This window comes from Lithobates pipiens, unplaced genomic scaffold (genome assembly GCF_037356315.1).
Source record: "Lithobates pipiens isolate NorthernLeopardFrog02 unplaced genomic scaffold, aLitPip1_a1.2 Scaffold_13, whole genome shotgun sequence".
NCBI classification, from domain to species: domain Eukaryota; kingdom Metazoa; phylum Chordata; class Amphibia; order Anura; family Ranidae; genus Lithobates; species Lithobates pipiens.
The window spans coordinates 527,651,672-527,788,718 of record NW_027507718.1 but is presented as its reverse complement, the minus strand read 5'-3'; the positions used below and the strand labels follow the sequence as shown (position 1 = coordinate 527,788,718).

Sequence of the window (137,047 nt, the reverse complement as noted above, 5' to 3'; positions counted from 1 at the left end):
CTGTAGTGCAAAAAGCACAAATATTATTTATAATTATTTACTAAAACTAGGGAGTGCGAAATCCGGCGCAGCTCTGCATAGAAACCAATCAGCTTCTAGGTTTTATTTCCAAGGCGTCATTGAACAAGCTGAAGCTAGAAGCTGATTGGCTGCCATGGCACAGCTGCATCAGATTCCGAGTGCTTCACATTTTTGTAAATCTAACCCCCCCCCCCAATGTTTCTCAACTCCAGTCCTCAAGGTGCCCCAACAGGTCATGTTTTCAGGAATTCCTTGAGATGAAATGACCCTGGTAATTACTAAGGCAGTGAAACTGATTAAATCACCTGTGCTAAATAATGGAGAGCCTGAAAACATGACCTGTTGGGGAGTCTCTAGGACTGGAGTTGAGGAACACTGCTTTAACACCTCGCAGGATAGAAGAAATAAATACACCGTAAAAAATAAATAAATAAATAAAAACAAGCACTGATATAAATACTGACAATGCATCACACCTCCCAACTTTTTGAGATGGGAATGAGGGACACCTAACAGCAAAAGTATGCAGGCTTAGGACACACCCCCTGCCCACGCCTCCTTAAAAGGAGAATTGTACAAAAACAACAAGATTGGTTAACCACTTCCGGACCGCCGCACGCCGATATACGTCCTAACTTTGAAGAGGAATATCGTTATTGCAGCAGCTAGCTGCCATAACCCCGGTATCCTTCCTGGGTATGGAAATGAGGGAGGGTGAAGGTGGCCCCCAACCGTCTCCATAACATTGCAGGGTGGAAGCAACATCAAAACGTCACTTCCACCCATAGCTCTTAAGGGTCGGTTCACACTACAACGACTTGGGATCCGACATGTCAGCCCTCAAGTCGCCCCAAGTCGCTTGACATTGGGAATTACATTATAGTCAATGAGAGCCATCGGTCTGTCAGTCTACCTTTGTTGTACCCGTGTGAGGTTTATGCCCTTAACCCTTCTGTGATATACCATTTATTTTTTAATTCTTGCCAGCTCTTCCACTTCTCGACGGTATGTTTATTGCTCCTCACTTCCAGACTATCACTTAGACATTCAATCTTATAGGTCTCTTCTACCACGTCGACCCACTCCCACATTGAGGGAGCCTCCATCTCCTGCCATTTTTTTGGGATTCGTTTTTTCCCCGCATTTAATAAATGTAGGATCAAGGACTCTTTATACTGTTTTACCCCACCTTTTATCCCATGCAATAGCACTACCCAGGGGTCAGCAATCACTGCAGTATTAGTGATCTCTTTAATGTAAAGTAGAATTTTATTCCAATAATTTTTATCTTCGGGCAACCCCACCACAGATTCGCCATCGTACCCGTCTCCTTGCACCCACACCAGCATTCCCTAGAGCTATCAGGCTGGAATTTACTGTTCTTTTCTGGGGTGTAGTACCATCTCGTCAGACATTTATAGCTCATCTCTGCTGTTTTAGAGTCTACGGCGGAGCTATGGACAAATTTAAAAATTTTGCCAAGCGTTACGTTATCTTTTTGTGTCCCTAATTCCCTTTCCCATTTTTTGATGAACGGAGGCACTCCCAGCTCCCCCCCCCCCCAACCGCCAACAACAACCTATACCATCTCGAGACATTCCTCCTTGAGATGTTTGATGTACATAATTGTTCCAAGGGGGTCAGTTCTTCAGCAGATCGAATCGGCAGCGGCAGTTTTTTTTACGAAGTGGGAGAACTGCGAATATCTCCATCCATCAATCGACATATCTTTTTTTTGTTCCAACTCGTGAAATGGTGTAATAACTCCATTACTAATTACGTCTTTTAACTGTGCTTCCTCCTTCACCCAATTACCTCCTATCCCTTTGCAACCTGGTAAAAAAAAATACTCGTTTTCCTTTAGTGCTATAAGAGGTGAATTATATTTCCCATTAACTTGCCTATATACCTTATCCCAAATTCGAAAAGTGTTCCGTGTAATATTGTTCCCTACTATGGACAGTATCCTCATGTGTGGGGGGTTCCATATTTGCTTTCCTAATCGTGCTCTACAAATAACATGCTCAAGATTTACCCACCTTTTTTCCATGTTATCCCTCTTAGTCCATTCACTCACTCTAGACAAGACAACCGCATTGTAGTTAGTCTGTACGTCTGGGATCGCCAACCCACCCCTATTTTTAGGTTGTCGTAAACTGGCGAGGGTTACTCTTGATTTTTTGTTCTTCCATACAAATTTCATTAATACCGATTTTAATTTCAACAGATAAACATTGGGGAGTGGTATCGGTAGCATCTGAAACCTGTACAACATTTTTGGGAATATTGTCATCTTTACTGTGTTTATACGCCCTAACCACGATAATGGTCTATTGCTGCTAGACATGTGCAAAAGGAAAAAATTTGTTTAGTTTAGTTTCGTTTTAATTCGTTAATTCATTCATTTCGTTTAGTTATATTCGTTAAGTTCCTTAAATTTGTTTTAGGATTTCGTTTAGTTTTCTACCGAATTTGAAAAATCGGCCACATTCGAAAATATTTCAACCAAATTCGAAAATATTTCTACCGGATTCTAAATGATTTCAAACGCATTTGAAATGATTTCAACATGATTCGACATTATTTCAACCACATTCGAAAATATTTTGTGACCCGACTTTAGGGCCATGCATCTCGGGGTCACTTGGTGCTAGAAACTCCAAATTTGGATATGTTGTAGTGCTAGTATTATTGTGTTTGCAAACCAAATTTGGAGTTTTTAGCTATAAGTGACCCCGAGATATGTGGCCCCAAAATCGGTTTGCAAAATGTCATTCTCTGCTCTAATAACTAATAACATTTTGCGATCCGATTTTGGGGCCACATATCTCGGGGTCACTTATAGCTAGAAACCCCAAATTTGGTATGCAAACAAAATAATACTAGCACTACAACATATCCAAATTAGAAGTGTCTAGCACTACGTGACCCCGAGATACATGGCCCTAAATTCGGGTCACAAAATATTTTCGAATGCAGTTGAAATAATGTCGAATCATGTTGAAATCATTTTGAATGCTGTTGAAATAATGTCGAATCATGTTGAAATCATTTCGAATGCAGTTGAAATAATGTCGAATCATGTTGAAACAATTTCGAATGTGGTTGAAATAATTTCGAATCATGTTGAATTCATTCAAATTCATTCGTTATATTTCTTTCGTATTCGTTGTAATTTGTTATTTTGCATCCGAATGTCCGAAAGATGCAAAATTCGGCCGAATTTCGATTTGTTACGAAACTAATTGCACAAGCCTAATTGCTGCATCTTTTGCATTCCGCCTGAATTTCGTCTAGTAATGGAATAGAATTCATCCCATACAGTTTCTTCTCGGTTTTGGCCAGTTTTATTCCCAGATATTTAGGTTTGTTCCGCCACGGGAAACTCCATTCCCGCTGAAATATTTGCACCTCAGTTCTATTAATATTGATGCTCAATATCTCGGATTTGAGCCAGTTTATTTTAAAGTTGGATACGTCCCCATACTGTTCCAACATCTTTATTAAATTTGGCAGTGTCATCTTTGGGTTATTTATATAAAATAGTATATCATCTGCGAATGCAGAGAGTTTGTGTTCTTCTTTCCCGACTTTTACACCTACTATGTCTGGGCTTTCCCGAATTGCCGCAAGGAGAGGTTCCAGCGACAACACAAACAGTAGGGGCGACAATGGGCACCCGTGTCTTGTACCCCTTTCCATTTCGAAATACGCTGACTCCTGTCCATTAACTTTTATACGTGCCTTTGGTTGATTGTATAACACTCTCACCTTCTGTAACATTTTCGGACCTATCCCCATCCTTTCTATTGTGTGGAACATGAACCCCCAGTCTACCCTGTCGAAGGCCTTCTGCTCGTCCGTCGACAAGAGCAGACTGGGGGTCCCTCCCCATCGCATCTGTTGGAGTAGGAGAAGTGTTCCTAACCTGTTATCTCTTCCTTCCCGCCCCGGTACGAACCCCGCCTGATCTGGATGGACTAAGATCGTCATTAAATCCCTCATCCGCTCTGCCAAGACCTTTGCATATAGTTTTGTGTCTGTATTTAGCAACAATATCGGCCTATAACTAGTACATTGTGTTGGATCTTTCCCCTCCTTGTGAATTAAGGTGATAGTAGCCATTAGGCCTTCACTACTCATTTTATACTCCTCTCCCAGCCCATTCATATATCGACACATTTTTGGAATAAGGGTTTCTTTAAATGTTTTGTAGTAAAACGTTGTAAACCCATCTGGTCCAGGGGATTTTCCCGGGGCTGATTTTAACAGTGCCCTATTTATTTCCTCTTCCGATATTGGCCCCTCGAGCATCTCCCTATCTGAAGAGCTTATTTTGGGTAATCTAACTTTTGTTAAAAAAAAGCAGCGATCTTCTTATCTTTGGCCTTGTCCTGTAATCCCTGGTGTCTATCTGAGTAGATCCCCTCATAGTATTTCCTAAAGGTTTCCACTATTTCTTTAGTTGTAAATACCATGCTACTGTTTTTATTTAGCATTTTTTTTATTTTTTTGTAGCATTCTAGCTAAATACTTACTCGGCTTATCATCACATATGTACCGTTCGCGGGCAAGGCCATAGAACACCCTCTTAGTTTCTTGTTCCAACAGACCTTTCAATTCATCCCTTGTGTTTACTAATTTTTTATGTACTATTTCCTTTTGATTCTGTCCTTTTTTTTTATGCTCTTGTTCCAGGTTATATATCTCATCCATTAAAACTTTAATCCTTTCGGCTCTCATTTTTTATTTTTTTATTTTTGACCCTACTGAAATCAATATTCCCCTGATATAGGCTTTATGTGCATCCCATAATGTGTGACCTGCTATTTCCGTTGTTTCATTTAATGCTAAGTATTGTTCAATTTCTCTGCCAATTCTGGCCCTGTCCTCCTTGTCCCGTAGCAGGTCTTCATTAATCCGCCACGGCGGGGAGCATCTCCCGCCCCTTAAGATATTCAATCTTATTTTTACTGGGGCATGATCCGAAAGGGTGATCACTTCTATGCCGGCTTCTGTTACATAATCCAGCAAACCATGATCTATGAATATGTAATCAATGCGGGAGTATATCCTATGAACCGCAGAATAAAACGAGTAGTCACGGGTCTTCGGGTTCATGACTCTCCATGCATCCACCAATTGATTAGTATATCATTTTTGCAAAATATTTTTTTGCGGTTCATTTCTCATCCTCTGTACCTCGGACGAGCTGTCCACTTCCGGGTTTAAACAGAAGTTTATATCCCCCAGCATGATCACATATCTCTTTTTAAACTTCATGAGTTTGTTTATTATCCTATTTAGGAAACCGATCGGGTTACTATTGGGGGCATAGATATTGACTAGCATACATTCCGTCTCCTCCAGTATACCCCTCAGGAACAGATACCTCCCTTCTGCATCACTCATTCTATCATTTAATTGAAACCTCATTTTTTTCGGACTATAGCGACCCCTCTACTTCTTGTAGATATTGTGTCGCTGTAGTACCAAACGGGGAAGTTCTTATAATATAATCTGATATTTGATGCTAGGGAGATATGTGTCTCCTGGAGAGCAACTACATCAGCTTCATAACATTTTAATTCAGCCAGAATCTTGTGCCTCTTTATCGGGGTATTCAAGCCCTTCACATTATATGACATAAAATTTGTGCCTTTCATTTTACTATTTGCTTTCTATTGGCCTGTCACCTCCCTTGCCCCACACGGGTACTTTACTTCTTTACTCTGGTACTCTTCCCCACCCCCCATCACCACCTCCCCCTCCTCTCTGCGGCCCACTCTCGACCCTTGTTTGGTTGATGGTCGTATAAGCCCCTACCATCTCCCAATCGACTTATTTTGAGGGCCTGGGGCTCTTTAACCTGTGCCTCTTCCCGCCTCCTCTCATTGGAGGAGGTGAAACGATACCTAGCCAGCATCCCCTAGATCTTCCTGCTTCCCCCCGCCGCCTTCCTCCCCCCCCCCCACCTCCACCGGCTTCTAACCGGGGATTTCCACTGACTGTGACAATCCTACTGCTTCTACCATCCATCCTGGAAGATCGGGGGTACACAAATCTAATTTGTAACAAAAATCTGCCAGATCTTCTGGGAAACTCAGCTTCGCTGTTTTACCATCTTTACTCCCCATTAAACATGCCGGGAAACCCCAACTATATTTAACATTCCGGGCGCACATCTCCGCCAACAGCGGTTTCAAGAGCCGCCTCCTTGCTAACGTCTCAAAAGATATATCTGAAAATATTTGCAAGTCCCGACTGTCATACTGTAGGGGGGGTTCTCCCCCTTAACTTTCTCCAGAGTGCTGCTTTTTCTTCAAAAAAGATGAATTTCACAATTATATCCCGAGGTCTTTCAGTGTCTGCGTATCTTACTTTCCCTATTCTATGAATCCTATCAATTTTTGGGGGGCCTCCTATCTCGTCCACCCAACAGGGGGAAAAGATACTTTCAAATATTCTCCTCACATCTTCACCTTTTACCTCCCGGACCGAACAGATTTTTACGTTTTTTCTTCTACTCCGGTTCTCCTGGTCTTCCAACTTGTACAAGATATCCCTCTGTACTCGTTGTATTGCTTTTACTTGCTCTTTGACTTGGCCTATTTCCTGGGCCTGTTGGTCCATACGGTTCTCCGTAGCCTCTACTCTCTCTAACAAACTTCCCAGATCCTCACGAAGCCCCCTGATGTCTGCTTTGATTGCATTTTCGAGTTTCAACAGCATCTCCAGCATTTCTCTTTTTGTAGGGGGGTGATCTTCAGCCCTCGATTCATCGGCTTTACTGCTCTCCCAATCATTGTCTGTTATTATATTGTCTCTAGATTGGTGGATGACTCCCCCTTTATGTTTTCCTAGTCCCTTCTTATGTTCTTACATGGACAGCTGTTTCTTTCCTGTTCTGAAATCTTTAGGGCTTGCTCCTTGGGTCATGTATTGTTGAATCGTGGTGTCCTCTCTTTTGGGGTCCTCGAGGCCCCACTTTTAGAGGCTTTGTTCGCCGATTTGCTCATAGTAACTTTCTCGGGTCGTTTTTATAACTCCTCAGTTTATTTTTTTTCCTTTTTTTCCTCTGTTGTCTTACTTATACACCCCTAGGTCCTGTTGCTCTCTGGGGGGGATAGGTCTCCCACCTTTCCGGGTATCGTTTCCGGGTATCGTTGTTCCTCCTTATACCCACCATATATATTCCCCGCCTTTCTTACTTGCGCTGAAATTACCCTGTTACCCTCTACCACTTGAGTATTGGCCATATGATAACTACTTTCTCTGGGTATAGAGGGTGGGTCTAATCGTAGCGTAGCCTGTGAGCCCAACTGGGGTTATCTTCCCTCTGGACATTACCCCCCCTATTTTTCATTCACTGGCTGTTTAGGCACAATGCCTTAAAGTCTATATTTCTTTATCCACTTCCCGGGCGTGAGCCTTGTATTAAGAACTTGGTGCTGGAACCTCTTTTCCCCGGTTTTATGAGGCCTTAGGTCTAATATATTAGTATAAATCACAATGCAGTTCTGCCCATCTGATCACGGATCCTTGCAGACACTCTCGGTTCCTGTTCATACGGATGCCTTCCTGCCACTGATTGCACCCTTATCCGGAAACATAACCACCTGGGAAGAATTTATATAGGCTCGTTTGCCCTATAGACGGGTCCCTGTACTTATATATGAAATACTTCCGGTGTATTTTGGCCTTGAGTATATATACAATAGGTATTCACTGAAAATTGCGCCCACAACACTTATCACATTTTATGCGATTCCTGGACCTGTATGAGGGTGATTCCCCGTGTGACCCACCCTCAACAGTCTAGCGACACAGTTATAGAATGTTTATCATAATCTGGTTGATTTCCTTTGCAGCATAGCCTCCTGACCAACGTTTCCCCCTTTTACCTGAGCAAACCGCCGGGGGACAGCTTTCAAAGGCGCCTCGTATTTAAGCAGAGAGGTTGCTTATGTATTTAAATGTGAGATGTTCTCATTTCGCATATCCTTTCAGCATTTTCTAAAGATAACACAGCAAACACTTTGTAATGTTGCCCCGCTGTTTCAATTCCTCTACTTGTGTATACAGTCGAACATCAATGACCAGTCCTTATATAAATAAATATGTTTACAATAGTGCCAGCGAAAACATTAAAGCGGAGGTCCACCCTAAAGTGGACCTTCCGCTCATTGGATTCCTCCCCCCCTCCGGCGCCACAATTGGCACCTTTCAGGGGGGAGGGGGGTGCAGGTACCTGTACAGTACAGGTATCTGCACCCACTTCCGGGATGGCTCTCTACGGAAAGGGGCGTAGATTACGCCCCTTTCCGAAAGTCCCCCGCTGCCTGCTGGGAAACACAAAGATCCCAGAGGCAGCGGGTCCATCCTTATTGCACAGCGCGACTCGCGCATGCGCAGTATGGAACCGGGAAATGAAGCCGAAAGGCTCCACTTCCTGATTCCCATACCCAAGATGGCGGCTGCAGCACCCGAGAGACGATCGAGAGATCGGCTTCGGGTGCCGACATCGCGGGCGCGCTGGACAGGTAAGTGTCACTATTTTAAAAGTCAGCAGCTGCAGTATTTGTAGCTGCTGGCTTAAAAAAAAAAAAAAACGCGGAGTCCCGGCGGAAAAAGTTTGTCGACATTCCACGAGCGGGCGCCATTTTGAAGCATGACATGTTGGGTATCAATTTACTCAGAGTAACATTATCTTTCACTATAAAAAAAAAAATTGGGCTAACTTTAATGTTGTCTTATTGTTTAATTAAAAAAAAAAAGGGGTATTTTTTTTCCAAAAAAAGTCAGCTTGTAAGGCCGCTGCGCAAATACGGTGTGATAGAAAGTATTGCAAGGACCACCATTTAATTCTCTAGGGTGTTATAAAAAAAAATTTTTATAATGTTTGGGGGTTCTAAGTCATTTTCTAGCAAAAAACACTGTAAACAACAAATCTCAGAAAGAGGCTCGGTCCTTAAGTGGTTAAACTGACATCGGCGATAGGGCACTATTTCTCCCTATGGCCACAGCCTGGCCCCCGTAAAGACTGGAGGACAGTAAAATAGCCCTTTGTTTAGAAAGTTTGGAATCCCCTGATCTGTGTGAAAACTGTGAGAGTCAAAAAACTGGTCTGACCACGTTGGTTTAATATTCAGAAATATTTACATTCGACCTCAGGCAATCAAATCGTTTTGATCCTCTTTTGCAGAATTCTGGTAAAAAATGAGAAATATAGCCAGAGACCATCCTTGAGACGAATACCAACACGTCTCACGAGGAAGCAGTTGAATGCATGAGATTCTACCATTATAGAGACTGAAGACTGATGTAGACAAGAAATAGAGAACACGAGGATTGCTTTAGATGTGAGAACTCAGGCTAAAGCCCAATAGCGATGGACGAACTTCCGATGGGACATTTCGCGAACATGGCCAAAAGTTCGCGAACCGCAAAGTTTGCGGCAGACCCCATTGACTTTAATGGCAGGCGAACCTTAAAAACCTCCAGGTCATATTTTCAGCCAAAAAATACTTACTAGCTGTGCACACATAGTCCCACCACACTGACGTAACAAAATTATCAAGTCAATCTGGGATCGACAACGACAAGCTTTTTTTTTTTTAATCTGTGAAATTTTGACAATTCAGGAGCGCATGAAGGCCGTGGAGGAGAGGCAAGGTCAGGGCAGGCTATGAAGGGGGTGCATGAGATGATCAGTGCAACAGTCAGGGCAGCACAGTCCTGTGCCAGTGTCCCAGTGTGCCAACTGTGCTTGAGCCCCTCCCTCTGCCCAGCCCTTACCCCCACCTATGCAGGGCTCCACTGTGGTGGTCTGGAGGTGCCAGTCCAGTGCTGATCCTCAGCCATGGTGCTGGCACTGCCTGCTGATTGGCTTCTCCACTGCTATCTCCCTCACTGTCTGAAACCAGCAACACGATGGAGACTGAGCACTGACACCAGCACCGTGATGAAGACTGAGCACTGACACCAGCACAGAGATAGAGAGCACTGACACCAGCACCGAGATAGAGAGCACTGACACCAGCACCATCACCGAGATAGAGAGCACTGATACCAGCAACTCGCTGCGGGACCCAAAAATATAACATCGCGCAACCTCTTCAAACATGAAGGTATGGGCATATAGTACGCTGTGCTTTTTTTGTATAAGAAAGTGAGCCAAAGGTAGAAAACAGGTCCGTGTGCTCGATTAAATAAATCTATTATAGAGTTATGCATATACATGGTATACTGGTCACATGTGTTGAATTCCTCAGAGATCCATGCCTCATTCATTTTTATAAATGTCAGGTAGTCAACACTGTCGTGAGCTAGGCGAGTGTGCTTATCGGTCACGTTCCCCCCTGCTGCGCTGAATGTCCTTTCAGACAGGACACTGGACGAGGGGCAAGCCAACAGTTCCATTGCACATATACAGCGGCAAGGTGCTGTGCCGGTGTTCTATTGAAAAATGCCTCCCGTCGGATAATGCCTCGGATGGGTCTACGCATGCGCAGTACCGAACGTCACTCCAGCTAATATGTTGATCAGATGGCGTGACGTCAACACAGCGCATGCGCAGACCGTCGGAAGTCATTATCCTGCGATCTGCAAAAAGCCAAGGGAGAACGTACTTGTCAGGATCTGAATGCACATGCTGAAGGATGGGTTTTGTCTGTGTTGCAGGGCGGTTTTGTGTGTGCTGAAGGGCGGGTTCAGTGTTTTGAAGGGCAGGTTCAGTGAAGGGCAGGTTCAGTGTGCTGAAGGGCAGGTTTTGCGTGTGCTGAAGGGAGGGTTTTGCGTGTGCTGAAGGGAGGGTTTTGCGTGTGCTGAAGGGAGGGTTTTGCATTTGCTGAAGGGAGGTTTTTGCGTTTGCTGAAGGGAGGGCTTTGCGTGTGCTGAAGGGAGGGTTTTGCGTTTGCTGAAGGGAGGGTTTTGCATTTGCTGAAGGGAGGGTTTTGCATTTGCTGAAGGGAGGGTTTTGCGTTTGCTGAAGGGAGGGCTTTGCGTGTGCTGAAGGGTGGGTTTTGTGTGTGTTGAAGGTTGCTAGCAGAGGGCTGGCATGACAGAAGTGAGAAGGGGACATCAATGGGTTAAGGCTCACTCTCCCGTTGTTCCTCCTGAGGCGATTCTCGGCATCCTCAGATTTAGCTACCAGTGATTAGCTCTCCAGCACTTAAATGCGGCGGTCATGGCTGGCAGTCAGGTACTCTGTGGCCGATATGCGAGATTCAGATTCTGTGAGGCGGAGCCTGATCTTATCCAGGCCTGCTCTTATACAGCATTCCTCCGAGAGCTTGTCAATATGTGTCAGCAGGGAGGATCACCGTCATGTCTCCCGAAGTGGAGGTCTCCGGGGCTGCCGAAGCAATCTGGCTCGTGGCCATGTTTAGCTCAGCCAGCAGCGCCTGGAGCCTGTCAGCTAAGATGGCGTTGGAGCACCTGCGGGGGCTTTTTACTGGCGTTCGGGGGTGCGCTTTTACCTTTGGTCAGCATGGATGGAGGCACAATGACAAGCCCTGTCTGTTCCCGGTACCAGGGTCACCCGTACAGGATCCTTTGGTGCGGTAAAGGATGATTGTTTTTCAGGATGGCAGGAGCTCTTCTCGATGTGACCTTCCTCCTCTACATCCCATCACGCCCTATAAGGGGTTAAGGATAACAGGGTAAAAGTGGGGAGATGTGGATTGGAAGAAAAAGGAAAGAGGAGAGAGGTTTAGTTTATTTATTGCAGTCATGTCCAAAGTCTGGCCCGTGGGCCATTTGCGGGATAGGCAGCGGGGATTGGCTGCGGCGCCGCGCACTTTCAGCTTCCTGAGTGATAGTGAGAGGCACTCCGGGAGAGAAATAGAAAGAGAAAGAAAGAGAAGTCAGCAGTACACAATTATATATTATTTTTTATATACATTTGCAAAGTTTGGGGATACTAGCTCCGCGGGACCAAGTGCATAAACCGATATAAGGTGAAACCAAAAATACTTTTATTTATAATTAAATCAATAATAAAGCTTTTCTTCAGCAGACAAAAACATAAAATTAATGTCTGCTTATCTTCAGCACAAATAAGAAAAGAAAGCACCTCCAGTTCCGTAGTCAGGTCTTCACCCAAAAGTTTAGAGTCCTTAAAGAGATCTTTTTGCAGAAAAACAGCAACACACCAAGACAGCTCCTCAGACAGGTGTTCATCTCCTTCTCCTCCACACCACCACCTCTCTACTACTTCCTGTCTTATGGGCTGTCTTCTTGGAGGCCGTTAACCCCCTGTGTGCCGAATCCCTGTGGTCAGGGAGGGAGGCTCTTTCCCACCCAAATGTCACTTCAGAGCCTCCCAAATATCTCTCTTAATATAGAGAGGACCGCGAGTCAGTCTTCTTCTAAAACTATCCCCGGAATTTGTCACCCATTTTTGGGTGACCCCCTGAGGCCCACCAGGATTCTCTTAAAGGGACCACAACCCAAATATAGGTGCTACATAGCACCCATCCAGGACCCAACCTTGGCGTCCTGTACTATATATATATATGTGTGTGTGTGTGTGTGTGTGTGTGTGTGTGTGTGTGTGTGTATGTGTATGTGTATGTGTATATATATATATATTGTGAGGGGTTAGCTCGGCAGCGGGTGTGTGTGACCCCCCTGGATGGGTTCACAACACAAAATCAGGCACAGCAGACAGTGTTGTAGGTGCAAAAAACAAAAGATGCGGTTTATTTATGCTACATGCAGTGATACATATAACAGCCAAACAAAAATAAAACATGAAAATAAATCCTGGTCAGCTTGACCTCTAACTACACACTTAGATTCCCTGTCTAACAACTGAGTGCAGCCTTGTGCTGCACCAGTCCCTGCCTCTGTTGTAGAGGTTTGCCACACAGGCGTTAACTCACCGCACAGAACAGATATCACACTCCCCAGTCTAAACAACACAAAACTGGTTCCAGGATGGAGCATCTCCCTAAGCAGCTGGGGTTTTTTGTAGAGGTCTTAATGAGCCCACTTACTTCAGCTGGGCTCATTAACTCTTCCCCTCTAATTGTAAAAGTCTGCATAAAGCCTGAATCTAGGGCACACATATTTCCCATCCTGGATACAACCAGGTGACTTTACCTGCGTGCTGCCACATACCCCCCCTCTTGTTTCAACCTTGGGGTTGTAACACAAGCAGTCAGACACGCATGAATCCGAGACAAAGCATCCACATTCCCCATTTTAACACCAGGGCGATGCTTAACTGTAAAGTTAAATTCTTGTAGGGCCAGGAACCACCTATTTACCCTTCTATTGGTCTCCTTGTTCTGAGCCATCCACTTTAAAGGAGCGTGATCAGTCACCAGGTCAAAGTGCCTACCTAGCAGATAGTACCGAAGGGAATCTAGAGCCCACTTCACTGCTAAACATTCCTTCTCAATCGTGGCATAATTTACCTCATGGGACTTCATCTTCCTGCTGAGGTAAATGACTGGGTGCTCTTCCCCGTTCCAGACCTGGGATAACACTGCTCCTAACCCAACGTCTGATGCATCAGTTTGTACAACAAAGTCCTTAGAGAAGTCTGGTGAGTACAACACTGGCTGGCTACATAAGGCTGTTTTTAAGGACTGAAATGCTTCTTCAGCCTCTGGGGACCATTTAACCATGACAGACTCTTTCCCTTTTGTCAGGTTGGTGAGGGGCACAGCCTAAGAAGCAAAATGGGGATTCCCAGAAAGGCTCGTACCTGTTTCTTGCTGTTGGGACGTGGCCAACTCTGTATGGCCTCGACTTTATTGACTTGGGGTTTTATCACCCCCCTCCCAATAGTGTACCCAAGATATTTGGCCTCCTCCTGTCCAATGGTAGACTTCTTTGGATTGGCCGTAAACCCAGCTTCCCGGATAGAGTCTAGGACTGCTTATACTTTCGGCAAATGTGAGACCCAGTCTGTGCTATGGATAATCACATCATCCAGGTAAGCTGCAGCATATTTCTGATGGGGCCTCAGAATCTTATCCATTTTCCGCTGGAATGTTGCCGGTGCATTCTGTAACCCAAACGGCATTCTCTTATATTGGAATGCCCCATCTGGGGTTACAAACGCAGTTTTCTCCTTGGCCGACTCGGCCAGGGGAATTTGCCAATAGCCTTTGGTGAGATCAAGAGTTGTCATATATCGGGCTGTTCCCAGCCGGTCAATCAACTCATCTATACGCGGCATGGGGTAGGTGTCAAATTTTGTAACTTTATTTAATTGTCGAAAATCGTTACAAAACCGCCAGCTCCCATCAGGTTTGGGCACTAGTATGATAGGACTGGACCAGTCACTCTGGGACTCCTCTATCACACCCAATTCCAACATCCTTTGAACCTCCCCACGTATTGCCTCCCGTTGGGCCTCTGGTATTCTATAAGGTTTTAGTTTTACCCTTTCTCCTGGCGGGGTGATAATGTCATGCTCTACGCCAGATGTTTGTCCCGGAAGCTCAGAGAAAATCTCTTTGTTACGAAGTACAAACTCTTTAACCTCCTGTTGTTGGGGTTTCGATAAGGTGTCTGCTATTCCAACCTCAGGAACTAAGCAATCAGGCTGTACTTGTGACAAAGTCTCTGCGACTAGGGATTCCCTATCCCTCCAGGCTTTCAGCAGATTGACGTGATAGATCTGCTCCGGCTTTCGCCTTCCTGGCTGTCTAACCCTGTAGTTCACCTCACTAATTTTTTCAATTACTTCATATGGACCTTGCCATTTGGCCAGAAATTTGCTTTCAACCGTAGGGACTAGCACCAAGACCCTATCCCCCGGGGAAAAAGTACGGGTCTTGGCCCCACGGTTGTACACTCTCTGCTGTGCTACCTGCGCTTGGGTTAAATGTTCCTTTACAATTGGCATTACCTGTGCAATTCTATCTTGAATCAGGGCGGCATGCTCAATCACGCTCCTGTGAGGAGAACTCTCATTTTCCCAAGTTTCCTTGGCGATATCCAGCAGCCCTCTTGGGTGTCTCCCATAGAGCAACTCAAAGGGTGAGAAACCCGTAGAGGATTGGGGTACCTCCCTAATGGCAAACATTAGATAGGGTATTAGACAGTCCCAATTCTTTCCATCTCTATCCACCACCTTCTTTAACATTTGTTTAAGGGTTTTGTTGAATCTTTCAACCAACCCATCTGTTTGGGGGTGATACACAGATGTACGCAATTGCGTCACTTTGTACAACTTGCATAATTCTTTCATAACCCGGGACATAAAGGGTGTACCTTGGTCCGTAAGCAGTTCCTTACAAATACCCACGCGGCTAAAAACAAGAGATAGCTCTTTGGCTATGGTTTTGGCCGAGGTATTTCGGAGAGGAATTGCTTCCGGATAACGGGTGGCATAGTCCAATATAACCAAAATGTACTGATGCCCCCTGGCGGACTTCATTATCGGACCTACCAAATCCATTGCGATCCTTTCAAAGGGGACCTCAATGATAGGAAGAGGTACCAGCGGGTTACGGAAATGTGGCATAGGTGCCGACTTCTGACACACAGGGCAGGAGGAACAATAATTTTCTATTTCCTTCATGACCCCAGGCCAATAGAATCTCTGCAATACCCTCTCTCTGGTTTTCTCTGTCCCCAGATGACCTCCCAGAATGTGCCCATGAGCCAATTCTAACACCAACTTCCTGTAAGGTTTGGGCACTACAAGTTGCTCAATGGTTTCTTCTGCCCTTTGAGCCACTCGATACAGCAGGTCCCTTTCCATAGTGAAGTAAGGATAAGGGCAAGTCTTATCTGGGTTCACTAACTCGCCATCTATTTTCACCACATTTTCCCGTGCCTTTATTAGGGTGGGGTCTTTTAACTGTTCTGTGGCAAAATTTTCCCTGTGAACCTCAAGATCCGAAAACTCCACAGACGGCATGTTTTCATCTGAGGATGTTGGCTCCTCCCCAGTTTCTCGAGTTTCCCCCGCCAATACGGACAAGGGAAATTCAGGAGAGTCCTCACCACTCCCAGAGGAATTCTGGTCATCTTCCTGGTTTATAGGGGCACCAGTGGGGGGCTCAGGACAATCCCAGAGTTCCCAGAATTTTGGAAAATCCCTTCCCACAATAGCATCATGTGGTAAGTGAGACACTAACCCCACCTGATGAGAGAGGTTACCTTTGGGGGTCTCAAAAAACACTGAAGTTACAGGATACTCTCGGGTGTCCCCATGCACACAAATAACAGCCACCCTGTTCTTCCCAGAGACCTCTGTAGTAACTAATTCAGCTTTTATCAATGTTACCAGGCTACCTGAATCCAGCAACACATCAACATTTCTACCATTAATACACATTTTACATAAATGTTTCTCAGGTCCCCGAATGGCAGTGCATGCAACTGTCGCAAACAGCGACTGACGTCTCTCCCTTATAAAGTCACATTGCATAGGCATATCAACAACTGGGCAATTTGCTGCAATATGTCCCTCTTGCCGGCAGCGGTAGCAAATAATCTTTTTCGCTGCCTGGGCTTCCTGGGCTGCTCCCGCCAGACCTTAGGTAGAACTCCCACCCTCTCACTCTCTCCACCCTCACCCCTTGGAGTCATCTTACCTGCCACTGGGGATGATCTGGTCTTAGGGTGGAAAGTCCGTGAGTCCCTGGAAGAGGTGGTCAGGTTCTCTGTAGCCAAGTACCTCTCAACCAGATCCACAAGTTTATCTGCATTTTCTGGGTCTCCATGGCTTACCCATTTTTGGATGGCAGTAGGAAGAGCTCTCAGGAAACGATCCATAACAACACGTTCCACAATGTTTGGTGCGGTCAAAGTCTCTGGCTGCAGCCACTTCCTGCTCAGGTGAATGAGATCATACATTTGAGACCTGGGTGGTTTTCCAACCTGAAAAGTCCAATTATGCACACGCTGAGCCCGGACGGCCAGGGTAACACCCAGCCGTGCCAATATTTCTGTTTTTAGCACCACATAGTCTTTTGCTTGGTCAGGCTCTAGGTCATAATAAGCTTTCTGCGATTCCCCAGTTAACAGAGGGGCCACCAGTCCAGCCCATTGCTCCTTAGGCCACTTTTCCCTTTCAGCAGTCCTTTCAAATGTGGTCAAAAACACCTCCGGATCATCCTCTCCAGTCATTTTTGTCAATAAACGGCTCACACCAAAGGATGCGGTATTATTGTAACCACTTGCTTCATTGGTCTGCGGACGTTGCTGTATTAATGTCTCTATTTTCTGTTGAAAACTCTGCTCTTGCTTCTGCAACAGGTCTATAAAGCGGGCTTCAGATTGCTGCTGTGCTTGTTGCTGAGCTTCCAAACTCTGCAGGTGAGCTTTCTGCTGGGCTGCAAGGCTCTTTTGTAAAGCCGCATTTGTTTGCTGCTGATTTGCATTTGCTAGAGCCAGCTGTCTCAGTATCTCCTCCATGCTGGCCTTTAAAAAAATTGAAAAAAAACTGCCAAAATTCTCCACCAACTGTGAGGGGTTAGCTCGGCAGCGGGTGTGTGTGACCCCCTGGATGGGTTCACAACACAAAATCAGGCACAGCAGACAGCGTTGTAGGTGCAAAAAACAAAAGATGCGGTTTATTTATGCTACATGCAGTGATACATATAACAGCCAAACAAAAATAAAACATGAAAATAAATCCTGGTCAGCTTGACCTCTAACTACACACTTAGATTCCCTGTCTAACAACTGAGTGCAGCCTTGTGCTGCACCAGTCCCTGCCTCTGTTGTAGAGGTTTGCCACACAGGCGTTAACTCACCGCACAGAACAGATATCACACTCCCCAGTCTAAACAACACAAAACTGGTTCCAGGATGGAGCATCTCCCTAAGCATGCTGGGGTTTTTTGTAGAGGTCTTAATGAGCCCACTTACTTCAGCTGGGCTCATTAACTCTTCCCCTCTAATTGTAAAAGTCTGCATAAAGCCTGAATCTAGGACACACATATTTCCCATCCTGGATACAACCAGGTGACTTTACCTGCGTGCTGCCACAATATATATATATATATATATATATATATATATATATATATATATATACATACATACATACATACAAGCTCATCCTTGCCCTGATTGGAAGTCTCTGGGATTTGTTGGGGGCCAAAGATATATATATATATATATATATATATATATATATATTCTCCAAATAACAGCTCATCTTCACCACACACAGGATAAGGTAGAAGAACTCTTGCTGGGCAGTGTATTAGTCTATCGGACGAACACGCTTAGACCAAAACTTCTGACACTGCGCTCACATGATCCCTTCCCCTTCTGGTCAATTTCTAAAATGGTGACTGTAAAAAAGAGAAGGAAAGTTGACAGTGAGGGCCGCCGTTTCCAGGACAAGTGGAAAGTGGAATATTTCTTTACTGAAATACGGAATCGCTGTGTTTGTCTGATATGCCAAGAGACTGTGGCTGTTTATAAGGAATTTAATGTCACGAGGCACTACCAGTCGCGACATAGCACATACGACAAGCTAACAGGGTGTAACCGCAGTGAAAAGTTAAAGCAACCTGAAGCTGTTTTAATGTCGCAACAGCGATTTTTCACAAGAGCCCGTGAGTCAAATGAAAATGCCACAAAGGCAAGCTATGAGGTGGCAACGTTAATTGCTAAAAATTGCATATCTTTTGCTGAGGGTGACTTCATCAAAGAATGCGTTATGAAAATGGTGGAGAATATAAATAAGAAAAAAAAAATGTTAAACGCGCCCCGTCCCTGCTCGTGCGCAGAAGCAAATGCATACACGAGTAGCGCCCCCATATGAAAACTGAGTTCAAACCACACATGTGAGGTATCGCTGCGATCGGTAGAGCTAGAGCAATAATTCTAGCCCTAGACCTCCTCTGTAACTCAAAACATGCAAACTGCAGAATTTTTTAAACGTCACCTATAGAGATTTTTAAGGGTAAAAGTTTGTTACCATTCCACGAGCGGGCGCAATTTTGATGCGTGACATGTTGGGTATCAATTTACTCAGCATAACATTATCTTTCACTATATGAGCTTTATGTATTTCTTCCAGATCTGTTCAGTAATCCAGCGTGAGACTTCCTGTAATAAAGGTGCAGGGGGACTGGTCTTGTCTCTGCCCCATCCTGTAGTTTTCTGTAGTGGGTGGAGCCTGCTGGGCCCCTCCCACAGCTCTGCTCTCTGCACAGGCTATGTGCAGAACAGTAATGATGTCACACAGTGGCAGCCGCTCCATACAGCCAACTCATGCGCTGGCCCCTAATCTACATGCAAGGCGCCAGACACATGGATTCCAATAAGGTGTTTTTTTTTTCCCCCTCTCTCCCTCTCTCCCTGTCTCCCCCTCTCTCTCTCCCTCTTCTTCGGCCGGCGGTCCGCTTTCCGCTAAGAGTGGTCTCTGCTGCGGATTGGGCGCAAGATAACTTTTATTGGCGGCAGGAGCACTGAGCATGCCACTTCTAACGGCGATCATGCCGTGGTGGCACCAGCGTGCATGCGCGGGAGTGACATCATCATGACTCCGGCCAATCACAGCACTGGAGCCGCGATACCCGGAAGTCACTCCAGGATAGATGGCGGCGTCAGAGGAGGCGAACGAGGGTCGCTTTGAGGGCTTTGATCTCACATAAGTTAATCATAATGAGCGAGTATGCTATGCATACTCGCTCATTATGCCTTTGCCTTGCAGGTTGTATTTTATTTTATTTTTTTCCCCGGGGCTTTACTTCCTCTTTAAAGGGCCATTTTATTTTAATTAAAAAAAAAAAAAAAAATTTATTGCATTTAAGTCCAAATATGAGTTCTGAGGTCTTTGACCCAACATCTTACATTCCTTGTAATAGGAATAAAAGTGATGCAATTTTTTTGTTTATAAAAGAACAGTGTAACATAAATAAGAAAAAAAAAATGTTAAACGTGCCCCGTCCCTGCTCGTGCTCAGAAACAAACGCATATGCGAATAGCGCCCGCATATGAAAACCTCCTCTGTAACTCAAAACATGCAACCTGCAGAATTTTTTAAACGTCGCCTATAGAGATTTTTAAGGGTAAAAGTTTGTCACCATTCCACGAGCGGACGCAATTTTGAAGCGTGACATGTTGGGTATCAATTTACTCAGCGTAACATTATCTTTCACTATATGAAAAAAAAAAATTGGGCTAACTTTACTGTTGTCTTATTGTTTAATTAAAAAAAGTGTATTTTTTTCCAAAAGAAGTCAGCTTGTAAGGCCGATGCACAAATACCGTGTGATAGAAAGTATTGCAACCACCGCCATTTAATTCTCTAGGGTGTTAGATAAAAATGTATAATGTTTGGGGGTTCTAAGTCATTTTCTAGCAAAAAACACTGTAAACAACAAATCTCAGAAAGGGGCTCGGTCCTTAAGTGGTTAAACTCACATCGGCGATAGGGCACTATTCCTCCCTATGGCCACAGCCCGGCCCCCATAAAGACTGGAGGACAGTAAACTGGCCCTTTGTTTAGAAAGTTTGGAATCCCCTGATCTGTGTGACAGCTCTGAATGGTCACCCAAAGATTTTTCTTCTACTTAAATATGCCTGCTTTTAGTAACTATCACCATTGTTTCCTGTTGAGGTCACACTTCTGGTGAAAACTGTGAGAGTCAAAAAACTGGTCTGACCACATTGGTTTAATATTCAGAAATATTGTGGTGCTGACACCACACCAGCACCATGATAGAGAGCACTGCACCGGCACCGTGATAGAGAGCACTGACACTGGCACCGTGAAAGAGAGCACTGACACTGGCACCGTGAAAGAGAGCACTGACACCGGCACCGAGATAGAGAGCACCGGCACCGAGATAGAGAGCACCGGCACCGAGATAGAGAGCACTGGCACCGAGATAGAGAGCATTGACACCGGCACTGAGATAGAGAGCACTGACACCAGCACCGAGATAGAGAGCACTGACACCGGCACTGAGATAGAGAGCACCGGCACCGAGATAGAGAGAACCGGCACCGAGATAGAGAGAACCGGCACCGAGATAGAGAGCATCGGCACCGAGATAGAGAGCACCGGCACTGAGATAGAGAGCACTGGCACTGACACCGAGATAGAGAGCACTGACACTGGCACCGAGATAGAGAGCACTGACACTGGCACCATGATAGAGAGCACGGACACTGGCACCATGATAGAAAGCACGGACACTGGCACCATGATAGAGAGCACTGACACTGGCACCATGATAGAGAGCACTGGCACCGAGATAGAGAGCACTGGCACCGAGATAGAGAGCACTGACACTGGCACCGAGATAGAGAGCACTGGCAATGCCTGCTTTTAGTAACTATCATCATTGTTTCCTGTTGAGGTCACACTTCTGGTGAAAACTGTGAGAGTCAAAAAACTGGTCTGACCACATTGGTTTAATATTCAGAAATATTGTGGTGCTGACACCACACCAGCACCGTGATAGAGGGCACTGACACCGGCACCGAGATAGAGAGCACCGGCACCGAGATAGAGAGCACTGGCACCGAGATAGAGAGCACTGGCACCGAGATAGAGAGCATTGACACCGGCACTGAGATAGAGAGCACTGACACCGGCACTGAGATAGAGAGCACTGGCACCAAGATAGAGAGAACCGGCACCGAGATAGAGAGCACCGGCACCGAGATAGAGAGCACCGGCACTGAGATAGAGAGCACCGGCACCGAGATAGAGAGCACTGGCACTGACACCGAGATAGAGAGCACGGACACTGGCACCATGATGGAAAGCACGGACACTGGCACCATGATAGAGAGCACTGACACTGGCACCATGATAGAGAGCACTGGCACCAAGATAGAGAGCACTGGCACCGAGATAGAGAGCACTGACACTGGCACCGAGATAGAGAGCACTGGCACCGAGATAGAGAGCACTGGCAATGCCTGCTTTTAGTAACTATCACCATTGTTTCCTGTTGAGGTCACACTTCTGGTGAAAACTGTGAGAGTCAAAAAACTGGTCTGACCACATTGGTTTAATATTCAGAAATATTGTGGTGCTGACACCACACCAGCACCGTGATAGAGAGCACTGACACCGGCACCGTGATAGAGAGCACTGACACCGGCACCGAGATAGAGAGCACCGGCACCGAGATAGAGAGCACCGGCACCGAGATAGAGAGCACTGGCACTGACACCGAGATAGAGAGCACTGACACTGGCACCGAGATAGAGAGCACTGACACTGGCACCATGATAGAGAGCACGGACACTGGCACCATGATAGAAAGCACGAACACTGGCACCATGATAGAGAGCACTGACACTGGCACCATGATAGAGAGCACTGACACCGAGATAGAGAGCACTGGCACCGAGATAGAGAGCACTGACACTGGCACCAAGATAGAGAGCACTGGCACCGAGATAGAGAGCACTGGCAATGGCTGCTTTTAGTAACTATCACCATTGTTTCCTGTTGAGGTCACACTTCTGGTGAAAACTGTGAGAGTCAAAAAACTGGTCTGACCACATTGGTTTAATATTCAGAAATATTGTGGTGCTGACACCACACCAGCACCGTGATAGAGAGCACTGACACCGGCACCGTGATAGAGAGCACTGACACCGGCACCGAGATAGAGAGCACCGGCACCGAGATAGAGAGCACTGGCACCGAGATAGAGACCACTGGCACCGAGATAGAGAGCACTGACACCGGCACTGAGATAGAGAGCACTGACACCGGCACTGAGATAGAGAGCACCGGCACCAAGATAGAGAGAACCGGCACAGAGATAGAGAGCACCGGCATGGAGATAGAGAGCACCGGCACTGAGATAGAGAGCACCGGCACCGAGATAGAGAGCACTGGCACTGACACCGAGATAGAGAGCACGGACACTGGCACCATGATGGAAAGCACGGACACTGGCACCATGATAGAGAGCACTGACACTGGCACCATGATAGAGAGCACTGGCACCGAGATAGAGAGCACTGGCACCGAGATAGAGAGCACTGACACTGGCACCGAGATAGAGAGCACTGACACTGACACCGAGATAGAGAGCACTGACACTGGCACCGAGATAGAGAGCACTGACACTGGCACCATGATAGAGAGCACTGACACTGGCACCGTGATAGAGAGCACTGACACTGGCACCATGATAGAGACCACTGGCACCGAGATAGAGAGCACTGGCACCGAGATAGAGAGCACTGACACTGGCACAGAGATAGAGAGCACTGACACTGGCACCAAGATAGAGAGCACTGACACTGGCACCGTGATAGAGAGCACTGACACTGGCACCGAGATAGAGAGCACTGGCACCGAGATAGAGAGCACCGGCACCGAGATAGAGAGCACCGGCACCGAGATAGAGAGCACTGGCACTGACACCGAGATAGAGAGCACTTACACTGACACCGAGATAGAGAGCACTGACACTGGCACCGAGATAGAGAGCACTGACACTAGCACCGTGATAGAGAGCACTGACACTGGCACCGGGATAGAGAGCACTGGCACCGAGATAGAGAGCACTGGCACCGAGATAGAGAGCACTGACACTGGCACCGAGATAGAGAGCACTGACACCGAGATAGAGAGCACTGACAATGCCTGCTTTTAGTAACTATCACCATTGTTTCCTGTTGAGGTCACACTTCTGGTGAAAACTGTGAGAGTCAAAAAACTGGTCTGACCACATTGGTTTAATATTCAGAAATATTGTGGTGCTGACACCACACCAGCACCGTGATAGAGAGCACTGACACCGGCACCGTGATAGAGAGCACTGACACCGGCACCGAGATAGAGAGCACCGGCACCGAGATAGAGAGCACTGGCACCGAGATAGAGACCACTGGCACCGAGATAGAGAGCACTGACACCGGCACTGAGATAGAGAGCACTGACACCGGCACTGAGATAGAGAGCACCGGCACCAAGATAGAGAGAACCGGCACCGAGATAGAGAGCACCGGCACCGAGATAGAGAGCACCGGCACCGAGATAGAGAGCACCGGCACCGAGATAGAGAGCACTGGCACTGACACCGAGATAGAGAGCACTGACACTGACACCGAGATAGAGAGCACTGACACTGGCACCGAGATAGAGAGCACTGACACTGGCACCATGATAGAGAGCACTGACACTGGCACCGTGATAGAGAGCACTGACACTGGCACCATGATAGAGACCACTGGCACCGAGATAGAGAGCACTGGCACCGAGATAGAGAGCACTGACACTGGCACAGAGATAGAGAGCACTGACACTGGCACCAAGATAGAGAGCACTGACACTGGCACCGTGATAGAGAGCACTGACACTGGCACCGAGATAGAGAGCACTGGCACCGAGATAGAGAGCACCGGCACCGAGATAGAGAGCACCGGCACCGAGATAGAGAGCACCGGCACCGAGATAGAGAGCACTGGCACTGACACCGAGATAGAGAGCACTTACACTGACACCGAGATAGAGAGCACTGACACTGGCACCGAGATAGAGAGCACTGACACTAGCACCGTGATAGAGAGCACTGACACTGGCACCGGGATAGAGAGCACTGGCACCGAGATAGAGAGCACTGGCACCGAGATAGAGAGCACTGACACTGGCACCGAGATAGAGAGCACTGACACCGAGATAGAGAGCACTGACAATGCCTGCTTTTAGTAACTATCACCATTGTTTCCTGTTGAGGTCACACTTCTGGTGAAAACTGTGAGAGTCAAAAAACTGGTCTGACCACATTGGTTTAATATTCAGAAATATTGTGGTGCTGACACCACACCAGCACCGTGATAGAGAGCACTTACACCGGCACCGTGATAGAGAGCACTGACACCGGCACCGAGATAGAGAGCACCGGCACCGAGATAGAGAGCACTGGCACCGAGATAGAGAGCACTAGCACCGAGATAGAGAGCACTGACACCGGCACTGAGATAGAGAGCACTGACACCGGCACCAAGATAGAGAGAACCGGCACCGAGATAGAGAGCACCGGCACCGAGATAGAGAGCACCGGCACCGAGATAGAGAGCACCGGCACCGAGATAGAGAGCACTGGCGCTGACACCGAGATAGAGAGCACTGACACTGACACCGAGATAGAGAGCACTGACACTGGCACCGAGATAGAGAGCACTGACACTGGCACCATGATAGAAAGCACTGACACTGGCACCGTGATAGAGAGCACTGACACTGGCACCATGATAGAGACCACTGGCACCGAGATAGAGAGCACTGGCACCGAGATAGAGAGCACTGACACTGGCACCGAGATAGAGAGCACTGACACTGGCACCGTGATAGAGAGCACTGACACTGGCACCGTGATAGAGAGCACTGACACTGGCACCGAGATAGAGAGCACTGGCACCGAGATAGAGAGCACCGGCACCGAGATAGAGAGCACTGGCACTGACACCGAGATAGAGAGCACTTACACTGACACCGAGATAGAGAGCACTGACACTGGCACCGAGATAGAGAGCACTGACACTGGCACCGTGATAGAGAGCACTGACACTGGCACCGGGATAGAGAGCACTGGCACCGAGATAGAGAGCACTGGCACCAAGATAGAGAGCACTGACACTGGCACCGAGATAGAGAGCACTGACACTGGCACCGAGATAGAGAGCACTGGCACCGAGATAGAGAGCACTGACACTGGCACCGAGATAGAGAGCACTGGCACCGAGATAGAGAGCACTGACACTGGCACCGAGATAGAGAGCACTGGCACCGAGATAGAGAGCACTGACACTGGCACCGAGATAGAGAGCACTGACACCGGCACCGTGATAGAGAGCACTGACACGGGCACCGAGATAGAGAGCACTGACACGGGCACCGAGATAGAGAGCACCGGCACCGAGATAGAGAGCACTTGCACAGAGATAGAGAGCACCGGCACAGAGATAAAGAGCACTGACACCGGCACCGAGATAGAGAGCACTGACACTGGCACAGAGATAGAGAGCACCGACACCGAGATAGAGAGCACCGGCACCGAGATAGAGAGCACTGGCACTGAGATAGAGAGCACAGGCACTGACACCGAGATAGAGAGCACTGACACTGACACCGAGATAGAGAGCACTGACACTGGCACCGAGATAGAGAGCACTGACACTGGCACCATGATAGGGAGCACTGACACTGGCACCGTGATAGAGAGCACTGACACTGGCACCGTGATAGAGAGAACTGGCACCGAGATAGAGAGCACTGGCACCGAGATAGAGAGCACTGACACTGGTACCGAGAGAGAGAGCACTGGCACCGAGATAGAGAGCACTGGCACCGAGATAGAGAGCACTGACACTGGCACAGAGATAGAGAGTACTGACACCAAGATAGAGAGCACTGACACTGGCACAGAGATAGAGAGCACTGGCACCGAGATAGAGAGCACTGGCACCGAGATAGAGAGCGCTGACACTGGCACCGAGATAGAGAGCACTGACACTGGCACCGTGATAGAGAGCACTGACACTGGCACCGTGATAGAGAGCACTGACACTGGCACCGTGATAGAGAGCACTGACACTGGCACCGAGATAGAGAGCACTGGCACCGAGATAGAGAGCACTGACACTGGCACCGAGATAGAGAGCACCGGCACCGAGATAGAGAGCACTGACACCGGCACCGTGATAGAGAGCACTGACACCGGCACCGTGATAGAGAGCACTGACACCGGCACCAAGATAGAGAGCACTGACACCACACCAGCATCGAGCTAGAGAGCACTGGCACCGAGATAGAGAGTACTGACACCGGCACCGAGATAGAGAGCACTGAGACCACACCAGCAAGGAGATAGAGAGCACTGAGACCACACCAGCACCGAGATAGAGGGAACTGACACCAGCACCGAGATAGAGGGCACTGACAGCAGCACTGATACCAGCAACTCACTGCGGGACCCAAAAATATGACATCGCTCAACCTCTTCAAACAGGAGGGTACGGGCATATAGTACGGTGTGCTTTTTTGTACAAGGAAGTGAGCCAAATGTAGAAAAAAGGTCCGTGTGCTCGATTAAATAAATCTTTTATAGAGTTATGCATATACATGGTATACTGGTCACATGTGTTGAATTCCTCAGAAATCCATGCCTCATTCATTTTTATAAATGTCAGGTAGTCAACACTGTCGTGAGCTAGGCGAGTGCGCTTATCGGTCATGATCCCCCCTGCTGCGCTGAACGTCCTTTCGGACAGGACACTGGACGAGGGGCAAGCCAACAGTTCCATTGCAAATTGGGCAAGCTCTGGCCAGAGGTCAAGCCTGCCCACCCAGTAGTCCAGGGGTTCATCACTCCTCAGAGCGTCCACATCGGCCGTTAACCCAATGTAGTCGGACTCCTGTCGGTCTAGGCGTTCCCTGATGCTTGATCCGGTTGAGACCTGTCGATGAGTCGGCTGAAAGAATGACCTCATAACAGAAGTCACCAACACATCTTCAAACCGCCCTCTTCTTGCAGGCGATGTGGGATTGGTACCCGCAACTCTTTCTCTGGGAGTGGGAATTTCTCCTCTGCCAATGCACGCAAAAGCAGAATGCAGCAGTTGTTGAAGCAAGGTCTGTAAGTGCTCCATTCTAACAGCCCTCTGTGATGGTGGTAACATTTCTGCCATTTTGTGTTTGTACCGGGGGTCTAAGTACGTTGCCACCCAGTACTGGTCCTTGACCCTTATGCTTTTTATACGGGGGGTCCCTGTTAAAACACTGGAGCATGAAGGCCCCCATTTGCACTAAACTGGAAGCGGTGTGGTGGCCTGGCTCCTACTCATCATCAAGGATAATGTCGTCCTCCTCGTTCTCCTCTCCCCATCCACGCACAACAGGGATCCCAGAAAGGTTTAAAGCATGCTCTTCTTCCTCCTGCTCATCCGCCCAGCACCATCCTCCTCTGACTCCTCTTCTGACTCCTGTTGTTGACTTGTCTCAGATAGAGTAGCCCCCCCGGGAATTCATCCAGCATTGCGACTTCCTCATCATCCTGCTCCTCCACGGCTTGATCAATGACACAACGCAATGCACGCTCCATAACGAAGGCATAAGGTACCATGTTACTGATAGCGCCATGGCTGCAACTGACCAATTTGATGATCTCATCAAATGGCCGCAGAAGTCTGCATGCGTCACACATGAGTAGCCTGCCACAAGATGTCCTGGACCCAGGGTATTTGACAACGAATCGCTGCACGACCAAGTTTAAGACGTGTGTCATGCATGGCATGTGCGTAATTTTGCCCTGTTTCAATGCGCTAAGCAGATTGGCACCGTTGTCACACACCACTTTACCAACTGTCAAATTGAGTGGTGTTAGCCACTGATCTGCCTGTGAACGCAAAGCTGAAAGGAGTGCAGGGCCAGTGTGGCTCTTGGCTTCCAGGCACAACAGATGCAGCACAGCATAGCAACGTCTCACCTGGCATGTCGAATAGGTTCTGGGGAGCTTGGGCGGCGCAGCGGAAGAGACGCTAGCAGCGGAAAAGGAGGAGTCTGCCGAGGATGGAGTAGGAGGGAGGAGAAGAAGAGGCAGGCCTGCATGCAATCCGTGGTGGTAAAACCAAATCTACATGGGTGCCACGGGTTACATGCTTGACAGCCATCAGAAGGTTCACCCAGTGGGCAGTAAAAGTGATATACCTTCCCTGCCCGTGTTTGCTAGACCACGTGTCTGTTGTCAGATGTATCTTGGCACCGACACTGTGTGCCAGAGATACATTCACTTGCCACTGAACATGGCCATATAGCTCTGGGATGCCCTTCTGTGAGAAATACTTCCTTCCTGGGACCTTCCATTGTGGTGTTCCAATGGCCACAAATTTTCGAAAGGCCTCCGAGTCCACCAGTTTATATGGCAGTAGTTGGCGGGCTATCAGTACTGATAAAGCCAGCCGTCAACCGTTGGGCAAGAGGGCTATCTGGCGTCAGACTGCTGAGTGGTGGTTGTTGCTACCTCCTCTTCCTGATCCAATGCCAAGAGTGGCTGTGCATCGGCAATGTCTTGTGATGGATCGGAAAATAATTCATGTGACTCAAGCGGAAGGTATATGGTGGTGGTGGTGTTGGTGGTAGTGTCTTTGGGGGAGCACACAGCATAGAGTGAAGAAGAGGGTGCAGATCGAGAGGATGAGGAGGGTGCAGAAGAGTAAGGCTGAGTGAGCCACTCAACCAAGTCTGGTGCGTCCTATGACCTAATCGCACGCGCCTTCTGCAATTTGCCACTTTGGCTCAAGTCTGTTGCTCCTTTCCTACCCCTACCACCCCTGCGGAAGGGCCTGCCTCTTCCTCTGCCTGTCATTTTTTAAATGACCATGTGACAAAAGTCTCTAGAGAAGTGCAGTATGTATGTGGAAAGTATATTATACGTGTACAAGCCTATATACTGTACACCTATAAAAGGACCTTTGTTGACCTAGTAGCAAGTGATTTGCAGACTGTCCCTGCTCAGAACACCAAACTGTCCCTCAGTTCCTACACTGATAAAAGACAGCTGCAGAATCAGGCAGCAATCAGCTCAGTAGCACAGCAGTCAAGTATAATATTCTGTCTATATTTGAAAGAAAGTATATTATACGTGTACAAGCCTATATACTGTACACCTATAAAAGGACCTTTGTGGACCTAGATTTATTTTTTTTGAGCAGTGTTAGTTTAACCGCTTGCCATCTGTATAACTTACATATACAGCGGCAAGGTGCCTCTGCTGTGCCAGTGTTCTATTGAAAAATGCCTCCCGTTGGATAATGCCTCGGATGGGTCTGCGCATGCACAGTACCAAACGTCACTCCAGCTTATATGTTGATCAGATGACGTGACGTCAACACAGCGCATGCACAGACCGTCGGAAGGCATTATCCAGCAATCTGCAAAAAGCCGAGGGAGAACGTACTTGTCAGGATCTGCCTCACTGTTGAAGTGCGGGTTTTGTGTGTGTTGAAGGGCGGGTTTTGAGTGTGTTTTAGGGCAGGCTTTCCATGTGCTGATGGGCGATTTTTGCGTGTGTTGAAGGGTGGGGTTTATGTGTGTTGAAGGGTGAGTTTTATGTGTGTGGAGGGGCGGGTTTTATGTGTGTTGAGGGGCGGGTTTTATGTGTGTTGAGGGGCGGGTTTTATGTGTGTTGAGGGGCGGGTTTTATGTGTGTTGAGGAGCGGGTTTTATGTGTGTTGAGGGGCGGGTTTTATGTGTGTTGAGGGGCAGGTTTTATGTGTGTTGAAGGGCGGGATTTGTGTGTGTTGATGGGTGGGTTTTGTGTGTGTTGAAGGGCAGGTTTTATGTGTGTTGAAGGGCGGGTTTTGTGTGTGTTGAAGGGTGGGTTTTGTGTGTGTTGAAGGGCGGGTTTTGTGTGTGTTGAAGGGCGGGTTTTGTGTGTGTTGAAGGGCGGGTTTTATGTGTGTTGCAGGGCAGGTTCAGTGTGTTGAAGGGTGGGTTTTGTGTGTGTTGAAGGGTGGATTTTGTGTGTGCTGCAGGGTGGGTTCAGTGTGTTGAAGGGCGAGTTTTGTGTGGATTTTGGTTCAGTGTGTTGCTGGGCAGGCTTTGTGTGTTGAAGGATGGGTTTTGTGTGCGTTGCAGGGCAGGTTTAGTGTGTTGATGGGTGTGTTTCGTGCGTGCTGAAGGACGGGTTTTGTCTGTGTTGCAGGGCGGGTTTTGTGTGTTGAAGGGCAGGTTTTGTGTGTGTTGCAGGGCAGGTTTTGTGTGTTCAAGTGCGGGTTTTGTGTGTGTTGAAGGGTGGGTTTTGTGTGTGTTGAAGGGTGGGTTCTGTGTGTGTTGAAGGGTGGGTTCTGTGTGTGTTGAAGGGCAGGTTCTGTGTGTGTTGAAGGGCGGGTTCTGTGTGTGTTGAAGGGCGGGTTTTGTGTGTGTTAAAGGGTGCTAGCAGAGGGCTGGCATGACAGAAGTGAGAAGGGGACATCAATGGGTTAAGGCTCACTCTCCCGTTGTTCCTCATGAGGCGATTCTCAGCATCATCAGATTTAGCTACCAGTGATTAGCTCTCCAGCACTTAAATGCGGTGGTCATGGCTGGCAGTCAGGTACTCTGTGGCCGATATGCGAGATTCAAATTCTGTGAGGCGGAGCCTGATCTTATCCAGGTCTGCTCTTATACAGCATTCCTCCGAGAGCTTGTCAATATGGGTCAGCAGGGGGGATCTACTGTTATCTATGGCCATGATGATCACCGCCATATCTCCCGAAGTGGAGGTCCCCGGGGCCGCCGAAGCAATCGGCTTTCCTGGCTCGTGGCCATGTTTAGCTCAGCCAGCAGCGCCTGGAGCCTATCAGCTAAGATGGCGTCGGAGCACCGGCGGGTGCTTTTTACTGGCATTCGGGGGTGCGGTTTTACCTTTGGTCGGCATGGATGGACAAGCCCTGTCTGTTCCCGGGAAACCAGGGTCACCCGTACAGGATCCTTTGGTGCGGTAAAGGATGATTGTTTTTCAGGATGGCAGGAGCTCTTCTCGATGTGACCTTCCTCCTCTACATCCCATCACGCCCTATAAGGGGTTAAGGATAACAGGGTAAAAGTGGGGAGATGTGAATTGGAAGAAAAGGAAAGAGGGGAGAGGTTTAGTTTATTTATTGCAGTCATGTCCAAAGTCCGGCCCGTGGGCCATTTGCGGGATAAGCGGCAGGGATTGGCTGCGGCGTCGCGCACTGTCAGCTTCCTGATAGTGAGAGTGAGAGGCGCTCCAGGAGAGAAATACAAAGAGAAATGAAGAGAAAGAAAAAAAGAAAGAAAAAGATAAGTCAGCAGTACACAATTATATATTATTTTATATATATATATATATATTATTTTTTATATATGTATATATATATATATATATATATATATATATATATATATATATATATATATATATATATATATATATATATATATATATATATATATACAGTGCCTTGCGAAAGTATTCGGCCCCCTTGAACTTTTCAACGTTTTGCCACATTTCAGGCTTCAAACATAAAGATATAAAATTTTAATTTTTTGTGAAGAATCACCAACAAGTGGGACACAATTGTGAAGTGGAACGAAATCTATTGGATATTTTAAACTTTTTTAGCAAATAAAAAACTGAAAAGTGGTGCGTGCAAAATTATTTGGCCCCTTTACTTTCAGTGCAGCAAACTCACTCCAGAAGTTCAGCAAGGATCTTTGAATGATCCAATGTTGTCCTAAATGACTGATGGTGATAAATAGAATCCACCTGTGTGTAATCAAGTCTCTGTATAAATGCACCTGCTCTGTGATAGTCTCAGGGTTCTGTTGAAGGCGCAGATAGCATCATGAAGACCAAGGAACACACCAGGCAGGTCCGTAATACTGTTGTGGAGAAGTTTAAAGCTGGATTTGTATACAAAAAGATTTCCCAAGCTTTAAACATCTCAATGAGCACTGTGCAAGCGATCATTTTGAAATGGAAGGAGTATCAGACCACTGCAAATCTACCAAGACCTGGCCGTCCCTCTAAACTTTCAGCTCAGACAAGGAGAAGACTGATCAGAGATGCAGCCAAGAGGCCCATGATCACTCTGGATGAACTGCAGAGAACTACAGCTAAGGTGGGAGAGTCTGTCCATAGGACAACAATCAGTCGTACACTGCACAAATCTGGCCTTTATGGAAGAGTGGCAAGAAGAAAGCCATTTCTCAAAGATATCCATAAAAAGTCTCTTCTAAAGTTTGCCACAAGCCACCTGGGAGACACACCAAACGTGTGGAAGAAGGTGCTCTGGTCAGATGAAACCAAAATTGAACTTTTTGCCAATGCAAAACGATATGTTTGGCGTAAAAGCAACACAGCTCGTCACCCTCAACACACCATCCCCACTGTCAAACATGGTGGTGACAGCATCATGGTTTGGGCCTGCTTTTCTTCAGCAGGGACAGGGAAGATGGTTAAAATTGAGGTGAAGATGGATGCAGACAAATACAGGACCATTCTGGATGAAAACCTGTTGGAGTCTGCAAAAGACCTGGGACGGAGATTTATCTTCCAACAAGACAATGATCCCAAACATACAGCAAAATCTACAAAGGAATGGTTCACAAAAAAAAGGTATCCAGGTGTTAGAATGGCCAAGTTAAAGTCCAGACCTGAATCCAATCGAGAATCTGTGGTACGAGCTGAAAACTGCTGTTCACAAACGCTCTCCATCCAACCTCACTGAGCTCAAGCTATTTTGCAAGGAAGAATGGGCAAGAATTTCAGTCTCTCGATGTGCAAAACTGATAGAGACATACCCCAAGCGACTTGCAGCTGTAATTGCAGCAAAAGGTGGCTCTACAAAGTATTAACGCAAGGGGGCCGAATAATTTTGCACGCCCCACTTTTCATTTTTTTATTAGTTAAAAAAGTTTCAAAAATCCAATAGATTTCGTTCCACTTCACAATTGTGTCCCACTTGTTGGTGATTCTTCACAAAAAATAAAAATGTTATATCTTTATGTTTGAAGCCTGAAATGTGGCAAAAGGTTGAAAAGTTCAAGGGGGCCGAATACTTTCGCAAGGCACTGTATATATATATATATACATATATATACATACATACATACATACATACATCAGAAAACAAGCTCATCCTTGCCCTGATCTGAGCCTGGGGGAAGATTACAAGTGGGGGCCAGAAAGAATATAAAAAATAGCTCATCCTTGCCCTGATCGGAAGTCTCTGGGATTTGTTGGGGGCCAAAGATATATATAATATATATATATATATATATATATATATATATATATATATATATATATATATATATCTCCAAATAACAGCTCATCTTCACCACATGCAGCCACAAAAGTAGGAGAATTCTTGCTGGGCAGTGTAAAACCTCTGACACTGCGCTCACATGATCCCTTCCCCTTCTGGTCAATTTCTAAAATGGCAACTGTAAACAAGAGAAGGAAAGTTGACAGTGAGGCTTCCAGGACAAGTGGAAAGTGGAATATTTCTTTACTGAAATATGGAATCACGGCGTTTGTCTGATATGCCAAGAGATTGTGGCTGTTTATAAGGAATTTAATGTCAAGAGGCACTACCAGTCACGACATAGCACATACGACAAGCTAACAGGGTGTAATGGAAATTTGTATGGTTAGTGATCAAAATATTGATCAAAAGAGAGGAGACTGTAATGGAGATTTGTAGGTTCTGTATATAATTGTATTCTATTTTATATGTATTGCACGATGCCCTCACTGTGCAAACGGCACTAACAATGTTTTCAGTACATGTTTTGCATTCTTTCGAGTCTTGATTAGAATTAGCCTGCCTATGTAACGCCCCTTGTTACCATAAACGTACAATTGTAGTATTAATGTGATACCTACGTAATCATGTGTATAAAAACCTTCACATGCGTCATAATAAAGGAGAACGGTTATTTGGAAAGATGCTGAGCGTATCTTTTGTGTCTGTTCCCTAATGCAGTAGTTATTAATTTGGAACCACTAATCAATATGAGGATAGGAGTTGCCTATCATCAAAATATCCATTTCAGGTGGCAAGCCAGCCAGGAGGGGTTATCAGGTGACCCTGAGTATCCGAAACGAGGAGCTTGAGACGATCCGGGAATTTCTGATAATCAGCCGGCTGAGGTAAGCCTTTTGCTTACATTTGAGTTATCAGACTTCCTTGATCGGTAAGGCATTTTCGGGACAAAGGGTACCTATTTTACTCCCCTTAATCGAACTGTATTGATTGGTGGTTATATGTTAAGTTGTCACTGTCCACTGTCCATCAGAGTGTTATAGAGAAAGGGAAGAATAGTGCTGTTCACAGGTATATGTAGTACATCTGCTAGATAAAGTCGTTTAGAGGCAAAAGGGTATAGGCACACGTAGAGAAGACTGGCCAGTCATTATGGGCATTAAATTAAGTAAGGTAATGATGGGTAAGAGACCCTCAAAAATGCCCAGCGCTATATATGAACCGAAGGTGCGGTTCCGCCTATACTGAGCCCCTAGTTTAATGGTTAAAGTGGACAGGGATCCATAATGGGTAACTGGGTTACCACCAAAGTCCACAGGGACAAAGAATCATGCAGAGTATACAGCTAGAGAAACGGCTATTTATGTGAGCAGGATGGATCAAGAGTGACATTAACACGAGACAGAAAGGGACTTTTTTATGTTAAGCTGTGGGATGAATTTGGGGTCAGGCACTACAACTAGTAAAGTCAAGAAACAGTAATGAGAGTTAAAACAGAATCCTTTATATGTTGTCAGAGAAGGAAGATGGGATGAGCACTATAGCTGCCTGTCTGATCATAGAAGGTACAGTATGTGAAGTATGGAATTACAATACATTGCATGCAAAGGATATCAGAACAAAATAAAGAAAGCAGAAATTTAAGCAAGGAAGTAATAAAAAGCGTTAAAATAAAGTGAGAGAATGATATGCATGTGTTGTGTACAAATGGGAATAATGTAAGCGATTTTAGAGCGATACTTGTGTATGTTTGTGAATGCTGGAACCTTTAGTTCTATCGCTTGTGTCATGTACGCAGATGTGGCCCCCTCTTTTGTGCTCTCCTGGAAGAATGTAGTTGGCATGAGAGATTGGTGATAAGGAAGGACACCATGCCAATTTCAGTTTTTTAGACAAAACATTTATAACAAAATGTGCCGGGTTAACGAATCTAATGATAAACAATGTGATCACAATTATTTTTTGAATCTGTTTTCCAAACATGGTAAAATGAAGGTTATAAATTACCCGTGTCTTACACAAATTTAATATCCTGTGATAGTGGAAACAGTGCATTAAAAAAAAAAAAGAAAGAAATTGAGTAAAATTAAGTAATATGTCCCCCTTTAAGGACATTTATCTCTGCATATATATTAGTGTGTGATATTGAAATTATCATATGAGTATTAATTTCTAATATGAGTTTAACAATTTTATTAATAAATATAGATATATTGAAACTGGTTTAGACAACCTTTGGTTGGAAATGAAATCCAGGTTAATGGGGAAATTGGTAAAAATTTAATTAGTTAAGATTAAGATAACAATTTTGTAATTTTACATTTATTGAGTGGAAAGAAAAAAAAGATTAAGATGAGGTTGTTAATTTAAATACAGCTGCAATAATGTTTAACAAAGCCAAGATGGATGGGATACATAAGAAGTTTTTCTACAGAAATGAAATCTTAAAGTCTGATAATAACTTAATGTGCGGTCCATGATGTGAGAGTAATAATAACATTTAAATATAACAGACCCATCACATCAAGTCCACACACCCTGTTAGGATAGCTGCTGCCTGCAGCCAGTTGGTTTATAGTTTTTGATGGCCGAGTGCTTTCTGGTCCGTCATACATATTGTTGGTCCTTTTGTTTTTATGTATTTTTATTTTTGAAATCCAAAGCAGAATGTGTGGATTGTGAAATGATGTGCCCCTTTTCCTTGTAAGTGCAGTGGGTATAAGTAGAAGAATATTTTGGATTTATGGACATCTCTGCATGACTGCAGGGTATTCTTATCATTTATTATAATATTGCCAGGAAAAAGTTGTCTTTTTGAAACATGAAACTGGAGTTCTTACACAAACAGCATGATAGGAACAAGCCATTGTTATATTTATGCAAGCCGGACCCAGTAATCAAGGGTTCACTCCGATGTATCAGAGCTGTAGCTTTGTGCAAAGTTACTATTAGACAAAGTTACAGATATTATTTTGGTTGAATATTTAATTTTTAATAGTCTGACATTCTGCGCAGCAAATTTATAGCTAACTAAGTGTTTGTCTAATGAAAGGTTCAAAATATGAATTTGTTTTGTGTGTTTATGTACAAATCTAACAATGAAAAATGTGTACATTTGAATCCATCCACCTTATTGCCTCTATTGGAGGAGGCTGGAGACAAAGAAAAACCATGTGTGTTAAATTGATGACGTAGGAATCAGCTACTGTGAGCCCCGTGCAGGACACACTCCCAGAAGACCCGAGTATTTACTTTTTTGTAGTGTTATTCCTGGTTTTATACCGAGGATGACGTTTATCACCCAGAAGGATTCCCTGTATTCAGAGTCATTGGATCCTTTTTCCCCATCTCAAGAAGAAGAGCTCCATGTTTTAGAAAAGCCCGTGAGCTATAAAAAGAGTATATATTTATATAGATAGTCGAGATATAGAGAGCTTTTGGTTCCATTTGAAGGGCCAGAAGTTTGTTTTTACTTCGGCGGGTAAACCAATCAAGCATGCCAAGTTAATTTGATCGGCTGTTTTCAGCCTTCCAGGTTCTTGCTGAGGTAGCCATACTAACAGTAAAACTCACATATGGAAGCAGACCAGGCGACTCTAAGGATGCTGCATTTACAGCCCCGGACACTTGCTGGGTCTGTGCAACTCACAGATTCCACCCTAGTTCTGGCCCAGTATAGCTGGGATTAATAATTCTACTTTAAGGACCCCAGAACGAGAAGCACAAGTGGTCCACAGAGGGCAACTTCTTACGAAACAAGACTTTGGAAAAGGTGATCATTTATGTCTGCCAGACACTCTTTTCCCTTCAGCTTGACACACGGACCATGTAATAAGTCACAAGCAGTTATGGCTGCCTTAGTAAATGAGCGTGGGATAGAGCCAGGGTTCTCCACAGTTGTTTTCATAACATACCACTTCTTGTTTTACCTGTTACCAAAGGTGTTACCAAAAGCTGAACATCCCTTCCAGAGATAGCAAAAAGATATATCCAGATGCCCAAGTCAGGATCTTACGAGTATGTATTTTGTTTGTATGGACATGTTTTCTGGATGTCCAGTGGCAAATGCTACTGCAACGGCCACAGTAAAAAAGTGTTATCAGAAGTAGTTTGTAAGTACAGAGTGCAGAATCTACAGAGAGTAACAGAGGAAATCATTTTTATAGGAGAGTCCTTACTAGAAGTTTTGAGGTTTTATTTTTACACCCCCTACTGTCTACAATGTAGCGGACAAAGTAGAGTAAGAAACTAGAAAACTTTTGCCTGAATGTTTTATTATATTTTATCAAGCCCATAAGGGGATGTTGGACTCTCTCCCTATGGGATTTGGTTTGGGAGTGTGTTACTCACTTGCTTATATTTTGTCTCAGCAGCTGAAGTCCTCCATTCGGATCTCACAGAGAATGTTGCTGATTTTTTAAGGTTTTTGACAAACTTATTTATGTGTTTTCTCCCCAATTCCAGATCCTAAAAGTTTGGAAGGATCTAAAACTAAAGCCAGGTGACATGTGGATTGTTAAGAGACATTTATATATAAGGAAATGTTTGGAGACTCAATACAGCATCTATTTCATGTACAGTTTTGCAAAACTTGAAGGAAAAGTAATCTGGATCCACACCAGACACTGTAATATGACTAAATGAAAGAAATCTCTGTGTTTGATTTGTTTCCCTCTTGCGATAACAGTCTAGGGTACTTTTTGATTCAATTACTTTAATTGTAAGGGATACATATATTTGAAAAGTAGTTTAGCCATGTTGAAGTCATATTTGTCTTTTGTACCTATTCCATTTTATGTAGAATTGTCTGTGTTTACATGTGCTGATAAGTCAGCATACCAACAATGAAGCTAGAAGGCCATTCTGGCCAAAGGAGTGTACAGCCAGTACTCTGTAAATATCTCTTTGTTTTTCACAATGAAAAGTCATTTTGTAATGAAAAAAAGCTGCTGAGCTATTATTTTCTCCACAATGGAGTTTTTGCCTCTTTGGCCAGGACTACCTCCACCTAAGCGTGTGGAGGTTCCAGGTTAAAGGTGATAGCAGGTATGGTTAGTGATCAAAATATTGATCAAAAGAGAGGAGACTGTAATGGAAATTTGTAGGTTCTGTATATAATTGTATTCTATTTTATATGTATTGCACAATGCCCTCACTGTGCACACGGCACTAACAATGTTTTCAGTACATGTTTTGCATTCTTTCGAGTCCAGATTAGAATTAGCCTGCCTATGTAACGCCCCTTGTTACCATAAACGCACAATTGTAATATTAATGTGATACCTATGTAATCATGTGTATAAAAGCCTTCAAATGCGTCATAATAAAGGAGAACGGTTATTTGGAAAGATGCTGAGTGTATCTTTTGTGTCTGTTCCCCACTGCAGTAGTCATTAATTTGGAACCACTAATCAATATGAGGATAGGAGTTGCCTATCATCAAAATATCCATTGCAACTGTAACCTCTGGCAACCCATTGCAGTCGCTGCCTGATCTAATTCAGTAAACTGATTTTGAGTCTAGCTGCTATTTAGTTTACGTTTCATAGCATGTGGAGAGCGAAATTGCATGGAAGAGAAAATGTTTGCCCAGGGTCCAGTCAATATTAAAGGCGGCCCTGAATAGGACAGACAATATTCCAAGAGGACAAACCAGTGAATGCCAACTGGGTAAGGAGGAAGAACTGCAGCAGAGTCTTCCAGTCTACATGGCATACATAATTTAAAGTACAAGTTCCCCTTTTGCGCCTTATTACACATGACACCCATATTTATGGTGCAAATTTCTCCCCTACCATCACAACAGTGATCTCTACTTGCTTCTGGGTCCAGTGCTATGGAGGCGACTTGCTGCATTGTGGTCAACTGCTTGGCAACAGTGCCATTGAGGATGCTTTGCATTTTCTGAATTCATGCAAAGGGTTCTCTGATTGGATTGGGGGAAGACACGGGGCAGTGACATCCTGATCCCCACCTCATCCAATATAAATTGAAAAAATAAAATAAAAGTAATGGCTTGTGACATAGAATGGTCCCCACGGACCTCTTGCTTAAAACTGCTGCTAAGGGACTAGAGCGGTTGTCTTCAAACTGGGCAAGTGTGACCCTTTGATTTTGTCCAACCCTTGGGAGGTCATTTAACATCCCCCCCCCACGATAGCGCATTACTTTTTTGGTCCCTTGACCACATGGTTGGGCCAGAAGCAGCAGAACAATGAAGTGCATGTTGGACTCAGTCACAGGTTCTTGAGGCCAGCCTTTTAAAAAAAAACTGGTTTGCCCCAAAGGAACCCTTTCATTTCCAGGTCTTCAGAACTCTTGCTAAAACCATTTTATTGTTGGAGAGTTGGAAAAGCCCCAATAGTGCACATTCATAAAAATGCCACCCTTAGACACCTAAAAACACTGATGTCATGCAACTGGCTCACCCAAGTGGTGTTGGACCCAGAACATGCCAGAGGTTAATCAGCCACGGCTCAACCTAACCCCTAGCAACCTCTGAAGGAACCCTGCTCAAGGAGGACTGATTAAGGCACATTGTTCTTTGGATCTCCCTGAAGCCAAACTGCCTTAAGAAAAAACCAAAGTCCTTTCTGGCTTTAAGCCAGAATGGGAAAAAACTAAATCATGACTTAAAAGTAAACCCTGGTGAGTTTTTCTTCCCTGCAAAGTTAAGGCATAATATGCTAGTATGCATGCATACTAGCACATTTTGTGCTATTTACCTGCAAACAAAGTTTGCTCTGTCCCCGCTGCAGGCCACATCCATCTTTGCCCGACTTCCTTCTGGGGCCTAGTACTCCAGCTCTGACTGGCTAGAGCCACGTGACATCCCTCACATGTGAGCCGCCGGTCATGGCACTCACCTGAAGAAATGACATTGGCTGCTGTTACTTCAGAGAGCATGCACCGATGACATCACTGGAGCAGTAAACAGCAAGCATCTCCTGAATGGCGAACATTTAGTAGATATTTACAGTACCCATTAGGTAAGCCCAGAATAAGGCTTACCTATAGGTACAACATCCCCATAGAGGTTTACAACCTCTTTAAAGTCTAAGATTTCAGTTGGATAACATAAGTGAATAGGAAGACATACAGGCTTATATCTTCAGCAGCACAGCTTTTATTACACATGAGACTTCTCCAGCTACACAATCAGAGACCAAAAATTGCAAAATCCACCGATGACTTCAAAAACTCGTTTCCGGCTTTGACCACCTCTGCCAAGGAGGAACCTGAGAAGACAAAACAAAACCTTCATTTTTCTCCTCAGATTACAGATTGTTTTAGGAATTAACAGCGACATTCAATAACTCAAACTTGTGCCTTCTCCATGCTGGAAGCAAGAACATGCTTTAAAGTACATCAAAGCCCAAACTGACATTTTGATTGCTTTTTCCACTGAATGCCATTTTCATATTCTTCGCTCTCCTTCCCCCCCCAGCCACTTTGTCTACACAAGATCACTATAAAGCCGGCCATAGATGAAGTGATTTTCTTTACTAAAGTAGTGTGAATACCCCTCACGGAACTATTGTGGGGGGCGTGGAGAGGTGGCAGGAAGGTTGCCAGTAGCACACCGATTACTGCTAATCGCTATAATCAGAAATAAAGCCGACATACTGCTTGTACCCAAGTTGATGGTTCGAATCTCAGCCAGTAACTGCTGAACTGGCAGAGATTCAAACCATCCATGGCTGGCTTAAGTTATAAATATGGATGATGTCTGAGTAATTTGTTGAAATCTCAGCCTGTAGTTTTCAACAAGGATGCATGTGACTAACAAAGGAACACAATTGGAAAACAGTTTTCACCCTTATAGCAGGAAGCATCTAAACAAGGACCTTCATATGAGATTGGAATTTTAATGAAAGCTGCAAAAAATAAAATAAAATAAAGTTACTTACCAGTAACTCCTTTTCTGAGAGTCTTACAGAACAGCCATGAGTCCTAGGGCTCCTCCTACCAGGAAAGGAAACACATTAACCCCCACCAGATAAATGGGCGGTCCTCTAGGCCCCATGTCAGCGTTTTGAGAACTGTAGGACATACCTGTAAAACATATGCATAATACCCATAACTTCAAGACAAAGCCAGGTGGGAATCCGATTGTCCTAGAAGACTCTCAGAAAAGGAGTTACCGGTAAGTCTAACTGAGCTTTTCTCTAAGTCTTCCAGGACAGACAATGAGCCAGAACCTTCCAGTCTAGGGAGGGAGAACTGCCTGAAGGACCTTATGACCAAACGCCTGCTCCTGAGCAGATAGGAGATCCAGGCGATGATATTTAATGAAAGTCAAAAAAACTGGACCATGTGGCAGCCTTGCAAATTTGTTCCGGTAAGCCCAGGACAAGGCTCTTGTTGAGTGCACAGTGAGAAAAGGCGGAGGAACTTCCCTAATTTTGTAAGTTTCAGTAATAGCTTTCTTTAGGTGGCATTAGATGCACTCTTTCCTTGTTTGTCCTCTTTTCAGGAGCACACAAGGGAGTCTTTCTAAAAAGGTCTTGGTGACCTCAAGGCAGACAAGAAGAATTCTAAAGTCAAAATTGTCTCTTGGTCGCCCTTTGGTGAATTACAAATAAGGTGATCAGTACAATGTCCTGGGATCTGTGAAATGTACTGGCCACTTTAGGCATAAATCCTGGATCAGCCCTTGGCGGAGAGGATTAGGACCCACCCTCTCGTTAAGGGTATACAGATTGGGAAATCTAGACATGTGATCACATTATTTGCCGACGACGTTATTTTGTCTGTAGAAGACCCTGCAAGGTCATTGTTTGCAATACATGACATATTGGAAGAGTTCAACCAAATCTCCTACTATAAGATTAATGCTACAAAATCCAATATCTTGAACCTAGGGGTAGACTCAGAAGTAAAGAAACAAATTCAGGATAGGACTCCATATCCTTGGACAGAAGGAGCGTTGCAGTATTTGGGAATTCAGGTGTCCAGCTCTATATGCCATCTTTATAATCTTAACTTTGAACCTATGATAGGGGAACTGGAGAAAGAAATAAACAGGCTCAAAAAATATTACTTGTCCTGGTCAGGGAGGTTAGCGGCCTACAAAATGTTTTTACTCCCTAAGCTGCTCTACCTGTTTAGGGCGCTCCCAATACAGTTACCTTCTTCCTACTACCGTAAGTTACAATGTCAGTTATCCAACTTTATTTGGGCAGGGAAAAAGGCAAGGTGTAACTTCCACACTTTAACTAAGCATAAGAAGGCCGGGGGCATGGGTGTACCGAACCTTAAGGACTACCACGTAGCGGCCATTATCGATCAGCTTTGGTTCTGGTTTCACTCCCCCGAGATGAAGTTTTGGTATAGCTGTGAACAAAGTCAAGTAACCCAGGGTTCCCTAGTGGAGCTTATTTACGCTACAGCTATCGGTAATCCAAAGCAGTGTTCTCAACACCCTATGATTGCAGCTACTATTCAGGCGTGGAACTATCTTATGAACAACAGGGATATAGTAATTAAACATAGAACTATTCCTATCCCGTTAACGACATTATCGCTCTTTACTACGGATTTAAATTTAAAAAACTGGTCAGCTCATGGCATATTATCTGTCCATGATTTAATGGAAGGTTCGCAAATAAAGCCTTTTAAAGCACTTCAATCCCAGTATTCCTTGCCTGCGACTGAATTCCTGACTTATGCTAGACTAGCGAGCATAGTACCCAATACAGGCAACTACCATTTTGTAGTACCAGAAAGCATCTGGGAAATGTGGCAACCGGAGTTTAGTCGCGGGAAAGGAATCACAAGACTATATAGTATTATTGGCAGTAAGACCCGATTTGAAATGTTGCCCCCACTGCTTAAATGGGAAAAGGATTTAAACATAAAAATCACACAAGTTCAATGGTTGAACGCTATTAAATATAACTATACCCTTACCAGATGTTCAAATTATAGAGAAGCAGCCCAGAAGATAACATGGAGGTGGTATAGAACCCCTTACATAATGGAGAAGTTTGGGGGAGGTGGTTCAAATTTATGTTGGAGGGAGTGTGATAAGGTGGGTACATTAGCACATATGCTTTGGTATTGTGTTTCTGTGCGCAGTTTTTGGGGCACAATCTCAAACGTGATAGCACGGTTGACAGGCATTTTAAATCCGCTCAAACCTGAGCAGGCTCTCCTAAGTATAAATATGGAAATATACCCTCCCTCGTGTCGTACTTTAGTTATGCACATAATCTATGCGGCCAGATTAACTATTTTGAGAAAGTGGAAGTCCACAGTGGCGCCTAATATAAGAGAAGTACTGTGTTTGGTTGATGATTCTTATTCCTACGAAAAAAGTATTGCTTTTAGAGAAAATAGTATAATGTCATTCTACAGGAGGTGGAAATTGTGGGACCATTATATAAAAACCATCAATAATTGTATTGGTAGGAACCTTAAGAATATCTGTTGTGATATAAGTTTGTATAACTCATTAAGATGTTACTGGTGGAGGTGGAGTCTGCGTACTCCTCTGTTATATTTCTTTTTCATTTCAATGCAACAATCTTGCTGTTGTAGCATATGTACCTTATAAAACCTAATAAAAAATATTTAATAAAGGCATAAATCCTGGATCAGTTTTTCAAACAATCTGATTCACAAAAATTGTGAGGAAAGGTTCCCTCACTGAAAGGGCTTGTAACTCACTTGTGCTACAAGCTGAGGTAAGTACCACAAGAAAAAATGTTTTTTAGCGTAAGTAACTTAACTGAAATATCCTCTAGGGGCTCAAAAGGCAATTCTACCAGAGTTTGAAGCACCAGGGACAGGTCTCAGGTTGGACAACTTCTAGCCACTACTGGCCTGGACCTAGAAATTGATTAAGAATCTATCTATAGTGGGATTTTCCAAGAAAAAAAACACACTGGATAATACAAAAAAATAAATAAAGGTACAAGCAGCACCTAACTGAAAGACCCTTGTCGACACACTTTTGGAAAAAAATAAAAATATTGAAGGATCATCATGAGTTAATCTTTGATTTTCAGATAACCACAAGTTACATTTCTTCCAGACCTTGGAATATATGGTTCTAGAGACTGGTTTTCTTGTCTCTTCAGAAAACTCAGTGGAGGCTCTGAGACCATCTAACAGGGAAAACCATGGCCTTTTGGGACAAAAAAATGGGCCATTAGGAGAAGATTTGTTTCTTCTAGAAGAAACTTTTGGAATTAGCCTGGTCAGCAGGAAGGAGCAGAGGCCGAAAGGCCACAGATTTTCCAGAGCATCAATCCAATAATTGATCCACTGGGTTCAGAGAAGAGAACTTCAGTCTTATTATTGTTCTGATCTGCAAACAGGTCCGCTTTGGAACATCCCCATCTGTCGGCGAGACCCGCAAAGATTTTGGGATGAGAGGACCAATTGTCTCAACATACCCAGTAGTGGCCGAGATAATCTGCCAGACAGTTTTGTGCCCTTCAGGTGCACTGCTGTAATTGAGGCTAGATTCCCTTCTGCCCATGATAAAATCTCCTGGGCAATAGATTTAAATATCTGACTCCTCCTGTTTGTTGAGGTACACAACAGTAGCGATATTGTCAGAAGCAGGAAATTGTGGCCCCGAGGGGCGGACTGACCATTTGAGCACTGCCCGAGGGCCCCATTCCACTAAGGGGCCCCATCAGGGTTGCCAGCCTCAATAAAACCAGGGACAGTATGTAAAAATCTGTGTTTTTTTAAAAAATCCCAAGATTATAGCTGCCCGCCTCACACCTTTTCAGTGTGTGTGTGTGTGTGTACTGTGTGACCCCATAATCTTCTATTGCCTGGGGGCCCCAAGAGTTGTCAGTCTGCCCCTGATTTCCATCTGATATACCTGCAAGGCTCTCTGAACTGCTAGAAGGCTCTTGCTTCCCTTGAGGACCAGTCTCCTTGTGCCATTGTGTTGTTGAGATGGGCTCCCCATCCCCAGGAACTCACATTCGTTGTGATCTCTGGGATCTAGGACTGGACAATGGTAGATCTCTTGTTAAGTGGAGGTGCATCCACCACCACAAGCTTCTTTTTATCCTGGAGGGAAACAAGACCCTTGATTCCAGGGAACTTGCATTTCCATCCCAGTTCCTTGGTAGAAACAGCTGTAATGATGAAATCTTGCCCATGGCACTGTGGGAAGGCAAGCGGTCCTCAGACCCACTGCTCTTGAAATGTCTCAGGGAGACAGACTGATGCAAACAATGTTAACCTTACAGACCATTCTTGAGACCTTTTCCTGCAGGAGAAAGATTTAGGACTGCTGGAGCAAAACACTTACCCAGATATGTCACTTTCTGGGCCGGAAATTAAGGAAGACTGTTTATTAACCAGCCTAGAGATTGATTGAAGGAAGTCCTGTATGGTCTGGAGATTTGCTAATAACTTTTGGTATGACTCCACCACTAGGTCATCCAGGTAAGGGATAATAGTCATCGCCTTTAACCTTAGCAGAGCCAGCGCCTCCCAACACCTTTGTAAAGATGCGTGGGGCCAAAGACAGACCAAAGGAGAGGGGCTTGAAAGTGAAAGTACTGAATATCTGTTCCCATCTTGACCGCTAGTCTCAAGAATCTTATAGATAGGCATCCCTCAAATCCAAAGTGGCCATGAAGCAGTTTGGGTAAAGCAGGTTTTTGATTGATAACACCATCACCATACAAAAGTGCTTGTACCTAATCGAACAGTTCAGAGACCGGAGGTTCAGGAGAAGCCGATATTTTTTCAGACAAATCTATGGGAATAAAAGTGACCAGGGAATGGGGGGGGGGGGGGATCAGGACCTTTTGATCTATCAAGTCTCCAATTTGGAGACCCAGGGCCCTCGCTTTTACCTGATCCTGGGGAGGAAAGGTGAATAAGCGCTCTGGTGGCTTGCAAAAAAAATTCTAGCCTGTACCCATTGGTCACTAGGTCAGGGATGAATGGACTTGGATACTACTACCCACTGTGGGAGAAAAGCCCACAATCTTTCTCCCACTGGGAGACATGAGTCGCTGAGGCATGGCGGGTTGTTGAGGATGGTTAAACAAGAAGCCCCCCCTCTACCTCTGCCCATGTGCTCTGTCCAATGCTTTTTGGGCATATTGTCCCTTTCTCTAGGACCTTGCTGCCTACTTTGGCCACAAAAAAAAATAAAACTCAGGCTTTTGGCTTTTTCTTATTCTCTGTAAAGGCATTTTTTTTTTCTATCGACCATGTGTTCCAGCGCCTCTTGCAGACCTGGGCCAAAAAGATAATCACCTGTTAAGGGAAGACCACATAGGCGCAACTGAGGCGGCGTCACTCGACTAGGTTTTAAGCTATAGGCTTTTTCTGGCCAAATTCACAAGGCCGAGGTCCTAGCTGTTATTCTTATTGACTCTGCGGAAGAATCAGCCAAAAACCCCACTGCATGAAAGAGGGGAAGGAAAGATTTCAGAATCTGTTCTCTAGAGGTAACTGCCAACAAGTGTGTTTGTATTAACCATACTTCTAAATTTCTGGCTACACAAGTGGAGGCCAGAGCCGGTTTAAGATTCCTAATGGCCGAGTTCCAGGCTCGGTGAAGGATATCTCCTCTTAGCCATCAGATCCCTAAACGTGCCCATATTGTCAAACGCTAGGTCTGAGTTTTTTTTAAAGAGGTGCATCTAACTTAGGATTTTTGTTCCATGGCTGTGCTGTGTCTTCAAATGGAAACCTTTTTAGGTTACCAGAAAGTAAAGGTTTTCTCTGGATTTTCCCACTCCAGCTTGATGGTATCAAGAAGGGAACTATCCACAGACAAAAGCTCTAGCCTTTTTCTTATGCAAACCTTTGTACAGAAGGTCATGTTTAGCCAATTGTGCCTTCTCTTCTATATCAAGTTTCCTATAGATATCATTGGAAGATGTAGGCGACTTATTAAAGGCCAACTTATACCTTGAGCACCTTGCACCTTGTATTTGACCCCAATTCTTCCGGAGAAGAATGGGTGGAGCCAGCTTCAGCCTCAGAGTCTTCACTCTCCACACTCTGCTGTGGAGCGCTAGGACCAGGGCCGTCTTTAATTTTGATTGGGCCCTGGGCAAAAATTCTTATGGCCCTCCTCCCCCCATGCAATTTCGCTCTCCACCTTCTCTGAGACATACAATAAATAGCAGCTAGACTCAAAATAAGTTTACTGTATCAGATCAGGCAGTGATTGGTTGCCAGAGGTTACAGAATATCATCACTGCCTGGTTGCTAGATGTTACAGCACATGATTTCTGCTTGTTGATTGGCTGCTAGAGAATACTGTACAGTAATACTGCTCACTGGTTGCTGTAGGTTACAGAACATCATCTCCTCACTGCAGGGGGGCATGATATACATATGAATGCTGCCTTATATTTACATATGAATGCTGTTGGCCTCAGCTATTTACATATGCATGTCACTGATATTTACATATGAATGCTGGTTATTTACATGTAAACACAGGGTCTGCAGGCGAGTCATCTGTACACAATAGGTCAGAGCTGGGCAGCATTAGTAGCAGCACTTCACACAGATATTGGGACACAGCACAGGACTAAAACCTCAATGGACAAGGAATGTAAACTGGGATAGTTGTCAAGTATGAGGCAGCTGCTTTGGGCCCCACCTGCCCCTTTTGCCCTGCCTTAAAGACGGCCCTGGCTAGGACCAGCTGAAGTCCTAACAGGAGATGGACCCTCTGAGGGAACATGAATCTTAGATGAGCTTATGTCTACATTTAGCTTGTTAGAAAATACTAGCTTCTGCTTTTTTTTTTGTCAGTTTTTTTTTTTGACAGGAGACTACCGAATCATCCTTAACTAAGCTGTCTATGAGCTCAGTTGGTTTCCACAAACCACACATTTCCTTTCTGGTGGCTGTGCTTGGGCCTTGTCCCGAGTCTTTGCCCGCAAGAGAACAAATGACCAATGAATTGTATGCCACATATACTCCACTTGCAGGATGTGCAAGAAAAAAAATAAAAAAAAAATAAACCACCACATACTTCAGGCTTACCTGTGAGGTGCTGGTGTTAGGGCCTGCTTATGCTGCCTGTGCAGGTATTGCAGAAGAGTCCATCCCACCCGTGGTGGTCCACAGCCTCTGCCGGGTTTCACTTTTTTAAACACCAGCCTCCCTGTTCGTGCCGTTTTAGAGACAGGAACTAGCATCTACGGCGCCAACTGATGATGTCACACACCCCGGAAGTGACCCCACTGGGTATTTCCTGTGGGCCAGTTTGGAACTCACAAGTGCCACCCCTTCACTGCACGCTCCAGCCATGCGGTTTAGCAGGGAAAACAAGCAGACTTCCGCCATGTGGGTCACGTTCTGGAGCTCAGACGTACACCGCGGTGCTGGCATTCCCCCTGCACTGAGAAGCAGGGACAGCAGCCACAAGACTACTCCCCTGGTGGATGTGCTGCTCTGGGACCTAAAGATGTAGGAATACCACCCCAAGTGACACAGGAGCCACGCTCATAAGACCTAGGGGAATCAGTTCCAGTAAACATGTCACCCCCCCCCATCTGGATGAAACACCAATACTGACATGGGGCCTGCCCTTTTATCTGGTGGGGGTTAATGCATTTCCTGTCTTGGTAGGAGGAGCCCATGGCTGTCCTGGAACATTAGAGAAAATTACTCGTTTTTTTGCTCCCCCATTTTGGGGGGAGGCAACAAACACACACGTGCAGGCCAGTCAAGTCCCTCCACCCCAAACTCACTCATCTATGTTGGGAGCATGAAATAGTCCAAAATGTCTTGGTATGATGCCTTAAGAGGAGTTCCCTTCACTGGAATTTAGGAGCCAAGACAAACCCCTGAACAACCCCAACACCATAATCCCCCCTCACCAAAAGGATTTGAAGGGATTGGCCCAATACTTTTGACAATATAGTGTGGATGAGAGAGTTTGGGGTGAAGGAACTTGTCTGGCCTGCACAGTGTCCTTATCTCAACCAGATAGAACACATTTGGGATGAATTAGAGCGGAGACTGCGAGCCAGGCCTTTTCGTCAAATATCAGTGCCTGACCTCACAAATGCGCTTCTGTAAGAATGGTCAGACATTCCCATAGACACTCCTAAGATCCCTTTCACACCACACTGCCCATTGCATTGGCAGTAAAATGCCGCTATTTTTAGCTGCGTTTTACCGCTGGATTTGCGGTGGATTTCGGCCGCTAGCAGGGTGCTTTTAGCCCCGCTAGCAGCCGCGAAAGGGTAAAAACCACCAGCAATACGCCGCATAATTGATTTCAATGGGGAGCAGCAGTGGAGGAGCGGTAAACACACCGCTCCAAAGAAGCTGCTGGCAGGACTTTTTTCTGACGTCCTGCCATCACACCACTGTAGTGGGAAAGCCCTCGGGCTTTCCCACTACATACAATGGTGCAGCGTGCAGCTTCTTTAGGGCGGATTGCAGGCTCTATTTCTAACGCTATAGCGCCTGCAAAATGCCCTGGTGTGAAAGGGGTCTAAACCTTGTGGCCAGCCTTCCCAGAAGAGTTGAAGCCGTTATAGCTGCAAAGGGTGGGCCAACCCAATATTTAACCCTACGGTCTAAGACTGGGATGCCATTAATGTTCATGTGAGAGTTAGCGCAGGTGTCCCAATACTTTTGGCAATATAGTGTGAGGTAGAGTATAAGTGTGAAAATAATTATATATATATATATATATATATATATATATATATATATATATATAAATAAAGCAGAGTGCCCATGCTTGTACAACTAGGAATGGGCAACACCAAGTCATGTAAAATGGTAATCCCATTTCCTTAGAGCAGTAGTAAACGGCTAGAATAAAAAGTGCCCCCTGCAGGTTTATGTCATAACGTGTCAATATGCACTGCAGCGCAACTGTCACAGCTCCCCACTACTTTAGTCTTCATCCGGTCTCTTTGGGTTTATAGACTGGCGCCGTAATGACTTCACGCCTGCAAGACCGGCCCTGGCACAGAGCTCTAAGGATACAGCAGTTAAAAAGTGCTTTATACATCCAAAATATATGATTTAAGAGAATTTAGCCCTTTGTAAAAAAAAAAAAGGTTGGAGAAGGCCTTTCTGTTTCAGCATGAAAGTCCCCATGTATTAAACATGGTTTGACAGAGATCTAGTGGCCTACACAGAATCACACCAGCATCTTTGGGATAAATAGGAAGGCCAACTGCCTTAGCCCTTGTACACACGGTCGGACATTTCGACAACCTTGTCGGTCGGATTTTGTCCGAAACTGTTGCATACACACGGTTGGACAAAGTTGTCGAAAAATCAGATCTTTCAGAACGTGATGATGTAATTTCGTTACGATGGGACTACGTTCAGGCTAGTAGCCAATAGCTTTGATGTAGGAATTTGATCTGAGCATGCGTGGCACTTTGTCCGATCGAAATTCTCTACACATGATCGGAGTATGTCCGATCGGACCAGTTTTTCTGAAAATATTTCCAACAAGTTTGAAAATTTGGTCCGACGGATATTCCGACGGAAACAGTCCGATGCATACCACACACAGTCGGATTATCCGACAACAAGGTCCGATAGGACACATTCCGACGGATTCTCCGACCGCGTGTACAAGAGCTTAGAGTGGTCTTCCTGTCCAACATCCCGCTCATCTTACCTGCACTGTCCTTGACCCAGGAGACGGCTTTTCCCTCCAGCAGCTCCCATTCATCTCTCTGGTCCAGACAGGAAGAATGAAGCCATATCACCGCTAAGGCAGTTGCCCACACCGACCCCCCTACATTCTGCAAAAGGAGAAAGATGGTTTTCTTACAACACTGTAGATGGCAACCTATATGCCATCTAAAATTTACTACAACAGCATATTAAAACAATTAGCACTTCAACAGGACAACTGGATTTTTAAAACTAAAAAACTAGCTATAAAATCACCACGGGTTCCCTTACATGAAACCAACATGGACTGGGTGGTTTTGTTACTTTCACAGACCCTTCACCACCATGCGCATATCCCCAAATGAGAACAAAGCAAAACAGAAACATACTAAACAGCTGCATAGAAGCTGCATAAATGGTTCTACATTTAGGATGTATGTGGTCTATAAACCAACAATTTCCAGCTTCTACAGTAGGAGTCAGAAGGGATCTCAGCGCTCCAGGAGCACACATGCAGGCTGTAAACTGTCTCTTTAGATGGGAAGCCACAAGTGCCGGCTATTACCACTAGCAACAGACAAAAAACAAGCTCTGGACTGCCGCACTCTTCAGAAGACCACTTTTATTGGAAAATCACATCACAGCTCAACAAACACAGCGAACAAGGAAAAATTTCTGACCAGCAACTTTTCCTTGTTCGCTGTGTTTGTTGAGCTGTGATGTGATTTTCCAATAAAAGAAAGTGGTCTTCTGAAGAGTGCGGCAGTCCAGAGCTTGATTTTCGTCTGTTGCAGTAGGAGTCAGCCGGAGAGCCTGAAGCATTAGGAAGATTTGGAGGAAGTTATCTTCTCACAAGTTCCATTTATGTTATTGCCCCCCCATTCTGTTGCAGCATTTATACATTACCGAAACAGGACAACTCTCTGCAAAATTCTCAGGTATTCCCAGAATGGTGGCAAATTCAGAGCTTGCTTCCCATGAGCCATCTGCTTTCTGGAGAGCAATTAGTCTGTACAGGGCGGGAGTCTCCACTGTCACAGGAGTAGGCGGTACTGTGAGGGGGGAAAAAAAAAGAAGTAAAAATCTAAAAACAGTGATCGGTGACTTTTCCACCAAGCTTGTATAGCAGCTAAAAGCATTAAATAAGGGCATAGGCCAATAAGCCTTATAGTATCTCTAGACAATAGACACTTTACAGGTTCTAGATCAAGTCGGGAAGTGTGGAAAAAGATTCCTGCATTCCACCCCCCCCCCCCCCCCCCAATATCCAAGTCCTGTTGGAGAGTTTTCCCCAGAGACAGGAAATTAGGGGCTCTCTCTCCAAGAGAAAATAAATCTTGAAGAAACGCCAGCACTTCAGTAGAATCCACAGAGACTTTATTAAATTAGAACACAATCCACATAGACTAAACGCATTGGCCCTCTGAATTTTATGCATCGTTCTATTTAATGAAAAAAAGACTGCTTGTGGATTCTCCCAAAGTGCTGGCGTGCTTGCAAGGCCTTTTCCTCCCAAGAGTAATGACCCAATGGTGCCAGAGCATTTACTTTGGGACGCCAACAGCAGTCATTGGCACAAGGTCAGTGTGCCACATGATTTTGCAAACTGCCCACTACCAGGGCAGACCTTCAGGCCGGCTTCTATAAAGCAGTACGACGGGTCTCACACTTGGCACATTACATAGTAAGGTTGAAGACAGACACTAGTCTATCCAGTTCAACCTGAGTGAGTGTCTAAAATTGTCCCTATCCCTGCACATTGCACACTCACATCGGTCCCTACCCTCAAGGAGCCCACAATCCAAGGTCCCCAGTCATACAGTAGGGCCAATTTTGGACAGAAGCCAATTAACCTACCTTCATGTCTTTGGACATGGCATTACCCATTTTCCATCAATTCTAGGTTCTTTGGCCCCTCCCAACCTATGGTTCTCGTCTCCTCCCCCTCGATAGGGTTTAGACAAGGGATCCCTAACCAAGTCACAGAACACGGACTCTTCCGGCAGGCTGGCCCATAAGCAGTTTTTTTTTTATAAAAACACAGGAAGAGCGTTCTGTATACCCACTTGCTGACCAATGATATCAAATGTAAAAATCGCTGGACTTCAAGTCGTTATACTGGCATGATGCCTGCCCTGGTATTTTATTTTTTACAATTTTTTTTTTTTTAAGAGCTGTCAGACAACTTATGGCTAACTAGCTGGTGATTTGCTTTTACAAGCATGAGGGGATGTCCGGGGGGGGAAAAAAAAACCCGGGCTCCTCTGTCACACTGAGAGACCAGCCGACGCAGAGAAATGGCGAGCCGAAACAAAGCCCGGATCGACTTTGATTGGCTCTCAGCTATGGTAACCTGGAAGCGATGACCTGACATCACTTCTGGTTTACCTGGATATAAATGGTGCCATTTAAAATGAAAAAATAAAATTAAATCAAAACCGCCAATCTTTGTGTTTTGAATATTTTTAAAGGGCGGGGGGGGATTTGGGGTCTAGACCCCAGATCTCGCCACAAAAGTAGTACCTGTCACATGGATATTTACATTCCTTGGGACGACAAAAAAACAAAAAACCCCAACAAATACAAAATGTGCAAATGTGAACGCACTTGTCAGTCCCGCACACACGCAATTTGCGATCGTCCCAAAACTGAGGTATCACCATGAACATCAGATCATGGACAGTAATGCTAGCACTAGACCTTGTGGAAATTTTAATTGGTAACATGTAAAGATTTTTACATCATAGCCCATGGATTGTAAAATTTATCGCCGTTGCACAGGCAAGAGCAATTTTATGGTGCAGAGTGTTTGGTATATTTATGCAGCGCAACATTTAATATTTTTGCAAAAAATAAAAAGTGAATTTTACAAAAACAAAAAGTGCCAGAAAAGGCCTGGAGCTCAACTGGATACTCTTACCTTGTGGGGCTCCATTTGATAGAGAAACGATGTCTGGCCCAACAGCGAAATCTTCAGGAAGATTAGACACATAGTTAAAGCCTGTTCCCCAGTACTTCATACATTGCGAAGAGAAAAATGCATGCAAATGCACCCATTTCAGGGGTGCATGTAACATTTTTCCAGACTACAGCTGTCCGAGGGCTCTTTCGGCATTAAAGGACCCATTAAAGTTAAATGGGGGGTGTAAATGTGGGTCAGATGGGTGCCTTCCAATTGTCACAGACCTACACAAGATACCAATCACATGACAGCAATGCATTTAGGCATCTAGATGTGGTGAAGACTTGCTGAAGTTCAAACAGAGCATCAGAATGGGAAAGAAAGGGCATTTAGGTGACTTTGAATGTGGCATGGTTGTTGGTGTCAGACGAGCTGGTCTGAGCATTTAAAATAAAAAAAAACTGCAGATCTACTGGGATTTCACACACCTCGGGTTTACAGAGAATGGTCTGAAAATGGAAAATGCCTTGTTGAGGTCAGAGGCAAATGGACAGACTGGTTCCAGATGAAAGAAAAGCAACAGTAACTCAAATAACCACTCGTTAAGGTATGCAGAATTCCATCTCTGAGTGCACAACACATCACATTTTGAGACAGGAAAGAAATAGCTTAAAAATACAATAGTTGTACAACTACATGTGTGCACCTCATCCCGATAGTTTGGATCAAAGAAGTATGTAGATATCTCCTATCTCCCCATGGAGATATCAACAAGAGAAAATGAGCATAGGGACTATTACGGGGCACATAGAATATTTATTATTCAAAAGGAATATTAATACCAAAGTAATAGGTCATATTTACAAGAGAAGATTTATTTAGAAAAAACAAGAAATAAATACATAAAATATCACAAAATTCCGTTGATAGAGACGAATGAGGTAATCATTCAACTAGTTTCACTGTCATAGCTTCATCAGGATATTACCTGAGTCTGAAAATATACAATTATTAGTGTAACAATTCATTAATGTCAATGGTTACAATATAAACATGACAAGTGAATAAAATCATTTAGACATGGGAGACATTGTCATTACAATATATTAACATGAAAGTGGGATTCCTACCTTTCTATCAACCCCATTCCAGCTCCTAGTCAAATTCAATGGTGTAGAGAGGGAGGAAAGACTCTTTCCCGGCGACTGGGAGAGGAATATTTCACAGCAGCGATAGTAGATCCACATATAAGGAATATTGACTAGATATGTAAAAGATATATAGAAAAATGATATTTGATTCATCAGATATATACTAAAGAGAGTGAGGGCCACCGAAAGAGAAAAGAGGTGTGTGACTGCAGTGGATGAAATTAGATATTAGTCATCCAGGAATTGTGATAAAGCTGATGAGTCTTTAATCCCCAATCCACCAATAAGACAGATTCCGTGATATAAAAACAAGTGTATCAATAATAACAAATTGGTGAACAAATGAAACACAGAGAGAAAGAAAAGAAGGACCCAAAACCTGTAAAGTATAAGAAATAAGTGGTGTATCCAAGAAAATATATATATGTATGATATAGTTACCCCTTATTTAAAGGGAGAACAAAGGATTTGAGGGATCCCGGAGATACCGAAGACGCTGATTTAGCTAAGGGTATCGTATATCAGAGATGTAGATGGTACAGGATCCAAAATTGATTAATGAGATGGTCTGCGCTAATAGGAGAGATAAGCATATTCAAAGCCATGTCTCAGGAAAAAAGTTGTACGCTGAGTATAGTATCCTGTGGGATGAGTATTGTTACTCACCCTTGTGCCATGTATCCCCCGCCTCCACCGGGTCCCGTCGCTGCTGCAAACTGGCATGTAAAGCGCCATTTTTAAACCCCCCAACCCCGCCGTAATCACAGCGTCGTGTCGCCGGCGCGTGACGTCGGAGGGGTCAGTGGTCCGGACATTGCGTGTATCAATGTCCACAACGCGCACGCGCCCGTCCCCGCCGGACACCAAAAACATGGCCGCGCGTCTAGGAGAGACGTCGGGCTCACGTGGCCCGTCCGGTCAACGGCGCATGCGCGTCGACTCGACGCAGCGCGCAAATGCACCTCGGCAAAGGAGGGGGAACGAACAGTCCCGCCCCACATTGCGTCGGCAAGAGCGGAAGGAGGGACGTCAGCCCAACACCAACACTAGGTATGGGCGGGCGCCCTCCTCCGCTCCCGAACCACACCAGTCGCCAGGAATAGAATCTCCCCCACACACCAGAGAATGCCAGGAGCGATCAGGAAACAGGGGCTATATTAGAGCGAACCACATCCATGTCTAGACATACAAGATGTTTACAAAGAATTATTATTAGTAGCACATACCATAGATCAAAAGAAATAAAGAACAAACATGAATTTTTTATGTAACAATTAATAAAGAAAACAATATAAATTTAAACAACGCAAAAAACAATTTTACTTCAACATTGTTAAGACACAATTAACTAATGTGTCAAGAGAGTCTATACAGGGGTGGGGATAGCAAATGAGGGCGGCACGTCCAGTGTCCCTCCAGCAATTTTTTAGGGGTCATATTAGAATCAATGAATAAATTTAAGACGGAAATAGAGGCAGAGACCGGGAGACCACATTTGAGGCATCATATGCAGCATAGCTACTCATAGAAAGGCTTTAAAGGAATTGGTTTCGTTGAGTCCGGGGGGGACAAGTGCGTTTAGTTTTTCTATCCACAGGGCCTCTTTCTGTAATAATAGTTTGTCCCTATTGCCACCCCTGATATCAACTGAGACCACTTCCAGTGCCACAAATTTAATGATTCCTACTTCGTATCGATGGTACAGTCCAATGTGTCATCCAATGGATGTTAATTTTCCATTGGTTGTGTAATAAATGTGGTCTCCCACTCTCTGCCTGAACTCACGGATAGTTTTGCCAATATAAAATGCACCACAATGGCACAGCATTAAGTATACAATCCCGGTAGTGCCGCAATTGGCTTGGGATTGTAATTTATGCTTTTTTCCATTTGGGAGAGTCACTGATGTTCCGGAATATATCCATGGACACATGGAGCATTGGCCACAGGGAAAAGTGCCTTTCTGGCTGGGTCTCTGAATGGATTTCATCTGAAAGTGACTACTAGTGAGCCGGTCTCTAAGTGATCTAGCCTTTCGAAACACTATTTCAGGGGTATCTTTTAAGTATTGTGTAAGTATGTGGTTTTCTGTAAGTAGGTGCCATGTTTAGAGAGTATAGTTCTGAATGTGTCATGGTGAGCCGAGAATTGTGTGATAACCTTGACAGTCTCTGTTCCAGTTTTTTTCTTTTTGGGGTATAATAAGGATGTTCTCTTATGGCCTATGGCCCTATTGAAGGCCTTTCGTAAATTCGTAGAAGAGTAGCCTTTGAGTAAGAAGTGTTCTCTAAGGGCTGCTGCCTATGTATGAAAGTCTTCCTCCCATGGCAACACCTTGTGTCTGCAGAAAGTGTTGTTCTTCAAATAAGAAGAAATTACAGGTAAGGATAAATTTGAGTAATTGCAAAATAAACTCATTTAGAGGCCAAGAGAACTCTTGTTCCATTAGAAACATTCTGGCCGTCTCGACTCCCCCCTCGTGGGGAATACTTGGGTAGAGAGCCTCCACATCCAAGGCCACGAGGAGGGAGTCGGGAGGGACCAGGATGCCATCTATATGTCTCAAAAGATCTGTGGTATCGCGAATATATGACGGAAGGCTGGAAACATGAGACAGCAGGAAGCTATCAACAAATTTGCTGGCATTATCAGTTAGTGAGCCTATACCTGAAATGATAGGTCGGCCCGGAGGTTTATTTAAGTCTTTATGTGTTTTAGGCAAGCTGTAAAAAGTTGGAGTACGAGGATGTTTAGGGACGAGGAAATCTAGAGTTTCCTTGTCAATAAGATCTTGCCTATAAGCTTGCGCACAAATGTGTGTGAATTCACCAACAAAACTGGATACTTCAACCAATGAAATCGGCCGGTAGCAAGTCCTGTTGTTGAGTATTTGGTAGCACATATCTCGATATTGGGGGTTAGACATTATAACAATGTTACCCCCTTTATCTGAGGGTTTAATGACTAATTTGTGGCGCCTTTCTAAATTTGTAAGGGCCTTTTGTTGTTTGGGAGATAAATTCGGTATATATGGGTGCCAGATCGTTTTTTTGAGATCTCTGATACACTCATATAAGACGCGCGGCCATGTTTTTGGTGTCCGGCGGGGACGGGCGCGTGCGCGTTGCGGACATTGATACGCGCAATGTCCGGACCACTGACCCCTCCGACGTCACGCGCCGGCGACACAGCGCTGTGATTACGGCGGGGTTGGGGGTTTAAAAATGGCGCTTTACACGCCAGTTTGCAGCAGCGACGGGACCCGGTGGAGGCGGGGGATACATGGCACAAGGGTGAGTAACAATACTCATCCCACAGGATACTATACTCAGCGTACAACTTTTTTCCTGAGACATGGCTTTGAATATGCTTATCTCTCCTATTAGCGCAGACCATCTCATTAATCAATTTTGGATCCTGTACCATCTACATCTCTGATATACGATACCCTTAGCTAAATCAGCGTCTTCGGTATCTCCGGGATCCCTCAAATCCTTTGTTCTCCCTTTAAATAAGGGGTAACTATATCATACATATATATATTTTCTTGGATACACCACTTATTTCTTATACTTTACAGGTTTTGGGTCCTTCTTTTCTTTCTCTCTGTGTTTCATTTGTTCACCAATTTGTTATTATTGATACACTTGTTTTTATATCACGGAATCTGTCTTATTGGTGGATTGGGGATTAAAGACTCATCAGCTTTATCACTATTCCTGGATGACTAATATCTAATTTCATCCACTGCAGTCACACACCTCTTTTCTCTTTCGGTGGCCCTCGCTCTCTTTAGTATATATCTGATGAATCAAATATCATTTTTCTATATATCTTTTACATATCTAGTCAATATTCCTTATATGTGGATCTACTATGGCTGCTGTGAAATATTTCTCTCCCAGTCACCGGAAAAGAGTCTTTCCTCCCTCTCTACACCATTGAATTTGACTAGGAGCTGGAATGGGGTTGATAGAGAGGTAGGAATCCCACTTTCATGTTAATATATTGTAATGACAATGTCTCCCATGTCTAAATGATTTTATTCACTTGTCATGTTTATATTGTAACCATTGACATTAATGAATTGTTACACTAATAATTGTATATTTTCAGACTCAGGTAATATCCTGATGAAGCTATGACAGCGAAACTAGTTGAATAATTACCTCATTCGTCTCTATCAACGGAATTTTGTGATATTTTATGTATTTATTTCTTGTTTTTTCTAAATAAATCTTCTCTTTTAAATATGACCTATTACTTTGGTATTAATATTCCTTTTGAATAATAAATATTCTATGTGCCCCGTAATAGTCCCTATGCTCATTTTCTCTTGTTGATATCTCCATGGGGAGATAGGAGATATCTACATACCTCTTACATCAAACTTTGAAGCAGATGGATTGCAGCAGCAGAATACCACACCGAGTGCCCCCACTTCTGTTAGCTAAGAACAGGAAACTGAGGCTACAATTCACACAGATAAATGAATAAATAAAGTCGCGCTATGGAAAAATCAGATCTCCAATGTGATAGAAATATGTGAAATAAAATTAAAATTAAAAAATGGAGAGAGAAAAGGAAATATACTGGGTTAGAGCTGCCTGTGCCTGAAGCCCTCACTTCCTTATTGGGGAAGAGAGGGAAATAAAAAGTGTGAAATAAAAAGGTTATGGCGCTAAACCCTATCAGTGATGAGATGAGTTAATTTATCAAAACCTAGTGTTTATTTTTTATATATAAAAAGAAAAAGAAAAAAGAAGAAAAAACTGTTGGTGATACCGTGCAAAGATATCCTAAAGCAATTTTATCCAAAGAAAATTGTGTGTGATTAATGTGGAGTCAACATTCATGTTCCATTATAATTAAAATCAAAAATAGGTGTTAAATTATCCTATACGTATCAACCTATTAAAAACATGTAAACATTCATTTAAATGTGCAAAATAGTGGAAATAATGTTAGTATTTGACAATATATTAATTTAAAACGGATTGTGCAAACATGTGCAAAAAATGTGCAAAAAAGCAACTAAAGGTCAGAACAACCAAGGATCAGAAATGATTCAGCCAAAAAATCGCATGAAGACGCAAAATGTGCAAATAGACAATAACTAAGGATCAAAACAACCAGGGGTCTGAAATATTTTCAACCAATAATCGCATGAAGACGCATCTGTGTCCAATATGAGTCCAAAATTAATATTAGGCTTGATAATACTGCCTCTTCAGATTATTGTTGTAATTGTTACAAAAAGTCAATAGGGAGTATTTGATTCACTCGTGCAAATAGTGCGGGCTTTCAATTAGGAAACTTCATCCCCGGTGCGCCACTCAGTGTTATAGTGTGTAAATGCTCTCACCAGAGTTAATGCCCCTGTGGGGCTGGATGGACCTTCACAATGTAAGCCACTGTGTCGCTCTCTGGCTGCTGCTGGTGCACTGGGTGAAGCTTCGTTATTCCGTCCGTATGGTATCCAACGTTAATTATATAAGGAAAGACATATCCATAGTGTAATACGTTCTTAACCAAATCGTTCGTTTATTAATATTAAAATCTACTCACATTTTACATTAAAAGCATATGCGTATAGAAAACTCCGCCGTTCGTCTCAAACGAGTGCACACAACGTGGCCACGCCCTACGCGTTTCGTCACTACGACGTCCTCTGGAGTTTCGTAGTGACGAAACGCGTAGGGCGTGGCCACGTTGTGTGCACTCGTTTGAGACGAACGGCGGAGTTTTCTATACGCATATGCTTTTAATGTAAAATGTGAGTAGATTTTAATATTAATAAACGAACGATTTGGTTAAGAACGTATTACACTATGGATATGTCTTTCCTTATATAATTAACGTTGGATACCATACGGACGGAATAACGAAGCTTCACCCAGTGCACCAGCAGCAGCCAGAGAGCGACACAGTGGCTTACATTGTGAAGGTCCATCCAGCCCCACAGGGGCATTAACTCTGGTGAGAGCATTTACACACTATAACACTGAGTGGCGCACCGGGGATGAAGTTTCCTAATTGAAAGCCCGCACTATTTGCACGAGTGAATCAAATACTCCCTATTGACTTTTTGTAACAATTACAACAATAATCTGAAGAGGCAGTATTATCAAGCCTAATATTAATTTTGGACTCATATTGGACACAGATGCGTCTTCATGCGATTATTGGTTGAAAATATTTCAGACCCCTGGTTGTTTTGATCCTTAGTTATTGTCTATTTGCACATTTTGCGTCTTCATGCGATTTTTTGGCTGAATCATTTCTGATCCTTGGTTGTTCTGACCTTTAGTTGCTTTTTTGCACATTTTTTGCACATGTTTGCACAATCCGTTTTAAATTAATATATTGTCAAATACTAACATTATTTCCACTATTTTGCACATTTAAATGAATGTTTACATGTTTTTAATAGGTTGATACGTATAGGATAATTTAACACCTATTTTTGATTTTAATTATAATGGAACATGAATGTTGACTCCACATTAATCACACACAATTTTCTTTGGATAAAATTGCTTTAGGATATCTTTGCACGGTATCACCAACAGTTTTTTCTTCTTTTTTCTTTTTCTTTTTATATATAAAAAATAAACACTAGGTTTTGATAAATTAACTCATCTCATCACTGATAGGGTTTAGCGCCATAACCTTTTTATTTCATACAATTCACACAGGATCACCAAAATTGGAAAAAAGAAGATTGGAAAAAAACGCTGTCCGTCTGATGCGTCTGGATTTCAGCTGTGACATTCAGATGGTGGGGTCAGAATTTGGTGTAAACATGGAAGCATGGATCCATCCTGCCTTGTATCAATGGTTCAGGCTGGTGGTGGTGTAATGGTGTGGTGGGATAATTTCTTGCCACACTTTGGGCCCCTTCATACCAATTGAGCATAGTTTATACACCATGGCCTACCTGAGTATTGTAGCTGACCATGTCCATCCCTTTATGACTACAGCATACCCGTCTTCTGATGGCTCCTTCCAGCAGGATAATGCACCATATCACACAGCTCAGATCTCGCCACTGGACAATGAGGTCCCTGTACTCCAATGGTCTCCACACCTCATCCAATAGAGGACCTTTGAGGTGTGGTGGAGAGATTGGCATCATGGATGTGCAGCCAACAAACCTGCAGCAACTGCGTGATGCCATGTCACTATGGACCAAAATCTGAAGAAGGTTTCCAACACCTTGTTGAATCTATGCCATGAAAAATGAAGACCGTTCTGAAGGCAAATGGAATGGGGGGGGGGGGGTCTAAACCGGTAAAAGCAAGGTGTACCTAATAAATGTGGCCTGTGAGTATATATTGTCCACCAATATAGATATAATCTACTGTAGACAGCACTCAAATCACATTAAATATAAATAAAGTGAAAAGCACATCGCCCGTTTATTATGAAAAACATTCCACAAAAGCGTGGACTTCTGATAGCTTAGAAGTCAACATCTGGTCAGTATGGTGTGCACATAAGGCAAGGAGAAGAACACATCTATTGAGCACCTTTGCACGGGCATCAGTGATTTATGAGCACAAAAAGCACTTTGTTCACATGGCTACCATTTTGGAACACAACCTTACTTTTTGTGATTTTGTATGCCACGGTTCCCCCCCCCCATCCTACACAGGGGAGCTAGTTGTGTGCATGCATTGTGGGGAAAACTTGCCAATGGGCCCTCAACACACATGACCTCAATCCAATGCCCACATCCAGTGACACCATCATAAACCAAGCAACACAATAAATCAGCACTGCTCTTTTTACAGGCTATAAGGCGTCAATGCACTGTTAAAAAGTGGCAATAGGGCAACGATAGTCCAGTATTTGGAAGGGTTTCTCTGTGGTCCGAGCCTCATCTCAGAATGCTACATATATTTTAGTGGCCCTACACTAGTGGTCAGTAACTAAACAGGTGACCAAGCGTTGGTTTCTTTGCTGCAGAGACCGAGGACTGGCTCTGTGTTCTCTGTACAACACTATGGAATATGTCAGAGCTGTATAAAACCACCAACAGTATAATGGTAGAGGAAACATTTGAGTGCAAGCTGCCTCGGGGTAGCAGAGACTGATGTGACTGGCTCAGTGACCTCTCTACAGCAATCCTGAAGGTGTTAAATATAGGCTCCTAAGTCACCATTTGACTGATATGGATTTTCTAGGTGTTGAACTCACCAGCCATCTCAAGGATTTGAACTGGAGCCGACATCGGTGCTGTGGCAGAGTAGAAAACTCCTGGTGGAGGCATACAAGAACGGGCCATGGCTGCAAAACACAAAGTACATTCAAAGTGCTGTGAGAGCCGAACACCATGGGCATACGGCAGAGCTTTAAATTGCACAGAAAAAAAAAAATTCACATTGGTTTACCAAACTTACCAACTGGAGGCATGAACCTCTGCACAGGAGGACCCTCCACACGTGTCTTGGTGTCCTTGTTGACAGCTACATAGACTGTGAGAGAGGAGACAACACCAGACTGCAGACTGGTCTCCAAGATCCTCTTCTTCACCTCTTCAGACTCTTCAGAGTCAGATTCCAAGAAAGAAATCAGATTTTTGGCAGCCAGTCTGTGGATGGTCGGCCTGAGAACCAAGAAGGGACACACAGGAGAAGACTTAACCCCTTACCACTCAACCATCCCTTAAACAGGTTCCTTCTACTCAGGGGGAGGGGGCACCCAATCATCTGTCAATGGAGGTGCGAAGAGGGGTATGACCACACGTTTAGATTGAAAACACTCTGTCCTACATTGGCATCCCTGTCCTAGTGACAATTTGTTTCCTGTGTGGCAAAAGTCACTGGGAAAGGATATAATTTGCCTCCATAGAAAAACTTCACAGTAAGAGCTGTAAAAATAAAATTGACTTTTTTTTAAACAAAGGAGCTGGATCTATTCCCAAATATAACTGGATATGAGTGAGTATTTAGGAGGTCAACACCACCATGGAATATCAGATTGCCAGGGGAGGAGAAAGGAATCCCCCAACTGCCCCCCCCCCCCACCTGAAGCAAATTGGACCACACTTTTTTGCCTTCCTCTGAATCCACTGGCAGGTGTAATATTAGATATGTCGAGGCTTTTCCTTTTTTCTATTGGCTTAACTAGGTGGATTTGTGTTTTTCAACCTGACTTGCTACTATACCCGAATAGGGGAGAATAGGAAAAAAAACAAAAAAAAACACCCCAAAACAAAATATTACTAGTGTATAGCGAGCTTAACTGTGGAATACACACCCCTCCTTACTACCCATAAGTAATGAAATACAAGAGGAAGTCTCCCAGAGGGATCCCCAGATGGTAATAAAAACCTGAGGGGTTCGAATACATCCTCACTGGATCCAAAATTGATATTCTTGGCTTGACCTACACTTTAAATTGGTTAGAGGATATCAAACCATCTTAATTTCCCTCCCCCAACAATACTAGTTTCTGCCTTGCACACTCTTTCGTGTCTTCGGTTGGCCCCTAAGGTAGAGTGCCTAATGGAAGACTCCGGTTCGGTCACCTCCATTGATGTCTCTGGATTACCTCTCTACGTTGCTCGTCTTCAGAGGAAACTGCAGTTCATTTGTGACGATTTCATCTTTGTAATTGTATTGCAGAGAGACCCGGGCTTCCTTCTCCAGCTGAAAAATAAAATTAAATCTATAATGACTATGGTACTTATGTAAAGTCTTATTACAGATTTATCTAGGCCATTCTGTGCCACTAAATTATCTGAACATAAAGATGAAATCCAGGCATAAACTACATCTCAAAAGCCACAATGCAAATAAAATAATTTGCTGTGTGCACCAAATGCTTTTGCAAACTCATGGCCAAATATGCCAGTGGCCATATTTGAGCAGTGATGCCAGTGCTATTCTGCCCCTTTGCTTAAGTGGCATCACCAGTGGTTCTTAGGGATATGGTCATAGCCACCGATAGGGCCCGATACAACAGGGCCAGTTGTACTGCCCCAACAGCTCTACAGGGGGGGGGGGGGGCCTGGGAAACTAAAATGCATATACTTTTTTGCAAGAATCAAAACATCAGCACTCCTGCTTGCTTACTGGTGTGTAAAATACAATTTTACTGGGCCCCATCAAGTCAGAGGAGCCGAGGTGGTGACAGTAGAGGGAACCTTTCACACAAGCCTTCCAATTAACTCTATCTGTTTATGCAGACCTGATTGAAAGCTCCATGTAGGTCCTCTGACAGGGCCGTATGGGGCCCCATGATTTCTAACAGCAGTCCTGGACGTGGTGGGTGCAAACACTGGCTTTGGATTTTTGGCTCCCAAAAGAGGGAAAATGTTTGGGAATCCATCTCAAACACCAGAATAACCAAAGTAAAGTGAGGCGATGACTGAACCGTTGGCTCATCCCTACCCTTCAATGCTCAGCAGAACATACATAGTCAATGTGTCAGCATGAGCCCCTGCAGACCAACAGGAAAGCATGCGACAGAGGAAAATGCAGAAGCACAATTAGGGAGACCGTTGCACCCCATAATAGGAAGTGCCTTTTCAAGAACCTTATGGCAGGGTCACCAGGGATTATTTTAACAAAATACTTGTAGTGCATCCCACGTAGGAGCAGCAGGTGAAATGGGATCCCCCCACCCGGCACACCAAGTTTACACACACTCTGAGAAAACAGTTCATCATTTTGTTTGTGCTTTAATGAGGGGATAAAACTTGGATGAGGAGTAGGATTATAATGGGATGCCAACTTTCCTTTCTAGAAGAGAGTTGCAGCACTAACTCTGATTGTAGCAATTTCAACAGGTATTAATAAGGTAACACTCGATTGTGATTTTAGGCATATCTGTTTGCCATCAGCCAAGTAGTAGAGATCCAGGATGACTTCCACTTGACTTCGGACAGCTTCAGGGACAACTTTCCTATATACAATTTATATACACTCTCCACCTCCAGCACACTTGTTTGCAGAACTCCACTGGCACACAAGACAATTCAGAGAGTACCCAGTTAGATCTTAGAGCCACAGCCTGTTACAGGTAGGAACCAGAGGCCGCTTTAAACGTGTAACAAATGTCAGCATCCAGTTTCCATCCCTGTGGCTGGTGCTGACAGCACCACCTCTTTAGGCACTGCCATCCTGAAGCACCCCCTCACTAGCCCTTCCGGCTACTACCACAGTCCCCAGCCCACCCAGTTGACACCTCAGGCGATCTCTTGGATGTGCCGACCTGCTTCTGCTGTCCTCACTTGCTCCCATGCATTCAGGAAAGTATTCCTTCATGTGTTGTGGCGGGTCCCTCCAGCACCTGAGCCCCAGGCCCAAGGGCAACCCCCCTTCCAGACTAGGGTGCACTCTCAAGGGCCACTAACAGCCTCCTCAGAACCCCATCTCACACACAACTGTCCCTACTGGCATGACCCATGAGTATTTACGGAGGTACCTGCTCCCTGCCAGCTCACTTTGCTGGAACCCTCATCAATACTCCAAGCACCTCCTAAACTCCATCCACCATTTCTGGAGGCTTCTCCAGCCCTGACATAGATTCAACCCAGGCCTGGCTGCCAGCCAAGCCAAATTTACTGACACCAATGACTATGTACACTAGCACCTAGCTAGAAGGGTGCTACATACTCAAAGATTGGAAACACAAAATAAAAAAAAAGGATTTTATGGACTGGGTTTAGATCTAATTCTTATCCATTTTTTAATTGAATTTGAAATCTTGTGAAAGAAACGCAACATACATAGTTACCTTTCCCTTGAACTGGACATAGACTATGGACCTCTGACCCTGGAAGATGACAGTGGGGGCCTGAGACACCAAATTCTGCTCCACATCGGGAGGAAGGGTCCAGTTTAAGGAAATTTCCTTTATGGTGGGTTGTAAGGCACATTTCAGAGCTTTCAGAACCTGGAGGGGAAAGAAATCAGAATGTAATCATAAAAGGCATTCTCACACTGGAATAATAGAGGTTGCATTTGAGAATTTGGTTTGCATTATAAAGCAAGCTAATGGTGGTCACATACATTAGGAGGGTTTCTCAACCAGGGTTCCATGGAACTCTAGGGTACCTTCAGAGGTTGCTAGGGGTTCCTTAAACAGTATATTATCTTTTTGGCTCTCTGTAAGGGGGGCAATTCTTCCCAACGACCACAAACGTAAGGAGCATTCTTCCCACCAATATATCATGTGCAGCGGCGGCTCCTGAAGAGCACGCGCTATGCGTTTTTCAAAGTTAAAATTGCCTAAACTGCAGTTTTTTTGGGGTACAATTGTCTAAATTAGACTTCAGCATCAATCTGACTGGACTGAGATGTTCAGCCTGGCCACAGGGGGCACAGTCTCTTATGACAGGTATGGAACTATGGTCTGGTTAGGTGCTTAAGTTACTCTCGGGAGCCCACCCAGTGGGAGTGGTGCATTTAAGATGCAGACGTCACGTGGTTTGGGGTTCCGGTCCAAAAGGATGTACTGCCTTCATGTTCCTGGTCCCCCTGACCAGTCCCCAGGAAGGCTATGGCCTGGGGTGCGGATCCACCCGATTTTGATGTCTTGGGGCTGGCCAGCCCAAGGCAAGGAAACTAAAGGATTCTGAGGTGGTTGGATGCCGTCTCCGGTTTGGGAGAGACCCAGTGACTTCAAGCATTCCAGGGGAGGACTCTTCAGAAGACCATGTACGGGTTGGTTTCTTAGCAAGAGCCTAGAAGGGCTGAAGTACCCAAGAGAATCCGGTCTTGTGGATATCGCCAAGCTGGCTGAAAGATCCAGTTATCCTACGAATGTTTTCAAGCTTAGTTTTCCTATGTGTTCTACAACAACGTCTGTGGCAGAGACTTGTTCCTGAGTAAGCACCTTGTTGGCTGCTAGATCTTGAGAGGGACTGTCCAACCCGAGTGACCATCCAGTTGCAAATGTCTATTCTCTGGATGCAGTCAAAGTAAGCAACTTCAACATTTTGACTTTGACACCAAAAGTACCTGAATTCTTCCCTTTCCAACCCTCTGATCCCAATTTAAGAGAACGTTCATTGTCTACATTTTGCAAATAAAATCCATTCAAGTGGATCTGTTATCGGTCTCTCAAGTTACTGGGCCATTACCATGGCACACCCCTAGACATGCAATGAGGAAGACAGTAGGTAACGGTAAGCCCAAATCTAGCCAGCAGCTCCTTTGGGGGTTAGTGCTACACATGACTTAGATTTAAAAAAGCCTTTTTTTAGCAGCGATTCCAAGATCAGAAGGTTATGTCAAGGGTTCCGGTGGGTTGGACTTGGCAAGTGGTCACCTGACCACCAAAATTCCTCATGATACATATAAAAATGCATAGTCCTTGTCAGGTCTACAAAAGATCTGGGGCTAGAGCCCATAGCAGCGTAGTAAAGAAAGTCATACACATACACAAGTCCCCCCCTTACATCAGGGTCCTCAGAGAGCCCCCCTTTCCTTGGGGACCCCTGACGCCACTGCTCCTTTGCAATTATAGGTCTCTGTAGACTATCATGCTGAGTTACCAAGAACACACATGGTTTGTTGTACCAGAATCATGGTTTTAGCATCATTTAAAATTATACACACACACACGAATTGAACCAGTAGAAGAATTTGCAGATTTACAATCTTTCAGTCTCTCAACCTCTTTAAAGTCAGGAGCACCCTTACAATGTGGTTTCAGCCTCAGGTAACCCTTACTAAAAAGGACTGTAGCTACAGATACATTAGTGTGATGGGTAATAATTCCAGTTACCATAGAAATTGTTTAAAGGAACCCCTAGCAAAATCTAAAAGAACCCTGGATGAGAAAGGCAGCTATATCTTTTATAGCTCTGAAGAAAGGGGGAAGATCTTTGACCCCATGCAATGCACTGGATGTTTGTGGTTTAAACCGGATATTCATTAAATTGGACCCTTAGACATTTGTTTAATCTACGCACATATGGACATTTGTGTATTAATCCACTTTCAAAAATCTCACTTTTGGCTGCAGACGATCTTTCCCGGTAATGAAGTCATAGTTGCCGCTTGCTACCCGGGCCATGCCTTTAATGAGAGCAGTGGAGGCTCCTTCACCAATCCCAAAGGTAAAGCACCTATAAAATTGTAAATAAAACTGTGTGCAAGGAATGATGGCAGTCAACTCAAGGATAATACCCATAGTGTATTTAAATTCAGGGGTTGCCAAACTGCAGCCTCTATACAGCCCTTGGGGCACTTTTCCTCCTATTGGGATGGGACACTACTCCCACCACCAGGGCATTTTGTACCCCCCACTGGCCACAATCTGGCCCACCTAAAGTCTGAAGGATAGTAAGCTTGCCCTTTGCTTGAAAAGTTTAAAGACCCCCGTTTTAACTGCATCAAACTCAGACTACTTCATACAAAGATCTGTCAGTAGACTTTGGATACAAAAGTTTTCTACATAGAAGAGGACATTACCGGTGGCTGTGCGCATTTCTCTGGACCTCCGATATCACTTGCTGTGTGTTCCCCACTTCCCCATCTGTGAAGATGAAGACCTGGAGAGAAGAAAAAAATTAAGAACACCCAACACTTATGGCAAATACTACTGAAGCAGTCTCAACATCAAACCTTCAAAATTATAAACTTCCAGAAAAATCGAGCCCTTGTAAATACTAACTCAAAAAAGGTGAATAGACAATCATTTTTAGGCATGTTTAAATTGGATGTACAGGTGGATAAATGGCTCTATTAGAATGTATCTGTTCTATAAACCAGATACTCTGGATGGAAAGGAGCATGCATAAATTAAATGCCAGTTCAAAATGAGAAAAACCCCTAAAGGTTTTGTTTGGAGGTACATGTGCAAAACCTAAATCAGAGATGCCCATCGTTTTAATTTCCAACTCATCTTACTTGTCTCGGGTGTTTTGGTCTTCCAGCTGTTTTGTAGATTTTCTTTAGCGGCTCCAGGATCTCCGTTCCGCCCAAGTCTGCAGACATCTGGTTCACCTTATCAACTGCTGCCTCCAGAGTTTCCTGTGTGTACTCCATACTTTCCCTGTCAAACAACATCTGCAATTTATATACAAATCTATAGACTTTACCTTTCACAAGCAAGAAAAACAAAACAAAAAAAAAAAAAAAATGTATGGACTGGAAAAGACCAGCATATAGGGATATAATGGAAGAAGGTGAAGGTGGAAGAGAGTACAACCTATTGGGGTCCAAGAAATTACAGAAAGTAGAAGAGCCTAGATGTAGATTTTAGGCTCTTCCACCTTCAGTCTCCCCCCCTCTTTTACATATTGGGGTGTAAATGTGGATGCAGAAGGCAAACAAGCTTATATTGTATTAGGATACATGGGAGGATACAGAAGGTGGAAAAGCTTACAATTTATTAGGGCAGGGGTCTTTAAACTGCGGCTCTTTGCTTGCCCTTAGTCAGCCTATGGGCTATTGTTCCTCCCACTGATACGAGACTTTCTCCCACCAATGGTGGGGCACTAGTCTCCCAATAAAAACTATGGGGCACCGTTTCCAAAACGGAGGACCTTCAGGTATAATTTTGGAGACCCCCTTTATTTAGGGTAAAAGGGAGATACAGAATAGCTTGCAATCTTAGGGTATTGGGGGAGGGGGGCCACAGAAAGTGAAAAAAAAGTAAAAGTAAAAAAACAACAAACTTACCATAAAAAAAAAAAAAGGGGTATAAGTGGATGGGGAAGGTAGAAGTGCTCACAATTAACAAAGGCTTACTGATCCAACGGCTTTCTGGCCTTCAATTACTGACAAAGCAAACATGCATGCTTACCTTGCTCATTTGTTCTAGGTAATTGAATCACTGAGCAACTACTCCTTTTGTACACATTTTTCCAGTCCACGTAGTCTACTGCCATATTTTACCAAGATTTTGTAAGTCTTGTGGTATATGGTCACTGGAACAGAACTGGCATGCAATATACTGGGCATAATGTGGCTAGTAGTTTGACACCTGGCCATCACACCTACGTATACGAGATTGTTGGACATCCCATTCCAAATCCGTAGCCATTAGCATGGAGTTGCGCGCTACCCCTCCCCCCCCCCCCTTTTGGTGGCTATAATAGCCTCTGGGAATGCTTTCCACAAAAAAAAAAAAAAAAAAAAAAAGCGTTTGGAAATGTGTGCCCATGCAGTCATACATGACCTATGTGAGGTTAGCTACAGGCATTGGATGAGAAGACCAATTCGTGTTGCAGTTCCTTGCAAATGTAGGGTTGAGATCAGCTCTGAGGGTCCCTTGAGTTCCTCTGCTACATAGACATGGTCTGAACAGTTTGGTCTGCACACAACGGTGGCACAAACTTTACTCCACTTTACTCCACCTTTAGACCAAACTGGTTCAACCATGTCTTTATGGCACAAAGGTTTTCAGTAAATTTGATGTCAGCGCTTTGTGTAGGGCACTCACGTTCCTCCATAGCCAAACTTTGTACACAGGCACAGTCATGCTGGCATAAGAAAACAAGACCTTCACAAAACTGTCAAAGTTGATCCGTCTAAAATGTCTTTACATGCTGTAGCATTAAAGAGGTTGTAAAGTCAGGCAACACCATTTACACTATTGCATAGCTAAACACAAGCATTTAACAGACCCATCTTTGCAAGTTTAGGATAACGTTCCTTCATCAGCACACACACCACACTCTCTCTTCATTCCTGAGCAATTCACAGACCTGCAGATGGGCATATTCCTTTTGCAATGTGGACTGCTGCAATTGTGCAACAAACTTGTTAAGCCTAGCAAGTCATTTTCAAACCTGCAGCTTAATTGCTGCATCTGGGACATGGCTTTGAACTGATCACAGAAGATACAGGCATGCCATGTGCTTGCAGGCATGCCTGCATCTCCAAAACAGGATGGCAGACTATGTAAGCTGACCAATGCCAACATGAATCATCTTCCATGTTTAGTGTGGTAGGTTTAATACTAGGAAGAGGGGAACCCACCAGATAATACAGAGGCACTCTAAAGACAAAATTTAAAAAGAACCCCCCGTTAATGCACTGCAAAATAATTTGGCCTCAACAGTAGCTCTTCACAGGAAACATCTCTAGAGAAGGGTTTACATACCTTTGGCTCAGTAGTGTACATCTTTAGAAGCCTATGGAGCCACCACACCTTCACTAGACCAGGGTTTCTCAACTCCAGTCCTCAAGGCACCCCAGCAGGTCATGTTTTAAAGATTTCCCACAGATGAAACCGCTGTGGTAATTACTAAGGCAGTGAAACTGATAAAATCACCTGTGCAAAATAATGGAAAGCCAAGTGCTAGTGTAATCTAAGGACATGCTATATTTCATGAAGTGACAGACTCAAGAATACCATTTGGGCTCAGTATCTGAAGTGATTAGTATACATTACAGGGCAGGTTTCCAGAGGGAGGGGAGCAATTTAACACATTGCCCAAGGCTCAGTGTTTGATTATAACTAGCATTGATTGTGCAGATAAGGAATGTTTCCCATATACACTGTCATCTGAGGACACTTCAGAAATTCATTCCATCTCAGATTGTCAAAATCCACCTTTAATGATTATGCAAACCCCAACTTTTCATTATACTGATGTGTGTCTGCTGTACCATGTACTTGAGGAGTCTGTCCTCTTCGTATTGCTAAATCTCTCCTGCTTTCCATTACAGACTCAGTATGGGGGGGGGGGGGGGGGGGAGAAGGCAGTACAAAATCTCTCTATGCTGACAACACGTTGAAATACCTGGGGGACAGGGTCGGTTCACTAGGTGGTTATGCGACAGGTTAAGGCGGTACTCTGGATTTACCATCAACTGGCATAAATCCTCCCTCCCATTAGACCCCCTAGAATCTCCCTTCCTGGACTCTGCAGCCCAGGTAGTGATAGTTAATTCCTTTAGATACCTGTGAATTGGAGACTGGAGACCCTAGAGACTATATCTCCTTAAATATAAAACCTATTCTTCAAAAATGTAAGCTTAAATGTGCCAGTTGGTGCAAACTTCCACTAACCTGACTGGCAGGGCCAATATTATTAAAATGGTGGGGGCACTGCAACTTTTGTATGTCCTTCACAATGCCCCCACCTGGATGCCTGCCTATTGGTTTGCCCAAATAGATCTTTAATATGGAGTGGCCAAAATTAAAATTAACTACATTGCAATACCCTAATGAAGGGGGGGGGGGGGGGGATGGCTATGCCGCACTCCGTAACTTACTTTCTAGCCACAAAGCTGCATCACCTTGCAGGATAAAATCAGTAGTAGCGGATCTTCCAGGACCCTGACGATTCACTCCCTTACGAAGTATTCTGCAATGTCAGCTGGAAATGGGCCTGCCCAAGGTGCCATTGGAGTGCCCTCCTGTCCACATGCTTAGGAGGCTCTGGAAAGAGTTGAGGAAAGGTCTGGGCATTGAGGGCTTCCTTGACTGTACACCCCATTTGGTGTAATAGATCCTATCCTCAATTGGTGGAAATGGCATAATCGCTCTATATGGAAGACAGCCGGGATTAAGTACATGTCCAAGCTGTTTGATAGCACGGTGTTGAACCCCTTTTCTCAGCAGAGAGAGGAGTTTCCTTTGTTACCAAACCGTTACTTTATGTACCTGCACAATGCCCTGTTTTGCACCTTGATAACTCGACTTCCTCCCTTCTTTGATACTAGAAATAAGAAAATGAAGTGACTAAAAATATCTGGTGAAAAAAGTTCTAAAAGTTAAAATATCTGGTACCCTCTGCACCTAGAGTGCCGGTTATGCATTACCTTCCTAAAATCCACACGTCTATCCAAATCTCCTGGCCATCCTATAATTAGCAGTATAGACTCCGTTATGGCCAGAATTGGGAAGTATGTAGATGAGTTTCTACAGCCTTTGGTTGTGGCCACTCCCTCACATCTGAAAGATACTACCCAAGTTATCAAATTGCTGGCAGATTGTATATGGAATGAAGGTTGTATTCTTGCAACAGCTGATGTTACTTCCCTATACACCAATTTCACATCAGGATGGCCTACATCCGGTTACGTTCTATTTGGAAACTGACCATACTCTGACCACTATTCAGAAAGATTTAGTTATTAATCTTTTGGTTTTTGTCCCAAGCCATAACTAGTTTTGATTTGGGGGAAACTTCTTGCAAACTTGTGGCATTGCCATGGGTGCCAAGTTCTCCCCAAGTTTGGCGAACTTGTTTATGGCCCGATGGGAACGTGAATTAATCTAGACCCCCGTCGAGTTACATCTTTGGAAAAAGGTACATCGATGATGTACTTGTGATGGAGAACCATCTTCTCTAGAAGCCTTTTTTGCCAAATTGAATTAATTAAATGAATTTAAAGAAACGAACCGTAATGCGTTCATTCCGCTTAACAGTTGCCATCATCCAACATGGCTGCAAGCTGCCCCTAAGGGTCAATTTCAGAGGCTACGTCGTAATTGTTCCTCCATCCGATTATCAGCAACAAGCTCTTGTTTTGAAAACTAGGTTTATTGATAAAGGTTATGGTGAGTGTGAATTGGATGATATTATCCAAAGAGTTGCTGATATGGATAGAGAAGGTATGTTCAATCGTCTGAGGAGAGTTAACCAACAAGTTGATAATAAAATTTGGTTTTTCTATGATTACCAGATATTCCAATCAGCATTTTTCAGTTAGAAAGATTTTTAACAAATATTGGAATATATTGAGAAATAAGGTTTTGGGCCCAGTTATCCCCGACTGACCAATCATTTATAAAGGAGCCCCCTCCTTATGCCATATGATTGCTCCTAATGTTATTCATTCTCCTAAAACGGTTTTGTTGTTTCAAACAATGACATTTTTTTTCACCTGCAGGAAATGTATCATTTGGCAGATTAATTCTTTTAGAGGTAGAACACGTGAAACATTTAATTCTACCCAAACCAATAAGGTTTACAACATGGAATCATTATATGCTCTACGGCAGTGATTCTCAACCAGGGTTCAGTGGAACCCTAGGGTTCCTCCTGGAGGTTGCTTGGGGTTCCTTCAGCATTGGGAATTTCTGCCTCTCGGATAAGTTCCCACTCACACCATTGATCTTTTTAGCTATCTAAAGAGGTAAATCTTCCCAATGACCATTCTTCCCATTGACCACCACACTAATGTATCATGAGTTGTACATTTCTTTTTTAGCAAGGGTTCCCCCCAAGACTGGAGAACTATTTCAGGGGTTCCTCTGTGTTGAAAAGGTTGAGAAAGGCTGCTCTACAGAGGGTGTGGTATATTTGATTCAGTGCCCATGCTCCAAACAGTACATTGGGCATACTAAACAAGCTCTACATGTACGTTTGGAAGAGCATGTAGGTAACATTAGAAGAGGCTTCACCAAGCATAATCTTTCTAGACATTATGCTAAACATCATGATAAACAAATTAAAGGTACTTTATTTCTCCCAATTGATAAAATGTGTCCACATTGAAGGGGTACTAATAAGGTTAGCGCAATCTCTAGACTCTACACTAAATTGATTGTGCCATTCGGATTGAGGCTGAGTTCACACTGCAGCAGTTACGAGAACCGGATGTGATTTGCACCGCACTGCAGTGCAAATCGCATCCGATCTCTGTGCGATGCAAGTTCAGCCATACAGATAGCATGGCTGAATTCGCATCGCACCCGGCCCAAACTCGCACAGGACCTTTTTTTGGTCCACAGCAGAATCGGATCACATGGGTGTTCACACCATGCGATCCGATTCCTGTCCGAGTTTGCAGATCGCACTGCAATATGCAAACTGATCTGGGGGTGTCATTAACGTTTCACTGACACTCCCAGCAGTTCGCATAGGGCAGTGTGATCTGCCGCCGGGAGGTATGCAATGCGGGAACCCGCCACGGATTCGCGGCGTTCCCGCATCACTGCAATGTGAACCTAACCTAAATGCTGATTGGGATATTGTTTTCTTAATGTCTAGAGTTTTTTTTTTTTTAATCATAGCAATTTGTAAGTTAATCTATCGTTTCAGGTATCAATTTGTATGGTTTTATGCAATTTGTAAACTTATGCTAATTTATTATGGTTGATCCCAATATGACTCAGGCTGTGTTGTCTGACATTTCACCTAACCAGTAGTTGATGCTGTGACAATGTTTTTCATCTCTGTCCCGCTCGTTTTGGCATACTATGAATATCGATGGCTCAGCTTGCGCCGTTTGTTTTTCTATTAATGCCCTTTTTGCCCCAAGTTAAAATGGCGCCTTCGCATTATACAAGATGTCTTGTGATGACTCAGAAGCCTCAGCCAATCCCCAGACGATGTCTGCTTGTGACAAAATGCCGTGTAGGGAGGCGATTTGAAGTCATCACGTTTGCCTCATTGGAGGTGTAGCTCTGCTGAGGACCGCGAGCAGGGAGAGCGTTATGGGACACAGATGATTTTATATTGCGCTATATTGCAACTTTCTTGTAAGTGCGATCTATTTTATTCAATTCTTTATTTCAATACTACACAATGGGAGCTTTTATCATTTATATTCCTGAGTGGTAGTGATCCAGGATCAGCTGTATTGCTGCATAGGTTTTTGGGAGACCGAATTCCCTGGGCTTGCTGAGACCATTCTATTGGTCTTTGGAGAATATTTGCTCACTTCCTGGGTGTTTTTCTACTTGGCAAAGGGATTTCATACTCACTGATCTTCGTTGGCAATTCAACTAAAGACTTGTATCTATGGACTGATTTTCACTATACTTTCACTTTTAGCATTTTTTCACCAGATATCACTTTAATAATTTTTTTGATGTTTATTATATATGCTTAAAGAGGAAGTAAACCCTGATGAGTTTACTTCCTCTTTCATTCCCTGTAAAGGCAAAGCATAATGGACTACTATGCATCGCATAGTAGTCCATTATGTGTCACTTACCTGACACAGGAGCCAGCGATGTCACCGCTGTCCCCTGTAGTTCCGAGCGTCCATCTTCCTGGTGGGTCTCCGTGGATCTCACTGCTCCCGTGCTGTGATTTGCCAGAGCAGTGATGACGTCACTCCCGCGCATGTGCACGGGAGCCGAGACTCGCGGCATTGCCGGCATCGACGATGCCCCGCTCAGTGCACCGCTGTCTATGGCACATGCGCCGTAGATAGCGGTGCCCATCTTCGGGCAGATATCTCCTAAACCATATAGGTTTGGGAGATATTTCTTGGACCTACAGGTAAGCCTTAATCTAGGCTTACCTGTAGGTCAAAGTGGTTTGTAAGGGTTTAAAACCACTTTAATTCTAGTGTGCAAATCTATTATATTTAAGCAGAGTTTGTGGCATTAATCCAGCATATATTTCTTGATATAGTATGTAAATTTTTCTTTTCACCATTGTTTTATCACTTAGCTCTACACTTATTTATTTGTCACTGATTTAGGGGTTTTCTTGTATTCTTAAACAAGAAGTGCTGGCTGCTCTACTGATTGATTTTTTTAATTTTTTTGGACATTCATATCCTCTCTAGTGCAGCGTTTTGCTGTTTTTTTTTTTATCTATATACATACACTTGTCTGCTAGCCCATATCCAAGCTCCTGATCAGTCAACTGATGTTGGCCCTATAAAGGGTGATAGCTGGGGATCTGATTTCGTTGAATGGCCCCCTAGTTTGTCTCCATGGCTCAAAAGATGTCACATTTATTTATCTTTCGCAAGGTGTACAGGACCCCAGTACAACTAGATAAATGGGGAAGGCGAGATTCCCCTTGTGCCCGAAATTTCAGCTACAGGTGGGCACTCTGAGCCATCTGCTCTGGAAATGCCCCAAATTGGTATGGTATTGGCATGTTAAGCTTAACAATGTTAATCTTCAACTACCGGGGGACTCAATTACATACCTATTGGAGGTCTGGTGGAGGAAATGTACCCTCCCTCTACTTATATCACTTTATTTATATACTTTGCTTTATCTGGCCAGAAAATTGATTGCACGATTTTGGCTCTCACCAAGAGCTCCCACATCTGCTCAGTGATTACAACAGGTGAATACAATACTTGTCAGGGAAAAGATTGCATATCAACGTAGGAATGTACCGGGTAAATTTACCAAAGTCTGGCAGGAGTGGTTGGAGAACCCGGAGGTAGCCCCTTCTCAACTTGTTCTTATTAGATTACCCCAGGTATAGGTAAGGAAAATGGGAGAGCACTAGCTTCAGCTATATGGACGAGTATGGGATCTTTTGCTCAAGCAAGATACTTTTTTAGATTAATAAATGGTAGACCACTTTGTGAGCTGTATGTTTTCAGTTCTGAGTTAGTTTAACATTGATTATTATGTCTGATACTACACTTATTGTGCAGTTGAGTTACCCTACTTCAATGTATAAAACTTGTACCCAATTTTTGGGTATGCTCTACCCGTTATAATGTTTTGCATCTTATTTCACTTTATGCACAATAAAAATATATATTTTTTAAATCAGAAAAAAAATAAAAAAGTTCATGTGCTTGTAAAGGCAGGCGTCCCAATATTTTTGGTTTAGTGTACACTTAAGAATTCCAGGTCTGAATATTTGTACATTGGTCCAGCTCACCTGTGCCACCCCAGAAATTTTGAAAGTTCCCTTTAATACCACATGTTACTACTTACATAAATAAAGACTCAAACGTGGAGCCAAAGCCATAGATGTTGAAGTAACAGCCAAGGGGTAAACTCTTCAATAGAAGAACCAATGTCTCCTGGAGGGATGATAGGAAAACACAAACACACATTAGGTTTATAATATACCATATAACCATGAGGCAGGTCACCAATACTCTTAGTAGTAGATGAATGTTAAGTAGAAATCCATTTAGAAGTCTATTTCAAATCACTGCCATCTGGGGCTTACTAAAAAAGTGTACCCCATCCATTCAGTCCTGGTGACAGCTGTTTTACCAGATGGCAAGGGATGGAAAATCTGCAACAGGAACACAGAAATAAGTTGACAGGGATTCCAGCCTTCCGTTACAAAAAAAATTTAAGTTGGAGTTCCCCAAAGGTCCCTTTCACATTGAGCAGACTCCATTTTGACCAGGGGGGCTCTGTCCATAGATCTGCTGAGCAGAGCGGATATTGACAGAGCCCGCTCTGCTCTATGGAAAGCCAAGAGTAAAATAGACTTCGCTGTCGGATCTTTTTTTAGCAGATCAAAAAGGAAAGCATAGTGATTTCCATAGGGGAAACTTGACCTTCCAATCAGGTGTGCCAGAAAGACAGACCTGATCATGTGAAAAAGTGGCCCAAGAGTTCAAGGGTCCATCTCACTCATCCAGACTTTGTTGCATACTGAGATACAGACCTGGAACCACCAGGACTCATACTTCTCCACAAAGGTGGTCTTTATGACAGGACTAAACTACAACCAGAGCAGGGAGGGTTCTTGCCATAATGTGTAAAGATGTACAAAGGCAAACCTACTTTCAAGTTAGTCATATCACCGAGGGCCCTCTCTCATTGCTCCATTACCATCTTCTCGTTTTCCCCATTTCTAGTCCATTGTCTTTACCATTGGGCATGTGCTCATTAATTTGTGCACATTTGCTGGATTTAAATCCGTCAGGCACCATGACTACTGTAAGATCTCAGGATTGTACACTGCATATACGCAGCAGTTTTTATTGGACATAGACATTTGCCCTTGTGTACCCCCCTGCAATGATTCCCAAGCACGTTCTCCTTAGCGTTACAAAAGGCGCAGTACACTGATCTTAGCGCTCTGTATGCGCATTGGGGCGTTCGGCTCAGAGTTCATTGGACAGTCCATACTGCCAGACCGGTCTACGACATATATGAACTCTACACACTTTGACTGTTCCTGAGTCTTGGGAAAGCTGGGGTAGAAATTCAACATGGCGACAGGATACGCCATAAAAGAACCTTTTTTTTTTCCATAGAGTGGAAAGATTTTTTTTTTATTAAATTCTCACTTCCCAACCTGGTAAGAAAAAGGGTGGGGGGGGGGGGGAATTGTCACAAAGACAGGCAAGTAGAAGAAAACCACACAACTCTAATTTACAAAAAATAAATAAAAAAAAACTACATTTTTTAGTAGAGTCTGCATACGCATTGGAGAGATTTTCCATCATGTCCTTCCTGTCTTAGCTGGAAGTTGTTGGAAAGCTCCCAATGAGAACACAGGTGGGAATAGAACCTTCTCCACTCTATACGAACAAAAATACATTTTTGGTTGGAGTTTTATTCAAAGTTCAATGAATGTCAATGCATTCCAGGTGCATCAAAACAAAGATTTCATAGTCCTAGATTTTTCTTCAGAAAGCAGCCACAGCCAGGAGTAGGAAAGCCTGTCCCCTGCCAGCATGCTCCAGAGAAAGACCCTTGCCCTGTGCATGGAAAGAGTGCCCTGACATGCCCACTGTCACGTCAGAACAAGAGCTTCTCAACCAAAACCCATAGTCCCTGCTGAATGAAAAGCTCTGATGATGAACAAGCAGGCTGTGTTGTACCTCTGCAGAGAGACCACAGCTTCCAAAGGGCAAGGGTTCTTTGCACCATGCAAACTGGAGACAGGCTTTTCTAAGGAAAACCAATTAAGACTTTGCACACCTTTTGTTTTGATGCGCCTGGGTTGATATAGACGGATTGTTCAGTTGGGCTTTATTGTAATGCATTTGTACGAGAGTGGAAGGGTTCCAATGGAAAACTGAATGATTGAAGCTCAATATGCGACATTAGCATGCTATAAAACTCTGGTCCAAAACAGATCAACTGACCTTCTGCAGCATCTGGAAGACCAGACTCCAGAGTGACGCTGGGCCTATTCACTTCATTGTAGTAGACCAGAATTTCTACATCTCGATCAAATTTATGGCCTTCAGCCAATGACACCTATGGGAGGTATGGAAAAATGCATTTTCACACCGAACAATTCACAAGGGAGTACAACATACAAACACACCAAAGTAGAGGCTCTTGCCAGGACCGTTTAAGGCAGGGCAAAAGGGGCAGCTGCCCTGGGCCCCATCATTGTAGTGGGGCCCAAAGCAGCTGCCTCATACTTGCCAACTATCCCAGTTTAAATTCCCTTATCCCTTGAAGATTTAGTCCTGTGCTGTGTCCCGATATCTCAGTGTAAACTTCTGCTGCTTCTGCCCAGCTTTGCCCTATTGCCATTGATAGGGAACTCCCAGAAGTTAGGGGATTCCAATAACATGTTGACTGCTGAACCACATTATAAAAGATGTATTTAATATTCAAGCCTATGGTTTTAGCCATAGGCAGGGGAGCAAGCATATACAGTACATGGTGAAGTCATTGCTCTAGCTGAGGCTGGGAGCCTTAAAACATTTATACAATTCTAAAAGGGGGTGGAGGTCTTGTGAGTCTTCTTTGAAGGTCTGATCAAGTTGTAATTGTATTTATATTCACAAAGGGATGGTCACTTCGCACCTAGGTGTCACTTCCAGATTCTCTGGGAAAATGCCCCCTCACAGCTGGAGGTGTGAATGGCATTTGGACACTATCAAGACAGCTATAAAAACACATCCTGTGTATTTGAAACAAATACATTTGCTTAAAGCGGAGGTCCACCCTAAAGTGGACCTTCCGCTAATCGGAACCCTCCCCCCCCTCCGGCGCCACAATTGGCACCTTTCAGGGGGGAGGGGGGTGCAGGTACCTGTACAGTACAGGTATCTGCACCCACTTCTGGGATGGCTCTCTGCGGAAAGGGGGAACCGGGAAATGAAGCCGAAAGGCTCCACTTCCTGATTCCCATACCCAAGATGGCGGCGGCAGCACCCGAGAGACGATCGAGAGATCGGCTTCGGGTGCCGACATCGCGGGCGCGCTGGACAGGTAAGTGTCACTATTTTAAAAGTCAGCAGCTGCAGTATTTGTAGCTGCTGGCTTTTAAAAAAAAAAAAAAAACGCAGACTCCCGGCGGACTCCCGCTTTAATCAGAATACATGTTTTTGATAATCATGACAAAATTGTTTATAAATAAATGGCGATTCCATTTACCCGCTCAATCCCATCTTTTGGTCAAATTAAAAATTGACCACATAACTAACAAAACATAAGTTAACAGCACTAAACCAAACAATTCACATAGTGGTTGTGGACAGTTGGGTTCTTGACTATTCAGTATAGAGATTCTTTTGGTGACAGTTAAAGCTGTGTAGGGCCTAACTAGATGTGAATATTAATTGTCAAGATAATGGGGAAGATGGAAAAAACAAAGTCTCATAAAACATACAAAACCTAACACAAATGGCATTTTAAATAAAAGCAGATACAACTACAATTCTTATCAATCGCTCCAACATCTCTCTAACTGCCTAATCTTAGTTGAAATATATATTTTTCTAGTTCATATTCCTCCTAATTTATGTACACAATTTACTTCTGCAGAAAAAAGAACTCATTTTGCTTTTTGAAGGCTAAACAAAAATGTAAAAATACAAAAAAAAAAAAAAATGACAAAAATAAAAATTACACGTTGATCTAACAATGTATGAAGAACGCCAAGTCTTTTGTTGATTCCTCCGCTGTAACTTTGACAGCTAGTCTATAAGACTCCACTGCAACACCTTAAGAACGCATACAATGTTCATACATAATCTTCTTTTCTTCAGGACTATCGCAGTCCACATGACAAGAAACTTCCGGTAGGTGTGCAGATCTTTTTGCGTTTTTGATTTTCTCTTTAGACAGCTGACATGATAAGTATCAAAGTTCTTCAGACATCTACAAAGCTTTTGAAAGCACTCTTTTCCATCAATGCTGTTTGTGGTTGATGTCATAAAGCCATGAAATCAGGGAGGAAATTTATGAAGATGGCGTCACTCAGATTGTTAGTCCAACATTTCATCATTAACAAAAATGCCCATAAAGCCGTTGAGTTTTTTTTACTGCTGAAGTAAATCTATGTTCTAGAAGCAAATACGATCTAGAAAAAAAGAAAAACGTAAACCATTATCATTCAGTATAAAATATTATTCAACTGTCATTTAATCTAGACTATCCTGAATTCAATGAAACATTTATCATGAACAATAGGCTTCTCAGAGGGGGGCTGCTATCATATACAGTGGTGTGAAAAAGTGCTTGCCCCCTTCCTCATTTCCTGTTCCTTTGCATGTTTGTCACACTTAAGTGTTTCGGAACATCAAACCAATTTAAACAATAGTCAAGGACAACACAAGTAAACACAAAATGCAATTTGTAAATGAAGGTGTTTATTATTAAAGGTGAAAAAAAATCCAAACCATCATGGCCCTGTGTGAAAAAGTGATTGCCCCCCTAGTTAAAACATACTATAACTGTGGTTGTCCACACCTGAGTTCAATTTCTCTAGCCACACCCAGGCCTGATTATTGCCACACCTGTTCACAATCAAGGCATCACTTAAATAGGAGCTGCTTGACACAGTAAGGTCCACCAGAAGATCCTTAAAAGCTACACATCATGCCGAGACCCAAAGAAATTCAGGAACAATTGAGAAAGAAAGTAATTGAGATCTATCAGTCTGGAAAGGGTTATAAAGCCATTTCCAAAGCTTTGGGAATCCAGCGAACCACAGTGAGAGCCATTATCCACAAATGGCGAAGACATGGAACAGTGGTGAACCTTCCCAGGAGTGGCCGGCCGCCCAAAATTACCCCAAGAGCGCAGCGACGACTCATCCAAGAGGTCACAAAAGACCCCACAACAACGTCCAAGGAACTGCAGGCCTCACTTGCCTCAGTTAAGGTCAGCGTTCATGCCTCCACCATCAGGAAAAGACTGGGCAAAAATGGCCTGCATGGCAGAGTTCCAAGGAGAAAACCACTGCTGAGCAAAAAGAACATCAAAGCTCGTCTCAATTTCTCCACAACACGTCTTGATGATCCCCAAGACTTTTGGGACAACATTCTGTGGACCGATGAGACAAAAGTGGAACTCTTTGGAAGGTGTGTGTCCAAGTATATCTGGCGTAGAAGGAACACTGCATTTCATAAAAAGAACATTATACCAACAGTAAAATATGGTGGTTGTAGTGTGATGGTCTGGGGCTGTTTTGCTGCTTCAGGACCTGGAAGACTTGCCGTGATAAAAGGAACTATGAATTCTGCTGTCTACCAAGAGATCCTGAAGGAGAATGTCCGACCATCTGTTCGTGTACTCAAGCTGAAACGAACTTGGGTTCTGCAGCAGGACAATGATCCTAAACACACCAGCAAGTCCACCACCGAATGGCTGAAGAAAAACAAAATGAAGACTTTGGAGTGGCCTAGCCAAAGTCCTGACCTGAATCCTATTGAGATGCTGTGGTATGACCTTAAAAAGGCCGTTCATGCTCGAAAACCCTCTAATGTAACTGAATTAGGACAATTCTGCAAAGATGAGTGGGCCAAAATTCCTCCAGGACGCTGTAAAAGCCTCATTGCACGTTATCGCAAACACTTGGTTGCAGTTGTTGCTGCTAAGGGTGGCCCAACCAGTTATTAGGTTTAGGGGGCAATCACTTTTTCACACAGGGCCATGATGGTTTGGATTTTTTTTCACCTTTAATAATAAACACCTTCCTTTACAAATTGCATTTTGTGTTTACTTGTGTTGTCCTTGACTATTGTTTAAATTGGTTTGATGTTCCGAAACACTTAAGTGTGACAAACATGCAAAGGAACAGGAAATGAGGAAGGGGGCAAACACTTTTTCACACCACTGTACATCTTAGATCAGTGATCCTACAGGAACGTAGACAAGAGAGCACAGAATACAGAATTTACAAGAATGACAGGGGTATAGTGCAGTACTGGGGTTCAGGGTTCACAGGAAGTCAGTTTCACAAGATACAGTTGATATACAAGGGTTCTAAGGCAGGAAGGATACCTAATGGTACTATCTAGGAGGGGAACACAGCATGTCCGCACATGCAAAAATGGTGAGGGCCCTTGAAAGGGCCAAGGCGCAGAGTCTAAGGAACTGCCTTGTCTTTTCCAGAGCTCTTAAAGTGGTTGTAAACCCTTACAAACCACTTTGACCTACAGGTAAGCCTAGATTAAGGCTTACCTGTAGGTCCAAGCAATATCTCCTAAACCTATATGGTTTAGGAGATATTTGCCCGAAAACGGGCACCGCTGTCTACGGCGCATGCGCCGTAGACAGCGACGCGCAGGCGCACTGAGCGCGGCATTTCCAAGAATGGAGCTGCCGCGCGTGTCGACTCCCGTGCGCATGCGCGGGAGTGACATCGTCACGGCTTCGCCGAATGACAGCGGCGGAGCTACGAGACGCCACCAGCAAGATGGATGCGGCGGACTACAGGGGACTTCGCTGGCTCCTGTGTCAGGTAAGTGACACATAATGGGCTACTATGTGATGCATAGTAGTCCATTATGCTTTGCCTTTGCAGGGAATGAAAGAGGAAGTAAACCCATCAGGGTTTACTTCCTCTTTAATGGTAGAGATGGGTTGTGCTGCAAACAGTTCCCCGGTTGTGGCCCTCTTACTCACCCAGGTTTGTGCCTGGACACACACACAGACATTGGGGACAGATACACAAAGACACATAAGACGGCTAGAAATGAGTAGCCATGCAAACAGTCACACAGGAATCTATAAGTGAAGTTGCATGGTGTCACCGAACAGGAAACTAGCTTAAAATAGACTTGGAGACACAAAGGCAGACTTGCTTGGGACATTATTATTCAAAGCCTAAGGCAATCTGCTTCAGCTTGAAAAGGCAGTACTGGCTGGGCAAGTAGCTAATTCAATTAACAGCACGTCTAATCTCAACCGCAGACCTTATAAGTTAAAGCATTGGAACTATATGCCAATAGTAATACATCACACACATAGGTTGGACTTAATGGACTTCTCAACCTCACCTACTATGTAATGCCAGCATACCTACTGATCTTTGGGAATAGAGGGGACAGATCTATAGAAAAGCAAAAGATCTGTGACAGGTCTGATTCAAAATCTTAATAATACCCAAGTAATGTTAACACTCAATGTAGTAATACTGACATATATGTAGTAATAATACATTAATTATTTTTTTATTTTATTTTTTATTTTTTTTGTCATCATAGTTGTTTAAACTAGAGCAGCAATTATTCAATTCAATCTTAATGAAAAAAATTTCATCATAAAATAATATACAAAAACTATATAAGGCTCAGTTCCCACTGTTGCGACTTAAAGTTGCAGAAACTTTGAAACTACCTTGATGCGACTCTGATCTAGAGACTGTGGAGATGAATCAAAGTCACACTCCAGACTCTCTGAATTACGTGACTTTGGGGGTCACTATAGTGGAAACGTAGTCTAAGACAGGAGACGCTTAATTATCTAGGCCAGGGGTGCCAAACTCAATTTCATTGTGGGCCCCATCAGCATTATGATTGTCCTCAAAAGGGCCGGTTGTATCTGTACGATTAGATGTCCAACACATCCCCTCCCCTTACATTAGATGTCAAGAGCCACCCCACCATAAGAAGTTGAGTCCCCTACTCTCCCTAACATCACAGTGCAACCCTTTTCCTTATGCTACTGCTGGGAAGAAGCTGCATGCATTGCTTGAAAGCAGAAAGTACAGGGTCTGAAGGAGGACCAGAGGAGGGCTGGAGCTCTCCTGCAGCTGCAGGAGAGGTGCGAGGGCCACATGAAATGGCCTGGAGGGCCGGATTCAGCCCGTGGGCCTTGTTTGACACCTGTGATCTAGGGCATTGAAACTCTTTAAATTTCAAAACTCATATACGTCAGATCATACCACAACAAAAAAAGATTTAACACTTCATACTGTAAATAAGAACAAGAAACTGGGCAGTATAGACTCAGATGGCTGCACCAATATTTAGCTAGTGGGGGGAGTGAAACCCATAAATGTTTACATATGAAAATAAAAAACACTTTAGGCCTCTTTCACATGGGACGGATCAGTAATGATCTGCCCCGTGATGATCCGCTCGCTCAGTGGGGATCGCTCCGTTGTCCCCGCTGAGCCGGCGGCGGACAGGGCGGTCTCCGCACACTGTGCAGGGACCGCCCTGTCAGCTCTCCGCTCTCCTCTATGGGGATCGGATGAGCACGGACCGTCTGTCCGTGTTCATCCGATCCGCTCTGCAGACGGATAGAAAAATAGGATTTTCCTCCGTCTGCAGAATCGGACAGTTGCGGAGGCGGACAATAGCGGGTGTCTGCGGATGCTCATCCGCAGACACCCGCTATCCCATAGGGATGAATGTATGCCCGTATTTCATCCGCAAACGGATGGATGAAATACGGACATACCATCCGCATGTGTGAAAGGGGCCTTAGAACAATACTTCCATTGTTGCATTGTCTTTGAAGGCTGTGGTCTCCTGTTCTGAAGACCTTAAATAAATCAACTCAGGACATAGAACTAATCTGAGGAATAAGCATCAACATTTTAGTAACAAAACACATTATATTTTCCTCCTAAAAATAAAACAAACATTAGAGATATTTAACATTTTCTTTCTTAGATATTTTACCAGTGCACTTTTTCTAATACCCCAAAAAAAAATTGTTTGACGTCAAACTAAATGTTACCACGTGGATTTTATGTATGGTATACCATTACTATATAAAAAAAACTATTATTCACCATGGTTAAAAATGAGCAGCTCAAAAAACTGATTTTTTTTTTTTTATAAGTTCCCCTTTGTCGACAGTTATACATCACCATACTGAGCATATTGGAAAACTTCTTCAAAAACAGTCTATGGAAACAAAGATTACCATTAATACACACAAACATGTAAATAAACATTATTAGGAGGTATTTAACCTTTAGGCAATATTATATTTCACACTAATTGTGTTGAACACTTGGGCCTCTGACCATTGACAGTGTAGCGGTTTCCATTACGCTGTTCCAGTGTGGTGATTCCACATCACATTCACTTTTGGTAACTATTAAAGGCATGTATGGCTTACCTATATGTAGATCCTGGAGGTGCTGATATGAGGAGGAAGGCACCAACCTTGGATTAGAAGCTGGTTTAGTAGCACATCTAAGGAGTTTAGTAATACATATTTTAAGACAATAATAAGAAACATATATTACCAGGAAGAAACCCATGACATAGAGGAGGACAGTTCCAATAGAATACAGAATATCAGAAAGCTATTTACCGAAATTACCAAAAAGATTGTTAAACCAGCCCTTGATACTATTAGAAATACCATCAAGCATGGATTTAGGCCTTCTCCTTAAGGCTGCCACAGCTTCTTTTACCTTATTGATGTGATCAGTTATATTAATACTATAGTCAGGTATATACGTACAGTAAGTGTCATTAATTAATGCACATACTCCTCCTTGTTCAGCTAACAAGTAATCGAGGGCCATTCTATTTTGTAGGGCCACTATTCGAAGCTGTTTTTGTTCTTTATTTAGCAGGATAACAGTTTCGGTCGTTTCATTCACTATTTTTTTCCATTATTCGTGCCAGTCTCCTTATCATTTGTATAGCTCTGGCTGGGCCATACATGGGAAGTATTATAGCTGCTAATCTATCACCTTCACTAATATCAACATGGTCTGGTACATATCCATCTTCCCAGACTCCATCAGTCCCTTTAAGGAGATGATTGCTGACAGGTACTTCTCTATGTTTTCTAGAGTGCCTTTGGGAGCTTCCTGTTGGGAGGTGCTTAAAATAGCTTACTTGTGGAAGTACATATCCTAAATAACAGGTGCCTTGAAAGTATTTAGGGATAAATCGGTAAGCATTATTTCCTCATATAAAGAATAAGTTTAAGGGGAGTATGGTGCACTCATAGTATTTTAGCATTAAATGGGCCTGGAATACAATATCTTTCTGAGTCTGATTATCACTTATATTCAGACATTGAAGACGATCATATATGTTTACTTTGACATTACCATTTTCCATCCATGCCTCCATGGGCTCATTCATACAAGTCCAATTAACAGTGTAATTTATTTCTTCTTGATTGATTTTCACACACTGGCAGTTAGATGGTGTGTTAGTACAATTCTTCAATTTATATTGACATTTGCTATGCCCTAGTTGATACACAGTAGTATTTTTATCAGGAATTACGATTGTTTTTTTTGTTTACCTCTAATTGTGATGGTAGTATTACTCCCCGGTACAAATGTACTCTCGTCTGTTCTCCTATAGCAGTATTTCCCTTTACCTGGATATTGGAGTGTTAATCTATACTGTTCAATAGAAAAATTGGCTTTACATACATCTCTAATACTAATGTTAAACTCACTAGTCTCATTATCCCAGTAAAATGGAGTTGTAGTCAGCAGATAGCCTTGCTTACCATGCTCTAGCTGTGCCCCACAAATCCAACAGTTGGTCTCGTTTAGCATGAAGGCAGTTACATTAAGTAAGGAGAAATAATGATTTTGATCAACATGTAAAGCAGAGATTAGTGTTGTAAAAAAAACATGAGAGTAATACCACCTTCATTCTGCAGGTTCTGTGACCTTTTTGCAATGGCAAGCGTGTATCCAGGATTGGAGTTTCACTGCTGTGTGTGTCACTAGTTGTACCTGAAATGGGCTTTTGTATCTGGGTTCAAGCCCTTTTCGTATATGTTTCTTTACCACCACCCAATCTCCTGGGTTTAGAGGTATACTGCTGCCCGGCCATAGTAAATGCAAAATAATGCTGACACTCTATGGTAATAGGAACAGAAAAATATGCATTAGCCAAATCAATAACAAATCATGTACCAACCGGTATACAGTTGGTTGTCCTGGTTCACTTTTTTTTTTTTTTTTTTTTTTTTTTTTTTAACTGGAAATAGAGGAGTATTTGCAGGTGAAGTACATTTGGCAACTACATCCTTTTCCAGATATCGGTCAAGTTGCAATTGTATCCCTTCTATTTGTTGTGGATTCAGGGGATACTGGGGCTTACGTGGAAGGTGAGCTCCTTCCTTTAGTTTGACATGTACAGGTGTCACATTCAACAATCCAACATCATACCTGTCAATTGCCCATAGAGTTTCAGGTACTTGACTCAAGCCAGGAATGTCAGCTGTATCTACACATTTAGCTAGTAGTATGGCAGCAGAAGCTTGATTTAACACCTCATCAGATAGGGGGGGTTGTTACTTTAATTCCATCAGGTGTATACTGAATGCAGGCCTGTATTTGTGACAACACATCCGACCCTAGAAGATTCTCAGGAGTAGATGAGGACACTAAGAGACTAGTAATGATCTCTGTTTGGTTTCCTAATTTCAGTTTAACAGGTTTGGTTTCTTGAAGTGGGCATGGAACTCCTCCCAGTCCAATTCCATTAATTATTTTTCCTGACAGTATACTAGAAGGTATATTTTCTGCTTTTAGAACCGTTTTGGCCGCCCCAGAATCCACCAAACAGTCAAAATTAACATGTGGAAAATTAGAAAAAGTAAGGGGTACAGAAGCATCTTGACTGTTATTACCTTTGAGAGAAACATCAGCATACATAATTTTCTCAAAAGCTTTATTAGACACTGGTTGGCCTTCTTGTCAATATCTACCCAGGTTAGAGGACTCCCTTTGTTCTAGTTCAGGTTCATTTTGAGGTTTAGCTTGATCATTCTTGCAAGGTCTGGCACAATGGACCTTTTTCCGACATCTGTAACACATCACATTAGGGGGATCATGTTTTCGTGACTTAAAATGTTTTGTATTTTTTTTTTTTATGACCACTATTTTCAGGTACAAATTTACCATTAGGACCTACATACATTACTCTCTGTGGTCTGGCTTTCTCTTTATCCTCTATATCTCGTTCTATGTTTCTAGCCAAATTCATTATAGAAAAGGACCCCATTGTCCTCCATTCTGGTCTTATCATCTTTATTCTGTCACTCACTTTTTTGTTAAACCCACTCATCAAAGCACTTCTAAGGATACCATCAATCAATTCCTCATTTGCATTCTGACAACCTGCAGCAACTTGCTCACTCATCCTTTGAAAGAACATATCACATGTCTCATTCGCACCCTGGGTTGTTTGTAATAGACCAGCCCAATCACCTCCCTTGTTTTTAAACTTTAATCATCAGTAAAAGCCTCTCTTTACGTCATTAATCTTTTTAACATTTTATCAATTTTATTAAGTGTATTGGGTGTGGCTCCAATGACCACATTATTAGCCACCCAGCAAGTATTTAAATTAACGATTTTTAGCTCACAGTTTATAGATTACCTTTTCTTTTAGAAATAAGCAAATATAATATTTTTACGTTTGTTTCTTTCATATTAAATTTACCACAGTGCAAAATGACTTTACAATTTTAAGTCAATATTTACCCAAATTATATAGATCAAATTGTTCACGATTTTAAGTCAGAAATAAAAATTTTAGTCTCTATAATTTTAATACATTTTTACACTTTACTGACAAAATATTTTTCTTGCTTCTAAATGTGTCAGTGACTTGTTACCTGGAATTGCCCTTGTGGCAATGTCCCGTCACTTTAAAACATACATCACAAACATCAAAACAAATCATCTTACCACCCATATTCATACTGTGTTACTATTATTTCATATTCATCAGTCCCTAACCTCAAGGAGCTTACAATCCTAAGGTCCTTAACTCACATTCATACATACACTAGAGACAATTTAGACAGTATACAATTAACCTACCAGTATTTCCCCGGAGTATGGGAAGAGACTGGAGTACCCGGAGGAAACCCATGCAGGCACAGGGAGAACATGCAAACTCCATGTAGGTAAAGTTGTGGTTTGAATCAACTGTTTTGCTGATACAGAACTTTGGGCATGTTAATACAACTAACATGACATAACAATCCATGGATCTCACACACATATATACAACAAACATAACTCTCACACTTAACCAACTACACCCTGTAGACAAAAATATTATGCAGGACAATAAGTTTCTTTCATTTCCTCTTTTTTTTTTTTTTTTGTGGTACAAAACCCCTGTGTGCTTTTGTTCCATTCCTTGAGGGACTCAGCCACTCCTGTTCCCAAGGTGAATCTTTGGCAATCTAGAAGAAGCTCTCGGTGGGATCACACAGACCCCAATCTGGGGTGTACTCGGTGGTACAATTCCCCATCTCACACGGTGGTGAGACTTCCTCAAGAATTCATTTATTATTAAATCCAATGGTCACACAGACACAATTTTACTTAATAATAGCAGGAACTGTATATCTGGCCCCCAATCCTGGCCAAGGATCTGTACCAGACTATACACTGTAGGGGGGGGGGGTGTTAGTCACAGAAGCTGCTAAAAAAAAAAAAGAAGGAAGATGTAACAACACACTCCTTTCTAAAAAGGAAACAGTCCACTTATATGCAAGATACATGGCAGCACATCTGACAGGCACACAACTGAATAGGGTCACACAGACAGATTAAAACAGTTCCTTTAGACAAGCCACTCATGCAGGACACACAGCATCACATATTCCAACAAATGGGGCAGTACGGTAACAAAAACATGTCAATAGGAGAAAATTCTAGAGTATAGAATCTGATAGTTCTGCTTCCCTAAAGACTTCCACGTCAGTTTATAGGCACTGTGCAGAATAGGAGAGATAGTACATCTGCTCATGGTGTAGTTTTATGGAGAACTACGCAGCCGCGAAACGAAAAATTGAATTTCATTCAAAACTGGTACTACGGTTTCAAGCGGCGCTGTTTTTTTAAGCAGGCCATCACCCTCAGCAATAAACCAGGGCCTCACCACACATAGTACCTTATCAGCCACAGCCTATGAATGATCCCTTGAGTCCGAAGACCAGATTCTTGACCTGGCTGGTCACCCAGACGCAGGAAACGCAAAAATCCTAGCTAAGCACACATTGCACCTGAAATAGGGCAAGTCATTCACACAGAACACACACTTGCAAGGACAGTAATAAGTACAGATAGTATGGAAAGTAAAAAGAAACATAACAAAATTCACCAGTCAAGGTTTTTGGAAAGAGTACTTCTACATGACACCGACTTACAGAAATAGGCACAGCACAAGGGGAAGTCGCAGTAAGCAAAAAGTTAGCTTACCTTTACCAGCAGAAGTGAATTCCCAGCTTGTGCTGCTCCATTTCTTTGCGATGTCTGTAGAGTTTCTTTTCCAGCATTCGAAGGACCAATTGATAGGGAACTCCCAGAAGTTAGGGGATTCCAATAACATGTTGACTGCTGAACCACATTATAAAAGATGTATTTAATATTCAAGCCTATGGTTTTAGCCATAGGCAGGGGAGCAAGCATATACAGTACATGGTGAAGTCATTGCTCTAGCTGAGGCTGGGAGCCTTAAAACATTTATACAAATCTAAAAAGGGGTGGAGGTCTTGTGAGTCTTCTTTGAAGGTCTGATCAAGTTGTAATTGTATTTATATTCACAAAGGGATGGTCACTTCGCACCTAGGTGTCACTTCCAGATTCTCTGGGAAAATGCCCCCTCACAGCTGGAGGTGTGAATGGCATTTGGACACTATCAAGACAGCTATAAAAACACATCCTGTGTATTTGAAACAAATACACTTGCTTAATCAGAATACATGTTTTTGATAATCATGACAAAATTGTTTATAAATAAATGGCGATTCCATTTACCCGCTCACCATGTACAGATGAATTACCTGTGGACCCTGTGTTTACATGTAAATAACCTGTATTGATATGTAAAAAGTAGCTGCAATAATATGCAAATAGTCATGGACCGTGACATTGATATGTAAATAGAGGCGGCATTTATATGTATATCATGTCCCCCTGAGGTCACATCCACCATTACTTCTGCTGAATGCTACCCACTGGTGAGGTAAAGGGGCACGCTTGAAAGTCCTGCCTACAACTGGTCAATAAGCCGAACATCAGCCTGTTTTGCAAAGGCAGGCAGTGAGGCGATGATGTGCTGTGACCTTTAGCAACCAATCAGTGAGCAGTAATGCTGTGCAGTAACCGCTAACAACCAATTAGTGAGTGGTATAGATGTTCAGTAACCTCTAGCAATCAGTGAGCAGTATTGATTGGTACAGTAATCTCTAGCAACCAAACAAGCAGAAGTCATGTGCTGTAACCTCTAGAAAATAACAGTGACCCATAATGTGTGCTGTAACCTCTAGCAGCCAGTCAGTGAGCACTAATGATACACTGTAACCTCTGGCAACCAATCCCAAATGCTGCCTGATCTGATTCAGTAAACTGAATTTGAGTCTAGCTGCTATTTATTGTATGTCTCAAAGCATGTGGAGGGCAAAATTGCATGGAAGAGGGCCCCCGCCCGCCAAGAAAATGTTTGCCCAGGGTCCAGTCAATATTAAAGACGGCCCTGACTCTTGCAGTGATGGATTCCCCAAGGAGCAACTCGATGCAATTGGTTCTCTTACATATCCTGTGGCTACCTCTGGATCCAACAGCTCACCAAATCTCTGACAATCAGGCCCCAGCCTCCAGGGTCTTTTTATCTTTTAATGCAGTTTGCAAACTTGGAGGATTTAGGGGTTGTAATATTCTATTTTTTTTTTTACAGTAGAAATGATATTTCAATCATTCATATTGATGAGGAAAGTTCCAAGAAAGTCCATTCAGTTCTTGTGTAAAAACTCAAATTGATTTATTTAGCAAACTTTTACAAGAATATCAAAGTATAGAATGTCATTCATGTATAATAGTCTTAAATCAGATATGTGTGTAGATGTAGCAGTCCTCGTGCCGTGTGCCAAAACTGTTACTAGTTTTTTTTACTCCTAAATTCAGCCCCCACCTTCTCCTAAAATCTAAAAAGGTTTGTTGTTTGTCTTCTAGTTCCACAGAAAACCACAGGCTTTTAATAAAACATTTTCCCTCCCACCTCACTCGCAAGGGTGGGGGTTATTCAGTCACTAAATTGACATTCTTGCAGTGTGGGCAAAAAGTGTGTAAACCTATTTTAACATATACAATATAAGTTTTCTTTAACTTTTAAATCAAATAAATCTATATTAGTATAGATGTTATTAGTAAGAACATTGCATTTTAGATGAATATATCTTAAGCAAGAAATAGAGTAATATAAAGGACTTATCTCTGAACACATTGAACTTTTACATCTTTAGGCGAATGCTTCCTTCCAAGCCCCTGTACACACAGTCGGAGATTTCGACAATCTTGTCCGACGGGTCTTGTCCGACGGATCTTGTCCGAAGGATCTTGTCCGACACCATTGCATACACACGGTCGGACTAAGTTGTCGAAAAATCCGATCATTCAGAACGTGATGACGTAATTTCGTTACGATGGGACTAGGTTCAGGCTAGTAGCCAATAGCTTTGATGTAGGAATTTGATCTGAGCATGCGTGGCACTTGGTCCAATCAAAATTCTCTACACATGATCGGAGTATGTCCGATCGAACCAGTTGGTCGGAAAATATTTCCAACAAGTTGGAAAATTGGGTCCGACGGATATTCCGACGGAATCAGTCCAATGCATACCACACACAGTCGGATTATCCAACAACACGGTCCGATAGGACACATTCCGATGGATTCTCCGACCGTGTGTACAAGGGCTTACAGATGGGGGAAGGTGAAGGGAAACCAACTAATTATTGCCATATGCAAGCTATCCCAAGAAATGCTTATGGGCTTATAACCGCATATATATTTTCACAAGTATAAAAATCTTATACAATTTCACTTTTTCCATACATAGAGATGTAATGTACATTTATAACTCAATTGTATAATATTTAATCCATTCATTAATATTCTAACAGGGGTGCAGCCACACACACAAACATAGGGCAGATGAATCGGCAGAAGGTCCTATTAGGAGAGACCACTTGTTGGGTTGGTGCAGCATGGTGTGGCTGAAGCATGGTGAGGCCCAGCATGCCATAACCAACATATTGAAGAACTCACAAACAGTAACCTGGAGGGCGCTCCCCTGACTGGGAGCTTTCAGTCAATGCAGCAGTAGGCCCAAAATGAAGGCCACGCTTACCAGGGGAAGTGGATTACAGCCTGGCCAGTCCAACCCAAGAGGGAGCTTGCAGTGGTGCAAACTTAGGCCCTACTTTTCCTACTGCTAGTGCTATCCCTGACAGGCAGGTGTGCACTCCCTACATGAGCCACTTCACAAAATGTGTGCCAAAACCCAGGGACCTAAACATACTCTGCATGATGCAAGATGGCCACCAGGGTCACCTGGATGCAGCATAGCCAACTCAGCACTGCTCCAGGGAACCAAAGAAACAGTTTCCCTTGGTTTCCCCTCCAGCTGCAATACTGATCTGGAAGAGTGCCACCTACAGTGGAAAAATAGACTGCACTTGCCTACACTAAATAGACGTTGGACAGAACAGCCAGCTAAATCTGATCCTAAGAGAGCAATCACAGCATTTCCTTGCTGCTGAATCTGAATGTTGCCCCTTTGGAAGCAGGGAACAAAAATGCCTGAGCCTTTGGGCAAAGAATCCTTAAAATGTTCAGGCAGCAGCTCCTATGGGACCCCCTGCAACAACAAGACCACATCTTTGGCCTAGCGCACTTCAGTTATCCACTCCAGCTTGGTTCCTAGGGCTCTCCACACGTGGCTCATGCTGGGATCAGTCCCAGACAATTCTCCACACAGGCCCCTTTTCAGGGAGAAGTCACAAGAGAGATAGTTCTGCAAAGGCGTGCCCAAACATTTATTTTCTCCCTTGACAAGAGGTCTGAAAGCTTTTCAACACATCTGTTACAACTGTTGGCAGGTCAAAAAAATTAAAATTATTTTGTAAATAAGAGTACATCCTAACATCAGAATCCCAATTACATCATGTTCTCCATCAGAGTCCCTATTAGTGTGCCCCAAACTCCCCCCTACATCAAGGTCCCCATCAGAGTTCCCCCCACCTTACATTAGTGCCCCCAGCAAAGTAATCTGTACCACAGCAAGACTTACAGCCTGGCTGTAGCAGCAGGGCAGATGCCAGGAGGCAGAACAGGTTTGAAAGTGTGGAGGTTACATCTTCCTGTGAATTCTGATGTAATCATGCCATTCGTTTCTAGGGCACTGGCAAAAGCAGAGACCATAGGCAGCTTCTTTTGACTGGAATCCTCAATCATATATTAAGGATACACCACTGACCCTAGTTGGGAGGCAGATAAAAACCTTGTAGCAGGCCAGATGTGGCCCACAGGCAGTAGTGGAGACCATGCCTCAACACCATCAGGAGTTGATAAAGGTTTATGTCCCCACTTGGATGGGGTCATAAACAAATGCTGTATGACAACTTCAGGTTAGGATACATAGTTATAGTTAGTCAAGTTGAATAAAGACCACTCCAACCTGAGTGTCGGTGCGTGCATACAATCCCTGTACATTGTGTCTCATTTAAATGCTCCCCTATTATATATTTATTGGTACCCGTATAGTGACGGCGATTTATGCAACACTCCACATGCATCGCATACTCACATTGGTCCCTACCATAAAGGAGCCCACAACCTAAGGTCCCCCAACTCACATTCACATACTAGGGCCAATTTTGGACAGAAGCCAATTAACCTACCAGCATGTCTGGAGTGTGGGAGGAAAGAGGAGTACCTGGAAGAAATCCCCACAGGCACAGGGAGAACATGAAAACTCCAGGCAGGTCGCGGTTGGGATTCGAACCAGCAACCCTTTTTACTGCTAGGCAAGAGTGCTACCCACTACACCACAGAGATTTTAGGGTAAACAGCTCCCTTATAAGGGAAGGCATCTCTATAATGTTGAGGACACATGAATGTGGTCTTGTCTGGTCATTAGCAAGTGCAGAGGAAGGAGAAGCAAAAGAGCAAAAGGCCCTGTGTGCACTGGGCGAGTCAGCCCCACTCACAAAAGACAGCTGCACAGGATAGGGTTGCTACAATGAAGGGAAAAAAAAAACTCTGAAGGAATAATAAGTGCAGATCAGAAAGGATTGGTTTCCTTACCTTGGCCTCAGTCTTGTCCTCATTGGTGTACTGGATTGGAGTGATGTTACATGGACTCTCGATCTTGTGAATGCCGTAGGCAGATTGGAATTGGACCTTCAAACTCAGTGTGTATGGGAGATCACTTATTGGCACATTGGGTAGAGTGGCTGTTATGCTCACTTTTTCACCTTAAGAAGAAATGTAATAAACCCAATAAGTAGGAATTGGTATGTCCCAACTTTTAATTTATATCGTCATTTATGAGTCATTGGCTTTTCTGACCAGACTCAAATGGACCAAACTGTTACGATATCCCCTTACCGACACCCCTGCATAGCTACACCATGAACACATGTGAAGAGGTGGGTGGCGAGTGCTTCATTGGATTATGACCGGCACAAAAGTGGCACCACAGGCCCCCAAAGATGGGAAACGATAAGACCACAAAAAGGATAGAAAATACAACATTAGCCAGTCTGTTGAGAAGTGGTTAGACGTGCAGTACTGGGCTCCAACCGGAATCTTAAATCACATTGGGGGTCATTTACAAAAGGAAAATCCACTTTGCACAAGTCACTGTAGATCCAAGGGGGACATGCAAGGAAAATAAAACAGCATTTTAGCTTGCACACGATTGGAGGATAAAATCAGCAGAGCTTCCACTCATTTCAGATCTACCCCTTAGATTTAGAGCGACTGCACTTTCAAGTGCACTTTCGGTGCAAAGTGGATTTGCCTTTTGTAAATAACCCCCCATTGTGTTTGCCTTATGCATTTCTACCTGCTTTTGTACATCCTCTGGTATCTGGTCTCCTACGGCGACTATGTTGGTAGGTTAGTTGCCTCTAGTTAGTTTGTACATGTAGATTTGTGTATAAAAAAAAAATAAAAAAAATTTACACAAATATTTTAGGAGCCAACATACAGGTGTGCCTCAGCTCTCTTCAGAGGGCATCAAGCCATTCACCAGATGAGCTTACACTTTGTCCCCCACCCCCAAGTCACACACTATTATACATTGATATAGTTCTGACAAATACTGCAGTGCTGTACAGAGAACACTGAACCATAGACATGGGCGCCGTCAATAAATTTGTTTCGTTCTGTTCCGTTTAGATTCGTAATAAAATTAATTCGTACTTCTTATCCGAAATTCCGTTCTGTTTTGTCGAAAAATACAAATTGTCGTTAACGTGTACGAACGTTCTTTACGATGAATTTAAAGGCAAAAACATTGCTCATTATGCTCATTATGACTTGCAAAAGACTTCTGTAATAGAAGTCAATGTAAGTTGCCTGAAGACATCAGTGAAGCACTTTCCTCCTCTCTGGGCAGTCTGCCAAGAAAAGATCAAAATGATACAATGTTTCTTCTTCAATGGGCTGAACTCCCTGTGTAGAAGTTCTCAGTTTAACCATTTAAAGACTAAATCTTTTCTGACACTTGTTGCTTACAAGTAAAAATCCAGTATTTTCTGCTAGAAAATCAATCAGAAGCCCCAAAAATTATATATATTTTTTTTAGCAGAGACCCTAGGGAATAAAATAGTGGTTGTTGCAATATTTTATGTGACGCGGTATTTGCGCAGAGGTCTTTCAAACGCAAGTTAGCCCTTTTTTTTTTGGTCGACCTCTAGAGAGCAATGACATTAGCAGCGTGACATACAGCAATGGCACCTGCACCGTGATAGAGCGATCTGACACCAGCACCGTGATAGAGCGATCTGACACCAGCACCGTGATAGAGCGATCTGACATCAGCACCGTGATAGAGCGCACTGACACCTGCACCGTGACATACAGCACTGACACCTGCACCGTGACATATAGCACTGACCCGTGCACCGTAAGCAGCCCCAGGAGGAAGTCAGCATAGCACAGGGATGGTGGGAGCCCCTCATAATAAGCAGCCCCAGGAGGAAGTCAGCACATCACAGGGATGGTGAACTTTACAAACCTACAGGTCATATTTGCAGCCACAAAATAATTACTAGCTGTGCACACATAGTCCCACCACATGGCCAATGACATAACACATGTATGAGGTGAATCTGGGATCGACAACTACAAGCATTCTTTTTTTATATGTGAAATTCAGAAAATTCAGGAATCTTGAGACAATGGAGGCGAGGGAAGGTGAGGGTAGGCAAAGAAGAGGGTGCAGGAGATTATCACCAGCACCGTGATATAGAGCACCGACACCTGCACCGTGATCATGATTATGAGGGGCTCCCACCATCCCTGTGCTGTGCCGACTTCCTCCTGGGGCTGCTTATTATGAGGGGCTCCCACCATCCCTGTGCTGTGCCGACTTCCTCCTGGGGCTGCTTATTATGAGGGGCTCCCACCATCCCTGTGCTATGCTGACTTACTTCTGGGGCTGTACTGTCCTCTGCTGTGCATATTATGAGGGGCTCCCACCATCCCTGTTCTATGCTGACTTACTCCTGGGGCTATACCGTCCTCTGCTGTGCATATTATGAGGGGCTCCCACCATCCCTGTGCTATGCTGACTTCCTCCTGGGGCTGTACCGTCCTCTGCTGTGCATATTATGAGGGGCTGCTTACGGTGCTGGTGTCAGTGCTGTATATCACGGTGCAGGCGTCAGATCCCTCCAACACGGTGCAGGCGTCAGATCACTCCATCACGGTGCAGGCGTCAGATCACTCTATCATGGTGCAGGCGTCATTGCCGTACGTCACGCTGCTAATGTCAGTGCTCTCTAGAGGTCGACCGAAAAAAAAAAGGGCTAACTTGCGTTTAAAAGACCTCTGCGCAAACACCGCGTCACATAAAATATTGCAACAACCGCTATTTTATTCCCTAGGGTCTCTGCTTAAAAAATATATATAATTTTTGGGGCTTCTGAGTGATTTTCTAGCAGAAAATACTGGATTTTTACTTGTTAGCAACAAGTGTCAGAAAAGATTTAGTCTTTAAATGGTTAAACTGAGAACTTCTACACATGCAGTTCAGCCCATTGAAGAAGAAACATTGTATCATTTTGTTCTTTTCTTGGCAGTCTGCCCAGAGAGGAGGGAAGTCCTTCACTGATGTCTTCAGGCAACTTACATTGACTTATATTACAGAAGTCTTTTGCAAGTCATAATAAATCCGGAATTCGTTAACAAAAGTTTGTATTCTGTACAGAATTCGGACGCGCGGCAATTCGTATTTCGGATCCTCCCGAAGGTATGAATTTTGGGAAATTCGTACGACTTTGAGATTCGTACGAAACGAATTGCACATGTCTACTGAACCAGTCACATCAGTCTCTCTACCAGAAGAGCTTAGACGCCAATATCCCCCCACATCAGTCTCAGCCATGTAAGAATACTACATGCTAAAATTCCAACCAGCGTATCATGAATAAAAACCATTCTGGCTCCATGTCCTTGCATGAACTTGGCATTAGGGGTTTAGCATTATAAGGGCATCATAATACCAATGATCCAAATGCAAATAATATCAGCAAATACATTGCAACATTAACCACTTCAATACCGGGCACTTAAACACCTTCCTGCCCAGACCAATTTTGAGCTTTCAGCGCTGTCGCACTTTGAATGACAATTGCGCGGTCATGCTACACTGTACCCAAATGAAATTTTTATCATTTTTTTCCCACAAATAGAGCTTTCTTTTGGTGGTATTTGATCACCTCTATGGTTTTTATTTTTTGCGCTACAAATAAAAAAATACCGAAAATTTTGAAAAAAAAAATGTTTTTTTTTGTTTCAGTTTCAAAACTTTGTAAATAAGTACGTTTTCTCCTTCACTGATGGGCACTGATGGGGCTACACTGATGGGCACTGATAAGGTGGCACTGATGGGCACCAATGTGGCACCAATGAAGTGGCACTGATAGGCGGCACTGATGGGCGACACGGATGGGCGACACGGATGGGCGACACGGACGGACACTGATAGGTGGCACAAATTGGCACTGATAGCTGGCACGGATGGGCGGCACGGATGGGCGGCACGGATGGGCATGGATCGGCGGCACAGGTGGGCATAGATAGGCGGCACAGGTGGGCATAGATAGGCGGCACAGGTGGGCATGGATAGGCGGCACAGGTGGGCACTCAGGCGGCACAGGTGGGCACTCAGGCGGCACAGGTGGGCACTCATAGGCGGCACAGGTGGGCACTCATAGGCGGCATCGGTGTTATAGTAATGGATGCCAATCAGTGCCAAACAATAATGCATGCCAATTAGTGATGCCCATTGTGGCCACTGATTGGCATCCATTATGGGCACTGATTGGCACCCATTGTGCTGACTGGCACCCTGGTGGTCTAGGGAGGATTATGGATTTTTATTACCTTTTCCCTGGTGGTCTAGTGGTGTCCCTGGTGGTCCAGTGTGGGCATCCTCGGGGGGGCTGTGCTGATAATCAATCAGCACAGACCCCCCCTGTCAGAGGAGCAGCCGATCGGCTCTCCTCTACTCGCGTCTGACAGACGCGAGTGAGGGGAAGCCGATCACCGGCTCTTCCCATTTACACTGTGATCAGCCGTGATTGGACACGGCTGATCACATGGTAAAGAGTCTCCGTCGGAGACTCTTTACCGAGATCGTAGTTGCCGGGTGTCAGGCTGACACCCCGCAACAACGATCGCCGCGATGCGCGCCCCCGGGGGCGCGCAGCGGCTCATAATCCTAATCACGTCATATGACGTCCGGTTAGGATTATGAAACCACTTTGCCGCCGTCAATTTGTAATAGGGCGGCAAGTGGTTAAAAGACTCCAGGGAGTGTTCGGTCTTTTAGTTGCACGCAAACGTACCCAACCCAAAGCTCCAAACAAACCACTAAACAAACAGATGATACATACAGCAAAGAACCATTCCATATGAAAAAGGCTTTCCATTTGTCTATTCAGGCCGGAGATTTACACAGCTCTGCAGAGGACCTGCTTTTCCCTCATGGGATGGTGGCGGTAGGAGTTGAAGGCCTCCTCCCCCCCCCCATTGATTAATTTTAGTAGGGGAATTGTGATAGTTCAAAAAAAAAAAAGGTCAGCTGATTGGGAATGTTCTGGAAGTTCTGAGGGGGTTCTTGAGCCTAGGTCATGCAAGATCACCTGATCCCACTAAGGAACATTACAGAAGATCCCAGGACCCTTATTTAAGCAGGAGGCTGAGGAGGTGGATGTTTGCAAGTCAGATATTTGAAGAGCATCCTCACAGATTGAGTATTTAAAAAAAAAAATGTTATGGTGAATTGTTTGAGTGTGAAAACCAACAAACAAGACTGTGGATGTTCTTTATCCAGTTTTGGCACGTCTAGTGTTTTGTACATTTGGAGTTTATGCTGCCCATCATCCCATGTCTGGTCACTTCCGCTTTCAATGAGAAAAACGTTGTCACTTTCACATCTGAAAATCATGTAGTGTTCCCATATTTTTGTCCAACCCGTACGTCTGAACAAAGTATAGCCACTTAGTGCTGCAACTTGCAAGTCAATTCAAGCCTTTACTGGACGTATTCCGAACCATAAATTACCCCACAAGAAACCGTAGACTCCTCACCTTTAAAACTTCACAGAAATATGCTCTTACCTTTTGGGGTATATCGGGGGTTGAGCACAGCGGGTAAAACAAAACACACAGCTCCATCCGCCTCCACTGACAACTCCCGCACGTAATTCATGGTGACCTCGGCTTCCTGACCAGGAGGAAGATTCCCAACGCTGATACTGAATATGTCCCCAGAACTCTCATCTTCCTCCAGAAGAAAGGCCTGTTGACCCTGGCTGATGGCTTCATCGTAGGTTTCTTTAGCCTGAAGAGCAATAAGAATGGCAAGAGGTTAAACATGAATGCAAGCCTCATGGATTGTGCTCATTATCCCTTCTGTATTGTAAAAAAAATATATATATATAAAAGTCCTGGAATTTATTCCATTATTAACCACTTGCCTACTGGGCACTTCACCCCCTCCTGCCCAGTCTAAAAACAGATCCCCTTCAATGAGCGCCCAATAGAGGACGTCAATAGATACCCTCCCAGAATGGGACGACTGTGCTGTAGCCGTCTTTGGGATATAGCGCAATTGGTTAATGGAAAACATTGGGATCATACTGCAAGAACAGCAAAGATATGCTGTACGTTCAAACCTTTATGGACACCTGACCATCATTACTATGACATCCTAAACCAAAACCATGGTTAGTGCTCTGGAGCTGGCCCTCAATTTGCCTAGCCTTCCTTTTTCTGGGAAGTCTTTTTACAAGATTTGGTTGGGAGTGTGTGCCCATTAAGCCAAAAACCATTTTGAGATCTGGTATTTATGTTGAATGAGAAGACCTGGCTCACAATTGGGTTTCCAATCGATTCCAAAGGTGTTCAGTTGGATTTAGATTAGGGCTCTGTGCAGGACACCCACGTTTCTCCACACCAACTAAGCAAACCATGTCTTTATGGAACTTACTTTATATACAGGGGCACAGTCAGCACAAAATGACTTCCCATAACAGTTACCACAAGGCTAGAAGAGCACAGCTGACTAAACTGTCTTTGTATGCTGTAGTATTAACAGTACTCTTCCATGGAAACACAATTTGGGTAGAGGGCCATATACTTTTATGGCCATTAGTAGTTGTGATGGTCAGGAGACCACAAACATTTGGACATGCAGGGTATGGAGAGGGTCTGAAGGAAGTTAACTAAAGTGGAGCGAGGTCACTCACAACTAAAAAGGTGCTTGTATGCCACAAAGAAGTGCATCTTAACAATCCAACCTTGCTGACCCCCAGCCCAGCCCCCATCCCCAGACCCTTCTCTGCCCACTTCCACAATCCAGTCTGCCTCCTCTTATATTCCTGGACCTTTGCTTCTCTCTTCCACGATTAGATCTCATTCCCACATCCTGGTCTCACCCCTTCTCTATACACTCCACTATCTGGGCTGTATACTTTATAATGCTAGGCTCAAACTGTGGCAATGTGCATGAAAATGTGGAAATGAACATCAGTGTGCTGTGGTGCCAGTCACACCTTGCCTTGGCCATGCATTGAGGTGGAATTTGCATGATAGTGACAAAGGTACAATATACACTCCTTGTGGTGCGTTGGGCAGTCCATTCAAATAAATGGGCTACCTTTACGCAACACTAAATTTTGGCATAATACAACAGTGTAATGCCTTCCCAAGACACCACCTTCAGCCATGTTCACTGCTCACTCCAGTGTCAAGCTTTTTTGCCTACAGCAAGTCATTTTGTGCCATGAATGGACCAGATTGTGGTCTTTGACCTCCAGTCAAATTGGACCCAAACCTCCCCTGTCCAGAGGTTTAACTAATAAGAGGTCTTAGCCCTTGTACACACGGTCGGAGAATCTGTCGGAATGAGTCTTATCGGACTGTGTCGTCAGATAATCCGACTGTGTGTGGTATGCATCGGACTGATTCCGTCCGAATCTCCGTCGAACCCAATTTTCCAACATGTTGGAAAGATTTCCCGACCAACTTGGCCGGACGGACCTAATACGATCATGTGTAGAGCATTTTGATCGGACCAAGTGCCACGCATGCTCAGATCAAATTCCTACATCAAAGCTATTGACTACTAGCCTGAATGTAGTCCCGTCGTAACGAAATTACGTCATCACGTTGTGAAAGATCGGATTTTTCGCCAACTTGGCCCGACCGTGTGTATGCAACAGTTTCGGACACAATCCGTCGGACTAAATCCGACGGGCAAAATCCGACGGATTTGGTTGGCAGAATCTCCGACCGTGTGTACACGGGCTGATACATGTAATCCTGAAAATTATTCAAATTTTATATGTGGTGCCCACAGTGCTGCCTCTTCTCTGGACCACCATACAGTAGTAGTAGTAGTAGTAAGTACTCTGAATCAGTTTAATTGGTGGGAATTCTATGCAAGCCCCATTCGGTACCGAACTCTACTGCCATACATTGGCCTGTGTGCAAAATGTTGAAAGCTGTTCTACTCCTTCCTGCCTCCAGGAGCATCCTACTGATCACAGAGGCAGACCACATGTATGGACGAATAAAGAACTGCAGGAAGGAAGGGACAGTCCTATTCCTACAACTTCTCTTGCTCAAGAGCTGCAAACTTTAGCATTGCATAAAAGACAGACTGAAGGTTAGTAGGTTGTTCGGCACTGTAGTGACGTTTCCTGAATAGCATTTTTACACCCTCAGAAATGTGTCCAGTACCTGCTTCTTCTCCTGGAGTTCGGCTACGATCTTCTTCCGCTCTATTGTGGCCTCAAAGCTGTAGACTGCTGAGTCTTCATCCATGGGGAAGACAAAGATGGCTTCCACCGCCTTCTCCTCCTTGTTCTTATACTTGAGAGTTGCAGATACGTCCGCCACAAAGCCTTTCACCTGGACATCAACCCAGATCCCCTGCAGAGGGACTGGACACACAGAAGCACATGCATTTACTTCAATTATACGGTGCTACCACCAAAGCTTGACAGAATAGCATCACTCAGTCTATAGTTGCAGCATTTGCAAGTCTTAACATTTGGAAAGAAAATAAACCCATTGATGGTTGAAGCGGTGGAGGTGCCTCTGCTATTCGAACCACCACTTTTAAGCTCTTCTTCCTGCAACCCCCGACCAAGTAAATCACCCCCTAGAATCTCATATGGGGACCTAGGACTTGGACCCCTGAGGCATTGAGGGGCCAACTCTATTCTGTGTGGAGATGGGTGTATGTCAAGAATACCCCTATGTAAAGGGGTATTCTTGACATACACCCATGTAAGATTGCGTGTTGGGTTAAACAACCTTGCCAAAATGCAAGTTACCATGTTTATTTCTTATATCTAAACCAACACGCTGTGACAGAGCGAGGCTCTGTCCCTGTGAAATTGGAGGAAAGAGGGATCTCCAACCCTGTGTCCAGGTCTTGGTGATAACGAGCAGGGTGTGTGCCCAGCTGCACACAGGCCATATAGTGAGGGATGGTGGAGTGGAGTAGCTTGAAGCTGTGTGCGTCCAAAGAGCCCAAAGCTGTGTGCGGTGAAGGGTTGAAGCTGTGTGCGTCCAAGGAGTCCAAAGCTGTGTGTTAAAGGGCTTGAAGCTGTGTGCGGCCAAGGAGCCTAAGACTGTGTGCGTCCAAGCAGTTTGGTGGACGGAGCAAGTACCTATAGCAGCACTACTGCTGAAGAGTAGCCAGGTGGGCTAGCATTTTCATTTGGATTTTTTGTGTATTTAATGTAAGTTTGGACCCCTGCGTGGGATTTCTGGATGAACTAATCTTTTGTTTTCTTATAATAAACGTGGGCTACCAGGCCCTTAACCATAAACGCCTGCCTGATGTGAACTAAAAAATGCATCTACCAATTGAGCTAAACACCCCAATGTCACAAGTGGTGTTCGAATGTGGGCATTAGACGGTGGAATCCAGGTCCTTGCTCTACAGTAAGTTCAAGTCAGGAACTATTGGCTGTGTGTGGAAGTGCAGCCAGGCAAAAGGCATTGCGTGGTGCAGGTGGTGTACCTGTGAATGAAAAGTAAATTTTTTTTTTTCTTGCTATGAACTGGGTTTGTGTGCATGAGACAGCACAATCAGTGTGTGCAATGTGCAGGTGAGGAAAGCTTGCATGAAGAGAAAAGCAACTTGCTTTAAAAGAGACACTATCATTTTCCTGGACTGTTTAAAGTTGTTCTGAAGTCTCTAAGTATGGGGCGGTCAAAGCTCCTAAAAGAGGCAAGGTTTGCTGAAATGAGAGACAGAGCTCTGTGGTTGGAGGGGTTGTTACCGCCCGAACGAGCCCCATACATGCCTGATCAGAGTTTATCAAGGAGAAAAAGGGCTGGGGTTGTCCCTAGCAACACTGGTGCAATGAGTGCACAGGTGACTGCTGTTATGGAGAGTCCACCAGCATTTGAATCTGCAGTGGATTGGTGCAAGCGGCATTTAGCAGCACTGAACCAAGCTACAGAGGAAAGGAAGCCAACCCTCAGTGCAAGGGGAAAGCTGCTGGATGTCCATAACTGGAAGAGGGCTGTTGTTGCCCCTGGCAAAGCTGATGCAGTTAAAACAGCTATTGTGAAAGATGTGAATGTGTCACAGCATGAGACGGGATCCAGCAGAGAGAAGCCCATGCTATATGCAAGGAGCGAGGCTGATCAAAGGCTGAGGATGAGAGTGGTTGCCCATAGCAACGCAGAGGAAGCCAGTCGGGCTGTCTCTGTACCATGGGCTATGTCTAATAAGGATCGTGGAAAGTGGCTTAAGGAGGAGCCAATTTATCATGTTGGAGAGAGCCAGCAAAGTTCTGCTGGGAGAGTGCGGTCTCCCATGGCAACCGGAGTGAAATTTATGCCTGAAGGGAGCTGCAGTAGAGGTTTGGTTCAGCGTCCCCACAAAGAGGCCTGTGCATTCCGGCCAGCTGGGAATCACCAGGAGAGAATCGCTTTGGAAAAAAATCGTCCAGTACCATGCCTGGAATGTGGCCAGCTGGGGCATGGCATGTTTTCTTGCCCTAGGTTGTGGAATACGGCTGGAGATAATGTTGCTGAGAAAGTGTTGTCTGTAGGCCCAGATTCCGGTGAAAATATGTTTGCAGTCACCCCTAGCAACAAGAAGTTTCCTGTTGTGCCTGCCGGGGGTGCTAAACGGTGGGAGATGCCTGCTGTAGTTTCATCCCATGGCCACCAGGAGGAGTTGGCCAGTAAAAGTGCAGCAGAGGACTGGTGCATAAGACGACGTACTCAAATGAAGATGGTGACCCCAACTACTGCGGTGGGTAAGACTGTCATTAATGAAATGATGGCTGGAACTGCTGATTTCATATATAAAAGGACTGGTTACGAGACTGTCCATGATGATGTGAGAGTGACCCCAGTTAGTGGGGCCACTGAATGTGCACTTGAGAATGACTTTTCCCTATATAGTGGGAATGCAAGGGTTAAAATCCAAATAGAACCTGTGTTGATGACTAAAAGTGTTGTGTCTAATGACTATCAGGCTCAAGTTGACCATGGGCTAGGACAGCCTACAAATGCGAAAAATGCTATAAGTGTTACTGTTAATGAAAAGTTTAATGCTGTTGGGAAAACTTTTGCTCTAAAAGAACCTGGGGTTAGCAAAAATGGGCCATTGCTTATAGCAACTGGTGGTAAGACAGCACAGTTGTCCACAGGAATCTCCAGGGAACTTCATGTATTGGAGTCAGAGGTTGCCCTGGACAACTGCGATGTCACTCTGGTGGGACAGAATAGAACTGTACTGTGTAATGGTAATGTGTTAGTGCAAGCTGCTAGTACTAAAAATGTGCAGGTAAATGGTGGATTAACACAACCTGTGAAAAATGCAAAAGTGTGTGAGGCTTATGAAATGCAAGCAGAGAAAGGTGGTGAATATGGTGTATTGCAACCTGTGCTACCACAGTCTGACATGATTTACAATGACTGGTGTAATGAGTCTGCAACTAAGCCAGTCTGTTCTTATGTGTCTCCTTGGGCAGAAGGATCGGTGCTGAGGAGTACCGCAGAAGGGATCTCACATACAATAGATTGGAATAGTTGGGGTGAAAATCTTATCTCCCTGATAGATAAGGCTTTTATGCACAAAAATAAGGTGGACACGGTTTCTGCTGGGCCAGCAGGAGGGGCTGCAGAACAGCCTGTACCTGAGGGCGCGGTGGCTGCTGCAGGGGTTAACCCTGGTGAGCAGGATGAACCAAATAAGGGCACAGCAGAGACATTGTCCGTGACCCACAAAACTGAGGTTGGCATGGAGTGTCAACGTGACGTCACTGGTAATGTTCTGGAGCAGTTCACTGATGCTGAGCCTGAGAAGTTTGGTATGAGTCCAGCAATTGGCAGCGCTCTGGTGGAGCACCAGGCTGTGTTTACCTCCAGCTGCGAGAAGGTTCCGTTAACCGTCGCAACTTTTCAAGTCTCAGCAAGTGAGTCTCTCTGCATCCCCAGTGTCATGAAAATCCCCAGGAAGGACTTAGGTCTGGAGTCAAGGGCCTGGTTTATAACCGAAGCATTAAAAGAGATGCTTGAACTTTGGGATGTACAGCCAATCTATACTAGTGTGTCTCCTCCACAGTCTGATGGGCTGGTACTGCGCAGTACCACTAGGTGGAGCACTGTATGGCAGGCTGTACAGAGAAAAGCAAAACAGGACAGGAATGGTTTATTCCTAAATTTGCTACTTTTGTTAAAAGTTGCCGCTACGTATGCTGCTAGATTAGATCCAGAAGAAATATTTGAGACAGATGTTGGAGAAGTTGAAAATAAGCCTAAATTGCCTGTGGTTACACCTCCTAACAGCCAGATGGGAAGCATTTCTGCTGCTATGGTCCAGTGTGGTGCTGGTCAGTTGGTGAAGGGCGTGTATACTGCACCAGTAGAAAAACCACATGAGGTGGAAGGGCCATGTGTGGACCTGAAAGCAGCAGAGATCCTGACCAGGGCTCAAACAAAGGTGGTTAAAGAGACTGGGGTCCCCAGTCCAGTGCTTGGTTTAGGTGACAAACCTAATAAGGTCCCCGGGACAGGGGAATGGGCAAGGAGCGTGGTAAAAATTGTATGTGGATCAGACGAGAGCTTGCCTGTTCCAGTGGATAAAAATACAGATGGCATCAGAACGGGTCAAGTGGTAGGACAGCTGCCTGCAGAGTGGGTGAACCCAGGGGAGGTGGCATCCTGTGAGGTTCCTGTGGGTGATGGCGGCCCTCTGGTATGTGTGCCCTCTGCAGACTCTGCCCTAGCAAATTTTGAAAAAAAAAGGCATTGGTGACATGTGCAACATTGAGAGGTCTAATGTTGGTTTGAATATGTCTGTCAATGATGAACCAAATAATGTGTTAATGGTACATGATAATGTGGTGCCCAAAGGTACAGGTAAACCTGGTAATCAATTAGTGACTGCTGAGTCAGGTACCAGAAATAAGAGGTGGGTTTCCGTTCTAAACACTATGGAAATAGGCCCCCTACAGTCTCAGAACAGTACTGCTGAGAAAGTTTTGGGGAAACCTGGGAACCTGAAGCGTGGAGGCAGAAGGGTTGGTAGAAAGACCAACGGGAACCCATTAAGATTTCAGGAGAGGAAGTGCTTATGGAAATGCACTCGGAAGAAAAGTTGGGAAGGTTGCATCAAAGCTCATAGCAGAGTGACAGTAAGGCTTAGAGGGAGACACCAAAGGAGGCATTGGGTAGAGTTCCCCGTTAGGAGAAGCAAGGTTGGACAGGAGTGTACTTCTGTAAATGGTATCTGGCACAGAGGTGCCAAAAGTAACTTGGGGGTTCCGCCCTCTGGGTCGAAACAAAGGGGGGGAGTGTTCCTGGAAGCACACCCGGAAAAAGGTTGGGCCTACGTGGCTGACAGCCAGCACAGAGGTGTCCCAACCATCATGATGGGTGCTGGTGTTCCTCCCTCCGGATCGAAACAAAGGGGGGGGATATGTGACAGAGCGAGGCTCTGTCCCTGTGAAATTGGAGGAAAGAGGGATCTCCAACCCTGTGTCCAGGTCTTGGTGATAACGAGCAGGGTGTGTGCCCAGCTGCACACAGGCCATATAGTGAGGGATGGTGGAGTGGAGTAGCTTGAAGCTGTGTGCGTCCAAAGAGCCCAAAGCTGTGTGCGTTGAAGGGTTGAAGCTGTGTGCGTCCAAGGAGTCCAAAGCTGTCTGTTAAAGGGCTTGAAGCTGTGTGCGGCCAAGGAGCCTAAGACTGTGTGCATCCAAGCAGTTTGGTGGACGGAGCAAGTACCTATAGCAGCACTACTGCTGAAGAGTAGCCAGGTGGGCTAGCATTTTCATTTGGATTTTTTGTGTATTTAATGTAAGCTTGAACCCCTGCGTGGGATTTCTGGATGAACTAATCTTTTGTTTTCTTATAATAAACGTGGGCTACCAGGCCCTTAACCATAAACGCCTGCCTGATGTGAACTAAAAAATGCATCTACCAATTGAGCTAAACACCCCAATGTCACAACGCTTATAATTTTTATATACAAATTGCACTAGGGCTCTCCTGCATATCCTCTCATTTATAAAGGTGGACACCCCACATTGTTCTCTGGGCTCCCCACTTTGCCCTGCAGACTTTTGTTACCATAAAGGAGAATCCATCCAAGAATTTCAGGGATCCCCTGGATCACAAAACACTCTCCCAAGAGCTATAACTAGAGCATAAGGCCCCACCACCGGCAATCATACTGGCCCTAATGGCTTGTGGTGTATATAGGTACTAGCAGTATAAGATGGCCACATTGCCATTAGCATTCACCTTTGTGGCAGTATTAACGCTACTGTATCTGCCAATAGCGGTGCCCCCTCTTTATCAAGCCTAGTGTTTTCTGGCCAAGTCCTTCAGAGGATTTAAGGGAACCGATATTTTTGCGACTGGGCAACTCTATCTATAATCTCATTATGATAAGATCGGTGTTGCCATTGTTACTTTTTGAAGGCTTGCCCCTACCCAAACTAAACCCTTTGCATGGTTACTGCCATACCTCCCAACATCATGGAAAATGTAGTTCCAAAACATCTGGGGTTCCAAGGTTCACCATCACTGCATTAGAGGCTCTTGCAGTGATGATTTCCCCCCAAGGAGCCACTGACTTATACCAGTGAAGCGACTGACCTCAGATGATACAGATGAAACAAATCCTCCTACACAAGTTGTACCGGTTTATTAGTAGTTGTCTATGTGCTGGGTTTGGGTTATGGTTAGGTTATTGATGGGTTGGGTTATGGCTATGGTTAGGTTATGGATGTGTTGGATTAGGGATATGGTTAGATTTTGGATGTGCTGGGTTTGGGTTATGGTTAGGTTATTGATGGGTTGGGTTATGGCTATCGTTAGGTTATGGATGTGTTGGATTAGGGCTATGGTTAGATTATGGCTGTGCTGGGTTTGGGTTATGGTTAGGTTATTCGTGTGTTGGCTTGGGGCTATCATTAAGTTATGGATGTATTGGGTTAGGACTATCTTCTTTTTTTTTTTTTTTTTTTTAAAAAGCCTGTGGTGTATGAACAGACTCAGATTCCACCCGGTGCAAAAAAAAGTGAAACACAAAATGTGCACAGGGTATACACATGGACCTCCTCTGAAGAGAAGGGACCCTTGCCCTGATCCCCCAGGGTGTTATGCTCCAGACCAGGACTGGGGTACTTCACATGGTCCATCTGGCTGACACCAGACAGACCCCGTTCTCTGGGAGGTCTTCTGTTGCTCCATTCAATTTCTTTAACTCTAGTATAGGCCCAATTCTTCAAGCACATGAACTCCAGGCACACATCTGACAAGAGGATCAAACTATTCCTTCAGGACTTGGTGGAGCCCCACAACTGGTGCTCAGCCTGCACATAGGGGAAACTCCCCTCAGCCAAGGACCCCTCATGTTTCCAAAAGAAAGACTGAAGAACTCCAGTATAACAGGGCTGTGCATTATTATTATTATTATTCACGATTTATATAGCGCCAACAGTTTACGCAGCGCTTTACAATGGGGACAACGCAATTACAGTACAATACAAAAGGTACAGGAGGGCCCGCCTCGTAGAGCTTACATTCTAAAGGGAGGGGGTGGTGGTACAAAAGGTAATAGACGCAGAGAATGTTTTGATGGGGGTGGGGACAGTTAGGTGGGTGTGGGATAGGCTTCCCTGAATAAATGAGTTTTCAGGAAACTCCTAAAGGTGGACAGGGTAGGGGCTGATCGGACAGACTGGGGCAGGGAGTTCCAGAGGATGGGAGAGGCTCTGGAGAAGCCTTGAAGGCGAGCATGAAAAGAGGTAACAAGGGAGCTAGAAAGCAGGAGGTCCTGGGAGGAGCAGAGGGGGCGATTAGGGCAATATCTGCAGATGAGGTTGGTGATGTAGATGGGGGCGATGTTGTGGATGGCTTTGTATGTTATGGTTAGCATTTTGAATTTTGCACAGTGGGGGAGGGGAAGCCAGTGAAGGGATTTGCAGAGAGGGGCAGAAGTCACGGAACGATTAGTGAGGTATATTAGTCTAGCAGCAGCAGCATTCATAATAGACTGAAGGGGGGATAGCCTGCTTAAGGGTAGGCCATTGAGGAGAGAGTTGCAGTAGTCAAGGCGGGAAATAATCAAGGAGTGAACGAGTTGCTTTGTGGTGTCATTAGTCAGGAAGGTCAAATTCTGGAGATGTTGTGGAGGTGAAGGCGGCAGGATTTAGCCAGTGATTGGATATGGGGGCTGAAGGAGAGGTCAGAGTCAAGGATTACACCCAGCACCCTGGCATGTGTGAAGGGACCAATGGTTGTGTTGGTGATATTAATGATGAGGTCACGGGGGGGGGGGGGGGGGGGATCGTGAAGGAGGAAATATAACAAGCTCAGTTTTAGAAAGATTGAGTTTGAGGAAGTGGTGTGACATCCATACTGATAGGTCATTCAGTAAGTTGGAGATTAAGGGAGTGGAGAGATATATCTGGGTGTCGTCGGCATAGAGGTGGTATTGGAAACCATGAGAGTTTATCAACTGGCCCAGGAAAGACGTATAGAGTGGGAATAGGAAGGGCCCAAGGACAGAACCTTGGGGTACCCCAACAGAAAAAGGAAGGGGAGCAGAGGAGATGGAGTTGTAAGTGACACTGAAAGTGCGCTGAGATAGGTAAGGAGGAAAACCAGGATAAAGCAGAATCGCAGAGGCCAAGGGAGCGTAATTTGCATTACATTAGAGATTGGTCCAACTCAATTATTACAAACCAAAAGTTGGCCATCTAACAGACAGGACTTTTCCCATCAGACCCCTGTTATAGAGCTATGGAGCACACTCAATAGAATCTGGCAGATAATACAATACAAGTCACTAAGCAGCATATTCTAAGTAGGCCTTAAACATTATTGAAAGACTTAATTCGGTATATTCACAATCCCTTCCAGGAGTTCTAGAATCCATGGCAGGACTTACAGTGGTACTCACAGAATCCCTCCCATGACTTCCCAAGTTTCCAGAAATGTCACTGGGTATGTCCTCTGACTAGAGGGTTATCCAGTCTTTAAAGTGGCTGGTTTTGTGTCTTGTCACCAGCTACCCTATCCCTAAAGAGCTATAACACTTGCCTGCCAGTTGCCTATTTATCCTGATTGACTTGACTACTCTTTGCTTGCTTCAGGCCTATTTCTCTGCTCAGACCTGACTACATTCTTGCTAGCTGCCTGCCTAGTGCTCTGCTCAGACCTGACTACTCTCTTGTCGGCCTTGACCTCTTTCTGGACCTGTCTACCCTCACATCTGCAGTCCTATGAATAGTCTGTACACTATAGCCTCTTCATAACAGCCTCCACCTTAGTGGGGTGATCCTGAGGGGTGCAAATTGGTGTCAGTTTGCAGCAAAGTAAGCTGGAACCACTGTTTTCCCCTGCCCAGGGCCGCTGATAGGCCAGTACAACTGGCCCTGCTGTACCGGGCCTGACCAGCAGGGGGGGCCCGGGCAACCTGAACTGCAAAGAAAAAAAAAAAAAAAAAAAAAAAAAAAAAAAGATTCTCCTCCACCGATCATCGTCCGCACAACCCCACCCCCGTTCGGTAAGTTTTTTTTTTTATTAGATGTGATTAGTCTGTGCTGTGTGAGGCTGCAGGGGAGGGACTATTTGTTGTATTTCGGGCGCGGAAGAATACGCCTTCTGCGCCCGCTCCTCCTGCTCCGCACACAGCACAAGTCCAGGCCAGCATACCCTATGGTGTTGCGGAGTGATATTCCTCTCTCTCTCTCTCTCCGCGTGAGAAGAGGTAGCAGAGTGAGGCCGCGTACACACGCGCGGACTGTTCGCCCAACTTTGTCCGTCCAACAGTTTCGGCAAACAGTCCGCTCAAACTTAGCATGGACGGACATGGCCACACACGACGGACGAACAGTTTGCTGAAACCGTGCGCGATGACGTGAACGGCACGTACGACGGGACGAAAAATACGACGTCCTATACACTGCATTATAGCTTTCGAAGTGAAAATCCTTTCTGAGCATGCGCCCAACTTTGTTTGACGAACAAGCCTACACACGAGCGGACTGTTCGCTGAAACAAGGTTTCAGCGGACAGTTTTACGGAATTTCCGAAAAACCTTGTCCGTCAAACTGTCCGCTGAAACTGTCCGCTGAAAGCCCACACACGAGCGGACTGTCCGCCCAAACACTGTTCAGCGGACAAAGTTGGACGAACAGTCCGCCCGTGTGTATGCGGCCTGAGAGGAGCAGAGAGTGCAGGGGCCGGGCGATCGAGCTATTGTGGACACTCAAGAAGAGGGAGGAAGTGATCTCTGCTGCCCTGCTGGAGCTAACAATTACACAGGTGAGGTGTATGCTTGAAGTTCAACATCTACTACTACTCTGCAAATACTCTGCAATACATACTCTGCAATACTCTGCAATACATACTCTGCAATACATACTCTGCAATACATACTCTGCAATACATACTCTGCAATACATACTCTGCAATACATACTCTGCAATATATACTCTGCAATACATACTCTGCAATACATACTCTGCAATACATACGCTGCAATACATACTCTGCAATACATACTCTGCAATACATACTCTGCAATACATACTCTGCAATACATACCCTGCCAATACATACCCTGCCAATACTCTGCAATACATACTCTGCCAATACTCTGCAATACTTTATACCTACCCTGCCAATACTCTGCAATACTTACCCTGCCAATACTCTGCCAATGCTCTGCAATACTTACTCTGCCAATACCCTGCAATACTTACCCTGCCAATACTCTGCAATACTTACCCTGCCAATACTCTGCAATACATACCCCGCCAATAGGGATGAGCCGAACACCCCCCGGTTCGGTTCGCACCAGAACTTGCGAACGACCCCCGCGTTCGGTACGAACGTTAGAACCCCATTGAAGTCTATGGGACTCGAACGTTCGAATTGGAAAGTGCTAATTTTAACGGCTAATATGCAAGATAGTGTCCTAAAAAGGGTTTGGGGACCTGCCTCCTGCCTCAGGGGACATGGGTCACTGCAAAAAAAAAGTTTTAAAAACGGCCGTTTTGGCGGGAGCACTGATTTTAATGACGATTAAAGTGAAAAAAAAAAAGTGAAATATTCCTTTAAATATGGTGCCTGGGGGGTGTCTGTAGTATGCCTGTGAAGTGCCACGTGTTTCCCGTGTTTAGAACAGTCCCTGCACAAAATGACATTAAACGGAAATAACACCATTTAAAACTGCTTGCGGTTTTAATGTTATATCTGGTTCCTGCAATATGGTTGAAAATTATTGAGAAAAATGGCATGGGTAGCCCTCCCTGCCCATTACCAGCCTATTTGGGTCTTGTACGCATATTAAGGGGAACCTCGTACCCATATTAAAAAAAGGAAATGCGTGTGGCCCCCAGGCCCTATATACTCAGAACAGCAGTATACAGGCGGTGCAAACAAGACAGGGACTGTGTAGGTTTGTTGTGTTAAGTTGAATCTGTTTGTCATTTTCAACCGGTACATTTTTAAAGTGTAGCTCCAGTCAAAAAAACTATCTTTAAGCTTTTTGGAAAACATAGGGAAGGGTTATCACCCCTGTATAATTTGTTTTGTCGTCCATCTTTTTTCATCTCACTTGCTGCTGTCTCCTTGCATTTGCAAGTAGGAGATGTTTGTAAGTTGGATGTTTGAAAGTAGGGGCCTGCCATATATTATAGCGGTATGTACTGGGAACAGAGCACGCAGACAGCACGCACTATCTCCTAACACTACTGACTGCAAGCTCTATTATTAACCACTTGTTAGCCCAATGTTTGCATAAAGTGAAAGATGAAGTTATGCTGAGTAAATAGATATCAAACATGTCACTCTTCAAAAATGCACATGCCCGTGGAATGGCGCCAAACGTCGCTACTTAAAAAATCCCCATAGGCGACGCTTTAATTTTTTTTTTACTGGTTACATGTTTTGAGTTGCAGAGGAGGTCTAGGACTAGAATTATTGCTCTCGCTCTAACATTCTCGGCGATACCTCACATGTGTGGCACATGCGAGCACATGGGGACATGGGCGCTTTAATTTTTATTTTATTTTTTTATTGTTCATTTTACTTTATTTATTTTAGTTTGACATTTTTTCCCCCAAAAATATATTTTTGATCACTTTTATTCCTATTACAAGAAATGTAAACATCCCTTGTAATAGGAATATGGGGTGACAGGTCCTCTTTACAGTGAAATCTGGGGGGTCAATATGACCCCACATCTCACCTCTAGGCTGGGAAGCCTGAAATAAAAAATAAAAAAAAGATTCTGGCTTTGATTGTACTGGCGAGTTGGTAGAAGCACCGGAGGGCGGTGAGGGGTGGGGGGCGTCTATGGCTGGGTATTTCAGGGTATCACCGAGTATGGCTGGGTATCTCCGAGTATGTCTGGGTATGGCAATTTATGGCAGGGTATTACAGAGTATTGGCGGGGTACTACAGAGTAATAGCAGGGTACTGCAGAGTATTGGGGGGTACTACAGAGTAATGGCAGGGTACTGCAGAGTATTGGGGGGTACTACAGAGTAATGGCAGGGTACTGCAGAGTATTGGGGGTACTGCAGAGTATTGGGGGTTACTGCAGAGTAATGGGGGGTACTGCAAAGTAATGGGGGGTACTGCAGAGTAATGGGGGGTACTGCAGAGTAATGGCAGGGTACTGCAGAGTATGCACTGGTATTGCAGAGTATTGGCAGGGAATTGAGGGGTTATATTCGGTGAGCAGCGATGTGGGCACTGCAGATGCAGCCCACATCGCTGCTGACACCGATCTCTTTCCCCTCCGCTGTACCGATCGGTACAGAGAGGGGAGGGAGGAACAGGCGTCATAACATGACGCCGGTTTGTTTCCAAGTGATCACTCCGTCATTTGACGGAGCAATCACGTGGTAAACGGCCGCTATGAGCGGCCGTTTACCGTGATCCGTGATGCGACCCGGCGGTCACGGATGCTCTCGAGTGCGCACACCTCGGGGCACGCGAGAGCAGAATTCTGGGAGGCCGTTAATTAACGGCCTCTCAGAGTTAAACAACCCCCCTGAAGCCGTTAATCGGCAATGGGCAGTTGTTAAGTGGTTAAAGCTAGATCACTAGCTATATAGGTGAGGTGAATATAGTGGTGTATACTGCAGTCAGGGCACAGACAACAACCACTACACAGCAGCAAGCTAGGAAATCAGCCAAAAACGATTGGTGTGTACTGTGTTGAAGGTACACAGAACACCCACTGCTTCAGATGCTAAGTAACACACTACAGGAGGCCGCCTCAAAGGCTGCCTTATATAGTGTGGGGCGTGCACTACACAGCCTGAGCTATGATTGGCCACAGGCAGGATGCCTGTGGCCAATCATGGCTCTCCTCGCTGCCGGCGCTGCGATTGGCCAAGCATGCGGGGTCACAGTGCATGCTTGGCCAATCATCGGGCAGCAATGCACTGCGCCAACGCAGTGCATTATGGTCCGCGCGTGCGTCACTCGAATTTTGATGCGAGCGGCCAAAACGTTCGGAATTCGCCGAACGCACGAACAGCCAATGTTCGAGTCGAACGTACGTTCGACTCGAACACGAAGCTCATCCCTACCCGCCAATACTCTGCAATACTTACCCCGCCAATACTCTGCAATACTTACCCCGCCAATACTCTGCAATACATACCCCGCCAATACTCTGCAATACATACCCCGCCAATACCCCGCCAATACCCTGGCAATACTCTGCAATACTTACCCTGCCAATACTCTGCAATACTTACCCTGCCAATACTCTGCAATACTTACCCTGCCAATACTCTGCAATACTTACCCCGCCAATACTCTGCAATACATACCCCGCCAATACTCTGCAATACATACCCCGCCAATACCCTGCCAATACTCTGCAATACATACCCCGCCAATACTCTGCAATACATACCCCGCCAATACCCTGGCAATACCCTGCAATACTTACCCTGCCAATACTCTGCAATACTTACCCTGCCAATACTCTGCAATACTTACCCTGCCAATACTCTCCAAAATACCATTTTATTTATTCATTAATGGTTTGTATTACATATAGATATTAAAGAGGTATGTTCTCATTTGAAAACAGTATTTCTTTTGGATAATCAAACCTATAACTGACTGGAGAAAAACAAATATCACTTGTAGACAAACCTACACTTTGTTTCAAGGCGGGGTCTGGGGAGGGGCAATGGGTGGGGCCAGGGGTGGGGCTAAAGGAGGGACCAGGGGCGGGGCCAGGGTGGAGCTGAAGGGGGCCCCGTCAGATAGGCTGTACGGGGCCCCATGATTTCTATCAGCGGCCCTGCCCCTGCCCATCTTCTTGCCTCTAGACCCCATTTTGGACTGAATGCTGGACAACTCTACAAAAGAAAGCCCGGAGCAGAACCCGACAGAGTAGGCGCAGGGCGGCATGACCAGGGTTAACAGGGACTGAGAGGGCGGTACAAGGTTTCGTTCTGGGAGGGGAGGAGCAGGAGCAGAAGTTTAGTTTAGAGGGGGTGGCTCCTCCCCTCCTCAGTCTGCAGAGTAGGAGCGAGCTGAGCAGAGCGATGGCGGCGGTGGAAGACCTTTTTGCCCGGCTGAAGGCGGAATCGGCGTCCAGGGGCCCTGGATGGCTGGAGGCACGGCTAGCAGCGGCGCTGGGTGAGTCGACCCCAGCGGCAGTGCGGCCCGGCCGGGAGACGGCGCGAGCGCGGCGCTCGCGGCCTCCGGACCGTTTTTCGCCGGATCCCCCCCCCTTCCCCACCCCCCCTGGGACTGTTGGTACACGCGGTGGGGGTCTTCGCCCCCCCTCTGGCCCGCCCGGGACGCGAACGGCGGCGCCGTCGGCGGGGGGGGGCTCCAGGAAGAGGACACATGAGACTGGCCGGGTGGAGAGGGAGCCTGGCAGGGGGAAGACTGGTTCTGGGAGGGTGGGGAGGCCACGTGTGGAGCACAGGGCCCCGACTCCTGGCATGGCGGCGGCGGGGGCGGGGCTTTCCGGTGGACTGCAGGAGAAGATGGCTGCTGGGCTGCAAGGACAGACAGCAGGTGGCCCCTCTGGGACTGGCAAACGGCAGGGGACTCCGGCTGGGGGTCACCGGGCGCAGGCTGGCGGTGGAGTCGTGCTGGCGTCGGGCAGTGGCCTTGAGCGGCACTGCGGGCAGCAGCAAGAGGGTCGCGGGAAGGCGGTGCGAAAGTCGGCATGCGGATCTGGTGCGTTGCGGAAGAAGAGGATGGTCCGCGGATCCCCGGCATCCAGCGACGCGTCCGCTGGAGGGCAGTCTGCTAGCGAAGAGGAACTCCCGGAAAGTCGCTCGGAGGGGGAGCTGTCGCAGTCGGACGACAATGGGCAGCAGGAGCGTCCGGCGGTGGTGGACTCGGGACCTTCGGCTGGTGGGGCTCCATCCAGGCAACACGGTGAGTCCTTACATTTTTTATCTGCTTTGAATGGTGATGTGGGGGGGGGTGTGGGGGTGGGGCGGGTCCGCAAGGGGCGGCCGTCGGGGGCCGCATCGGCCACTCCGCAGGCGGGGGCGTCCGGCCGTGAGGTGGGGGACGCGGGTTTGCGGGAGTTCCTGGCGGGCCTGAAGGAGTTGGTCCAGCGTTTTGAGTCGGGCGGGGGTCTGCCCCCGACGGCGGCGTGGGTGGGCCCGAGCGCGGGGGTGGGTGGTGCTGGGGGGGGGTCAGGGGGTGCGGTGAGCATGTCGGTGGAGACGGCGGCGCCTGCCGCCCCGGTGGTGGCACCGGCCGCCCTGGCGGCGACGGTGGCTGAGCAGGGAGTGGAAGGGTCGCCCGGGGGGGGGGCCACCGCGGACACCGCACAGAAGCAGGACTTGGTTCGCCTAGCGGATGCGGCGAAATGCGAGGTTTATGTGTGCTTCGAGGGGCCCCTGGGGGCCCATTTGAAGCCGGAAGTTAAGGAGAAGATCTGGAAGGACGAATACGTGGAGATTTTCGCTCTCCTGCCACTGGAGAAGTTTAATCTCGATAGGGTTAGGCCGGAGGACCACAAGAAGGAGGACGAGGAGAAGAGGAGATATAGGCTCATTCCGCGGACGTTTGCGAATTGGCTGCAGGCGTTCGCCATATTGGCAAGCGTGATAGGGGAAAGGAACCCGGAGCACTGTTCGGCCCTTTTCTGCTACCTGGACGCCGTGGGAGAAGCATATCGAGTCTACGGTGGAACGTCTTGGTTGCGGTACGACGAACAATTTCGTCAGCGGAGGGCTATTCGCCCGTCTTTAAGATGGGATCATAAGGACATCAGTTTGTGGATGCGCCTTATGACCTCAGCGCGGTCGCCCAGCCAGTTTTTTCAGGGTGGGGCCGGTGGGTCCGCTGCCTCTGGACAATCGGCCACAAGAAAAAAAGGGGTGTGCTGGCAGTACAACGAGGGCGCCTGCAAGTTCGGAGGGTCGTGCAAGTACAAGCATGAGTGCTCCGGCTGTGGTGGGGGGGGACATCCCTTGTCCCGCTGTTTTAAACAAGGAAAAGGCAGGCCCAGTGATGCTGTGGGAAAAGGGGACCACGCCGGTGAGGGTGGGAAAGATGTTGCCTTTCCTCGCTAGATATCCTGATCGGGGGGCGGCGCAATTGCTGGCACAGGGGTTTGCGGAGGGGTTTCGGATTCCGGCGCAGTTGGGTGTAGCGCCCCCCTTGGCCCGCAATCTGCGGTCGGCTTTGCAACACGCGGAGGTGGTGTCGGAAAAATTGCGAAAGGAAGTGTCGTTGGGGCGCATGGGGGGCCCCTTTTCAGTGGCGCCTATTCCGAATTTGGTGGTCTCGCCGTTGGGTGTGGTGCCCAAGAAAGAGCCCAACAAATTCAGGTTGATTCATCATCTGTCATATCCAAAAGGTGGGTCGGTGAACGACGCCATTGATCCCGCCATTTGTGCGGTGTCTTATACGTCGTTTGATGCGGCAGTTTTTTGGGTTCGCAAATATGGCAAGGGGGCGCTGATGGCGAAGACTGATATTGAATCGGCTTTCCGATTGCTTCCCGTACATCCTGATAGCTTCCGCCTACTGGGCTGTAAGTGGCAGGAGGAGTTTTATGTAGATCGGTGCTTGCCTATGGGCTGCTCCGTCTCGTGCGCGCTGTTCGAGAAATTCAGTTCCTTTTTGGAATGGGTTGTGCGGGACGTCGCGGGACTGAATTCAGTAATACACTACCTGGACGACTTCCTCTGCGTGGGCCCGCCTGCTTCCGAAGTCTGCGCGGTGTTGTTGGCTACGTTGGAGCATGTTGCCGACAAGTTTGGAGTTCCTCTGGCGCCGGACAAGATGGAGGGTCCGCGCACGGTGTTGAGTTTCCTGGGTATTGTTTTGGATTCGGAAAGGATGGAATGTAGGCTGCCGGAGGACAAACTGAAGGCGCTGCAGGATGACATTCGTGGGATGCTAGGGCTGCGCAAGGTTCAGCTTAGGCCGTTGCAATCTTTGTTGGGTAAGTTGAACTTCGCGTGTCGCATACTGCCCATGGGGAGGGTGTTTTGCCGACGGCTGTCGGCCAGCACCGCGGGGGCTACTTCGCCCAAGCACTATGTGCGTCTGGTAAAAGCACATAGGGAGGATCTGGCGACTTGGCACGCGTTCCTGGCTAACTTCAACGGCAGGGCGCTGTGGATGTCGGGCCCGGTCAGCAACTTTGACCTGGAGCTTTACACGGATGCTGCAGGGGCGGCAGGTTTTGGGGCCTTTTTCCAAGGAAGGTGGAGCGCGGGGCCATGGCCGGAGTCGTGGAAGGCGGCGGGCCTGGTCAAGAACATGTTGCTGCTGGAACTCTTTCCGGTGGTGCTGGCGGTGGAATTGTGGGGCGAGGAGTTTCGGAATCTAAAAGTGCGTTTCCATGGGGACAACCTGGGGGTGGTTCAAGTGCTCAACCGGGTTTCTGCGGCGTCTCCGCCGGTGGTCAGGTTGCTCAGGCACCTGGTTCTGCGCTGTTTACAGTTAAACGTTTTTCTATACGCTGTACATCTTCCGGGGGTGGAGAACGTTATCGCTGATGCTTTGTCTCGCTTCCAGTGGGACAGGTTTCGGGAGTTGGCACCGGGGGCGGAGGAACGCGGGGTCCCTTGCCCGGAATGGCTATGGAAGATTGCTTTGGAGGAATAGCCGGTTGGATCAGGCGGTCGGTGAGCGAGACTACGTGGTCAGCGTATAGTAAAGTGTGGGCGGAATGGGCCGCCTTTGTGGAGCAGGTTGCTGGGGGTCGGGAGGATCGGGACTTCCGTTTGCTGGTGATTTATTTTGTTTCCAGGAATTTGGAATCGGGGGTTTCCGTGTCAGGGCTTAATAAAAAGTTGGCTGGGCTGGCATTTTGGTTCAAGTTGCGGGGTTTACCTGACTTGACCAAGGATTTTTGGGTGCGGCAGGCCATGAAGGGTTATAGACGCGCACATCCTAGCAGGGATGCTAGGCGCCCGGTTTCGTTCACGCTGTTAGGGGAGTTGCTGACGCAGCTTTCTGGGATTTGTTCCTCGAGCTATGAGGTGGCCTTGTTTAGGGCGGCTTTTGCGTTGGCGTTTTTTGGGGCTTTTCGGGTTAGCGAGTTGGTAAGCCCGTCCCAGCGGCAACAAGGGGGTCTGGGAGTGGATGAGGTGGTGTGTGAGAGTGACCGGCTGTCCGTTCTGGTGAGCCGGTCAAAAACGGATCAGCGGGGCAAGGGTAGGATGGTGCAAGTGTTTGCGCTGCCCGGTTCGCCCTTGTGCCCTATTGGGTTGGTGCGCAGTTTTTTGGGGGTGCGTCCGGTTGTGGGCGGGTCCTTTTTGGTACATCAGGATGGACGGTCGCTTTCGCGTTTTCAGTTTACGGCCATTTTTAAGCGATGCCTGGTAGCGTTGGGTTTGGGGGAGCAAAAATTCTCTTCGCATTCTTTCCGTATAGGGGCGGCGACGGAAGCGGTTCGGTGGGGTTTGGATGAAGCGGCGGTAAAGCGCATTGGGCGATGGGAATCTCGGCGGTTCCTGTCTTATGTACGCCCGCATTTAGTGGTTTAACTTCAGGAGGGGATTGGTAGGGGGGTGTGGGCGGTTTGGTGTTTCTTATTGACGTTGGGCATATGTCTTCTCTCTTTTTTCTTACAGGCGGACGGCAGGGGTTGGTGTGGATAGTTGGCCACTCTTATGTTTGTTGGGGGGCCAGACGGGGGGATGCCCGCCCGGACGGTCGTCAACTCGGCTTTTCCAGGCAGGATGCAGTTATACGGTGGCTGGGGGTGCCGGGCATGCTATGGGACAGGGCGGTGGTGGAAGTGCATAGAATTGCGCGCCTGGGCGGGCCTCCTGATGTGCTGGTGTTGCACGTTGGAGGCAACGACTTGGGTGTTTCAACAATGCTGGATTTAGTGAAGGCCATTAAGCTGGATTTTTGGCAGCTCCGCCTTGCCTTCCCACGCATGCTCATTGTGTGGTCGGACATGGTGGGTCGTACGTCCTGGAGGTTCGCAAGGTCCGTTGACAAAATTAACAGGGCCAGAAAGAAGATCAACAAAGAGATTAGCGGTTTTGTGGTCAGGAATGGGGGGTTGGCAGTGAGGCACTTGGAGTTGGAGGTGGACACTTGGCGCTACCTGAGGAGAGATGGGGTGCACCTGAATGATGTAGGGACGGATTTATGGTCCCTGGGTATTCAGGATGGCATTCAGAGGGCATTGAGGGTGTGGCAGGGCACGCAAGGGTAAGGTTTTGCCCTTGCGTGCGGTGGCATGGTGTTGGTCTGTGCAGATGAATGGATTTACCCCAGTGATCGAAGAGTGCGGGACCTATCGGTGATAGTACCCGTCGGTGGTGTACAGCTAACAGGGGTTTTTTAGCTGAAATTGGTATTAGGTGCACTGCGGTCAGTGTTTGGCCTCTGAGCTAGTTTGGCAGCTTGAGGTCTATTAGAGTTGGGGACCGCAGTGCCGGAAGTTTTTTATGATGGTGTTTTTGGTGGGTATCTTAGCACAGACCAACGGGAGGAGTTTATGGGAGGAAGTGCCTTAATACTTTAGTTTAAATTTGTTAATTATGTTATTTATGTTATTTATGTTATTTATGGTAATTATTTTGAATAATTTTATAATAAAGTTAATTGGCTGCTACGGCCATGTTTTACTCCAGATTGGTGTGGTCTCAGTTTCTGGGGTGTTTAGAAGTTAAGGGGCGTAGCAGTGGGAAAAGATTGAAAGGGGAAGAAGTCACCTAGGTTATACACGGGTCAAGGCTGCATGTATGGATTGATTTTGTTCCAATGAGTAGAGTCTCTTACCCGAGCAAAAGTTACTTCGTGGCCCCCAGCCCTGAACCTGTAGACTGTTCTAGTCTGCCTTTACCTTTGCTAAAGCTACTTCATGGACTTGGCCATGAACCAATACCTTTGCCTGACCTTCAACCTACATCATGGTCCCTAACTGTGGACCTGTAAACTCTTCCAGTCTACCTTTACTTGTTCTAAAGCTACTTCATGGACTTGGCCATGAACCTATAGACTGTTGCAGTCTACCTTTGCCTGACCTTCAACCTACCTTTACTTGTTCTTGAAGTGGAGGGCCACCCTGAAAACAAAAAAAATATTAAAAATTACAAAAAAATATAAAAAAAAAAAAAAATTAAAAAAAATTTTTTTTTTTACTTACCAGAAATGCCTGTTGCTAGGCACTTTCTCCTAATCTTCCTCTTCCTCCTCCGCGGAGATCTTCTGTCTTCTGTCTTCGTCGCGGCGTCTTCTGGGTAATGAGTCGCGCTGTGTTCTGGGAACTGTGTGTTCCAGAACACAGCGCGTCCCATTCAGAAAGCGCTGCGGGACTCGCGCATGCGCAGTAGCTGCGGGACTCGCGCATGTGCAGTAGGAAACGGGCAGTGAAGCCGTAAGACTCCACTGCCTGTTTCCCTTACAAGGAATGGCAGCACCGGGACCCAAGAGCCGAGGGACGGGTCGGCCTCGGGCAGCCGACATCGCGGGCACCCTGGACAGGTGAGTGTGTTGATTAAGTCAGCAGCTGCAGTGTTTGCAGCTGCTGACTTTTTTTTTTTTTTTTTTTTTGTATAACCGGCCCTCCTCTTTAAGCTACTTCATGTTCCCCAGCTATGAACTGATAGACTGTTCCAGTATACCTTTGCCTGACCTTCAACCTACTTTACGGTTCCCAGCCATGAACCTTTAGACTGTTTCAATCTACATTTACCTTTGCTAAACCTACTTAATAGTCCAAAGCCATGAACCTGTAGACTGTTCCAGTCCATTTTTACCTGTGCTAAGGCTACTTCATGGTCCCCAGCCATGAACCTGTAGACTGTTCCAGTCCATTTTTACCTGTGCTAAGGCTACTTCATGGTCCCCAGCCATGAACCTGTAGACTGTTCCAGTCCATTTTTACCTGTGCTAAGGCTACTTCATGGCCCCCAGCCTTGAACCTATAGACTGTTCCAGTCTATCTGTACTTGTGCTACTGATACCGAGCAAGACATTTCCTCTACTAACAATAACTGGTGTTTTGTAGGGTCCCACATTACCCCAAATCCTTTCCTGTGTCTACAGGCAAATACATTTTAAAAGAAAACCCCTAGAGTGTTCAATGTGCTGGAGTGAGTGGACGATTGCTGTGTGCAGGGCTGGTGCAAGGTTTTTTGTACCCTAGGCGAAACCTAATTTTGCCGCTCCACCCCTGACCCCAACCCCTTTTTCCCTGCCCATGTATACCCCACCTTTTTAACGAAGCACCCATCAAATGCAGCCCACCAAGGCCCATCAAATGCAGCCTTACCAGGGCCCATCAAATGTAGCCTCACCAGCACCCATCAAATGAGGCCTACCAGCGCCAATCAGTGCAGCCTACCAGTGCCCATCAATGAATGTTTGCTTGCTTCCATTCATTCGGGAGTAGTGATGGACGAACTTCCGACGGGACGTTTCATGAACGCGGACCTATAGGTCAAATTTGCAGTCACAAAATAATTAATAACTGTGCAAACATAGTCCCACCACATGGCCAATGACATAACACATGTATGAGGTGAATCTGGGATCGACAACTACAAGCATTCTTTTTTTATATGGGAAATTGTTGTGACAATTCAGGACTGTGGAGCGCATGAAGGCAATGGAGGAGAGGAAAGGTCAGGGACCAGAGTAGGCAAAGAAGAGGGTGCAGGAGATGATCACCAGCAGCGTGACATACAGCAATGACAACAGCACCGTGATAGAGAGCACTGACATCAGCAGCGTGACATAAAGCACTCACACCAGCACTGTGATATACAGCACTGACAGCAGCACCGTGATAGAGAGCACTGACATCAGCAGCGTGACATAAAGCACTCACACCAGCACCATGATATACAGCACTGACAGCAGCACCGTGACAGAGAGCACTGACATCAGCACCGTGATATACAGCACTGACACCTGCACCGTAAGCAGCCCCAGGAGGAAGTCAGCATAGCTCAGGGATGGTGGGAGCCCCTCATAATGAGAATAGCACAGGGATGGTGGGAGCCCCTCATAATAAGCAGCCCCAGGAGGATGTCAGCATAGCACAGGGATGGTGGGAGTCCCTCATAATAAGCAGCCCCAGGAGTAAGTCAGCACAGCACAGGGATGGTGGGAGCCCCTCATAATGAGCATAGCACAGGGATGGTGGGAGCAACTCAAAATATGCACAGCAGAGGTACAGCCCCAGGAGGAAGTCAGCACAGGGATGGTGGGAGCCCCTCATAATAAGCAGCCCCAGTAGAAATATGACACCGCTCAACCCCTTCAAAGAGGAGGGTACGGGCATATAGTACGGTGTGCTTTTTTTTGGACAAGGAAGTGAGCCAAATGAAGAAAGAAGGTCTCTGTGCTCGATTAAAAAAATAGTTTATAGACATATACATGGTCTACTGGTCACATATGTTGAATTCCTCTGAGATCCATGCCTCATTCATTTTTAGAAATGTGAGGTAGTTAACACTGTCGTGAGCTAGGTGAGTATGCTTATGGGTCACGATCCCCCCTGCTGCGCTGAACGTCCTTTCGGACAGGACACTGGACGAGGGGCAAGCCAACAGTTCGATTGCAAATTGGGCAAGCTCTGGCCAGAGGTCAAGCCTGCCCACCCAGTAGTCCAGGGGTTCATCACTCCTCAGAGCGTCCACATCGGCCATTAACCCGATGTAGTCAGACACCTGACGGTCTAGACGTTCCCTGATGCTGGATCCGGATGACACCTGTCGATGGGTCAGCTGAAAGAATGACCTCATATCCGAAGTCACCAACACATCTTCAAACCGGCCTCTTCGTGCAGGCGCTGTTGGATTGGTACCCGCAACTCCTTCTCTGGGAAAGGGAATTGCTCCTCTTCCAGCGCACGCAAAAGCAGAATGCAGCATTTCTCGAAGCAAGGCCTGGCAGTGCTGCATTCTGACAGCCCTCTGTGACGGCGGTAACATTTCCGCCATTTTGTGTTTGTACCGGGGGTCTAAGTACGTTGCCACCCAGTACTGGTCCTTGACCCTTATGCTTTTTATACGGGGGTCCCTATTAAAACACTGGAGCATGAAGGCCCCCATTTGCACTAAAGTGGAAGCGGTGTGGTGGCCTGGCTCCTGCTCATCATCCAGGATAATGTCGTCCTCTTCATTCTCCTCTCCCTATCCACGCATAACAGGGAATTCCAGAAAGGTTTAAAGCATGCTCTTCTTGCTCCTCCTCATCCGCCCCGGCACCATCCTCCCCTGACTCCTCTTCAGACTCCTGTTGTTCACTTGTCTCAGATAGAGTAGCCCCCCCTGGGAATTCATCCAGCATTGCGACTTCCTCATCTTCCCGCTCCTGCTCCTCCACAGCTTGATCAATGACACGACGCAATGCCCGCTCCATAAAGAAGGCATAAGGTACCATGTCACTGATGGCGCCAGGGCTGCGACTGACCAGTTTGGTGATCTCCTCAAATGGGCGCAGAAGTCTGCATGCGTCGCGCATGAGCAGCCACTGGCGCTGTGAAAAAACCCCAGCTCCCCAGAACCAGTTCTGCCGCAGAGTTCATACAGGTAGACGTTAACTGCACGTTTCTGCTGGAGCAGCCTTTCAAGCATATAGAAGGTTGAGTTCCATCGCGTCGGGCAATCGCAAATAAGACGTCTGACCGGCAGATTGTGTCACCGCTGAATGTCAGCAAGGCGAGCCATGGCCGTGTAAGATCTTCTGAAATAGGCCGAGATTTTCCTTGCCTGCCGCAAGATGTCCTGGACCCCAGGGTATTTGACAAGGAATCGTTGCACGACCAAGTTTAAGACGTGTGCCATGCATGGCACGTGCGTGATTTTTCCCTGTTTCAATGCGCTAAGCAGATTGGCACCCTTGTCACACACTACTTTACCAACTGTCAAATTGAGCGGTGTTAGCCACTGATCTGCCTGTGAACGCAAAGCTGAAAGGAGTGCCGGGCCAGTGTGGCTCTTGGCTTCCAGGCACAACAGACGCAGCGCGGCATGGCAACGTCTCACCTGGCATGTCGAATAGGTTCTGGGGAGCTTGGGCGGCGCAGCGGAAGAGACGCTAGCAGCGGAAAAGGAGGAGTCAGCCAAGGAGGAGAGGGAGGAGGATGGAGTAGGAGGAGAAGGAGAAGAAGAGCCAGGCCTGCATGCAATCCGTGGTGGTAAAACCAAATCTACATGGGTGCCACGGGTTACATGCTTGACGGCCGTCAGAAGGTTCACCCAGTGGGCAGTAAAGTGATATACCTTCCCTGCCCGTGTTTGCTAGACCACGTGTCTGTGGTCAGATGTGTCTTGACACCGACACTGTGTGCCAGAGATACATTCACTTGCCGCTGAACATGGCCATATAGCTCTGGGATGTCCTTCTGTGAGAAATACTTCCTTCCTGGGACCTTCCATTGTGGTGTTCCAATGGCCACAAATTTTCGAAAGGCCTCCGAGTCCACCAGTTTATATGGCAGTAGTTGGCGGGCTATCAGTTCTGACAAGCCAGCCGTCAACCGTTGGGCAAGAGGGTTATCCGGCGTCATCATTTTTTTACGCTCGAACATTAGGCCCACGGAAGCCTGCCTTTTTGCAGAAAAACGTGAGCTTGGCGTGATGGAAGGTGGAGTGGAGGACAATTGTGAGGAGAGAGGAGAAGGAGAAGTAGAAGACGAGGCTGGACGGTGAGAGCCTGGAGTGTGGCTTTGTGTGTTCCGTTGCTCCCACTGGGCTCGGTGATGGCTGCTCATGTGCCTTCTTAAGACGGTTGTCCCTAGGTGAGTGTTGGGCTTACCGCGACTAATGCGTTGACTGCAAAGATTGCAGATGGCAACGCTATTGTCAGCAGCGGACACGTTAAAAAAAGCCCACACTGCGGAGCCATGTGCCGGTGTCCTGGGAGCGCCAGATGTGACCGTACATGATCGATGACTCGCTCCTGATACATTTGCAGTCTGCTTTGTCCCTCCTGTGCAATGTAAGTTATTCCTGCTTCTCCTCCCTATCTGCTGGTCCATATCTCCCTCTGAACTCCCCTCCTCTTCCTCTCTTGGGGTCACCCACGTGACATCACTAGACACGTCATCATCAATGTCACCTTCCCCACCGCTATAAGTAGAGATCTCGGAGTAGGCAGCAACAGTGGCGGCTGGGGAAGTTTTTGGATGGGGGGGCGCCAGACCCCGCCCATCATGACCCCGCCCATCATTTTGCCCCCTCCCACTTCTCATATCTCCCTCATATCTCCCTCTGAACTCCCCTCCTCTTCCTCTCTTGGGGTCACCCACGTGACATCACTAGACACGTCATCATCAATGTCACCTTCCCCACCGCTATAAGTAGAGATCTCGGAGTAGGCAGCAACAGTGGCGGCTGGGGAAGTTTTTGGATGGGGGGGCGCAAGACACGTCATCATCAATGTCACTAGACACGTCATCATCAATGTCACCTTCCCCACCGCTATAAGTAGAGATCTCGGAGTAGGCAGCAACAGTGGCGGCTGGGGAAGTTTTTGGATGGGGGGGCGCCAGACCCCGCCCATCATGACCCCGCCCATCATTTTGCCCCCTCCCACTTCTCATATCTCCCTCATATCTCCCTCTGAACTCCCCTCCTCTTCCTCTCTTGGGGTCACCCACGTGACATCACTAGACACGTCATCATCAATGTCACCTTCCCCACCGCTATAAGTAGAGATCTCGGAGTAGGCAGCAACAGTGGCGGCTGGGGAAGTTTTTGGATGGGGGGGCGCCAGACCCCGCCCATCATGACCCCGCCCATCATTTTGCCCCCTCCCACTTCTCATAAAACACGCCCCTTATGTAATCTGAAAAAAAAATTTGACGTGGGTTCCCCCTCCGAGAGCATACCAGGCCCTTAGGTCTGGTATGGATTCCAAGGGGAACCCCCTACGCCGAAAAAACGGCGTGGGGGTCCCCCCCAGATCCACACCAGACCCTTATCCGAGCACGCTACCCGGCCAGCCAGGAAAGGGGGTGGGGACGAGCGGGCGCCCCCCCCCCTCCTGAGCCGTACCAGGCCGCGTGCCCTCAACATGGGGGGGTGCCTTGGGGGAGGGGGGGCGTGCGGCCCCCCCACCCCAAAGCACCTTGTCCCCATGTTGATGAGGACAAGGGCCTCTTCCCGACAACCCTGGCCGTTGGTTGTCGGGGTCTGCGGGCGGGGGGCTTATCGGAATCCGGGAGCCCCCTTTAATAAGGGGGCCCCGGATACCAGCCCCCCACCCTATGTGAATGAGTATGGGGTACAATGTACCCCTACCCATTCACCTGTGAAAAAAAGTACAAAAAAAAACACAACACAGGGTTAAAATATTTTATTGCACAGCTCCGGGGGTCTTCCGTCTTCGGGGGTCTTCTCGCCGGACTCCTCCGCTATCTTCTTGTAGCTCTTTTGCTAGCGGAGGAGTCCGACTTTCTTCCTCGCCGCCGGCCTCTTCTCCCGACTTCGGGGGTCTTGTCCCCCTCTTCGGTTCTTCTGCCGGGCCACCGCGCCTTCTTATAGCTCTTTTAGAGGCGGTGGCCCGGTCTTCTGTCGTCGCCGCCGCCGCCGCCCGTTCTTCTTCTCCAGGAGATGTTGCCTCGACGATCTCCCTGGCCGGAATGCCAGGGACGCGCTGCGCTGCCACTTATATAGGGACAATGGGGCGGTGTCACATGGGTTGATGTCACATGGGTTGATGTCACAGTCGCCATGTGACCGACCCATGTGACATCAACCCATGTGACAACGCCCCATTGTCCCTATATAAGTGGCAGCGCAGCGCGTCCCTGGCATTCCGGCCAGGGAGATCGTCGAGGCAACATCTCCTGGAGAAGAAGAAGAAGAAGAAGAACGGGCGACGGCGGCGACGACAGAAGACCGGGCCACCGCCTCTAAAAGAGCTATAAGAAGGCGCGGTGGCCCGGCAGAAGAACCGAAGAGGGGGACAAGACCCCCGAAGTCGGGAGAAGAGGCCGGCGGCGAGGAAGAAAGTCGGACTCCTCCGCTAGCAAAAGAGCTACAAGAAGATAGCGGAGGAGTCCGGCGAGAAGACCCCCGAAGACGGAAGACCCCCGGAGCTGTGCAATAAAATATTTTAACCCTGTGTTGTGTTTTTTTTTTTGTACTTTTTTTCACAGGTGAATGGGTAGGGGTACATTGTACCCCATACTCATTCACATAGGGTGGAGGGCCAGTATCCGGGGCCCCCTTATTAAAGGGGGCTCCCGGATTCCGATAAGCCCCCCGCCCGCAGACCCCGACAACCAACGGCCAGGGTTGTCGGGAAGAGGCCCTTGTCCTCATCAACATGGGGACAAGGTGCTTTGGGGTGGGGGGGCCCCCCTCCCCCAAGGCACCCCCCCATGTTGAGGGCACGCGGCCTGGTACGGCTCAGGAGGGGGGGGGGGCGCCCGCTCGTCCCCACCCCCTTTCCTGGCCGGCCGGGTAGCGTGCTCGGATAAGGGTCTGGTGTGGATCTGGGGGGGACCCCCACGCCGTTTTTTCGGCGTAGGGGGTTCCCCTTGGAATCCATACCAGACCTAAGGGCCTGGTATGCTCTCGGAGGGGGAACCCACATCAAATTTTTTTTCAGAAATTTGGCGTGGAGTTCCCCCTTCAGAGCTCATTCTCTGATTGGCCACGGCAAAAGTCGCCTGGCCTGGGGAAACCTTTCTGGCTGTGAAAGCTTTTTGCATTCATTCAGCTAAATGCACGAACATTCTCCACAATGTAGAAGCTAGAAAGCCTTTATGCGGTGACTCACCTCTCACTGTCTGGCAGCTCCGCTCGGGCTAAGGAACGGAGCTGCCTACGTCACTTCCGGGTTTCGTGAAGCAGCCGAAAGCCGGAAGTGACTGCCTGTCTAAGAATGACAATGCTCCCGCCCGTAGAATCACAGTGATTTTACGGGCGGAAGCTAGTCGGCGTTCTGCAGTGCGCCACAAGGCGGGTTTTTAACCCGCAAATGAAGCGCCATGGATGCAATCTTGTGATTGCATCGACATGGCGCTTCTCATAGTGCACTGTGACCGGCGCCACAGTACACTGTGTTAAATTGTTAAATGAAATTTTTTTATTTTTTTTTAAATGTCTTAAAGGGCCCGTGTTCTTTTTTTAACTTTTTTTACACCTAGGGAGAGGGGGGGCGGCGCCCGGGCGCCCCCTATGGGCGGGCCGCCACTGGGCAGCAACACCGGGGACCAACCTCCTCCTTGGGCTGATCTGGGTACTGTCGTCAGACTGCTGAGTGGCGGTTGTTGCTACCTCCTCTTCCTGATCCAATACCAAGAGTGGCTGCGCATCAGAAATGTCTTGATATGGATCGGAAAATAATTCCTGTGACTCAAGCGGAAGGTGGTGGTGGTGGTGTTGTTGGTGGTAGTGTCTTTAGGGGTGTACATAGCAGAGAGTAAAGAAGAGGGTGCAGATCGAGAGGATAAGGAGGGTGCAGAAGAGTAAGACTGAGTGAGCCACTCAACCAAGTCTGGTGCGTCCTTTTAAAGTAATTGAACACACCTTCTGCAACTTCCCACTTTGGCTCAAGCCTGTTGCTCCTGCCCTACCCCTACCACTCCTGTGGAAGGGCCTGCCTCTTCCTCTGCCTGTCATTTTTTAAATGACCCCGTGACAAAACTCTCAGTCCCTATACTGATAAAGGACTACTGCAGCAGAAGGGCAGCAGTCAGCAGTCTGTCCCTATTTAAACTGACAAAACAGAGGCTGCTGGAACAATAACTTGAATAGCACTTTTGTGGACCTAATAGTAACAGCTAATGATTAAACTGACTGTCCCTGCAGCACACAGCGTCCTGTCCCTCTCTCTACACTGACAAAAGACAGGCTGCTGCAAAAATCAGTACCACAGCAGTGCCTCAAACCTATATCCTGAACTACACCTAACACCTATACCAGTCCTTAAAAGAACTTTTGTGGACCTAATAGCTAGCGATTTGGGTCACTGAAGTCTCTCCCTGCTCCACACAGCAACCTCTCCCTATAGTGACAGAAGAAAGAATGTAAAATGGCCGCCAGATCGGGTCTATTTATAAGTTAGGGGGAATGTCCAAGTGTCCATGTGCTGTAATGTCTCAATTGGCTGTCCTGTACCCCATGATAGATGTGTCATCATAGGTCAAAGTTCTTTTACACAGTAAACACGGAAGTCCGCCGGGCGAACGGCGGCAATAGTCCGCCGATCGGGGCGGGCGGTGAACAGCCGAAATTCGCCGCAAAAGACCGCCAGGCGAACCATTCGGCCATCCCTAGTTCCTACCATAAGAGACAAGGCTGTGTTGTGAACCAAGCTTTCTTTTTCTACACTCTGGACTGCATTTCCTCATAATTCTATACCAAGTATGGACTTCTTGTATTTTGATCTTCCTTGTTTTAATAACTTTATGATAGTCTGAATTTACTATAATCTGACATAAAAGGCAGCCACCAGCCTGCAGGCAGGTGCAGTTTGTTTCCTCCACTGTAGGTGGCGCTCACTGAGTGGCACTGCAGCAAGGGGGAGAATTCCAAGGGAAACACTGTTTCTCCATGGTTTCCTGGGTCAGTGAAGCAGCTTCTAGTTGGTTACGCTGTGTCCGTGTCCTTCTTGGGTCAGCAGGGCCTATTTAAGTCCCTGCCACTGGGTTTTGTCAGGCTTCTTGCATCCGTCTAGTGTAGGGAGAGAGACCCCCCCCCTGCTGGTTAGGGAAAGCAACTAACAGTAAGGAAATGTTCCTGGCAAGGAGGGAAAGATTAGGGACTCGCTATCCTGAATAGAAGCTTCACTTTTGAGATGGACCAGCCAAGCCACACTTCACCCCTTGCAGCAAATGCTGCCAGCACCTCCCCTTCTCTACATCTGACTACATTGAACTGTGAGTTGTTTCCCTAGCAGTGTTCTACCACCTGGGTGTTAGTAACTTCGTCATTCTGACTAATGCAAGTTCCATGTTTTGCTATAACCGCACTCTGTGTATTTATTGCTCGCTCCATGCTGCACCTCCCCACAAGCCTTAAGCTTCATGCACACAATCAGATTGTTGGCTAACAAAATCGTGGAATTTTGTCTGAAGGGCGCTGGCCCAAACTTGTCTCGCATACACACGGCCACACAATTGTTGGCCAACAAATACGAACGTAGCAACGTACTACGTAGTTTTTCAGATCTTTAGCATCACCCTTTTGGCTCCTTTTGCTAATTTTGTGTTAGTAGAAGTTTGAGTGTTGATTCGCGATTTTCATTTCGCACTTTTCATTTTGCGCTTTTCATTTTGCGCTTTTCATTTAGTTTCTGAACGGCTGTTCGTCGACCAGCCATGTTGCGGAGGAGATAATGTGTTATTTATAATTAGCCTTGGAGTTATTACTTTGACCCAAGTCCAGTCCAGGAACAGAATTAGGAGGCATTCTTGGACCAAAACTTGGTTGCTTTATTAATGGTGACCAATTA

At 45.5% G+C, this 137,047-nt stretch overlaps 1 protein-coding gene across 1 annotated transcript; it reads right to left on the bottom strand.

Moving 5' to 3' along the window:
• Positions 1-40,811: 40,811 nt before the first annotated feature.
• On the bottom strand, positions 40,812-127,419 carry LOC143975948 (von Willebrand factor A domain-containing protein 5A-like). The gene is made up of 19 exons (XM_077478477.1): positions 127,387-127,419; positions 126,663-126,692; positions 106,388-106,633; positions 103,763-103,985; positions 98,214-98,383; positions 81,060-81,174; positions 80,030-80,205; positions 78,937-79,025; positions 70,239-70,383; positions 69,801-69,880; positions 69,340-69,454; positions 67,117-67,275; positions 64,927-65,024; positions 63,774-63,979; positions 63,571-63,660; positions 54,236-54,286; positions 52,222-52,367; positions 51,317-51,443; positions 40,812-40,946 (listed from the first exon to the last, which is right to left on the bottom strand). The coding sequence occupies exons 1-19, from the start codon at positions 127,417-127,419 to the stop codon at positions 40,867-40,869; spliced, it is 2,379 nt and encodes a 792-aa protein (XP_077334603.1). The 3' UTR covers positions 40,812-40,866.
• Between the last annotated feature and the right edge of the window lie 9,628 nt (positions 127,420-137,047).

Bases quoted from the DNA above. Each gene is read 5' to 3' on its own strand.
- LOC143975948 (XM_077478477.1), bottom strand. From the start codon at position 127,419: ATGGCTGGGGACCATGAAGTAGCCTTAGCACAG. The intron at 80,206-81,059 runs GTCAGTTGATCT...GAAAAAAAAAAG, and splicing joins TCTTCCAGATGCTGCAGAAG to GTTCTTTTATGGCGTATCCT. The intron at 51,444-52,221 runs GTAATGTATAAA...CTCCTTTTGCAG, and splicing joins CAGAGAGTTGTCCTGTTTCG to AATGTAGGGGGGTCGGTGTG.